Source organism: Anopheles stephensi, chromosome 2 (assembly GCF_013141755.1).
Source record: "Anopheles stephensi strain Indian chromosome 2, UCI_ANSTEP_V1.0, whole genome shotgun sequence".
Lineage (NCBI taxonomy): Eukaryota > Metazoa > Arthropoda > Insecta > Diptera > Culicidae > Anopheles > Anopheles stephensi.
In genome coordinates this window covers 85,854,474-85,989,855 of record NC_050202.1, presented here as the reverse complement: position 1 = coordinate 85,989,855, position 135,382 = coordinate 85,854,474, and the positions used below count along the sequence as shown (strand labels likewise).

Here is a 135,382-nt window from a genome sequence, read left to right as displayed (position 1 = left end):
AGAAAAGTCCAGCTAATGTTTGCGACGCGATCACGATGGCGCTCGTTCTGTGTAAGAAGAGAAAATTATTACCCAATCCGTTCGTCTTGTCATACTCGTTTCGCTGACGACGGAGATGAGTCCCGCGTCGTAATCATGTTCCGGAACGGGCTGGACGCGGGACTAAATGGAGCCTGTACTAATGGTGCTGCGAGAGGCAAAGCGAACCCGGTTGTCGTCATGGTGATCGTGATTTATTGCATTCTTTTCGCACCGAAGATCGTTTCCGTGCGTTTCAAGACATACGGTCGCACGCTTGCTCACATCCATCAGAGGGACGGGCAACTTTAGCAAAACTTAATTTGTCGTTTGTTCTTCTCTCCCCCCCCCCCCCTCGCCCGGGCCACTTGGCCCCCCGACAAGGATTGGCCGTCGATTAGTCCGGGTGTCAGCTACAGGGCGTCGGTACAGTTCCAACGCTCGTTACGGTTCAAATCAAACACGATGCGTCTTCGAGGCTCGGTGCTGAGCGCTAATTAGCGAACGCGTAACTCCGTTTGCTTTAAAATATGCGACCAACTTTCATTAATGCAGCCACTCGTCACTGTCAAACGACGTGAAGCACCGAGCAATGGTCATTGTAAATTATGCATCTTGTTGTGTGAGTGTGCTCCCAATGTACGAGCGTGTGCGTGCGTCAAATGGTTTCGATCCGGGTACCTCCGCTGACTTCTCGTCGCTAAAGGCTCATTAAAATCTTTCTTGCTCTCTCTCGCGCGCGCGATCTGTGTGGCACCGAATGAAAAGTGGAAAATGGCATTTTCCCTTGACGACGACGAGCATTTGCCCCACCGTGTATGGTCCCCGGATGAAGAACCGAACGGAAAGTGAGCGACCGGGAAAGGGAAAGATCATTATCATTGCTTGTGTTATCTCATTAGTGCCCACTAGTACGCTCGATAGTTGCCATCGCGAGCAAGAAGGAAAGAAATGTGGAGTCAAGAAGATACAGTCGGTTTTCTTAAAATCCCGTCTCTTACACTGAAGAAAATCAAGCAAGGAAATCAAGCACGGAAAGCGCCGTAACTAACGACGAACTATCGTCGCATTCGCACAGGACATTATAGCGTGGAGCATCGGGAAGAAAATGGTGAAGCTCACACAAAAAAATCAGAAAAACAGAGCATAAAACGTATCGTATCGCTTCATCGGGAAGCGAGCAGATTTTATCACCCTTCGTCCGGGAACATCCTCCACCCGAGTGCGACCGGCTTCGAATGTTAGCTTCTTGGAAATTTTACCACACGGCCAAGAAACAGCTTCACCTTCGGGGAAACTTCATTTTCGTAACGATACAACGCAGCGCCAATGGTCCAAAGGACACCGTACATTACACTTTGCCAGCTACCTTTTTGTAGCTCTCTGTAACTCTCGCTCTCTCTCACTCCATCGCTTCCACCTTCACGAAGAAGCCTGCATTCCGGAAACAGTATCGGGCGCGTAGCTAGAAAACTGCTGCAAGCGATTACGAGTAATTATCTTCCTGTTGTGAAAGGATTTCATTTTATGTTTGCATCCCGGGCGGTGAAATCTTCCCGTGAAGGTGATTGGAAGAAAAGCGGAGTCCCGGGTGTTTCTCCTTTTTCAATCGATGCAGCTCCTTACAGAAAAAAAGGTGCCCGATGCATTTAACTGCGCTTTGGTAGTGAACGGGACGAGCGGAAGGGTTTGCTCTGCTTGGCCAGATGTTCGAATAGAAGGAATGAACTCAATCATGTTCGAGTGTATAATGCAGTAAATTTAGTGGGAAGATAACAACTGCGGGCTAGAAATGCTCAGTCAAGTGTTAATGGTTGTATTTTAAGGTTTGTTGTTTGATCAAAATTGTAACAGAATTTGTTTTTATAATTCAACTTATGCGTCATCATCGGTTTTTATAGATTTTCTTGAAGGTGCGCCTAAAGCTATGCAATTTCTTTGCCCTTTGTTAGACATTGAAATAAAGTCTACATACCTTCAGGCGTAATCAATGCTAATTTCATGGAGAGAATGAAATGCTTGTTTTGAACTCTGTAAAAAATGTCGAGATAATCGAATGTAGGTTTAAAAGCTGATTACGATAAATCGTCATTCCAATTTCTAAACTTCAACTATTAAAACCTTACATGAGTAATCGGAGTACTCTGCCAGATAAAGGGTTAACTATCACAGCGATTTGCTTTCTTTTTCATTTGAAACTAAACCTGTTTTGCCTACCCTTTATGCTAACAGTTCATGTAGGCTAAGCCAAAGTGTTCCACCAGGTTCATGTATCGCTGTCGAGACATCCCCTTCATGGAGAGCTGTTTTTTCCTTGCATTGTTTCGGTAACGCAAATCGCATTCGATCGGATGCAGATGCGCCTAACTCAATACCGTCTCACCGGTCGGTGGTTTAACCCATTCTGAGCGCTCCTCTGCATCACACAGACAGATCTTGCCTTCGGGCACCGTCAACCAAAGGCATTCTGAAGGCCGTTTCCTACACAGCGAACGATCGCGTCCCTCGGGAGTATTTCACCGTGCAATACCGGCACCGTTCATCCCATTGTTGCGAAGAATTGAACCAATTTTCCAGGTCATTCGATTGGAGGCGTGTGTCGAAGGCACCGAGAGACCACGACGAGAGACCACGAGACCAGCGACCGGGATTAGCATCGGATTATTTCCCAGCGTTTGCTTTATCGGTCCATTTGTCTCTGGTTGTTTTTGTCCGATCGTTTTCTCGGCCCGGTTCGATTGTCTTCGCACGGACGCCGGTTCCAGCACACCGGAAGGAACATGTCAAAACTGCAAATGAATTGACGTTAGCCCCCGTGCGGAAGTGTGCGATACCATTGCCGGTGGTCACAATTCGTCGCAATCCGATTAGACGTAGGGTCGGCAAACCGGGCCCCAGGTATCCACAAACACTCAGCGTTGATTGTTTGCTGCCAACAAGCGGTTCGTGTAAACTGTTCTTGTAAAACACAGTTGAGTACATTTGCTTTTGCGGACTCCGGCCTCCCGGAAAGCTGCGTGTTTAAGTTGAGTTCTATGGAAATCTTTACTTCGATCGCGGCGCATGCATGTATGGGGAGCCAGCGTTCAAAACTAATTCTCTCTATATTAACAAAAGGTTTTGTGTGTAACTTTAGCACGATTTCAAACTTGAAGGCTTCCCGGTCGGCTGTTCGGTGCTGCACGGAACCGCAACCGCCTGAATAATAGGTGCAAACTTAACGGCAGCGATTGTTACTGTTGGGTTTTGTGTACAACGATGGGAACAATTATGATTGAATTTTCGCTCTGAATAGACTGACGACACAGCGAGGCATGCCTCGGAAAACTCACCGGCATACTTCGACTTCACGTTTAACTACAGCCGAACGCGGCTACAATGCGAAGCGCTGACAAAGCGCTCGGCTTGATTGAGAAAATGCAACTGGAAAAATGGAACACCGTCGACTCCGACGACACGTGTCCTTCGGTGGCACGCTATCGGGGCGATGCGAGAAGAGCCCGCTCGAAGCAGCTTTTCTTTAATAACTTTCCGTGAAAACGTGCTTCATCAGCTCGCGCCAAGGTGATGCGACCGGTGCGCGAAAGGGACAAAGTTGTACATGTTAGCATAATACCTGTATTGTACGGGGAGGCACAGGGAAGGCGCCAACTTTGCTTCAACAAATCCCGCCGGTAAAATTGAGTCCAACAGGGGCCACAGAGCCGCCTCCTGGACGGGGAAAACGGGTCGTTCGAATTAACAATGAAGGTGGTGGTGAAAAAGTTTCGGTATCGATGACCAGGACCACCGTTAGGAAATGGATGAAATATTAACCAGTGCATGGAAAAAAAAGTTCACCCCGAGCTTTTCGTCTGCTAGAGTGTGTGGCTTGCTTTGAGGTGGCCTTGTTTTTTGCCTTTGTAATTTCTTTTACTTGCTTTTTCGTCGATTCAAATTGAGTAGTTTTGTGGAGTTGGCAAGAAATTGGGATCGATAGTGAACTGCAACAAGCTGGCAGAAGGGTTCCAGCATTCAGAACTTCCTACTGGTGTGAAGTTTTCCGAATACAATCAAACCACATCAGCAGCTTTCCTTTACCCGAAAGCTCTCTTTTGATGCGGGGTTTCAATTTTTCAGCGCAGGACGTTCAAAGAACATGTTTGAGTTTTACACTGTATGCAATCGATTGTTACAGATGAATTTTATTTAAAGATTTCTAAGAAGCTCAAGGGTATTATAGTCCCTTTTTTACGAGGTTTAAAGAAAAAGTAGATCATGAGAGGCTCACTCGCCTTGGTCTGCGTTACTTGCCCACCGTAAAGACGCGTATTTATGGGTTCCTAATTCTGCAGTGATTTTATAGCTGATTTATTCATGACACTCTTCACGTTCACCGTTCGAGCGCTTTGTCCTCTCGGTTAAAAGTGCACTTTTATGCACGAAGAGAAGCTCCTGAAGCAAAACGGCTCGAGGCAACAGAACAGAGCTCACTCATCACTTCATAGGGCCTTCATAAAATATACACCGTAAAGTGTCTCGGTTAAATAAATTTCTATTTGATGATTGGCATTGAATTTATGTGCCCCGTCGGGTATGGGTGATCTTTGCACCAATTTGTTCACCAAATGGATGTAAAATCTTTTCAATTCACATTTTCTTCGCTTCGTTTTTTGTTGGGGGTAGATAGTATTGTGTTTAATGTGACGCTAGCACGCATTTGATGTTCAATTTTGCCATCTGCGAGTCGTGGGGGTTCATCCAGAAGAGTTTGAGCTCATGGCACATAATTTTAATCACAAAGACACAAGCTTCGATTCGATTTGCATAAAACCATTCAACAAAAAGCAGCAAATCAATAAACACGAATATCAATCAAAACTGGGAAAAACGGCCCTTCTTGCATACACGAATGGAAGTAGATTTTTGAGCGATAAATTATTGAAATTTCCTGCAAGGGAAATATGGAGCGGTGGAATACATAAAAACCCTCTTTCGCAAATTGAATAAATACTTCACGAAATGGAAGCTTCTTGGATCAGGAGGATCAGTGGCATCGAACAATGGCAAAGTCAATGGGGTCCGGACACGCAATTTAAATTTAGCAGCGAAGGGTAAGACTTGGCAAAAAAATCCCACGAATTTAATCATTTGTTTGTGTGTGATGGTTTCAAAAAGCACACTGTTGCATATACAGTCGGGTTTTCGTTGGCAGTTCTTTTTTTCGCCATGGCCATGAAGGTAAAACATTCTTTACAATTTTGCTTCATAACCAAAAAGGAATGAAACGAATTAAAAACGAGTTTTTCAGCGTGAAATGTTACTAGAACTGATCCCTCTTTACCTTTTGAGTCAGAGCTAGGTGTGCAGTATTTGTTTGCATTCCAGCGACTCTTGTTGGAGAAACACCAAAAATAGGAGTGCAATAGTGTGGATCATATTATTCGTTTTGACGAGCAAGATATTCCTGGGTAAAAGACTCGAGAAGGCCCCCCCCTGACAAAATTTGCTAGGCGCTGTAGGATTTACGCCTAAAGGTATGCAATCCGCAGTACACGTTGCGAGAGCTTCACAGTGAGCTTTCAGTGTGCTTTCAGTGTGGTCAAAATTGGTTGAAGAAAGTCGAATAAAATATTGTTATTATTTGATTAAAATTCCCTCTCCGCTAACCCTACCATTCATTTTGGGTTACAGGAGCTTCGTACTAGTTTTCAGTCGCACTAGGGGTGAACAATCGGGCCTAAAACATGCACGGCGTTCTCGGACGGTAACGGAACAGTAATTCGATGAATACTTGTTACCGGGCATAGATATTCAGGAAAGCATGAAAAATAAGATTATCAGCATTTCAAATCGCATGTTCCAATGTATATTATCATGTTCTACTCGCTGTCTATTATCAGTATTAAGGAACAGTGCACAATGTTTACATCAAGTGGGTTTTGATCATACAGAAATCCCACTGTACAACAAAAATGACAGGCCACAGTGCTGCACACAAAAGATTCTAGGGGGGGCCTTCTCGAGTCTTTTACCTATTCCTGATTGGTAAATATTTTAGTTGTGTTATATGTGCTTGTAATATATTTTATTTGTCATTTAAATATTTCAATTTAAACAAAAGGTAAAATACTCGAGAAGGCCCCCCCCCCTGACAAAATTTGTTAGGCGCTGTAGGATTTACGCCTAAAGGTATGCAATCCGCAGTACACGTTGCGAGAGCTTCACAGTGAGCTTTCAGTGTGCTTTCAGTGTGGTCAAAATTGGTTGAAGAAAGTCGAAAAAAATATTGTTATTATTTGATTAAAACCCCCTCTCCGCTAACCCTACCATTCATTTTAGCTTACAGGGGCTTCGTACTAATTTTCGGTCACACTAGGAGTGAACAATCGGGCCTAAAACATGCACGGCGTTCTCGGACGGTAACGGAACAGTAATTCCATGAATACTTGTTACCTTGCATTGATATTCAGCAAAGGAGGAAACATAAGAATATAATAATCTCAAACCACTTGTTACAATGTATTTTATCAAGTTCTACTCGCTGTCTGTTAAATGTATTAAGGAACAATGCACAATGTTTACATCAAATGGGTTTTGACCATACAGAAATCCCACTATACAACAAAAATGACAGGCCACAGTGCTGCACACAAAAGATTCTAGGGGGGGCCTTCTCGAGTCTATTACCAAACAAAAAAATCTTATATTTGTAATAAGTAAACCAAGCATGGAAGCTTACTGAAATTCATAATAAAGCTATCGTCACCTCGCTCGCTCAGTGACGACAATTTGAAATGCATTGCGTATTGCCTACTGATAGGCGTAAACACGGAAGCCAAATATTCTTCCAACGCACAGCCCAACCGCCGGTAAGAAAATTGATGTAAAGTACAACATTGCAAGCGATTGATTCGATCCTTCGATATTGTTTTTACGTGACGAGATTTTCATCTTGCCCAAATTTGTCATTCGACCATTCCCGCACGCTGAAAATGTTTCACCAACACGCTGCAAACCGCACCCGATGAAAGGTACCGATCGGGTAACATGCACCACTTACCTGTAACGACTATTGGTCCCCACCTTCCCCCTTTCAAAACCTCACCACCATTTCGCTCCACACGGTGCACACACACACACGCAAAAAAGGTAAGTTTTGTCGGAAAACAACCACAACCGGGCGAGCGTGAAACAAGCCGGCGTTACGGTGACAGCCCCAGAACGATGAGGTTTGAGGTAGAAAATATTGAAAATTCATGTACTAAACAACTTTACCGCACGGTTTATTGTCGTCACTTTCGAATGCAATAAAGAGCGAATGGGGAGGACTCATAGGTGGGGAGGGGCGGGTAGGTGTGTTAGCATAATAATAACAATGATAATAAAATAACACCAACGTGTCCCATTCGGCTGACACAGAGAAAACATGGCAAGGAGAGCAGAAGGGAGGGAGAGGGAGAGAACGGGAGGGCAGAAAATAATAGTAATAATACTAAAAAGTATGTACACTCACGTACGCTTCGTTGCGGTTGGTAAACGATTGCCGGGACGCGAGAAGAACATTCTCAGGGATGGTTTTCAATTTTTATAGGTTATGTTTAAGCTCCATTTCCTTTCGGAGATGTTTTTTGTTGCTCCGCTTCTTCTGCGTTGTGATGCGTTAACATCTTTCTTCTTGCGAGCCTCTGTTTTTCGTTGCTGCCTGAAATGATAAAATTGCACCACCGTTTCCGGTTCCGGCTTTTCCTTAGGCTCACGTTTTTAAGCACTTGTTTTTGCTCGGCTCACCTTTGCCGGGATCCGGATCGATACCTGGCGAATCGTGGCGTCCCCATTCGAGGCGTTCCACCTAAATCCATCCCATTTGGTTTGGTGCGAGTGGGATGTCCCGGGTTCTGTTTTTACGGTAGGTGAAACATTAATGGCTCATTTGCAATGACTTTATCATTATGGGGACGGGAAGTCGATTTAAACTTCTCGCGCGAAAAGTTATTTGTTTCGCTTTTTGGTTGGTCCGCCCGGGCCGGGCGGAGACTTTGGCGACAAAATTGGAAACATTGTTCGGATGCTCCCGACAAGTGTTGCTGTGTGTGTGTGTGTGTGTGTGTGTGTGTATACAGTGACACGCTTAAAATTTTGGACCAAACTTCATTACCTCTGCTCGGTGAGCTGGAGTGGAATGTTGTTGTTGTTTGCAAATTTAAATTCACGATTTACTTGTTGCGCCATAAGTTAATCATCTCGGCACTCGCTTTCGGTCGACTTTTTGACGATGATGAAGCACGACATTTTGTGTGTTCCAAGCCGGCTGGAAGCTTCGAGCGTAATAACGAGTTCAAACGCTGTACGCTTGAGCGACAAATGACAAATTATTAAACGCAACGGCCGGCATCTACCACTTCAAGCAGGCAGAAACAAACTTTGCTCATCCAACGGGTGACTCCGTTTCACAAGGGCACAAGGGAGTAAGAAACTCGTAAGACCAAAACAGAAACACAAGAAACCCCTCTCCCTCACAAAAAGAAGACAGATAAACGCATCTTGGAATTCGGCAAACAGGGAGGGAGGTGAGCGTATAATGTGTTTATTGCATCATAAAAATAAATTGGTAATTGCTGGAAAAATGGTCGAGAGGATATTTTATGAGATATGACGGCCATGTTTTCTTGCACGTAGTCTTTGTGTGACTATTGTTGCCTTTAGAGATGGACGTAAATGGCAAACAAGAGGAACTGATTCCGAACGCTTTAGAAAAAAAAATTCGAGCCAGTACCAAAAGGTAGGTGTAAACGATGCGTCCGGAACTGTCGGAACCGTCGGAATCGTACAGGACTGTTGAAATCGTCCGGTACCATCGGAATCGGCGAAACTGTCCCGAATCTGGAGAATCTACCGGAACCGAGGAGAAACCTCAGAAATCGTCAAAATCTTCAGGAGCCGTCGAAACCATCCAGAACTGAGGAAACCTTCGCAATTGCCAGAAATCGTTGGATCCGTTGGAACCGTCGGAATTGTCCTGAGTTGTTGGAATCAGTGGTTGGAACACTCAGAATCATATGAAACCGTTGAAAACATCCGGAACCATTCGGAATCATCCGGTTCCGCCAATTCATACTGTTCCGACGAGACGAGTTCGACGTTTCCGAAGGGTTCCATACTATTCTAACGATTCCGAACGGAACCATTAGTTCCAACGGTTCCGAATGGTTCTGATAGTTTGAAAGATTCCGAATCAAACCAGCCGGATTCGGAGTTGAACCTAGGGCTTATTCCAAACAACCCATCACTACTTGGAATGCCGAGTGTTGGTGTTGGGTTTTCCGGTTCAATTTGGAGAGAGAACAACGCGAGCTCTGATTTCTAAGCGCTGTCGCCTGCAATTGATGAAAACAAATTTCCCAAACCCATTCGAACGCTCTCCACCTTTCCCATTTCCCCCAAGTCCCCTCCTCATTCTCACTCATTTCCGCGCACGCACTCGCGAAGAGTTATGCCCGGGTAAAACATTTTATTGTTTTACTACCAAACAAACACACACACACCCAAACACACCATCAAACCGACGTTGGAATCTTCGCTCTTTTTTATGGATTAACCGAACGAAACATACCAAATTTTAAGCACGGAAGGGTGGGCGAAGGTTGGGGCCAGTCAAAAAAAAAAATGAAATCGAAAGTTGCTTATGATTCATGTTGGCTTCTGTACCGAATTGCGGATTCGGCAAGGAGTCCGTTGGAAATGGAGGCGAAAGCAAAAAAGCCAAGATCCCCGAATGTTTCGCATGCTTTGGCTTTGTTTTTTTTTTCGGGGCGCGTGATTTATCCCGCTTAGCCTTAACTTCCATTTCCTTTTGCGTAACATTTTTGAGGTGAAATCAAAGCAAGAATCATTGACGCTTCCGACGAGTTGGGTTTTATTTGGCCGCGATGGAAAGCGCCGAGCTATTAAACGATTTCGGATAGAAGCAAGAATTTATTGCCCCGGTCACCCTCCCGGTAGTGGGTTAGGATATGCCGAAAGATATCCCTTGGTGCTGCTGCTGCTGCTGCTGTCAGAAGCGGCAGGCGATGGGTTTATTTCTTTGTTGCTTGGCCGGTGTTTGGCCTGCGGGAGGATTGCGCGAAGGAATTTAGAGAAGTTTTTCCACCCGACCGGACCGCTTTGTTTCTTTTCCTTGGAGCTGCGCCGAAGCCTGGTTAAGGTTGGATTTGGTTCGGTTGGCCGGGGTATTTTTTTGATAATGGTAACGCGTTTATTGTTGGCGAACGAATCCTGGCCGGTGATAAACTCGCCCGATTCCGTTCGTTTTATCCGATTTTGAAGGGATAAGTTTTGATCTCGCTGTTGAAGGTAAACGCCGATTTAGTGGCGAGGGATAAATTGTTGAGCCGAATCGTGGATGTACCAAAAAGGGCAGTCAGTTTTATCAACTGGCAAACGGTATCGCTCGGTGTGATTTTTTGCTTCGTTGTTCAATTACCAACTTAATAAGGTGAATAATGTGGAGCAGATTCATTTAACGAGGTGAATCGGTTGCATACACACAGCCGACTTATTCTCGTTATTGAATACACAACACGCAACCGCATTATTGATGGTTGGGCGTTGTAGGTTTGTAAGAGAATAAACGTGAGCAGCAGAAAAAAGAGACCCAAAACACCCGTCCTTACACGCACCACGCTGTCGATGTTCTGCTAAATCGTTCAAAAATGTGTGTCTACAGTGAAATGGAATGTAGAAAATATTATTTACCCAAACAAATACCGTCCCGGGCGTCGGTGCTCGGTTTACTCGGGTGGTGTTTGATTTTGCGTGTAACTTTGCAGCCCGCCAAGTATCAAACTGCACTAACCACGAATGTGTGAGCACACGATCGAAACGCAAAACCCCGAATTTTCGAAGGGAAAACGAAGCAAAAAAATAAAACAAGGACAAAACAAGCTCGAATAAATAAACCCATTGCTTGTCTCTTGCTCTCTCTTACTCTCTCCTCTGGCGAACGGTTTAGCTATTTTGGTGTGCCTGTTTGCCGTTTTATTCAACCAACACGCGCCACTTGCCGATCATCGGCGTTATGCGTAAACGCAACGTCGATTTGTGCGACGACGAACGGTGAAGTGGATGGGCACAATTTGGTAACAATACGATTTGCGTTACCATTCTGGTGTATTTTCCACGGAACCACAAAAAAAAACACCGTGTGCAATGGTGTGTCGTCAGCCAAAGCCAAACCTTTTCAAAACACGCTCATCGATGTCAGTCAGGGATTGGCGGTTTTGGTGGCGTATTATTCTATTAAATATTGGCAAGCGAGCAGCACGCTTCGAACCGTTTGACAGGCGTGTGACGACTGTTTGTGATGCAATTGTAAGCGTTTTGATGGTTAAAATTTTCCTTCCTAGAACAACTGCAGCTTTTTGAAGCAAACAAACACAACAAAATGAGTAAAGTACCAGGCGTCTCCACCGCGTGCATCGTTCGTCGAGGCAACAGAGGGTGCATTAACCGGCTGCCACCAATCGACGATCAAACAAAGCTTTATCGCATGCAAAAATCCCAATAAAAATCCGCCTTCCAATCAGGTTCTCCCCCACGCGGGACAATCAATTCCACGATAATGATCAATGTGATCGGTGTCAACTCACCACGCACTCACACACACGCACACACAGGGTGTTAAGTACTGCCGGGAGTACAAAGGGCACCCGAAACTACCTCCCTCGGGGGAAAGGTTTTTGCGGGCTTACAAACCGTATCAGGGATTTAAAGCTTATTTATTGAATTATAAAATATATGATGCATGCGTTTGCTTGCATCGCTCCACACACACACACACTCGAACGGGCGCGTGTGTTTGTTTATGGTGTTTTATTACCGCGGAGCGCGATGCGTCGATAACGTGCGGGCGTTGGTGGCGTGGGATGTGGGTGAGAGATTTGTTTGCTTTATCAGATTGCAAGCTGTGATTGAAATTATTTACTCGTGCACGAATCACATAAAAACAGACACGGAACCCGGAGAGCTTATCGTTCAGCCCGAGGCGAGAACCAGAAGCAAAAGTATGGGCGAATGTTAATTTTTTGAAGGAACGGATGGTGATGTGGATTTTTTTCGGTTTTTTTTCACGACGATAATCGCATGTGAGTAGGTGTTGTGGGTATTTTCTTTCGCTGCGTTGATGAGAGGATTTGTGGGAGGATGTTTCACGTTGGAACATTATGATGATGATGATGATGATGATGCTTTAAATTTAAATTCGGATTAAAATGCATCGGTTGCAGTACTTTACCGAACGGAAGTTATGACAATGCGCTATTGATTTGTGGTGTAAATGAAGCAGCATCGCCCCAAAAAGTATGCAATCAGCATCACTTTCGAACTTTTTCACGAATAGCTTGATCGTTATCTTGTTTATTAAAAATGTAAAATTTTATTATCATATTCCATTCAAGGGAATAGCATCGAAGCACATGTTGTATATGTTTATGAAATTGCTTCATGACGTTTTTGCCAATCGCAGTCTTCCAAGCGTTCTGGGGGAATATCATAATTTAAGTCGTTATTTTGGCGTTTGAATCTTGAATACTCTTCAACTAAGTGCCAGACTACCACCAAGTCCATGTAGATGGCCTGATAAGGCTTTAGGTTTTAAGAAGAGGCTTGACCTTCCGGTGTCATTCGCCTGTCAAGTCTGTTTCGCTTCACGATGGAGAGACTTCCGTATCAACAAATCCTTCTGAGCATCTTTTTGTTGAACTTAACTTGGAAGAATTCATCAATTTAGGATATGTTCAATGTCTCACAGCCGTATGTAAGTCCTGGGATTAAAAACTATTCTATCCTTCCCCAGCTTTACAAGTATTGAGCGTATTAGCGTCGTGACAAGTATTGAGAGGAAATTATTCATCAGGCTGTAGTATGATCCAGCTACCAGCACCAGCCAGCGTCCTAGCCAGTAACTCAGCATCAATTTACACAATTACACCAGCTTAATTAATTGATTGTTAGTAGGGGGTCGGTGGTGCCACTATAATTTTGGTTTTCACCTCGTCAATCTCCAACCCAAGGTTTTCTGCCTCATACTCGATCCTATGATGATTTTCATAAAAAAACCTCAGACCAACGATGTCGTTGTCATCTAAGGATTACAGGACCTAAATTGATTCAACCCACCACGAATCAATCTAATACGAGGAGGGATTTTTTATATTGAAATCTTAAATTGAATCTTTAATGCTTGAGTTCATCTGACGATTTTGGTGAGTAGGATTCTTATCTGAAAAAAATATCAAAAAATGATTCATTAAACGAAAAAAATCTTAAAAGAGTTTCTCATTAGAAGATAACATCGGTGATGAGCAAAATACAACAGTTATTACGATGCCGACATTCGAAAATGTTCAACCCTTGCCATTTCTTGATTCACCTTCCCCTTTTCGAAAATGAATCCGCATAAACTCTGACCCCTTAGAATGAATCCTTTTCACGAAATATTTTCCACGCGATGAACCAAAACAAGTGAACGAACAAAACGCTTACGAAACAGCATGCGCAAATCACGCTCTCGGTTTACCGGTTTCGGATTTTCTCTCGCTAGAAAGGAAAAATTCCATTTCTGAAGCGTTTTCCTCTCTTCCGCTTTGCATGTAACGCTTCCTACACAGCTCGGCACGCACAGCACGAAACAGGCCTGTTCGGGCACGGCTCGGGTTTGGCATGGTTCGGGCCCAAACCAATCGCACCCGCAGCACGACGGCACAACGCAACGAGTTGTTTTTCCCACCGCCAGCTGTCAGTTGACGTCGAAACATACGCCGATACGGTCTCGCCCGGTCGGTGCTGTTGTGCAGGGCGAATTTTTTGACAGCTGCCGTTTTGTTGGACACGGGCCAGTTAGTTTTTCCACCGTTTTGTGTAGCACGTGCGTAACACTCCCACCAACAAAACAAAACATAAAGCCCAATCTAATGCGTAAGGCGATTTTCGTGGAACACGTTAACGAACTGTGTGCGATCCCGGTAAGGAAAGTAATCGTGAAGCGACATATAATAAAAGCAGCACCCCTGTGAATACTCGGAAAGGGTTTATTTGGAGAAAAGGCGTCCGCCCCCTCCCCAAAACTAGGCTGCCAAACTGCAGGTGGCGGTGAGCTGTGGGCGTTCCACATACACAGACGCACAGAGGAATAATAAGGATTAAGTGATTAAGCAAAGTGTTGCACGTATGGATTGGGTGAGGCACGGATGCTCGGATCGTTCGCTCGAAATCGGGAAAACAACACCTTGTTTTCGTTGCGAATGTTGTTTTTTTTTTTCGTCTTGTCGTTCGCCCAAATTGTTATGATGTAGTGCGGATCACATACAGTCAGGCGCTCGTGCGGCTGCGAATGGCGAACACACAGATAGTCTCGCGCGCGCTAAAGCAAGTGGATTTACGATGGAAAATTGAGTCTTGAGCCGTACTGGTGAAAATCGTTCCGTTTTGCTCCGTGTGGTTAGACGTGTGTGTTTGTGTGTGTGTGTGTCTGTGGTTCAGTTGTTGGTGTTTGCAGCCTGTTTCCTTGCGTTCGCGAGTGCTTTCCCGGTAGTTCATAATTCATCGTAACGCTTTTCAACGCACAGCTGGTGAAAAACCCGAGCGGAAGTGAAAAGCAGGGCTGCCAAACACCGCAGACCCTTTTTGCGGGCGAACCAAATTCGTGTGAACCTGTGTGTGTGTGTGTGTGTGTGTGTGCGTGGGTTGATTTATGGTATGAACGTGTCCTGCGGTTGACGCCACGAGCGGTTGGTGGAGTGGCGTACAAGTGAAAACCCCGTTTTTCCAACGCACGTGGAAAATCTGTCAACACCCGCTCGGTGCACCCCGCTTCACCGTGCCGAGGCCAGTTTCAAATAAATCAGTCCCAACGAACGGAAACGATGAGAGAACGCCTTTTTCTTAAGCTCACCGCAACCGTGAGCAAGATACTCGCAGGGCGATATGCGTGGAGATATTGTAATAAATTTTACACAACAACCGCGCGTCGGTGAATAAAACATGCATTGCGTTCACGTGCGAGCTTCCGAACGCCCAAACCCAAAACCCAAAGGTTGGGTTCGCTGGAAGCTACAATAATAAAGTGTCACGCAGACGGAATTGAAATCGTGCCCGGTAAAGTGAAAGCAAATAACTGCAGAAACCATTAAGCACTCTAAAAATGGCACCGCGGTCGAGCAGCAAAACAAAAGGGAACCGAGGCGCTTTGTTCCGGCAGCTCGTGTAATGATCATAATAACCTGCCACATGGACCATTTGTGCTGCAGAATGTTTGAAGTGAAAAGTGGGAGCTAAATTAAAAGAAAACACCGGCCAAGATTTCGGGCGACTCGAGCGTCTTTGCCCGGCCACAAGCCCGCTGTAATCGTGCTCCATTTTGGGTTTGCTTGCTGCAGGAATAAAAAGAAAACGACGGATGGTAAAACATCACCGAAAGATGAAAACTGTAAGCGACTGGAGTGTAAAATTTGATTGCAATCTTTCCTGGACGTACCGAGCAAGCAAGCAGGCAAGCAAGCGAGTGAGCAAGGTTGTTGCTTTAAGCTCTTGGAAGTACATGGACACACACACAGGCAGACTGGCAAGATTTTCCCGGACGAACAAATTGTTGCGCGCGGCTGTGTGGCTATGTGGCACAGGACGAAGCCACCAAGATCGTTAGCATAAACAAAATGCCATCGTTTAGTGCGTATGGGAGGGCGTATGCTTTCCTTCCGTGTGGTTTTGTGACTGGCCTCACAGCGCAACCGATGCCGAAAAATCTTCCGCCCGCTTTCTACGCACTTAATCGCGCGAATATCATCGGCAAAAGGGTCGACGGAACCGACCACGCTTCCAACCATCATCTTGTAGCCCCCAAACGGAAAGGAAGAAAAAAAGGAAAGCCGTTCGTTAGTGAAGCATTTTCCTGGTGGGTGTTTGTGTGTTTCGGTTCGGTCGGTTGCGTTTTGTTTTAGTTTCGAGTTCGGGTTTTCTTTTTCACGGGGGTGCTTCGGGGTTTTCCGCTCGCTGTTGTGGGTCCTTTTTTTTTGTTTCCTGGTGCGTACTTATAAATTGTGCGTAGCGTCGCTAACAAACAGCAGTTCAATGCAAAACCTTTCAACGATCAGCCGCGCTGCCGAACGGAAGGGAAATCATTCGAAGGGTGATTGTTTTCCTTCTTATCGCATCGCTGACGATCGGCTCAAGTTGTACGGTGTAATGGGAAAAAGTCATCGTCATTGGCGTCACTGCTCGGAGGAAAAATGGCGAAGTTTGCTGCCCGCAAAAGGAAAGAAAAGGTTAGTATTGGGCGAGTTTTCGGCTAAAGAAACACAGAGAATGATTTAATACACACCATACCGGTCAAAGCATCATTGGACAGTTTTCTCGGCTGGACCGGGAATATCGGGAAGCGATTTTGCTTCTTTGGGGATCTTTTTTGCTGGAAAATATAAAAATAGAAATAACGGCCAGAGACACTTTTACCGCGAATCGTTTGCAGTTGATTTTAAAATAGATTTTCCAAACGATGTTTTGACTGGAATCAGACGCACAACATCACCTGTTGACGGTGGCACCCTTGGCTCCACCCAGACGGAATTTGTTCTATTTCTGTCCAAGATGCTCTCGCCAACTCTCTGCTTAAGACACCTGGATATACAGCTTCATTAGCAGTAGCTTACAGACGATTTTTTGTCTTCCATCGACCTTATACACAGTCAAAGCCAGTCTTTTGAAGCATTTTCCGCGAAATTTTCCTAACCTTCGCTATCCTCCCTCCCACCGGCAGAATCGATTCCAGGGAGCAGATGCCCAAAGTCAATTCGTTACTGGCATGTTCCATTCTGCCCTAATCGCTCAATTTCACTTGCAAAGCGGGCAGCGCGAATAGCAAACAGCTAACAGCACGCGTTAAAAACTTTTGCCATCCCGAACGCAGATTGTCTGTCTGGCTGCAAGCATCAAAGAGAAGCAGCAGCAAGATAAAAGTTTAAATGGATGCGTCCCAGCGCCAGGCCAGCGTTGAGTTGTTAAAGTTCACCTGAAGAAAACGAGGAAAATCTGTGCCGAAACAAACACACACACAGATAGATGGATAGATTTGTTCAGTCTGAAATCAAAAAGCCATCTCCGCACGGCTAAACAGAGTGGGGACGTTTAGGATGCTGATTGCCAACAACTTGTTGTCCGCCCGCCGAACCAAACGCAACTCAACTTTGGCCGTAAAATCAACAGAAAGCAACAGAAAGCCAGTGTTGTTTTCTTTCACGATTGAACGGCTCACAAAGGCGTGCACATTTCCTTAACGATCAGTCGGACGGGTCTTGCACTGCCGTCGTAAGCGTGCGCTGATTGGTTCGACGATTGGTTCGAATGTTGATTTGGTTTTTGCGTTTAAGCCCCTAAATGTTTGCAATCTTACGTTTATTTTTAAACATTTTCTTGCAGCGCTGTAAAAGTTGCGTTGAGTCGCAAATTTTTTATGGGCCGTAAAATTGAACCTGACATCTTCGGCAGTAAAAATAACCTGACAAATCGATGACTAATGCATCCATTTGTTAGTGTTTTCGTTAGCATGGAAAAGCTTTTCTCGCATTCTCTCTCTCCGAGAGAGAGCTGAACCGCAAAAGAAACTGCCGATTTGCATAAACAAGCGCATGAAAAGAAGCTTTTAGACAAATTGAACCATGATTTGGAACAACATTCTTAACAAATGCGCGTTCTCTTTAACTATGACGCAGTTAGCGTAAAACAGGCCACCCGGTTGAAGGTGAGCAATAATTAAGGAAGACTTCAACCTCGACACGTACCATTACCGCCAGGTTAAGGATACGCTTCGACACCGATATCTGTCCGTCGATGGCGCTACAAAGCAACTCCACTAAGCTCGCCGTGTTGTAAGTTGTAACCGGGAGCTGCACGGTGCTGCCAACACTTGCCATTCATATCGTGTTATCTTGCGTAAACGTGAGGAAATGTGTTTTTCTTACCGTGCGATACGTAAGCAGAGCACGATAACAACACCCGCCCTGTCTGTTGACTGCCCTGTGTGTCGGCACGTAGACGCTCTCGCTGCTGGAGATGTGCGCGTTTGCCGAGGATGCTAATTGAAAATTGACATTTAAAATCATCAGCCTTCGTGAATCAACAAATTCTAGCATCGTAGGCAAAAGTTTCGCCGCTTGGTTAGCGCCGGCAATCGCGAAGGAACTCCAGGACGGGAAGTGCCTGCAGTGAAAAAACGGTGAGCAAGTTTGGGAACAGTGTCGCGACATGTTACGAATATATAGATGTATACATTTCTTGCACCCAAGGTTGAGCTGAGCTGATGGTAAGGGGGGATGCAAAGTTGTTGCCTGTTTTCTGCTTCATCGTGCATCACCGGGTATGGCTTGCGGCAGGCTCTAGTGTAGTCACTACTTCAGAGTTTTCTGGGCGCTAGCTGCTGTGTTCTAAGAAGCACAATGTACAACTATGAACCATCTTGAAGACAGGCGAAGACTTGCCGCTGGTTTTTCGTTCCCTGCTACACAACACTGCAAACCATGTACACTTCGCAACAAAGACTTACTTGCGGTGGTTCTGATGCGAGCCTCAAATCAGCGTTCAAGACAACGCCGGTGTTGAGGAATGGGTCGAATGGTGTAATTTCGCGCACAGATTCAGAGCAGCAGTTGCGATTCAATCAAGGGCTGAGCTGGAAATGGGGGTAATGTGTGGAAGATTTTTGCCAGCATGACAAAACCTGTCCGGGATATGAATATTACCGCGAGAGTGTGGGAGATCGCGGTTTCTGTGTGATAATCACACTGCTGTACGAGAACGTCTGTAGGGTGGAATGTTGCAAGTTTGTTACTCACTTGTATATTGTTTTCGTCGAAGCAGCTTGAGCGTTGCTTTAGCTTGGCTCATCTGCTTCTGGTTAGATTCGCGAGGTTCTCAGAACGCTGCAGATCTTGTGCGTGTTGAGGAGCCAATTGACAAGTTCAATGATGAGTTTGATGTTATTATTCATTTTTGAAACATTTCATCGTACTACAATCAATCAAGGGAGCTTTTTTAAGGATATACGCGGTACTTACCAGGGCAAAGTACACAGGAAAGATAAAGTTATGGCGCCTAAAGTTATGCAATTTCAAATAGCAAAAATACTGGAAAAGCATTCAGGCCCGAAAACTACTTCATAGCAATGTTTGCTTTAAATATATGATCCATTTTATTTCATTTTTAATGACAAGATGAGTCCTGTCATTTGCAGCAAGAAACTTTATTTCCATTTTTCTTAGTAATCATTGCGCACCTTTTAAAGATTTGTCGTTACATGTTTTACGGTTTCAGAATAATGATAGAAATGTAAAGCAAACGACCGTTGTTAACTGAAGGGGATTAAATCCTACACAAAACTTTTTTGTCGGCAGACAATAATGTTCAGCTTACTTGCTAAAACCATCGTAGACTCCCCATTAGTAGATGCTGTCGAAAGCAATGCAAATTGTATACATTTGGGCGCATTTTTTTAAACCACGCCCAGCACGTACGCGAGTTCCGGAGTTGAATCAAAATGTAGTAGTTGCATTTTTGATGCATCTGAAATTCCAACCACAAATGCTATTAACTTCGCAAAAAAAAAAATGCATGACAACAATTTCACTCCATTAAACCATCATGTCGATTCGGCGTGCAGTTCTAGGAATTCGCTACTCTCTAAAAAAAAAACCACCACACATCCAGGTATTTAGCAGCTAATCGTGCATAAAATTACATTGAACCGAGTTTTTCCTGCACGTATAGCATGCATAGCATTTTTGAGTTAGATTTCCAGTGAAAACCAGACATCGCAGCTGCAACATTATCCAATTCAAAATTGCAAACCTAATGAGATTCTTCACCAAATCCAAATTCATAATTACGTACTTTTATCTGTGCGAGTATTGTATGTTTCGCCCTAAACCATAATCCAGCCACAAGCGGGGGGGGGGGGGGGGGGGGGGGGGAAGGGTTAGCGAAATCTGGGAAAACATTTTCTGCGCCAAAACAAAAAAAAAACAAAAACACCCCAACTTCAACAACTCACCCTTACTGGCGCTAGTTTGGCCAGCTGGCTACGGATAAATAGCAAACGTCCGGTACGATTTAAAATCACTTGTTTAAATCCGCGCCCGCTCCTTCGCTCGCACTTTGCCACAACTTTGGGGAAGGGGGGTTTTTTTCACCGTGTGTTCGTTATCAGATTGTGGCTGCGCTGCATATTTCCACGCAAAATGCAGCACCGTGCAATTTCCCGGTGAACCAGATTAAACACGAACCGGCATTACGATTCCCGGTGCTGTTTGTTCGCGAGATAATACCACGTGTGTACATGCCGCACGATGGCCGGTTGTAGATTGCGTAGTCGTAGTTGCACCGGCTCAGCTCATGTCCGATGTAACCGGGGAGGCTTAACCGAGCTTCGGGTGGGTGGGGAATATGGCCGTGTCCATCCGCTTCCTCCCAGCTGCATCAACAGGCCATCATCAGGTGCAGCACGGATCTACGGGATTTTCCACCATCCGTGACCGTGATCCGTGCAAGGGAGGAATGTCATCGTATATCAAACATAAATATCACCCGCAACCGGGGTTCCGGGATGCGGACCCCAACCAGCAGCAAGCATGGCAGCAGTTGGGCGGATGGAAAACATTCACGCTCGGTCATTGTACCGTAAACGGTACGCGTTTTTCTCTCTGACGAACCATAACGTCCGGTCGGTGGGAAATGGTTTTTTTACTCCCGATTTTCCTTCTTTCTTTCCCTTCTGTTCGTGGTGTGTGTTCGGAGATTGGACAAATGTTGTGATCGATAGCATCCCCTCATCAGGGCGGTGGGTGTGAGGTGGAGGCTCGAAAACTGGGCAGCAAAAAAGGAAGTCACAACGAACACAAAGCCGAACAGAGGAAACATAAAACATCACACCCCGCGTTGTGCGTAACGGGGTTTTGCGGTGGAAAAAAGCTCGGCGTGCGCGTTGACAAACCATGTGTCGACGATGTTGCTATTTTCCCATCAACCATCAACAATCATCAGCCATCTTCCTTCATCATCCTTCTGCCCGGTGTGTTCGCTGGTGTGTTTTTTGTTCATCTTACACTGTTTGCTCTGTCGTTACTTGCTGGTGGCAACAATTTTCCGCACGCGAAAATGTTCAGGGTGGTAGTCAGTCAATTTTGCTACCCACATTCGCACAGCACACTGAGTCGGTTTTCCTTCCCGCACTTTGCCGGCAACCCATTGCAGGCGGCTAGCCCCGAAACAGCTGCCGGTGCTGTTTGATGTAATCAATCAATTTTAATTTTATATATAAATTTACAGCACCATACCTCATTAATCATTCGATGCTTTCGTCCCGTAACGCGTCGAAGAAAAGCGGCGGCCAGTGGAAAAGAAAAAAGGGATGAAAAGAAAACAACGCCCGACCACGTAACGCGTGTTGTAGCGCGGTTCGATGTGTTTCGTCAGCAATACATCGATTAGGGGAGAGACCCGGGGACTTTTTTGTTGTTGTTGTTTCGCCCCATTTTAAAATCCCGCCCGTGGAAAAAGTTTCTTCTTTTAACTTTTTACGGGAATTTTTCGCGGTGAGCCGAGTCGAGCGTTGATGGGTGTGTGTGGGATGGAAAATATATTCAATTAACGCGCCCCGAAAGTGGTGTGCCATTTTCGGGTGGCTGCTCATCAGCATTGTTTCCCTCGGTGATGGGGCTGACTTCAGAAATTTACCCAGCGTTTTTTGTGCGGTGATTGAAAGTTGATTGGAAGGTACACCTGTTAGGCAGGTGCTCGCAGCGCAAATCAACAGAGAGTGCTTGGTTCTCCATTTTCTCTGGTACGCAACTACACGTTGATTGATCGATTCGATTCGATACTGTTGCGATGTTTTATTTTTCACTGGCCGAGTGAGCTCACCTGCGGTCGGTTTGATGGGCAAGTTTTTTTTGTATGCCTCATTCCCAAACCACTAGAAGAAATTGGTACATAATCTTACCGTCCGCAGTGCTTGAAGGGATGCGAAGCTTATCGGCAAGCATCCCAGCCTCGAGATCGACCACGCTCGCCAAGCTAATCGGTATCTCGCTGCTGGACGCCTGCCCCAAAGTTCGCTTTAAATTATCCCACCGACTGACTGCCCGGCTTGGGCTGCCAGGGTCCGAAGACGAAACAGATCCGTGTGCTTGATTGATCGTCCTCGTTTCCATCACGGGCACCACCGGACCGGCAGACCTGGTGTCTGGCAGATAAGCAATCGAGCCAGCAAAACCCAACAAGTCAGCCCGAATACGTTTTTTTGTTTTGCCCTCAGTGAACAAGAGCATTGAACTAGCTTGTGTGTGTGGATTTTTTTTTCTTTCTCTCTCCCATGGTGTGTGCTTTTGAAGAAGAAAATTCAAATTAATTTCCCTGACTGCGATGCGGGGGCTGCTAGTGAGGCTGAGAGCTGGGCGGAGTTTCTGGAACGAAAAGTTCACAAGACAAGCACGCAAACAACCGACTCGTTGACCAAGATTGCCAAACAGCTTCAGCAGACGCCAGGAGGAAAGAGGGGTGAGGGGCATGAGAGATAGGGAGAGGGACAAAGTTTTGCCTTCTGTCCGAGCTCACAGACGCTGGACTTTATTGAATCGTAACGAAATGAATTTCCCACCATACTGGCGCACGGCAATGAAGGAGCATGGTGGTCGAAGGATCGTCTTACTGCTTCTTTTTTTGTGTTCAATACTTTATGCTCTCTCTCTCTCTCTCGCTCTCTTTCTTGTTCTGGTGGAGTGAAACAAGCATGACAATTTTCGGAGACCAACACCCGAACTAATAAGCAAGAATTTTAGTGAATGCTTAAGTTGGCCAGTTGTGCAACAAATTAGGAAAGTTTTAACCGATAGCTGGAACGCGAACGAGATGGGGAAACCCCGAGGAAAACCAGCTCGCCCAAAAACATACCGTAGGAAAAGCGAGAAACGATTCGAGTCGAGTGCCCTTTTTTCTTCCATTGCTGCTGCTGCTGCTGCTGCTGTGTGGTGAAATTGGAATTTCCAGTGGAGTCGTTTTTCTTTCCCTACTGCGGTGCCATTGAACTAGCCCAGCGCTATTGGAGACGTAAAGTGGTCAAGCATAGTTGGGAGGAAAAGTTTCACAATGAATCGATCGAAGTGCGTCAAAGTGCGAACGGGGAAGCATAATTAGGTGGACAGTTGTTTACCGACCGCTTGCTGTGGGCGGTAGGGAAATTGTGTTCGTGGGGATTTATTGATATTGAGTTTTTATTGAGGTTTTTTTTAAATAAAAACAATGAGCTAAATATAAATGAAAAACTGCATACAGTGATGAGACTAAACGCACATTTCCGACACCAGCAGCAGTATCAAATTTACAACCAATCGGCCTGTAAAATTTACGAGCCTTCTCGCCCAAACTTTCCGCCTGATTATGTCTCATTTGCTCGCGGACAACATCAACCTTTTTTTTCGCACCAGGCATCGAGGCGAATGAATCTGCCTGCTACGAACTCCTGGCCCAAAAACCTACAAAATGATAATTTATTTGCTTCGGGGAAAGCTTCTACATTATTAAAGCATCGTTACCCATGAGCCAGCCGGCGGCCATCTGGTCCGTGTTGGCTGTGTGTGTGTGTGTGTGCGCGCGTGTATGTATGTGAGTGTTGATTTAGGAACCCGAAGAGGAAATGAATCGCTTCACGGTGACCGTGAAGCAAAAGGCCTAAATGTACAAAATTTCCACCCCGAAAAGCTTATGAGAAGCGCGTCGTTATTTTTTGCTCCATTTTACATGGTTTTCGGAGTGATTCATCTTATTTTTTTCCCAGGCTCGCCAAAATTTTAGCTAGTGATTCAGGGCTTTTTTGCGCTGCTTCGAGGGAACAAAACGAAACAAACAAAAAAATCATAATAAAGAATGAGATAAACGACAAAGCTCACTCCGTTTCGCTTGGGTTATTAATTAATCTGGAAGCAAGATGCAGCAGGCCGCATGATGCTTTTTGGTCAGCACTTTGTTATGGACGCGTGTGTCTGTCTGAGTGTGTGTGTGTGTATTTGTGTTGCTGGGAAAAGCATAAGCGGATCCGCCAATGTGAAACAATGCGCTCGGTCGGTGGTTACATTACGGCACGGCTTATGCTCACATTGCCATCATCAGCATTGCATGCAGCAAAAGCTCGACCCGGTAACGACGACCCGTAGCCGTGTGACGGTGAAAGCCATTAGCCCGTAAGCCTTGTTTGTGCGCCCGTAAGCGAATGCAGCCGGGAAAAAGCTTTAGTCTTAAGACCATTTTTCCAAACAGAAGCCAGGTTAGGGTTTTGCGGTTTGGCAGAGTTTTTTGTTGTTGTTGTTATCAACCAGTTTTGTGGTGGAAAATCTGCTTTACCTCCGTGAAGTAAAAGTTCTCAACTCAAGAAAGAAGAGTATGCAGAAAGCTTTAACGCCTTCACACGCGTTGATGATGATGATGATGATGACGGTGTTGATGAAGAAGATGGTTCCGATACCGTCCATTTCCGTGTGTCACCCGTCGCATCATTAAGATATCTTCGAACGGAGGCGCTCTCACACACACCCATCCAGATAGTAAATCAATCAAGCCGGGCTAATGAACGAACGATGAAGTGACAGACGCGCCCGGTTCGGGCTGCATTATGAAATATTAATTACCAGCCCCTGCGACTGTGACGTACCAGGCGCCTCCATTAAGCCGGCGTGCGTATGATGGATGGATGCCGCTTTTCGATGCGTACCGTCGTACCGTGTTGCGTCCGATAATGATTTCGCTTATCAAGGTGCTTTTCCAGCGGACCCTGGCGATGAAGGCACACTTTTACAAACGACAAAAACCCGTGGCCGTTTCATCGGTTGTTGCTGTTGTTCCGTGAGCGAATGCAGGCTGCGTTCGGCGAAATATCTGCCCGGGGCCATTTGCTGCCGTTCCGAGGGTGGATTAGCGAAACATCAACGGGTCGAAATTATGCTTCCCAGGAAGCAACAGGTCCAACCGTACGCCCTCGAAACGGTAACCTTTTAGCAGAACAAAGCCGATAAGTATAGATTCCATTTAGGCGAAGCCTTGTTTTAACTTTATGCACCGTTCCGTATTTGGAGAAGCGAATCACGAACCTAGCGCTAACGCGTTTATATCTCTCGCTCGAAGCAATTTTCTCGGACCGAGGTAGAGCAATCGGCAAATCTCTGCACGAGTGTCCTGGTGGCAAAATTGACGCACAGAAAGAGGATTTGATTATCACGGCTATTAGTGAGTGTTAAGTAAAGCTTAATCTTTAAGCGCTTTTTTCGATGCCGTTCGGCTACTTTTAAGGCGATTTGGATCTTTCCAATCCACTTGGCTGCTTGGGAGAGCGTTCGTGTTACACAGTGTGTAATCGGTTTTTCTTAAACCTCAAATCGATCGGATTTGGTGAATCTTTTTTCCTTCTTCCTGTGTGCGTGAGTGTGTGTGTATGTCCTGTATACATCGCTGATTACATTACTCGCTCCCATCGCTTCTTATCAATCTTTGAGCCCCAACCCAACTTACCGCACACAGTCAGGGCACCAGGAGGCGGATCCTTTTTGTGTGTTGGTTAGCCGGCTAGCCACTTAGTCGTAAAATGCCCACGCCGAAATCTAATTTCCTTCCATCAGTTAGAACGCACCATCGAGGCGTCCTTCAGGACGCCGGAATCGAGAGTTATGCGAGTGTGTGTGTGTGTGTGTGTTTTTTACTGAAACTGTACTCGCCAACGGTGTCGTAAATGTGGGACCGTGGGCGAAAATATTGGCGCAAATGGGAAACTCCACCAAACCAAGCCAAGCGACCAGAGAGAAGGGTAAAATTCAATCAATAAAATCTCACCCTACTCCGATTGCGCATGTGTGTGTGTGTGTGTGTGTGTGTGTGTGTGAGTGTCAGTGGAACCGGTTGCTGTAGGAGGCTTTATAGTTGCCCATATAAAGTAATTCCATTTTATTTTATAGCTCAAAGAAACCCTGGCCGGCTTTCGACCACCGTCAGCTGACACCGTGCGGTTGTTGCCTTGCTTCGTATTGCCTTTTCGCTTCAACCGACCAACAGAACCAAGGTCCACACCGTTGCGAGCGGAAGTCGGTAGATATTTTCCCGTTCGGAAGGAAACGAATTCATAAAGTGAAAATGTGAATAAAATAAAGGGCCTTTTTCGCTATGCTCGTGCTCGGGACAGCGAAAATAGTAAAGTCGTCCTCCAGCAAAAAAAGGGGACCTCGACGATGGAGAAAACGATCGAATCGAACGGCATCTTGGGATGCTATTTCGGTGTGTGAATGAAGTTGAACTTAATCTCTCTCTCCCTCTCTCTCCACGCTCGGAAAATGCTGATCCGGCGTGAATGTCCACCACAAACCCAGACGGAAGGCTATCGATGACTGCGACAACACCGACAACGACGACGACGAACGATTGCACAAATCTTGTCCCGGTACGATGAAATCCTGGCCATGCTTCACCGAAGCCATTCGTTCCGTTTCGGCATGGTCGGCAGCCCGACCCTCGGTGGCATGTTGAATGTCGAAGTGCGAAAATCTAGACAGCAAATTTATGTTAATGCTCTCGTGCTGTGCGAAGGCAGCGAACTGGATTACTCCGTTCCCATTCCGAGCCCATCGCACGCAGTCTACAGCACCGGGTTCCGTTGTTTTATCTCGAGATTGCATCGCATTTCCGGAGTTTTTGCGCGGAACTGTGGCCCGTCGGGTTTTACACCCAGAGCTGGAGTTGTTACGCACGCGGAACACCACCAAAAAGAAACCCGGTGCCGAGTACCGAGCGCAGTTCATTTTATTTCGTACTAACTAACCAACGCACTCGTTCCCCACACAACACCCGTTGGGGGTCATTCCCCTTGTGACCCAACATGGTGACCATAGGGGGTGGGAAAAGGCTATTCCGGTGGCCGGACGGAAAATCGTACGAAAATATTTACGAGCGTGTATATTGGCAACATAAACATATTTGCCGGTCTGCTTGTTTTCCGGTTAAGAGCTATGCGCACATGCTGACGCTTTGCCCTTTTTCGGTGGCTTCTGGATGCCTCGACGGTTGTCGCACACACACACACACACCCGGGACGACTTCCACGACCCGTTCCGTTTCCTCGTATGGTCATTTCTCATCGTTTCGCTCGGTTCAAAAGGTTGGATCCATGCGAAGGGACGATGGGAATGAACCGGCACACGTTCATCGTCCGCGCATAATCCACCGTTCCGTTGCTCATGCAGTGAACTTTTGACCCTTCCCAGGGGAGGTCCAACTTTTGGGAGTGAGACAGGAAGAAGACGCCTTTACTACAACGCACGCAGGTTTCTCAAAGACCGATTGGTTGCTTCTTGCTCAAAGACATCTGGAGGATGTTTGGTGGGTGCTAAATGCTGGTGGATCGAATCCGGTACAAGGACACGCTGTCCAGCGCTAAACTGGGGGAAAACCTGCCCCGTAGTGCTGGTAGTAATTTCGCTTTTCGGGCCTTAATTTATGATGATTCCGGGATCGGTCGGTATAATTTGATTGATGGAAAGCAATTTCGTTCCGATAAAATGATACGAGCGTGTCCTGGATGGCGAGGCTTAGCGTGCCCGAACGTTTAGCTCCGTTCCGGGTCGACCTAAAAATTTGGCCGCATCCGGTCGCCGCATGTCAAAACGTTTCATTTAGCCTAATGACTGAAATTGAATAAGGTTGATGTTTACGCTCGAAGCGGTTAAGTGCACCCGGGTTGATCTTTTTGCTGCAAGGAAGGAAACTGGAATTTTAAAAAGGGGTACGGGATTGAGGGTCTGGGTAGTCGAAGCATTAAGACGCCCACCACGTAGATATTTTACAACTATAACTTAAATGACAGAAAATAACGCTTTTTTGGAATCAATTCTTGATTGAAAACAAATCGGTGGAAACAATCGGCAAGGCCTGCTTCGCTTCCGCTTGTCAATTTAAATGTTGTACCGATTGCATGCATTTAGGCGTAAATGTTTGAACAGTTCGTTGGAATTAATTTAATTCACATTTTCGGAGTAAAACGATAGACCATTAACCGTTGCGTGCATACAAACACGATTTGATATTTAAGCAGAATAATTTTCCACCCGTCAAACCCGTGAATAATTGAGCCACTGCTCCAAAAACGCGTTATGCCTTTCGTTCCCAGAAATCAACCGCAAAAAAAACAAGCCCACAAATCTGTCGGTTAGGATTCTATCCGATACAGCCGGTGCGCCGGGCCGGGCACGATCATCTCCGGTCCGAACTTTACAGCCAAACTTTCTGCTGGAAGGCAAATTTACCAGGAAGCATTAAGAACGCCAAATAAACGACGCACACACCTTCGGCATCACGGCACAACTTTCCACCAAAGTGTTGCTCCCGGTTGTTCCAAAGCTCATCAAACTTCTGCAAAATCCCCGGCCCACCTTGTCGCCCGGCACACATAAGTGCCCTCGGTTGAAACGTGGCAAATGTGACAAATTTTGCGGTTTTCCCATCCACCACACCAATTCCCATAACCCATAACGAACAACTCCCCTCCCCAAAACAACCCAAAGCGCTGCCAAACGATGTCCCCTGTCCGGGAAAACTCGTTCAGTTAGTAAGCCGTTTCCCAGCCAACCACACACGTGTGTGTGTGTATGTGTATCGAAGGGGAGGAAATAAAATTATATTTTCATACTCCCAGCCCATGCATTATTCAGCGTTCGGAAAGCGGGTCAGTTGGGTGGGCCTGGCAGGGGCCACCATCCGGAAACTGTCGGTGGGCGTGCGGGGCGGTCCTTCAACATAATCCAATTTCAGTTACACATCGCTGAATTTGAGAGGCACTCACAAAACAAACAATGAAGCACACAATGCCTTTGCCCCCGGGCAGGCTGGCTGGCAGTCTCCACGACGTTCCTGGAGGTCCGTCCTCCATCATTCCCACTTGTGTGTGTTTCGTGAGCATGGATGTATCATTTTTTACTTCATTCTTTCTGCGCCGTCCCTTCAGCCGGAGGTACCGCACCGGGGAAAGATAGCTTTTCCCGTTTATGTATCCGTTTCCGCTTCCGTTTGGCCGGTCCACTTCGGGGCGTCCACGGATGATTGGCGTACGTCCCGGGAAGCGATTCGAATGCGTTTCTAATCAAGCTCCGTCGCTAAGGTGGTGCCGGATGATTGTGTCCTGTTTCCCGGAAAAACAGACACACGCGCTCACGGAAAACCCACGCACCCATCCTATATATAAGTACTACCCGGCGTGCGAATTCTAAAGAAGCACGGTGGATGAACAAAACAAGAATAGGGAAGGAAAATAAATACCCACCACACTGCTGTTGCCACACTGTAGCGGTTAAAGCCGTGACCGCATTTCGGAAGCGTCTTCAATTCATTGTTGACTTCAAGCCTGAACGAGCGAGCGAGCGAGTGTGTGTGTGTGCTAAGCAAATCCGTCTATTTGTTGTTCCACTTTGCGCGCGATGTGCTGTCACTTGTTCTCGGTTTCTGTATGCCCTTTTCCCGGGGTTGGGCATGTTGTCGGGTTTGTTTGCTTTGGCACAGCGAACAGCTTTTCCTGGCTGTCCTGCTGCGAGATCCGGGGCCATCGACGCCCCTTTTTCCCGACCGCTTCGGCTGGCTTTTTGATGATAAAATGGTACTGCTGACGCAAGCACCACACATCCGTGCGTATCGATCGTAGAAATAAAAACGAAAAAAAGCCAGAGAAAAAACAAGGAAGAAACACCATCGGATCCTTGTTTGTCGTGAGAAAAGCATTCAAATATGACAAAGTGTTCCCCGCAAAAGGTCAAGCTGCTCCGAGGGCGGATTGCCATCGCCTCCAAGAAGTTGCCGAGACGTCATCGTATGAATTTACAATAAAAACGATAGTACTCGTCCGCGGAGAACCATTCGCCATATCCTTAATTATTTTCGATACCGAATCCCATCAGAAGAAGAAAAACCCCCGTTAAGAAACCACAGCCATCGCGTGTTTGGGGCTTAAACGGTTGGCGCTTGTAACGGCAAAGATTAGGGCCAGTGAATATTTCACTCCGTACGGTAGGGATTTCGGTTCCATTCTACCGGTGACTTTCAATTTGATTTTATGCTTTACCCTTTCTCGCAGTGGGACCTCGCTGTTTCGGTAACCGAACAAAGAACCAACTGGCCAAATCATATTTCTTTGGTTATGGGATATGAAAACACAGAATGTGATGCTGTGCTGCCGGTTGCTTCAGCGTAACTAGCGTTATCCGGGGATTTCGTGTGGACTTGGCGGTGAAAGAAAACATACCCGATGGGGTTCTACGGTTCGTTTGTGCCTTTGGTGAGGTGGGTGTGTGGTTTGGGTTGTGGGGGATAACGGGGAAGAAATTTACTTTACTATGTGCGATGGTGTGCACAGTGAGGAAGAGATGAGAGATATAGCGTATCATTGAATACATTTCCATCGAAATTGCTTTACGTCATTGCAGAAGGAAGAGCTCCATCTAAAAAAAAAAAAAAATCTTTAAACAATAATTTATGTAAAAATACTATTTTTTGCCGTTAATTTGTAGCGTGTCATTCGAATTGCATACATTTGGCTAATTGAATTGGATGCCCCTAAAAGGTATGCAATTTGTATACAATCAATTTAAAATAGGTGCAGAATTTCGTTTCTTTTATGGTTTTCAAGCGCGAAATTCACATTGTTACATTAAACAAATCAAATCTAGCAATAATACCGAATACGTACCAATAACTCATTTAACCCACAGTGCGACAGGATTAAACCTTCAGCCAGGGTACGCCACGATACGTGTGCATGTGTGCGATTCCCCGAGATGAATCGTAATTGAATTTTACCGTCGCTAAAGTTTGAATGATTTATTTAACATTCGTATTTCGCTTTGTTCGTACGGGCCGGGTGACAGCCCCGCTTGGCTGCGTCCCCGTCCGTCGTTGATCCCTTTTAAGCTCGGGCACGGTTACCCAACAAACAAAGCGAGATTTTTCCACACGCTACACGTGCGATTGTGGCGAGCAGCGTCACTCGACGAATTCTTTCTTTCTCTTCAAGGGTTCATCTCCTCAGGTCCTCCCCGTGGTGGGGAGGGGAGGGCAATTCTGGGGAAAGATCGTAGGTGAAAGTTTCGTTTCTTCTCTACCCAAATGTGGGATTATAAATCCACAAGCCGTACCGAACCTTCGGGCGAGCTTTCCCCGTTCCGGCCGGAGCAAGCCGGAGAAAAACAATCCCAATCTAGACACCCCGGAGATGGATTCGGCGGGGCGCGAATTATGATGTTTTGATTGGATTTTGTTTTTCCACCAAAGCACCGCCGGAGGGAGCTTACCACCGAGGGTGGTTGATTTGATGGTGCCAACACACACGCACACACGCGCACACATGTGATGATGGTTGGGCGAGTTTTGGAATTTCCCGAAGGTGTCGGGGACAATCAGCTACATCCATCCCTTTGCTCGTTTGGCGTGTAGCTGGCAGGCACAATGATAACAGCTACAGTAAACATCGAGCTATCGTGCCGTGTCTGCTGGAGGCGAACGTTGGCGACTGTTTACCGGTCTCTAATGGGTTGATGGTTGACTCTGGCGAAAATGCAAAAACGGTATAAAAGTGATCGCAAACGCAGAATATTGAAAAGGATGTGTGTGTGTTTTTTATGGCCATAGTTATTAAAGTTATTGTTTTCCCCTAACACGCTCATATACATTTCCGTGGCAAAAATAAAACAACATAAAAATCACTCAAAAAACGCAGAATGAGATAAAAACAGGAAATAAAAATGTCCATCGGAAAATGCATTATGACAACAGCGATAAAACCGTGCGAAAACATAAGCACAACAACGGGCCACCAACGTTCCAACCCCGACGATAAAATAACCGCTCAAACGGGAACAAAACAAATGGACGACACGCACAACGACACCAAAACAAAAAAACAGTTCCTCTCACGCACACACACATTCGCACACCGACACCGGTGCAATAATTGTCATCCGATAGATTGAGGTTATTTTGTTTCCATTAAAATTAATTAAAAACACGCTTCATCAAATATTTATCCATTGCCGTCCGCCGCAGCCATCGGTGCCGTCCATTTTGTTTGACACCCTGCCGACATATTTGCACACCGGTGAACTTCTAACGCGTGGGAAAGCGCGTGTCCTTGTGTGTTCTCCTTTTTTGTTGTTGTTGAGTACTCGCCCGGGCCACTGCGTAACACTTCCGGGTGAGTGATTGCAATTGCGGTGTCATTTGCAAGTGCACTTTTATCACACCCCTCGTGGGAATCTGGCGGATTAGATTGTTTGAAGTTTTATCACCTTTATCGCCTAACGCGCTGTAAAACCTCAGCCATTGCGTGCCACATCCACCGAAATCAGTCGCAAATGTGGCGGAAAATTAATGTTTGCCATTACGCACACACAATCAACCAGTCGGACGGGGATCGAGTGGGATCGAGTTCCTAGAAAGGATGGGCCCCTCGGATTCGTTTTGTGGAGATAATCGATTAATTTAGACGAACAGTTACAAATTGAGTTGCATTACGATGGGTGCGGATGATGATTGAGTTCAACACTCGAACCGATTACACCGCAATTGAGCCATGTGTCAACGTGTGTACCGAAATGTTGGAGCGAAGGATGTGCGACCCTTCTCGAAATGTCATCAAGCGGTACTCGAATGTCCCCCAAAACATGTTTGCTCGGTCGGTGTTTTTCTAACTTGCCAGAAATGATAATTTATCGATAAATAGTTTATTTGCGTACGAAACGATTCCTGTTACACTCTGCTTCTAACTAGCCACTAGCTTGAGATTCTTTGAGGTTCCTGGAGATTACTCGCACAGGGCATCCTCATCCGGAACGCACATGCTCACCAGCGGATCGAAGCGTTCGCCGGCAGCGCACTTGAACTTGCTCTTCTTGAACTTGTCCAGCTTCTTGAGGGTGCACACGAAATAACGGCCACAGTTGTTCGGATCGGCAAACGTGCCCTCTTCCAGACATTGGAACTTGACCTTCAGCTTCGGTTGTTCTTCCACCGGAGCAACGGGTTCCACCGGTAGAACATCCTCCACAGCCGCTTGGGTTGACAACTCCTCGGCAACGGTCTCTTCTTCGTCCAGCATATCGTCGAACGGAAGGGCGCGGCCCGCTACAACAAACGCACAACGTCCACGGAACGGGTTAAACACCTGTCCCAGCGGGCACTGCATCTTGTACTGCAGGTAGCCGCCGAACATGTTCCACACGCACCAGAAGTACTGGGTCGGATCGGTCGGATCCGGGAAGCGACCCGGTCCCATGCACGTAAACTCGCCCGGGAAGCAAACGCTCTGGTCGGCCGTACACCGTTCCAGCGTCGGGTTGTACGCGTACCCGGTCAGACAGTTCTGCTCGAGACTGTACAGTCCGAACGGCAGCCAGAAGCAAACGTAGTACTTGTGACAGTCGGTAGGGTTTGCAAAGCGACCGGCAGCAGGACACACGAACGGGCTGGAACCCGGTGCTTGCGGTGCGACTGGGTTGCTTTCGTTCGAGTCGGAACCAGATTCGGCGGATGGGGCTTCCGTGGAGTCCTGGGACGAGGATCCTTCGTTCGAGCCGGACTCGCTGTTGTTAGGATCGGACGATGAGGTTTCTTCGTCGCTGGGAGTTGAAGTGGTTTCGCTCTCAGTGACCGATGCCGTCGTCTCCGCCGGTTCCTCACTAACACTGCTCGATTCGGGAGTTTCTGGCTCCTCAGACACGGTGGTGGTGGGTTCAGGTGTTTCTGGAGCAAGCGTTGTATCTACAGCCTCTTGTTCCGTTGATGGTTCGGAACTTGAAACGGTCGATTCGGTAGCCTCTGGCTCGGACGACGGTTCGGAGGTCGATTCTGACACTTCTGGAACTACTGAGGGCTCGGATGTTTCCTCGGCAGCTGGAAGATCGGTTGACTCCGGTGCCTCGCTACCATTTTCCACGGGGGCGTCCGTTTCCTCCTGCTCAGGGGCATCCGATGCAGATGCGGTCGTTGATGAGTCCTGAGATTCTTCAGTCTCCGAAGCAACACCCTCCGTTGATTGTTCCGATGGCAAACTTTCCTCCGTCGTGACGGCTTCCGATGCATCCGTGGACGATTGTTCTACCGCTTCCGTTGGGTCGGATTCCGAACCCACCGTCTCTTCGGTCGTTACAACCGATTCCGTGTTTTCGCCAACTTCTGCCTCGGGTGCATCCGTTGCAACTGATTCTTGTTCGGTCTCCTGGGCAACCGTCGTCTCTTCGTCGGCTGGCGTCGTTGATTCCTCTGCCGGAGGATTGGTTACTTCCGGTTCGGCTGGTGCCACCGTCGTTGCTTCGCCTTCCGGAGCGTTTGATTGCGCGGTCGTTGTTTCGACCGTTTCTTCTTCGGGCACCGATGTTGGCTCCTCGGTGGGTTGAACCGTCTCCGATGCTACGGTTGTTTCCGACGGTTGTTCCGGTAATTCGGTGCCTTCCGATGGAACTGCAGCTTCTTCTTCTTCTGCTTCTTCTTCTGCCGGAACTTCGTTAGTCTCCGCTTCAACGGCTGCGGTAGAAGATTCTTCTGCAGGCGCATCTACCACCGTTGTGGCTTCCTCTTCGACTGGTTCGGGATTTGCCGGTGCGTCCTCATCATTTGTGGTTCCCTCCGTAGCCGTAGGGTTGCTTGCTGGGGCATCCACTTCTTCAGCAGGCAAAGGTGCATCCTCCACCTCTACTTCTGGCGCATTCGTTGCGCTTTCTTCCGTTTCTGGCTGTGCCGTAGCTAAGAATGGTTGAGGTTAAAAATATTCAAATGTCCAACAAGAGCTAAACTTCAAACCAGCGGCTTACCATTATCATCTACGTTAACGTGAGGTTCCGCCGTGGTTGACGGTGGCACGAACGAGTCGCACTCGAAGTGTCCACTGTTGCTGCAGAACGTTCCCTGCGGGCAGACCTGCACCTCATCGGTAACGGTCGTCGGTTTCCCATCACCATAATCTACACAAAGTTGAAATCGCACATCGTCCAGACACAGGTAGTCCTTGCCATGGCAGTCGGTTCCTCCGGTTTGCGGTCGTACGTGTGGCACCAGCAGTCCCTGTAGCAGGTAGGCAGAGAGCAGCAGAAACTGTCTATAGTTCAAAGCACTAACGCAATCGCACCGTCGCGAACACTTACGAATAGCAGGAACTGCAAAAAGAACGCTCTGAAAACAAAATCCATACTGCACGCGGTTATTACTGTTACGGTTGCAATCCAGATCCCCGAAGACTTGCTGTCGGCTGGGTCGTTTCGTTACTGATGCTGGGCGGGTGTGCGCCTGTGCTTATTTAAGCGACTGTTGCAACTTCCCGCGCCCGAGCTGCATTCGTACGGCTTCTGGGAAGACGGCTAATCCCAGGGCCGTTCACTATTTACAGATAAGAGCGGACAATAGTTGGAATGATTTGATGCATGATAAGACGCTGCCAACAACGCTGCTACCAACGACGAGATAAAATGGTCTAGTTAGTAACGAACTATCGTTCCCCTTTCTGTTTGATTTGGATTCTCTCTAATCTCTCTGCAGGTGTTGAGCAGCCAGATGACTCAATTACCTAGACGACGCATGGAATCTGCCAGGCCTATGTTTTCCCCCTGCTGCACGATTGCTAGAGGAAGATTTCCATTTTCGATGAATTTTGTTAAGAGTAAATCGAATGAAGCCACCGTTCAGGATTGCTATCTATCCGACCCCTGAACAGTAACGCTCTTTTCTTTCCGAGAAGACACATTTACAAGATTGGTTTAAAATGTATCGCTCCTTCCGGTGATTGAGTACAATGGGCCCGGAATGCCAGGAGGTCTCTCATGCGTCCGTAATCAAATCATAACAAATCTATTCATAAGTAGTGGATGAAATCAATTTCACCGATAGATTTGATTACCGATCGGTTTCGGAATTCTTAAATACATGAGCGAACCCCCGTAGAAATGGGGGCTCTCTTCGGGTTATCTGATTCAATTCCTTCATCCAACATAAATAAGTGACAATCTCTTGGATCTTCCTTCTCGACGAGAGCGGTGGAAGTAGAAAAGTCCCGGGGACTCGAAATCGATTTCCTTTCAGTCCATTTCATCGGAATCGGTTCACAATCGGTTACCGCTTACAGAGAACCCTTTTTTGCGGCACAAAGCACCTTAAACATTTGCTTCGCTGACTACATCCTTCCGCCCTCGGGGTTTGCCGCTTTCTTTTGCGATAGTTTCACCGAATCCCGGTCCGGCGGTTGGCAGCGAACGCTTAAAAATAGTCCATCCGAAACTGTAACTATCGATTGTGTCCTTTTTCCCCGGGCGTAAGCCTAAACGCATTCGTTGGGACGCGATTCGAACGCGCCTAGCATGCGAGCACGGGAAAAGGGTTTTCCCGAGCCACAAAACCAACGCGATGGAAAATATCGATGATGAGCAAGTTAAATAAACTGCTCCGGAATGGCATGGCACGAGGATACGGTCGAATCGAAAGCATTTTAGCTGAGTAAGCGAAAATCGCCCACATCCCTCTTTGCTCTTTCTGCGTGTGTGTGTGTGAGTCTGTGGGTCGTTCGATTCCGAAGCACCAAAGGAAGTGTTTTACCGTTTTGCGGGTTTTGAGTAATGATGCGAGAAAAGTTTCTTGCCCAAAAGTTCCAATGTGACATTTTCGAAAGGGGAAAGGGAAGGAACGGAGTTGCAGGATTTAAAATTAGTTGTCGAAGAAATTGAAAGCAAATTGCTAGAAGATTGCGGTAGAAAACGAATCTTAAAGACTGTTTAAAGTTGCCTGAAGTATTCGACAAATTGAAGCTCAATTCGAGGCAGCCGGGTTTTCTCGCAGTCATGGTGTGTGCCGAAAACCTCGAGCTAGCTAACAAGAACTCGGACTCGGTCATTGCTTTTAATTTGAAATTTATTCCGCACGTTCTAGGCCACTCCCTCTCGACGTAGTGGTTTCCTTGTGTGACCAACATTCCAACATTGTGCATGCCAAATGCTCCCAATTCTTCTTTCCCGAGCGACATTTCCCGGCCCTTACTGTACGGTCTGATTATGTGTCCTTACAACCTAACAACGGCGCACCTGGAGTTCCCATCTCAATTTCAACACGTGTACCGAGCCCTTGTCAGCTTCCGTTGTATGATACTTCCGATGGGTAAACGAACCACTATCGTATGAGTTTCACCTGGCGAAAAAACCCCCTTTGGCATCGAACAGAATCGAACCCGCTTTATTTTTACCGACATGTCGACACGATGCTTCGTTGTCAGACACAGAACTGCACCGTGATTTCCGATGCTTCAATTGCAGCCCTCTGCAGCCTTCTGTTGTCCGCAGGCGGCCAAGTTTGCCAACTGTCGGGTGTGCAGTAACGACGAGTGCCACCACGAGCCGTTGTAGAGGAAACCCCAGCAGAAGTTTACTATTTGAGTGCAATCAACGTACCGATCGAGCTATCACTTCCGAACGGTGTGTCTTTCGGCGATGGTTTGTTTAAATCTTTGGGTTAGTTTCATCTCTCACACCGGTATCTGCTGTTCAGAATCGTGCTTTGAAAATCGAGATCCTGGTTCCAGAAAAACCAAATGATTGAATTACCAAAAGGGATCGTGTAACAAACAAATCTGGCTCTGGTTTGTTGTTTCGGTGCGTTTTCTGAAGTGTGTCGGGTTTAATCGTTTTCGAGTTGTGTTTGGGAGTGTCTCGAGGGTTTTTTACCTGCACGGTATCCATTTCCAATCGAGAATTCTTTAATTGGTTCGATTATTATAATCGATACCGATTGAGTTAGCTGTTTGTTAGCGATATGTGCACATTAAATCGATTTGTCTAAAGGAAACGCCTGGAGTTATGCAATCTTGTAATTTAATTTTTTTAAATTATATTATTATTGCCTAAATGTAGGCGTTCAGTTCACATTTTTTCTGGATTTATTATCCCTTAAATTCGAAGGCTAAAATTTCCTAAAACCATTCCTTAGCATGCCACATGCCAAAGACCCCAACTTGGGCGTCTCGTTCCACCTTCATAGCGTTCTAACGCCAAGGACACTCTTGATGAATGAAAATATGACCGTTTTACTTTAACTGCCCGTAGCAAGCCGAAAGGATAGCGCTGAACCCATTTTACACACCAAAGCCATCCGTTGTCAATAATTCTCCATCACGCCGTACCGAACCAATGCACTTATAAAAATTACTCCACACGTTCGGCATTGCCACCCTCGTTTCGAACGTGCAAAATGGCACCAAAACTGTCGTCCTCGATTCAGAAACACCCACACACACACGAGCAACACTCGCCTTCCAATGGAAAAGTTATGGCTGTTGCGGTTTATCGGTAAACAATAAAATTTTACGAATTTGCTGCTTGCGAAGCAGTTTACGTTACGAAACGACTCGGTGTTGTTCGTACCCAGACAAGACGCTTTTACTGGGCGGATAAAAACAACGGATCCCTTTTTTTGTTGTTGTTGTTGTAGCTCGGAACACCAGATGGGTCAAGATGGGTGAGAGTGTTTCTTTGCCTTTTTTTGATTTTAAGTTTTCACCTTCTCACAGTCACACACCCACAGAGCGAAAGCAAAAGCAACAGCTACAACAGGGGTGGTGATATATTCTTGCTTCTGTTAAGACCCAAAATGGCTTCCAATGGGGGTGGTATGTGAAGAAGCGTTTTTTTATTATTCACCGGGCCTACACGTTCATTCGATTATACTTCTTCTCGCTAGGAACAATCCGAAACCGAGGAAAGGAATGAAGGGTGAAGAACACGAGCGACCCGGCCTTCCATTTAATAAGCTCTAAAGGGCTGTAAGTGAGCTCGAGCTCGAGTTGGCATGCTCACCCAGTGTCCCACATGGTCCCGTGGTGGTATTAATTTTATTGAGTGATTTTTCAATTAATTTGCTCCGCATCAAAAGCCTCGCTCGGGAAACTGCAATCGTTCAAGCGTGGGCTATGTGAGAGTGTTTTAGTATATTGGTTACAGAATTTAGCATAACCGAGTGCCAAATGGGGCAAATAATCTACATTTCCATCCCAAAAACCCACACACATTTTCATTGGAGCCGCCATTGTGTTTTGCTACCGATCTAGTGATTTCCCGCTTCCTTTATTAGAGAAGAAGCGTATTCTTCTGATTTTCCAAACGGTCAGCAAGCGGTGTGCGATGTTACAAGCGAACTACCACCATTTGACCCTCAGCGTGTGTGTGTGTGTGGCGTGTTTAAGGACGCGTATGGGAAAAAGGATTTTGCAAGCGCTGCCCCTCCCCCAAAACCACACTCGGTCGGATCATACTTTTATTTTTCGCTCCACTTCACACCGTAATGTAATTAGTTCTCGGGGGAAATCAAGCTAATGCTGGCTATGCTTCTGGCTCAGCACAAACTGTCCCGTGTTTTTTTTTTTTTTGGGGATCGGGGAGGTCGGGTGGTCCGCCTTTCCGGACCGGGCTAGTGATGGTTTATGGCGTGGCTTGCTCCGGTGGGGCCCTGGTTGGTCTTACGATCGTCGACTGGGAACGATAATGCATGGAAAATGGAATGCGTGATTGTGTGCTCGTTCTAATTGTTTGTTTTTATTCCAACACGTTGTGAATGCTTTATGAACGAGCGAGCTTTAACTTTTGAAACGGAATCTTCCCCAACAGAACAATCATAAGAAAGCTGCTTTGGAAACAAGTCGTAAAAATTAAAAGATACTGTTAATTACAGTCGCCTTTATCGTGCAGTATCCTCACGGAAACTACTAATCGATTTTCTCTCTGCTGCTTTTCTCCGCCACCCTTTCACTAATGAGCTACGGTGGCTCCCAGCCTCTCTGTGTTGCCTTTTTATTCTTGTTTGGTGCTCTCCGTTCGCTTCAGTATATTAGCGCTCGCTAAAATACACTTTAAAACAAAATGATTATTACGCAAACACGAGCGCGTAACAAACAGAGAACCCGCTTCACCGTAACATTGTGCGATTTTCTTCCTTTCTTTCCTTCCTTCCCTCCTTCTTTATTTCGCTCTTCACCCTTTTGAATTCCCGAAAGTATACCAGCGTGAAAACACTGGTGTAGCTAGAAAAAAAAGATCGAAATCCTCCACCAAGAGGGTGGGAAAAAAAATGGAAAACACAGTGAAGCGATCCTAAAAACATCCATTTCAACAAAAGCGCTTTTCCGCTTTAACAAATTCAATTAATTATAAGCCGGTCGCCCACGCTTCCGTGGCCATATTTGTGATGGCACACCGCCCTTCCGCTGTATGTGTGTGTGTGGGAAGCAAAGGGTAAAAAACGAAACATTAGAACAAGCATCGGCCATCTTCTTCGCCGGTGAAACATTCTTTTAATTCTCTTTTGAGCTTGAAGTCCTCTTTGTGAGTCCTTTCACATACAGCCACACGAGCCAGCTTCAAGGGGTATCGAGAACCGGGACGGGTGCTTTCGTTGAAGGAAGCAGATTCTTGACCTACTAATTTTTGTTTGCAATTATCCATCGCCCGTGCCGCATCGCAGCGTGAGACGGAAAGCCCTTCGATCGCTGTTTTGTCCATTTTATTCTCCCATTTTTTTATTTCGGCGCATGAAAAATGACGTTGCTTCGGTTTATTTTAAAACAATTTATTTTTGGAAGACACTCATCGACTTTTTTTCTGCCCGTGTGTGCTGAATAGGGATAAAAAAGCACGCCATTTCGAATTTTATTATGTGACGGTCGGGTAAATGAAATAAATATCAATCACAGGCGGCCATTTCTTGTTTCTTGCTCGGTGGTAGTGTCTTACTTTGGAGATACTGCAAAACCCCATCCCGAAAGTTTCCGTTTTTCGCCCATATGTTACCGTGCTTTATGGTCGTAGATTTGCAGTTTAAAAATATCACCATACACCATCGAAGGCGGACGGATGAAGCCATCGAGCGCTCCGAATGGCTCCCATGTGGATACAATTAAGCTGACCTTTTGCGAAAGCATATGCGCTGGTCAGATTCGTTCCGGTGCCGAAAATAACCCCGGTCGACGGTTTCGCTGATAAGGCTGGTTGAGGGCTGGAGTAGATGACACCCGCCTACTGGAAACGTCAACACTGCTGGACCCACACGGTACGGCGATCGTTTCTTTTTATTGACACAAATTAATCCCCATCGTAAGATAACGACCTTCTTCCAGTACATAAATCACGGAACCGGCCTTTCTCGCCGGCCTTGTGTTTTGCAGCCCTTTTTCGAGGGCTTTTCACACGGACGGACACAGTTTCAACGCTCGGTTAGCGAATAAATCTGAAGAACAAGTCAGCCAGCTACCAGGAGACATTGGATCATAAAACCTTCGAACCAGATAACTTGCGAGCATGTTTCACAATTTTAGAATTCGTTGTTTTGTGCCTTATCAAAACTGAGGCAGGTTTGTAAGGGTTTGCTGACGAAAACAGGAAGTGGTTCGGTGTGTTTTCACACGTCCAGCCCGCCCCGATCCGTTTATCTAACCCTGGACGAAGGCGTATCGGACTTCCGGTAAAAACAATGTCACACAATACAAAGCGACGGATACAAACACACACCGTCGGTCGTCACTTCGTCGTCGAGATGTTTTTGTTTTCCCACAGCACATTAGACGGGGTTAGTTGCTCCTTTTTGCTCGTGTGAACTACGACGTGTTTCGTTCCGGGGTACGTAATGAGACGAATGTTGATGATGCTACTACTGCTGCTGCTGCTGCTGCTCTATATACACTCACACACACTCCATGAAGGTGTGTGCTGCTGGACCGGAAGCGACAACAAAATATTTATCATCAAAACAAGTGCAACTAGCAACGTCTTAAAGTGGAGGGAAGGAACCACACCGTTCAACACTTTGCAACGAACGTTTTCCAACGATGGCAGGAGGGCCGGGTGATACGGAGAGGAAGTCTATTGCCAGATCTAATACTCAACTTTGCTCGGGCATCAGTGGTAAGCTTAGGGCGAAAGCGCTGTACAACAACAAGCGGTACGGCAACGTCATGCTGCCGAGTGGATGCATTGCATTGTTACTAAGATGGAGGGCTTTATGGCGCTACCGTTGCAACCGAATCCTCCATTAACGCTTCGTCTGATGCGGCAAGATTGCCTCCGGATGCACGTTTCCGAAACGATAAAGTTCAGTGCCGTGCCGTGGCGAAGTGTTTGTTGATGCAGCTTCCGAACAATGGGCCATCGTCGCAAACTAGCGTCCGGAGCGTTCGGGAACGAACGTTGGGGAGGGTGATTTTTTATTTAAACACCTGCAGAACGGTGGTTGCACGCTAGAAAATCGATACTATCGAACGCATCGATCGATCAGAAGAACTCGTTGCGTTCTTAATATCATAAAAGACACAAGAAGATATTGCTGAACCTGAACCTGTAGCAGGCAAAAGGAAATTTAAAGCAAATTGCATACCTTCAGGGTTGTTTTAAGACAGGGCGCCTAAAATTAGGCAATCCACACCACACTATGCAGCATTTTTTCCGAGAAACGACCGCTGATTTAAAATTCCAAAACAACTAACATGATTTGATCCTAAAATTATGGTTAATAACTACAACCCGGGTCAAACCCTTTCCTCCCTTATCGATACCCACAACCCGCAAGCTGCATCTTCCTTTTACCACAGACAGGTTTTTTTTCTTAAAAGTTGACAAATTTAATCACTAACCCTTGTCACCGTCACGTACCCTCGTAATCGCTTTTCGGTGGTTTCTCTTTCACTGATTTTTCGTTCAACCTTCATAGCACACAGACAAGAAGAAGGAAGCTGAAACTCACACGAAAAACGATCCGATCTTCCTGCAAGTCATCACGAGCAAGGATAAAAATTGAATTTCAATTTTCATCGTTCGTCCGTCTACTTTCCCGGTGCATTGCACCGAACCGCTGGCACTGAACTTTGATGGTGAAAAATAGACCCATCGGAATCGGACCCTTCTTCACCGGTTGAGGGAACAGGGAGGGAGGAAGGGTACGGGCAGCGGGCGAGAGATTTGGTGGAAGATTTTCTTCCTGTGCCCGGCACGCGAGGAGTATGTATTATGCTCTCCTTTCCATTCTTTGAGGGTTTTTTGTTTGAAACTTTTATTTCACCTTTTTCGAAGGTTGTTTCGTTGAAGCGCAGCTTCTTTTTTGCATTTTGACCAATTTTTCTCATACATTGAAGCTCACATTGTTCTATATCTTTTTCTCACTTTCTATTTCTCTCTCATTCTTCCATTCCAGACCATTTACGCTCGTACGGAAAGTTGATACGACGGCACAATCTAAACCGCTGTGGACTCGCAACGTGGATTTCGTTCTAACGTGAAACACCAAACGAAAAGTGAATCACGTGGCAAACGCTTACAGGGCAAAAGGCCCCCGCTTTGTTTGCCACACACACTCACATACATATCCAGATGGCAGCCGAACATAGAAAGCGAACCGAGAAAAACCAATTATGATGTGAGAAAAATCTGGACCGGTTTTCGGCTGTTTTTTTTTTCTTCTTTCCCTCGTTTGCTTCCTGTGGCCTGCGGGAACGAAATCGCGCACGAATGAAAATTTGAGTTAAAAACGAGGATCTGCGATTTTTTGTTTGCCTCTTCTTTCGGTCCGGGAAATCATACAGCTCGCCTCACAAACCTTTCAAGCCATTTCACCGCTGGGCACCGAAGTGATGAAGGCAAATGAAGCACGTGAAGAGATCCGAAAAACTATTGCCGAGACCGAAAATTTTTGGCCCCGTGAGCCAGCCAGCCTTTATTGTTGCGGTTTTGCACTGGGCTTTTTTCCACTGAACTGGGTGCACATTTTGCGCCGGGCGAGCAAATTTTATGTGCCAAGAATTGTAACGAGTAGAGCAATTAGATTTGTTAGCGCGTGAATAACATCATAAACCCGAACGACGGTGCCGCCTAGCCAACGAAAACCGCGCCAACGCCTTCACGAACGACGCTCGCCAACATTAATTCTTGGTCGTTAAATAGTGGTTTTGTTTTCCTGGGGTTTCCTTCCTTTGGGGTGGGTTGACGTTTTGCGCATAAGGTGTTTTTTTCTTCTCTCTTTTGCCTGTGATTGCCAGTGTGCGTGAGTAGTTTGTTTAAGGTTAAACAAACCTCGCTAGTTCCCGACCAGCGATTGTGTTTAGTGTGCTTTGCTTACCTTAAATTGGGGCCTTTTTTACCATTCTTGTTTGCGCTCCATTCACACTCCATTCGGATTATCAACGTCTTTTTCTGCAGGTGATGGATTTCCATTTCCACGTGCGTGTGCGAGCGGGTGATGAAGACGCGAGCCATAGGCGTTAGTGAATGAGTGGGTTTTTGGCTAATTTTCTAGACCATTTTGAAGTGTTACCCCAAGTAGTGAGTGAAGTGAAGTGTTGCCTGTGTGAACCAACAAAAAAAGCTCTGGGGCACTAACATTTTGCCCCCCCGAAAATCCCCCTCGATGGTGGGTGGTGCGTCCTATTAAGCAAGTTTTACGACCAGCTTTCGGGTCGGGCTCAACAAAACGGAAAGTCACAACAAATGCTTACATTTACATTAGCGAGCTAGAGGGCGACCAGCGAAGGCGCACAGCAAATCAGTGGGCAAAAATAACAAATCACGGCCCCCATTAAAGTGACGTGACACGTGGTTCGTGGCGGTGTGTGTTGCGTGTGCCGGGTAAACAAAACTGCGTAGCATAAATAATCGATTCCCATCGCAAGGTGAACGGCAACAGCAGCAGCAGCAGCAGCAGCAGTATGGAGATTTACAACCGCCGGCGGCTGGGAGCTGGAGCTTCCGGCGCCGCCGTGTGTGAATCCGACGCCGAAGAACTTCCGACCGCTCAAGATGGTGGATGGTGTGAGGTTCGGTGCAGAATCGTCGGTAGCGGTGTCCAGGAGGACCAGGAGGAGCACCAACACGGCACGCTTAGCACTACGCCTTCCTCGCCAACGCCGGCCTGCACAGACAGTGTTGCGAACCGGTGGAAAATTCGCGGAAGGATCTACCATCGGTCCCACCTGCACCTGTTGCTAGTCGCGGCCGTGCTGCTGACACACATGTTTGTAAATATTAGAATAGGTGAGTGGCATCTCGTTTTTACCCAGCCCGGTGTGATTAAATAATGTACGTGATGGTTTGTTCAGTTGAGGCGTGATAAATGGACGTATAGTAAATTAAAAGAATCGAATAAGAGCTCAAACATGGGACGGATTTCGTGGAGACAGCAGCGTTACTATACATAGCGCCTAAAAGTATGCTAATAGTACGTTAAATGATTTCTATTTGAAGCCACATTTGAATGGTGCCTTAGGAAATTTCTTCTCCTTGTACTAGATGACATGACGACTATGGATTGCATACATTAAGGCTCTCTTGCAAAATCATTAATTAAAAACCTTTGACTTTATAGCAAACATTTTGAAGCTAATTTTGACGATTGGAGTTAAAAAAATGTTTTCAAACAAGAGACCTGCATCCGTTGCCAACTTTTGAACACGTTGCATGATTGCTATCTCTAATGTCTTCCAGCGTTTGCAGCGAAGGGGAAATTTATTTCCATTTAGTGCTTGAAGCGATCAAGGATCGGCGAACAAAGTCTGTTCTGTGACACGTCTTAAACGACTTATATCGTTAACGCAACCTCAAAACTTTTTCCTTTTCGTTCAATCTTGTCAGCACTTGTCATTAACATTTTTTATTAATCCCATCATCACCACATCACATCGATTCACCCATTTCGACGTCAGCTCTTCTGCCGCCATGGACGAGCAATTATTTAACCGTAAAAAGTTCGCACTCGTCATTGCGCGACACATCAAAATTAACCTGCTTTGACACATGCCAACCGTCGACCACAAACGGTTTGCCATAAATTTTGACTCAAATTCACTACGCTTCCCACCCCACCTCCGGCTGGATCCGCCCTCAACCTCATCGAGCTAATTCGTGTTTGGCTCGTTTGCATCAAAACTGTCATCAAACAAGCGTGTGCACACACACACAAACGCCGCTTAACCGGGCCTCATCGCGATGTGAGTGATGTACACGAGGGAGTCCTTTGAAATCACATTCATAACCCTTTCAGCGGGAATCCATTCCAACCCACCCCACAACCCAACCCGCCCCAGCCCGTCCGGGGCAGGATTTCCGTTTGCCTCGGTCCCGGTGCGCGCCCGCGTTTCAATTGGTTTGGCAAGTGATTTCTCCCGCTGACACCTTGATGGACGTGAATTTGTCCCGAATATTTTATGACACTGTCGTTAGTGATATCAGTGCGGCACTATCTCACCCGACCACGCGATGACTAATATTCAATCCCCGCTCGCTGTGGTGCAGTGGTGTCGACGTGATTTCGCACAAATCATATGAAACCACCGGCGTGCAGTATTTGCCTGGTGTCTGCTGGTTGGAAGGGTTCAGTTGCTTTTTCTTTTGTGCCTCCAGCTGCGGGTGTGAGACTGCCAAAGCTTATTGCCGACTGGCAACAGATGCCAATGTCTTCGGAGCGCTTCGCAGTTGAGCAGCCGGTCGATGGGAGCAGACACGCCATCATCCATCTTGCTGCCGCCAATCCAGGTGGCCTACAGCAGGTTCTGTAAACGCTCGGCGAATGGAGCCGGCCGGGAAAATGTGCTCATTCAATTAGGAGATTGATGAATATGATCACAGGAGAAATTTAATGAGTTTTTAATTTAACACCATGCTCCGTCGGCTCCGCCAGCTCAACCGGTTAAGCACAAGCGTTAAAGTCAATCTCGTTTGGAAAGTGCAGTCAAAGACACGTTTTATCGTCACTTTGCATACACTACTTTGGCAACTTTCGTGCCCAATTGCAGCTGGGATTGCGTCTAGTGTCGAATAAAATCTTGTGGCTTTGCAGCTTCGCCGTGGTGTGAAGCGCGCTGCCGACAGGAGAATCTGCTTTCTTTTCTTCGCCTTTTTTTTCGTTCATCTCAACTTTACTTTGAAGTTTCTCGACGCTATCTGCACGATCTAGCGATTCGTTTCACGCAGCCCTTAGCACACGAGCAAAACCCCATGGCAAAGTGTAATCATCATCCGTTGCTTCAAGGGCACAGGATGGAATTAACGATGGAAGCACGAGTCATTATTTGAAGCATGTCTAATGCTGTTTTACGCTGTCTAGAGTAGAAGCTAATACGGTGGTGAGTGAGGTACTTTCCCTCCAGACTTTAAACTTATTTACCATTAGCTGCTAGAAAGGGAAATATATAATCTTCGGTTGGGAAAAAAAGTGAGATAAAGAATCAAGATTAAGTGAGATGATAACTGGATGATAGGTGATATATTTTGTAAAGGTGATTTTAATTAAATTATAAAGTATTAGTAGTTTACTAGTAAATATTTAGTATAAGAAGCGAAAAATTTCAAATCTCAACGAAAGCCTGCACTAGAACAGGGAATTGCATAAATTTAGGGGTAACATTCTTTTTAGTTAATAGCTTTTCAGATTCATCCATCTATTTTACTTATTTTTATACTATAAAAACACCTGATGAACATGAAAAACAAAAAAAAATCATTCAAATTGTGTATTCAGAGTGTAAGATTTACGACCCCGATTTATTCACTGCCACAAACGCCGATGCAATATTGATGCGTGCCAAAATCACCCACCGATTATCTCATCCTGTTCCTGGCCAACCATCCAGCCGAAGAAAAAGGAAATCTGTTCCCATTCTCTCAACCCACAGCCGTTGATTGATGCTGACGTTTGTAAGCGTCCAGAATCCGACCCCTGATTGGTACGACACACGGTGAAGATTAGCGAACGCTTTGGACCCTGATGGGCTTTTAATTGATTGCAGCGTGAGCGTGAGCGGTACCGCCCATCGGTGCATTCGCTCAGTTTCGTCCAAAAACCCCGAACGCATCCCTATCCCGGACGTTCCCAAAACACACACACGCACACACACACACAAGACATTGGAGGAAATGCCGGAAAATGAATGGTTTGCTACCGTTACTTAATTGCATATGAATATTTTATGACGTGGCAGGTTTGGTCTGGTGAGAAGAATGGTGATGCTGCGGCTTCCGTAATTACCGGTGCCCATAAAGTCCCCGGCACACTCACGCGAGCCGAGCACACGCGTGCACATGGTCCGGAAATTTGTTGTGCCGGAACCTCCGTTTGCAGGATGTTGTGAGTAGTGCGCCGAAGTAGTGCTGGCAGAGTTTTGCCCGGCAAATTGAAGAGCTCGTGAGTTGATATGTGTATAGGGGACGCGCTTTAAGATTCGGATTTTCCTGCATGGGAATGTAAATTGCAGCATTGTAGCGCCGCTATAAAAAATCAAGTGTCACATCGATTGTGCACGTTGTAATAATAGCAAATTAGAGGCTACTCTGGCTGTCACCCCGGATTAAAGGCTATCCAATCGAATGGATCTAGACAAGCATATTGCACGTGCCTTCGCATGCCTTTAATCAACGCGTTGAACCGTGAAACCTTCCCCAATTACTCCTCTTCCCCGTGAGCCCGTTGCCCTCCGAGCAATGATAATGCAGTTTGCAGCATCCAGGGTCATCCGGCGACATGGTCAGCAAACCGCCTGGAGCGTTTGCGATAAGGGAATGCGATAAGAGATGCAAATTTTGCTAGCGAAAGGCAAATTTACACCTGATACAGAGAGAGCAAGAGAGAGAGAGAGCGAGTGAGAGCTAGCTGAGTGGGGTAATTGCATTTCACCTGCGTATAATCAGCATCTCCCAAGACGTGAGGCGTGTTGGTAGCGTCGTTTGTTGATCGACGACGATATTGATCGGTGTGTGGCAAAACCGGCACTAGCTTCGTACGTGCCTTTAATACATTTAATTATACCAAACTCCCAGCGTGTGTGTGTGTGTACGAATCATCGTGCACCGGTGCTCGATTGCACGGTAAATGTGATTTCGTCGCAAAATTTATGCTTCCGAAGCATCACGATAATTTAATTGCCACGAGCAATATTTAACGACCCAAAACATCGAGACCCTTCCCACACCGGCCAAAGCGAGTGAGTGAGGAGCAAATTATCGCCACACCGCTCCTCCGGAAAGTATCATAATGTTTACTGTAATATACGCTTCAAATGCCATACCTCGAAACATTCCTTTGCCGAGGACTTTTCCGAAGCTCACTCCCAAGCATCCAAACGAACCAAGTGGACCAATTTATGTGACGCTAACCGCTTATCATTCCGCCGAACGCAGAAACTGGTGCTTAAAACATTTTTGAAACATCTTTGCCCCCTTCTCTTTAATGCTTCAACGCCTCGTCTTCGCCTCACTTCGTCCACCCTAGTTTAATAGGCAGCAAAGTGTAAAGGTGTGCCATTTTTTCTTGTCTCTCTCTGTGTGGTTGTGGAACAGGCATCGCTTAGCACTGCCATATGCTTTATGTTCGGTGACACCCTCGGCACGGGAATCATTTTCGCGTACGTGCCCCAGCCGAGGGGTTGGAATGATGTTTTAATGTTACGGTGGTGGTCCTGGGGGCCACCACATTCCCATCTCATTAAAAATAAAGCAGTAAAAGCTGCCCCGAAAAGCGAATCACGTACCGCCGGTTATGTTTCATTGGCGAAAGTTTATTAGGAAATAAAACGTGAAAACCATCTCACCAATTCGTTTTCTTCTTTTCGTTTTCACCCTTATGAGAGTGGAGCTTGGGGTGTGTAGAACACATTGAGCGGAAGGATAGGTAGCAGTCAGACGGACGGAAACCGATCCCAACGAACTGAGCGATGATTGGGACAACGTTTGGGCCTTTTGCCACGCTCCCAGGCAACGATGTCCTTTTTCGCCAATTGAACCTTTTCGGGGGAACGGGGTACGCACGCACACAAACACAAGGGCAGTCGAGCATGATCTAAAGCACGCCCCAAGCCCTTAGGACCGTGCCGTGTGGTCAGGTGGATTCCTTGTCGTGGCTAGAAATAAATTAATGTAGCATGTTTTTTTTTTCTGCGTCCCATTCAGTTCCTTCCTTCGGATCCTGTTCCTTGCTACGGCTCGGTCCGAAACGCCCGGAGCAATGACGGATGAGTTCCGTGCCCGAACAGTTGTTAGGCACGTGCGGACGACGGCAAGCGACGATGAGCGAATTTCTCGGCCTCGGCTGGCAGGGTTCGAAAGATGTTTTGCTTCTCCTGTTTCTCAGCCAAAAAATGTCATTTTCATGGTGACTTTAACAAATTGACCGGCGTGCGATTTCCTAAAAGAAAAAAAAAAACAAAGAATCTTTCCAACTCGTGTCGTTTATGGCAAACGATAATTACATAAGTAGCAAGGTGGCCTTCCCCGCCGTATGCTCGTCGACATGGTCCAAAACCACGCATCCTACTCAAACAAATTCGTGAACAAATTGAAGCCCATGCCACTTGGGAGTCGTTGCCGAGCGCGCGCGAAACGGTTACAACAGGCCCGCCTGATTGTTTTGAACCGTTACACCCGTTGGTTTTTTTCTCTGGTGAAAACTGGTGACAAAATGCCACGACACGGTACTGCAACATTAACGACTCGAGTTGGTGCTCGGCTGGAAGTAGGGAAAATCCCAGGAATAGCCGCACCAGTACGACAACGAATGCAATCAGGCCAATGATAATGGTAATGATTGCGGTGATGATGATGATGATGATGATAATGATGAAAATGGCAATCTTTTGTTGCACGAGAAGGAATCCACCATAACCATTGCCGCCGTTAGCCTGACCGATGATAGCCGCCGACTCCTTTTACCCGACGATGGTTGTGCACATGTGACACTCGTGTGGGCCAAGGCCCAGCCCAGGAAACCGAGAACGACAGAGTTAATAAATGAATCATTACAAGCGTGTCGCTTTTCATGTCTTGATAGCGCTAGTGACATTTTCGGTACCAGCCGACGTAAAAATTGTGTGTCTTTTCTGGCCGCCATCTCTTTTTTTTTGTGTTGTTTCGGCGCGTCGTCCGAGTATCATAAACGCAGTAGGCCATTGTGTCATCCGATACGCTTATCGTCCGTAATGATGATATTTACACGTTTTGATACGAGCCCAAAAGTTGGGCGTGTAGTACACGATTAGCCGGACCGGGGTCAAGAAAATGTCCTCCACAAAGCTAGCTCGACCACATCCACGGGAAACACACACACGCGCACTGTTTGAGTGAGATGAAAAATGATCCTCCATTTAGCGGGTAATCTTTGGTGTGGGATTACACTTGGCGCGGCGTTTTTTTTTTGGCGCTCTCGCCATCTTGGGGACAATAATTCAATTTATTGTGCTTCGCTGCGCCGGATGCTACGGGCTTGTGCGACCGGAAATGGTTTCCCACCGTTTTTTCGGTGTCGGTAACGTCTTAGTTGGTCGGATGATAAAGTGCCATTGCCGTGGCCATTACGGTTGGTTCTGTAGTAGTTAGCGAGATGGGCTAATGTTTGGTTTGTTAAGCAAGAATTGTTTTGTAATCCAGGAAATCCCGGAGAGTTGCTGCTTTCGCGTTGTGGTTGTCATGATGCTTGTAGCGATTCATTTAATAGAATTTAAAGCTTTCAAGTTGAGCCTGGAACTGGAAGAAGTGTCAAAAAAAATATTAAATTAATATTTTTATATTCAACCTCTTGTAAGTAAGAAAGTGAACGCATTCATAATCATGACAAGCGAAGAAGCATAAACTCCGTTAACCAACTGCCAGAACAACGTAAACGATAAGCGGCCTTATGGAAGAATTATGCAAAAGCGGCCATTTTCCAAGCTAAGGTTCAACGACTCCAACGCCCCAGTCCCGTGTGACATTTCGTTATCTAATCGCGTTCCAAGAGGTATCGTACGATCGTTTGTATGTTTGGCCAGAATCACAAGTTTATCATCCGGCTCGATGGCAACTTGCTGGGCAGCAGCGGACGAAGCAGTAAGGCTCGAGGCCGGAGACACGAGCCAAAACTTTAGATTAAAGATAGTGTAGTGGTGGAAAAGTTTTGCATTCGAGACGAGTTGGCTTCTCGGAAGAGGACGCTTCTTGTGTTGTGGTTTTTTTGTCGCCCAATTTTATTCGCCAAACTAAGAGGAGTGCAAAGAAGAGCTTCTTCCTGGAAACGAAACGGACAGTCCTTGGGAGCCTAGTCCTGGAAAATGTTTGCTTCAAATTATTTCCCAACATAACTTGCCGGCTTTGTCCAAGGACACAGGGAAGAAGAAACCCGTGGGGAAGAAAAAAACCCACGTTTCCTGCAAGATGGATGTATTTTCCGGCACGATACGGTCCGGGTTCCGTGCGCTGTCAGCAGCGGTGAGATGGCAAACGACGCCATTCGATCAATTACAACATCCTGCCGAAAACAACTGTCAATCTCGTTCTCACTCCCGTGTGAAAAGAACAGCGAGTGACGGGTGGCTTACAAGAATAGGTACCAGTTCCGTGGTACGCTTGATAAGACGCTTGCCCACAGCTGCTCGAGGGATAAACTGACAGATTTCACAAGCCCCGGGGTTATTTTTTTTCCCCATCTCCCGTCGCCGTGTGAGTTGACCAAGCGGGAGGGAAGCGAAAATTGGGATGAAGACATCACAATCATTAGCCTTGGGAGGCAGCGTAATGGTGGGGGTAACGAGAATTTAATCCCTTTAGCTCGGCCGTTGCAGTGGAAGCAGTGGATGAAGCAGGAGCGCTGATCATCTCGTGTTGCAAGTGTTTGGCTGTCAATTGTGTTGTGGGAAATAGAGCTTCCCAGATAATCTATCGACAGCCGGGCAAAGAAAACGTTCGTTGAATTATTTGAAACACTTACTCGTTTAGCAGTCAGCAGTACATGAAGCAGCCTTACATAACGTCCCGGATAATCCGTTGAAGGAGTACGCCCTTGAAACGTGTTGAAGAACACACATTCTTGAGCCGAGTTTAAGTCTAGAGAAAGCCGTACGGAATTGAGGCCTCCCTTTTACAGTTTTCACAGCCTGTCGACAGTTTTCGCTTGCCTTGTGATACACAACTAGACACACAGAAAAAAAGGCCTGCGACCCGTTCGTATGATGTCCGATTCGATGGTCCTTCCCCCGTCCTTAGGCAACAAAAGCACTCGCTCTGCGTTTGTTCTGCACAGGAAACAGATATCTTAAGGAACCCATTTTCTGGACATTGCAATGGTGGTCCGTCCTTCTTCGTTTCGTTGACAGATTCTGCTTTGTTGCCGGTTGCACGTTGGCAATCGTTTCTCGTCAGCTCGTGAAACACATTTTCGGGCACGTCGCCTGTCACGAGACTGCGATGACCACCGAACGCGACTGGGATTTAGAGTATTTTCCTTTCTTTGCGCTGGTGCCTAGTGCCCCCGATGCCTTCATCTTATCTGCTAAATGCGAATGGAATTTAATTTAAAATGCTGCCCGTTCTATCTCACTCACTTGCACCCGGCCATCATCACTGGCGCTCGTCGTCAAACTGGCCGTCGAACGATTTATTTCTCTTCGTTCGTCCGTGTTTTTTCTTTCTCTCTCTATTCACCGTACTCGTTCGTCCATTTAGGATCTTAATTAAGTGATAAAGCATTTTTTCATTCACTTCAGCTGGGACCCTTTTATTGCAGTTCCCTGCACACACACACGGGTTGCGACCTAGCCGAGTTTCAGCGCCTTCAGCGACGACAACGACGTCCTATCTTTCGATCATCCATTTTCCAAACCAAGGCACCAAGGACCTGCTTTCTTCTGCTTGCTCTTCATCCCCCCTTTTCTCTCTTTTCTCAGATGTCCTGTTTCCTGTTCCTCTTTTTTTGTTGCTCTCCTTTTGCCCTCGGTCGTTGTTGTCCGGTCGGCCTCGGCAACATCAATCTTCGGAGCGTTCGACTGTTGGGGCGAGTTTCACAATTTATCACGATCACGTGTACTTCTATTTCGAACGGGTAGAAATTCGAATTCGATCAATGATTCCCGGGCCAGCACTGGCAGCGGGACACCCATACTTTGAAATAGTTTTCCATCACCGATACTACGAGTTGGCCTTTCGACTGCCAACAGGGAATTGTCGGCATTATTTGGTGCGATGGAATTTTTCACTTTTCTTACTCGGAATTCTCTCCCCGAATGATAGCAAAAAGGGGCTTTGGCTGTTGTTGTGTTGAACGTGACGCTGTGGTTAGGTTGTTGGGTTTCGTCCCAGTTCCACCGTCCCAATTATTATCTGAATTTTATCAACCAGCTCGGGAACATGTAGCGGCTACCAACCCATTCGAAGAAAGGAAGATCCCATTGCGATTGATCCATGATACTGTATGAAGAATTTGAATGAGATGCAAATTGGGCTTCCAAATCCCTTTTTGATACGGAAGGGATATGTGCCAGCATCGACCTTATTAGAGTGTCAGAGAACGCACACCACGCTCTCGAGCTTTGGCCTTTGATGCAACTCGGCTCGAATCATCATCATCGTGTGCACTTTCCATGTAAGCTGTAAGCTGCGTCGGTACAGCCAGTACGAGCGGGTCGTGCATTTGCATAAAATATCGAATTTAGTATGTAAATATGTTTTTGTTTGTCCGGAAGCAGTCGTAATTCAATTTTCAAGCTCCCTTAAGACAGCTCCCGACCGTACGTTCGACAATGTTTTAAAACCTCAACGACTAAAGGACGCTCGAGATGGGATGCAGATTTTCCCTATCTCCGACATATTTTCTGGCTCGCTTGCTTAAGAAGTATTAGCTGAGGGCAAAAAAGGAAAACCGGGAATTGAGACCAGGAAAAGTCATCAGGATGATGCATTTGCCGCTTGTACCGCACCTCTCAGCGGTGGCGAACAAACTGCGGCAACATTCTTGACATATCCACACCGTATTGCTAACTTTGTAATCCAACTTCGTTAAAGTCCTCCCGTTTGGCGGAATAAGCGTGGTAAGCGAGACGACGATCGGGCGAGACGGGAAATTTATGAGCTGCTATGGATGGGTAAAACTATTTGGAAAATGAAAAATACCGTCCCCACCGGGACGTTCCTACATATGGAAGGTAAAGCTTTGCATAATCGCCAGAAACCTCTGCCGAGCTCGTCTTCCCATTCATCTTAGCGAGCGTCCCTTGCGCTAAGGCTTGAATAAATGAGAACAAATTCGTTTATCAATTATGAGATCACTTGAAACTTATGCGACCAGAGCGGGGCCGATTCTTGGTCCGCGTTTTCCCCATTAACTGCAAAGTTCATGTGCACACGGGCATGGCGTCCCCCCTCTGTTGCTTTCGATCAGCCCCGCCCCTTTAGCATTGTGCCAAAACAATTGGGCAAAGTTTCGGCAAAGATTGCACCATTAAACATGACAATAAAATTGCACCCCAAGGCATCTACGGGCAGTGGTGGTAGAAGCGATGGCCGCCCTATTTAGCATCGATTGTTTCGTGTAGCGCTTCCGTACGCTTGTCTCGAGGCGTAAAAACATTAGCAATTTGGAGTCGGCCGCGATGCTCTTTGCCCTTTTTGCGATGAAACAGCACGAAAGGAAGTTGGGAAAGTTTTGAGCCAACCGGCAATGAACTCGGTTGAAAAATGTGAAAAGATGGTTTTTGGGCAAGAAACAACCACGTGACCTCTGGTGAAGCTCTGGCAGTGAATGAGAAATTGACATTTAAAGTAACATTTGCTGCCACCACTCGGACCGCCCGGGAAGCTATAATTCATTTCGCGTTGATGTTTTCTTGTTAATTTACTTTTTAGGAGGGAATTGCTAGGAAGGACTGCGATTTTCTTGAAAAACATCCTTTGCTTGAATTGCTCTGGCGAAACAAGGAGGAATCAAGATAGGGTTGAGATTACGCCTAAATGTATGCAATCCAATGTAAAAAAAAAAAAACATTCCAATTTCTTTTTTCTGGTATGCAATGCTTGGAACTTAACATTTGTTTTAATCGTTTTCGATATTAAAATTGCATACTTTCAGGAGTTTTCGTTCGAATCTTAATACAGATAATATAAATTCAAACGATTTTGCAGGAAAACTGCTTTTCTGTCGAAATTCGACATTCCGTAACACTCCAACGGAAAAAACAGGTCAATCGATCGACTTAAATGGTGCAATGAACGTCGGAAAACTGCTTACGTCCAGTGGCACGTGATCAAACTAATTGATTAGAAGCTAAGGATATATGTATTCCGAAGCAAATCATACCGATTATAATGATGACTATTATTAATGATGAGCACATCCGCCTGCAGCCCCCAATCCTTCCCTGCTCTATCCGCGCTGGTAGATAAATAACCACTAATTAGCATCGATCACACCAGGCAAAAGAAAGCACGCAACAAAAGCTACGGTAGAAAATAAATAACACCCATAAAAGCGTTTTGCGAGAAACTTTTACATCAACCGATCCGATCGCCAAAAATGGGCGCAAGAAGAAGACCTTAAGTAATCGAGTCTTTCAGCACGTTGGTCCACCGAAAAGCCGTACCAGCGATACCAAGCCATCTGCTTCCACACTAGTTGTATCGATCAACATCGAAACACTTAAGCAGTGTGCCGGGCATAAGGGCACTCGCTCCCAGCCCAAACTTTACTCCGATTGCCTGCGGCTTTTCCGTGGACCGCTTGCGACTGCTGAACGAACTTCACCACCTTCTTCCGATGGTAGTTTGGTTTGGATTGTAACTACCGGACAGGCAAGAAGTGTGTCGGGATGATGGTATCAGATGTAGTTGCCATTTCGCTTTTTATGCTTCTCTGTCCGGGAACGAACCAGTTCGAACTCGTGGTTCCACGATTCATCCACTTTGCTGGCGCTTTTTCTTTATTGGAAAAGTTTTAACAAGGCATCAAGCGATACAAGAGATTGTGAAGATTGCTTCCTTTCCTCTTCCTCGGACGCTGGACGACGAGTGAAAGTATTTATGAAGTAAACTTAACCTATCATGTAGCAGCAAACCACGCGATGCGGATCGCGCGACCAGAAAAAGCAGGAGGAAACGGAACAGAACTAAACCTGGCCAGATTGTATGTAGCAGCTTCGAACGAAAATGAAATGAGAATCTGCTGCTATTGCACTCACTGCGAATATGATGCAATTGAGCAATGTGCATTCATGCGCATTCAGTTGCATAAAAAAGGAGGTAAATCAATTAACTTATTTGCTTGCGTCTCGTGAAGAAAGCAATATTAAAAATTTCTCTTTCGCGGTCAGTTTGAAAGCCCGCCCGGATGTCCTCCAGAACGCGCCGTACAGAACCTAGATGAGAGTTGATAAACTTTTTCCCTCAAATCATTCTCTAGCACCCGCACTTGGAGCACTGATAAATTGAACATTATGATTCTTGGGTGAGTGAACGGTCGAGTGGGCCATTTACTCTACCTGCAAGAATCAACCAATAGACCAATGGCGTCTATTCCGAGCATGGAAAGAAGCAGAAAGAGTAGTAAGAGAAAAGCCCGCGCGTACCCTCATCACTAGCTAGCGGTGAGCCGGCTTAGGCTAACTGAAAAATCAAAGATGCGAAAATGATTGCGGCAAATCCAAGCCCGTGTCCCTTTTAGCATCAGCGACGGCACCGAGACGGCAAGCTTGATCGAAATGGATGTTTTTATATGCTGATGATCGGGGGATCTCTCGAAGCCCCAGCGTTGTGTCGTTTCGTGCTCGGCGGTAGATTCAGTGCACCGAATGGAAGACTTTTTCTTTGCTTGCCCCTCTCTCTCTCTAAGCAATGCTGCAACACTGCAGGAACCATTTCCGTTGCCATGGAAAACTTCACCACTTTGTCTGTGGGTGTGTGTGTGAGTGTGTGAGTGTGATTTGTTCCACGATGTAGCCGAGCGGTCCCACATTTCGAGTGCCACACAGCAAAAGTAGCTCGCTCTTTGTGAGCTAAAGCGGGAGAGGTTGCGAAAGAAAAGCGTGGAGGAAAAAGGGCTCGCTTTTGCCTGTCAGTACAAGAAAACAGAATCCCTTCACCCGCAGCAGTCAACCTCCAGGCAGTGTGGTGGTGGCCTTATCTTCACGAGCACTCGTGTGTGTGAGAGTGAGTTTCTTTTCTCGTTCGCTAACACGCAGCTTCCAACACTAAATTGAATTGTCGTAGATTGTGTGCGGTGTTTGGTCGGTAATAGAATTTTCCTCCGAACCCTCCCACGGATCCCTCGCTTTTCCCGGTGACCGTTTTACTGTGACAGCTCGAAAGCAATCGTCGAGTTCTTTTAACTGTGTCGAATCTTTTCACCCGACTCGTGCTCGTGGGCCATATTCCGGACGTGAATTTCAAAGTAAATTGGAATCCAGTGCCATTGTCGGTGCTACACACTGACATACACCGATGAGTTACCGATTGACTGTTTGTCACCAAATGCTAGTTCAAAGTTTGCGTCAACCGGTTTGAAACCCACTCGAACCGTTTACCGTTTCCGCCAACAAGGGGGCTCATTTTCCCAACAGCGGAAATGCACTCCAACCGACAGAGGTTCCAGTTCAAAAAGGCAAGGTGCACGCAACACCCAACGCCCCCAGTGACCTTCCACCGCGACCCGTTGACCGATGGTGGCAAGTGCAAATGAAAACAATATTAATTACTATAATTATCACAACGTGTGGTTCGACCACGGGCTAGCCGTGCATCATAAATTGATTAAATGCCATGAATATGCATGATTTATCGCTGACGTTACTGCGCAAACTTGGTGCCCGGGAGGGTGGGCACGCATATCCGATGCATTTTCCGCGTGGTTTTTTTTTTTGGTTCCCTATTTTTCACTTGTTGTTTCGCTCCTCTTCCTTTCGAGTGGCCGTTTCCATTTCCTGTACAACATTTTTACTCCACACACGCGGGTTCCGGGTTCCTTCCGCTTCAAAAGCTACTACTCAACAACAACAAAAAATCGGTACCCATTCGCTGCCGTTTCCGCCTCATCCTTGGAAAGCTATGGGTGGAAAATTTAATTTTCCCTTGCATTGTGCTTTTTTTTGTTGTTCCTGTTCTTGTTTCACCCCGAAATTGCTGACCCGGTGTGAATATTAATATTTCATTGCGCTTAAATTCCTTCTTCCCAAGCCACGCGGAAAGGTGCCATAGCTGGCAGTGCATGGTTGACAGGGGGAGCAGCACCGATGGATGCAATCACTAAACCACGAAGAATTTAATACTTAAACGCTCATGGTCCAGAGTTAAGTGACTTGAAGGGTGGCTCAAATCGCGCTGTGGCTCTGTGATGGGCTTACTGTTTAACGGGTGTCTTTTGAGAGAGGAATTAAATGAAGTTGATGAACGAGTTCCATGTTGGTTCGAGGATCATATTGGATAAAGATTGGTTACAAAAATCCTTTCAAAATTCGTTCGTGTTTCTTCCCTGCAGGTGTTTGAAGATATCCTTCCGAGCTTTTTCATATGTAAGCATGGCTATGTTTTCTTTGCTCAGAATGCTACACAGAGTCTGCTTCATTTAAATAAGCTGTTACAATTGCAAAGCAAGTTCCCAGCAAGCATGTGATTAAAATTAGTCCTCTCGGAAGGCTGGTTTTTCTTTCTCGCCTTCCTAAACCCATCAGGCATCTTGCTTCTGTGGACGGCACAAATGAAGCTATTAGCATCTCATGCGTACCAAACAGCACAGAACAATGTGTGAAATAAATGATGAATAATAAAAAGGGATTTGAAATTCATTGCCTCATCCACTTGCGTCCCTCCATGCCCTGGGGTGATGTTTTCACGAGCCGTAGATAATTATACCGCTGACAATGCGGGTCAGTACATGCATGCTTACATGTTTGCTGAAGGTTTTTTGGTCGATTCACCACGAGCTAGCAATTTTGCCGTGAGCACAATTTACATAATTAACGAAAACATTCGCTTTAATGCGATTATAGCTAGAAATGGGGCAAGGGATTTTAACACGTTTTTCATTTTAATTTGCAATGAATCATTATTGTACAAATCTGTATGTGTGTGTGTGTGTGTGTGTGTGTGTGTGTGTGTGTGTGTGTGTGTGTGGTTTTAGCTCGCCCGCTATTGCTAATCAACAACGGATGACCTCGTTACGAGGCTTAGTATGATGAGCATCCAACCTGGTGCTTAAAACTGCTACTACAAAGGGCTCATTCTGTCTATGCTGTCAGTGCTGTCATTTTTTTTTATAGCAAAAAAGTTTTTTATGGCAAATATGATCGCATTCTTTTAACTGAAAATAAGGCACACCGATCAAAGGGATGTTAATACTGCGGTGTAGCATTTTTGCACCATTCCTACCACTTTCTCCTAACGATGAGAAACAAATCTAATCCCATTGCCATGCTCTCAAGCCAAACAAGATCTTCTTTAGCCACAGAAGAACTCTGGAAAAAAGCCCGAAAATCCTCATCCTTCCAACATATCTTTCTACTGGAAGAACCTTTGATTTCGCTCACCTCATGAAACGCTGATGTCGGAAACTAGCGTCTCCGAATCAGCCGCAGTCTGCAAAGTGGTGCGAGACGAACCACCGCATCAGCCTGCAGCTCGAGTACCAATTCCAATTTAGTGGAGCGTTATTTTGCTGCCATGTTTACCAACATCTTACGTACGCTCGGTACGGGTCTTTCCAGATCAGTAAAGGACGCTCCCACAATGCCGTAGCATTGCGGGTGGATTCCACTCGATCCAGCTCGATTCAAATTACCGTAAACTGTGAGCAACGCCGGGTAGGGGAAAAGAAAGAACTCGGTGCCATTGGTTCGGTTCCGAGTACGCAAACAGGAAGAAGCAAAATAACTTATTGCAGAATTGATTGTTACAACACTCTCGACTACAGCGTTCTTTAAAGCCAGCCCAGCATGGTGCTGAGCTATTCTTCTGTCCCGGAGAAGAAATCATCTTATGTCCGAGGATGTACACAATCGTCCGGAACAATCTACTTCCGTGTGGAGTCACTTGGAACGTTGCTAAGGGATGGTGAGGAAATAAGATAAGAGATAGAAGCACTCTGTTTCTTTGATTTTTTTTGTCGGATAGTATGTTTTCTCAATCTTCAATCGAAAATATCTGTCCATTACATATTCTTCCAATAAAACTAACAAATTTCGTAATCCTTTCCCACTTGATCTCCCATCAAAACTACAACGCCCCTCGTGCTGGGAAGGGATTATCGCCCAGAAAACAATCTTTAAAGAATAAAAACCACCAATATCATAAGCCATTAAAGCGCTCATTTTAACTCCTACCGGCGCTCTTTGATATCGTTGATCCTACTCCACCATTCCAGTGCTGGCGCTGGTCTTAAAAGCTTACGGAAGCTTGCGATGAGCCGTTATTGTTTTACTTTTCGGAATCTATGTTTGCCACAGCGCCGAGGGAAGGCCGAGAGGACTCGGGACGGTGCTTTGACTTCATTTTCATCGGCAATCCTCCTAATCCGCAGCTTTGCGCAGTTCATGACTGTTACCATTTGCCTCGTTGAGTGGACAACTTTTCGGGAAATGACGCTATCGCCACACTATCCATCTTGTTTGCTGCGGGGTGGAACAGATATTTATAAAACCAACCAAATAAATAAGTGCAATCAAAGCAGCAGGAAGCATAAGGCAATTAATGGGCAATATTTTTGGGAGGTGGTCGTCTAAATGAGATTTCTATGTAAATTGGCTTTTGCAGTTAATTCTAGTGCTGAGAGGCAGATTGTTGACAAAATATAAAGAATTTTAAGACTTAAAAACATACAAAATATTTAATTTTCAACTAGATTCTTCCCTCTACTACCAACCCAGCTAGAAAGTGATAACAATTACTCTCTAATCCAGGACTTATCGTACCTCCTAACCACATTACGCCCTTTTTATTATCAAAAAAACTTCACAAATCGCTTCGTCAAACTATGCTCGAAAATAATCTTCCCAAAAGTTCCCTCCGGCGGTTCCCCTTTTCCAAGCCTGCTGGGCACGCTACGGGTGCGATTTAAATATTCATTCTCTTCCACACAAATCAGCGACTCTAGGAGGATTAAGCAGCTTGAGCAGCTTCCGTCACCCACTTTCTCTCTCTCTCTTTCTCTCTCGCTCTCCCTCATTCTCTTCATCATGGCCGGGAGCGATCCGTGAGCGAGCAGCCTGGTTTTGGGTGGAAGATTTAAAATATAATGAAGTTAGGCAATTCATACCGCGTCTAGAGCGCCCGCCGGTTGTGCGAACGGCCGTCACCGTGGAACGTAACATTATGGTCACCAGCCATCTTCACGCACACTTACACACCCGCTCACTCAATCCTAACTCCGGGGGAGGAGGAAAAAGGGAATAAAAGAAAACCACACCTGCCAGCGCCAGGCAGAAAAAATATGCTCCATGGCAGTGGGATGCGTTACGGAAAAACGGGAAACCCCTCAAGCCCCATTGTACCATCCTGTCGGTCCCAGCGCACTGCTCCTCTGGTGGATGGGGAACGCGATTTTCGGCTGCTTCTACTTATTATTATAACGAAGAATTTATGAGATAATTAAACTTTGTGAACGATAACCACATTTCGGCGGAATCTTCCTTCACCGCGCGAATGTGCAAAACTCCGGAAAAACTCCGGCCCCGTTGTGTGTTGTGCTGGGGCATGATTTCGTGCGGAAGGCCGCGAAACGGAACAGCAGCTCGTTCGGCTCGTTTACGGGCTGATTTATCGTTGACACGACCCGTCACGCCAGACACATTCAGCCTGGTACATGAACCTGACAGTTCTGTATTTTTCCCTGCACAAGAAGACCGTGGCACTCAGTACTAATTTGGTTACGCCAAAACAGGGAAAACTTTGCACTGGGTATGCGTATATGTATAAGTGTGTGTGTGTGTGTCCTATTTTTACGACGTTTTAGCAAGCAACTCTGACACTTTTCCATACACCCCAGGGAGGAAGGTTCAAATGCATTACAAGAAGCGGCCTTTTTTTGTGTTGAAACCCAACGCTGGTAGTCCAAATTTCGGTGACTTATTAACAAAACTCCGACATTAGAATCGTTCACGCGGCGAAACGAAACTCACCCACCGATCGGTGGGCCGGCAGACTTTAATCCTCCGCCCGATTTCATTGAGTGGCAGCGGATCGAAACGGGCAAAGCTGATAATCGCCAGCATAAACCGTCGTATTAATGCAATTAAAATCCACTCTGCGATGCTCTGTTTTCTGCGCTCGGCCGATTCCCGGCTGCTGGTGATGTTGCGAATACGTATGCGCCCCGTCCGTGTCGTCTTCTCGCGACAGGCTTTTATCTTAATTGCATGCCGTGTGTGCTTGGGTGTGTGCTTTAAGCGGTTAATAAAATTTTCATAATTCCCGACTTGATTCAATTCTCTGCCGAGCGGCGATTCCTTCCGGGCGGCTGATTCGGACGTGTGGCACAAGGATGCGCCCGTACGCCGCTGTGTGTTACGGTCTGCTAACTTTGCAAATCCAATCTCCTTTCTTCCTCGATGTGGATAGGGGGTGTGAGGTGCAAGGGGGAGGCTTCAGAAAGGGGTAGCACGGGAATGTCGCACATTGGCCATCGGCAAATGACAACGAGCAACGATCATGATGAGAGTAATAGTAATGCTGATGATGATGATGCTGATGAAGCTGATGGGCTTTTCAGTTCTATGTGCCGTCGGTGACACTTCTGTGGCGTTCATAACGCGGAAGGAGAAGAAGAGATGAAGCAAAAAAAAAAACACACACACCAAGCAGCGCGGATGTCAAACGAACCATTTCCACCGGAGTAATGTGCAGCGTTTGATGTTCGCTGAAAAGCTGGCTGGCATATGGATTTCCACCGTTCGAAGCAGCTAGCCGGAAAAAATGTCCCCCCATGGAAATAGCGATGGAAAATGGCTGTGGATGAGAGGTGGAAAATGTCTCATTACGAATGGTTATGCCAGCTTTCGGTTCGTTAAAAGCTTAATTCTCCATTCCACGCCATCATGTTCCGGTCATCCCGGGGTTGACGGCAGTGTGGCACTTTTCAAATGCTTAATTTCCCGTTGCATTAGAAGCGGTAGGCGACACGCTGGGTGGTGCATGTACAACAATCTGGCTGATTAAAATCGAATGGACGGCAATGACAACGAAGAACGGTGAAAGGAAAGCTTTCGAGCTGGGCTAAAATTCAATAGAAATATGCTTTTAAAATTTTTCACACACACACGTACAGGAAGCGAGTGCATGGCATGGTCTAAGCCGTTGTGCTTTTGTAATTATAAAACTATTTTCCTTTCCCGTCCCCGTCATGGTACGCTTCTCGGGAAGCGTGGTGAGCACTCTATTCCGTAATCTCCAAAGTATCCTCTTAACACCCATCAGTGCGCGACACACATGTACACACGCGCTCAAACACAGGAACGTGTTGAGTTTAGCTGTATGATTTTGCCATTTCTAAATCGCTACAATTGACAACAGATGGTGAAAGCGATAGCTGCTCGCGCACATGATGCTCGGTACGTTTGTTAAAGCTCTCTCGAACGACATTCCCCCATTTCTTAACACTTTCCACTATGGCCCTGTGTGTGTGTGTGTGTGCTTTGTTTTTAAAGCCATTTTGCATAATTTTTAGCGCCATTTTGGGACACCAGTACGACTGTTTGGGGCTCGTGTACTTCCACGTTGGTTAAACGATTTCAATTAAGGGCCAAAATGATTATTACCCTGCGAAGAGCAGCAGAAACCGTCGATTGCCAACTGTTAAATGCCGACTGTTTCATCGTTTAAACAGGGCTTGGGTTTCCGGGAGTTTCATGTATGGGTGAAAACAACTCATATTCAGCGCTATCCTTGTGTTTTCTGATCGTTCCCGGAACGTTTGCTGCTAATTGCAAAAATAACAGTTGGTGCGCCTAATAGTATGCAATGTGCATGACAGCAAGACTGAAGGCTCGAGGGAACGATAACGGATAATCATTTTTGTCACGCCATTTCTCACGAAATCATCGCTGTGTAGCTTTAAATTTTTCCAACAAAAAGTTGAACAATACATTTTCTGGTTAAAAAATCAAGTGCAAATTGTAGAGACAACTATTGCCCACTTTTTTTTAAAACCCCGAAACAGATTAAATGGACTCACGTCCTCGCTGGCAGCTGTATCCTCCGTACCCATGATGAAAGTGAAAACGATTTCACATTCTTCGTGGCTCATTTGATCCGTGGTTTTCCCTGGTCCCCGACGCTTCCCCCCATTCCTTCCACCCAGCCACGTAACTCATCTTAAAGAATCGAAGGTGACCATCCAGGCTTCCCCCTGGAGGGATGTACGCTCGGAAGCAACGTTGAGCAAAGGGAGCAAATTTATGACTCTCATTTCATATGCTACCGGCGTGCGACGTGATGGTGTTCCGTTTATGGCTGATGATGGTGGTCGGTTCGTGCGAAGAGGGATTCGTCCTTCACATCCTTCTGATCTGGCCTGCGGATGATGAACAAACGTGAGTACGGCTAGCAGAAGGAAAATCTCTTCACACATCTCTCACACAATGGGCGGGAAAAAAGTGAAGGCAGGGGGTAAAGCAAACCTTGTGTTGGCTGCCCCGAGCGGAAAGGGTTATTGGAAAGGATCGTACATCATCCGGCAGTCTCCCGGGGGGAGATAGTTATTTGATGGAATTTTTGGGATAGTTTTTTCGTCCTGTTTCCGCAGGGGATGTTTGGTGGTTTGCTGGGGTGTTGGGATTGGAGATATGGATTTAAGAAAATAATAAGGAAAAAATATCACACTATAGTAGCTTCAGTAAAAATAGGATCAGTATTCATCATTTTGATAGCTTTAAGCAGCCCTCCAGCAGGAAAATAAGAAACTTTAATGGCATTTCCAACACAACCCCCGGTTCGTGATTAAACACTGCTTGCTCATGCGAAAAGCAGGCTTAAAAACGGCTCATTTTCCCTGCCGTAGGTTTTTCCGAACGCGCTTTTCCGAACATGCGGCTGAACAAAACCTTTTAACCTACAGGTTAGCCCCCCTGTCTGTGTGTGTGTGTGCGCGCGTCTGGTGCTGAAATCGGTTAACAGCGCAAGAGGTGCAAGCCACCGTAAAGTAATTTGTGCGTTAACTACACCGTTTCACCGGCTGACAGCGACCGGTGGGGCACATTCCCAGTCTGAGGGCGACGTTTATCAAAAGTTGCTTCGGAATGCGACGGAAACCCGCAGCAATGCTGAAGCCATCGCCGAGCCCGGAGACTAGGAATTACTTCACATGCACAACGACAAAGACCACGACGACGCTTCAAAGCGACGCAAAACCTGATCCGTGCCGTCGCGTGCTACCCGATATTTCTACGCCCAGCCGGGTGGAAAACTCCACCTGTCACGGATGGCAAACACAATTATAATCCACTCGGCCCCGTCAAGGCCACATGTATTTTGGTGTGAGGGGCGTCGTTGTTTCTTGCCAGCAGCATCTGTTTGTGTATTTCACCGCCCGATCCTTCAGAATGCAGACGAGGCGAGCGTCGTACGACAACAGCTGTGGTTTCGAGCACCCTGATGAACGCTCGGGAAGGAAGCGACTCTTCTGCAAAATCAACCAACTTAAGCGTGTTATAAATAGATATATCTTTCGCATTGTCATGACGTACGTATCATCATAAATAGCACGAGAGCCCCAAGTACCAGCATACTTCAAACTGCGGGAATATTAGAAACACGATGCTCCCAGCAACTTTAAACAATCTCGTACGCTCCCGTCACCCAATTAAGAAATGTAAGCTCATATTAGCCAATGAAGCACCGACTGCTTTAAACTTTCCTCAAAACAAGCCACAAGGCCACACGCCACGCCACAAAAAAAACATATCAATTTTCTTTTCCAACAAAAAATCGCTCTCTCTCCCTCTCTCTCTCTCTCAACTGTTCCAAATCTTGGCACCGTGCTTCGTCCCGGACACATACAAATCTTGCCTGCGCCCGGGTGTCCGGCGTTGGATCGGGAGCTAAGCCACCGGCTAGCACAAAGCTGAGCCGGCCAATTAATATGAGAGGCAAAACTTATCCCTCGTTCTGTGTGCGCTCGGATGAATAATTTTCACCAAGTGCCATTTATTATTCACCGTCCTTCAGTCGCTTTTTTCTCCTTCTCCAGCCTCACTGGACATCTGAACGGGCTGATGGCGATGGCGATGTGGAGGGCCGAGATGTGTAGTGCATCAGATTTTGTACTGTGGAAGAAAATGAAAAGTTTTCCTCCCCGAACCACTGCCAGCTCGCTCGTCCGTGGTGTGGTGTTACCTTCGTTAGGATCGTACCGTTCATAAGTTGGAAAACTATCTACGGCAGAGTAAAACCAAGCAGTATCAAGAATAGCAGCGATAGAGAACGATAATTCAGATGGCCTGATTTTGTTGGCGATAGTTGAGCTACTTCGGCTAAAAAAAACCCTCTGCCTGAAAAGCTTTTCAAGCTCAATTGCAAGCTATTGCACCGGTGGTGGGTTCTTGTATCACCAATTAAAAATGTGTATAAATTATGCAGCGAGCGAGGAGAAGGGAAAAACTTTTTCCCTCATCGACCAGTGCAGTGCAAAGCTGATCGGAATATACGTGACTTGGTGGAATTAGTGTCAGATGTCACGGTGGGTCACGGGATGGATGGGAAAACTCCTGACCCAGCACCGTTAACTTCAGCATCCACTAGGGATGGATTAAAAATGCAGTAAAAGAAATCTTTTTCAAGAATCGACTATAACCTGTCTACCGAATGTGTTCCAATATGTGGAAACGATCCCCACAGTGCAGCAGCACATTAAATCATACTCTTCTAACGGCTCTCTCTCTTTATCCACTTTTCCTCGATGTCTTTCACAGGAGAAGCAGCTAGTCAAATACTCAACAAAGCGGAACCACTATTCATCTCCAGATCGGAAGCATTCAAGTTCGCTGTGGGCGATACGATTACACTACCCTGCGAAGTAGCCTCTCCAGGTAAGCGTCCTCTCCTTATCAGACACGAACACACACACAAACTCTTCTCAAAGGAAGCATCTTCGAGAATCCTTTCGAAATCTTCCCTCCCGGCAGACGGCAAACAAATGGCTGTAAGGAAGGCATTCATTTCTGAGATTATTTTTTATTCCTTACCACCGTCCGGTATCTCCCCAGGGGAGCCATAACAATGTGGAAATTATCCACAGGAGTCCTGCCGGAGGATTCTGATAGCCATTGGTCAGTGTGGAGAGAGAGAGAGACCAAGGCAAAACAGCTTATTGAAGGCGTTCAACTGGGTCAGGACCGTAACCGCCTAATTTGTACGAAGAACTTTTTCGGCTGGGCTGTTCCAGAACGCCTCGCTTGGAAAGGAATCCTTGGAAGGGAAGAACAAGCTAAGAGGGTTGTGCCAAATAAAACACAAATTGATTTATCCCCTTTTTTTGCTACGCCCGACGATTCTCATCCCTTTCCGTTGGACGTTTGTACTGGAGCGCATATGGTCTGGCAAATGGTTTGTGGACGAACAAATCCCCAAGAGGAATGGGCAAAGTGGAATCCTTGCTCGGTGCGTTACACGGAGCAAGGTAGCGCGCTTAATCCAGAACAACACGAAACAAACAAAAAACCGGCGTAATCTCAAACATGATCAAACTAAAAAAATGCGACAATGCATGGGATGGGACAGGGACCTCGTTCGCCGGGGGTTTTATTATATTATGAACCATATTTTTCATCCCAGCCCGGCCAGATTAGACAAGGGATCCTGTATTTGTAAATGGGATTTCCAGTGCAAAGCACCTGAAAAACTTCATTTGTGAGGTACGAAGTCAAGAAAGATGTTCAAGTTCGAGATATCTTTTGATCTTTTTCGGTTTGTTCAGATTGGAATGGTTTGTGTCTTTAAAGGAGGAGGCCTTATCTTCTTAAGGATCCGTTCGGTCAGAGGTAAACTATTTGATGTGGAATAAAATTTTAGATTACGTGATCCATATTTTGCAAGCGGATCCTTAAAGAAAGGCACTCTTCGGGAATTTTCAAGTGAGGTTGCTGCCAAACGTTTGCCAAATATTCTAACCATTCGCACATAAATTCCCCAAAAATCCTCCGACCGTCAATAAAACAAACAATCCCCGAGCAATAAATCAACCGTTTGGCATCGTGGCCCGATTGTTTGGAGCATTAAAACTTTAAGCTAAATCGTGCACTTGGCAAAAAAAATGCTGCCATTGAACTGTTTATGGTGTAGTTAAATGGAAAATAAATTACAACCGCCAACCGCCAAACCCACAACGCTCAAGACGCCCATCATTACCGACGACCGGATGGCGTGAGAAATGCGGGACGGAACAAAAAGAAAAACCTCAGCATTCGACAAATCTACACCGACCGACCGATCCGGGACCGATCAATATTTAATGTCATCGTTATGGATGGCAAATTTATAACGACGGTGGAATTTCAAAACCACGGCGAAAACTCCTTCCCCAGCCCACTGGTCGGACGCCCTTCGGAATCCGTTTGTTTGTTTCCAGCGTTGGAGTTCGCTGGGGTTGGGGGATATTTGTCATATTTTTGAATTCATAGCTGTCGTTGGCTTCACAACACAGCACCACCCATCGACTAGTGCTATTGCAACTTTGATGAGGTGAGGTCTCAGTCCGATCGGGAAAAACGGGTTTTCCCCGGCACACTCCGAAACTCCCGATTATTATTCATTGACCAGTGTACAAAGCAAAGCAGCCAACGGAAATCGATCGATGTATGCGTTGCTGGTGTCTGAAGGCAATAAATTTCCCTGTGCCGCGCTAATATGCTACAAAGCTACACTCTCGCTTGTTGACCACGGTACCCCGAACAGGCAGGGACCCGACGCGCAAAAATCAAACCCAGCGAACTGGAGCGGAGCCATGTAACGCCAGCGAGCAAAAGGGAAGTGAAAATTTGTTTGCGGTCCGGCATAATAAAATAGAAAACGAAACAAACATTGACCTCGTTCGGTAGTCACGGAGGTTACAGGAATGCAAAAAAGGGCACCGTTGCTCACTAAAACATTCCCGATCGATAAGTGAGGTTTGGAATTTTTAAGTGGGGCAATATGTTACCCCGACCCGCAACATATTGCTGCCCGGTCAGAGGAAAAAAGAGAGGAACACATGATTCCTTGTCGGGTTTGAAAAATTTATCATACTCGATACAATAATCAATGTCCGGGTTCTGGTTAACCGCAGCGATGGTGACGTTTGCTTTGAAACATAAATTGACACATTGTGCATAGCAAACATTCCCGTAATTGTTCAAATAGCTTTCTGGTTCCAGTATTGATAACCGGCTGCAGCTGACAAGAATTGTTTGAACATTGCAATGGAAAGTACAGTAGTAACATTGTGCCCGGTGATGCAACAGTGCCTAAGCGCGGGTCCGATCCCGTCTATTATTATCATCATCGACCCATCGACCGAGCGGCACTGCTCGTGTAATAATATTAATTTGCACTGGTTGTTTTCCTTTGCAACCGGAGAATCGCTGCCGACTTATTAGACGAGAATAAATCAGCGCCACAGGTGATGTACGACATTGGACCCTGACCGCCTAGAACGAACACACCTCAATCACTAGGATGTATTCTGCATGCCTGCCCAGGAGTCCCCATGCATTGCTCCGGCAGGTTATATATATCATCGTATACCAAAGGTCAGCCAAACAGCAGCAGACAGGCTGTGCGGGCCACAGACTCTACCCAGTAATCAGCGGCCATTCATCAAATCCTTGTATCAGCAAACACGGTAAACTCGACACAGGAAAGATACACATCCGATTGCATAGCCGCCGGGGTACGATCACGACACGCTGCCATCGCACCCGCAAGACCAGGGCGGACGCTTCCTGGTCCCGAGACCCGCCATCGTGCGATACGGTGTGCTTGATCCTGACCTATTGCTAACGACATTAATCGATTTGCTTTGACAGTTGGGTTGTGCAAGCGCAGGAGAGCAAGGCTCCGTCCGAGGTCGATTGTCCGTCCCTCAGACACAGCCGGGCGTGAGGTGAGGGTTTCCGGCAAAGACTTCGGGCAGAGCCGGGCTGTGGCCGAGTTTATTTTGATTGCAAATTCAATCAATATCCTTCGAGCGAAATCACCAGCCAGATGGACACTTTAGATGGCTTTGGTAAGGGTGCAACATCGGCTAATAGCTCACAGTGGACACACACGGCTGTTGGCTGAAGGCAATCGATCCGATTTTACAACACGCTGTTGTTGCTCCTTTATGGATGGTAATGATGGGTTTTTGTGTCCGAGCTGAGCAACACCTGAACAAACCGATCAGGAACTGTCAGACTGACTGCTGCCATTTGGAATATTGGAGCGAAAAATAATTCTATTCTCCGTCGGTTTGATACCTGCCTAACCTTTTTCCAAGACTATACACACCGACCGATTTGTATCACCTTCCACAATTGGACGGGGCAGCTCACTATCAGTGCGGTAACCTACCGGATGACAAGGATCGATCGCATTGCCACATCAAGCTGTCAAGCTGGGCTTATCGGTTCAAAGACCCAGTTGTTCCAATCGTTCCCTCGATCATTCCAATTTAATAATCCCTTTTTAATAATCCCACGCTCATTGTTTCTCCCGGAGACGTGCGGCTATCCTTGGGAGACAGCTGGATCCCCCATGTTCAAACAGGACGACCGTCCGGACGTTCGGTTCATAATTCAAAAGGACACTGTCCGAAGCACCTTGCACGCCAGATTGCTGTCTACCGGCAGACCATTGGCAGACGAATCGGAATGACCTTTTTATCGATTCGACCGAACCGTGGCACGGTCCGTTCGTGGTACAATTATTTATGACAATCAATCAACGACAAGCACAGCAACCGCACCGTCAATAACGCTGATGACGCCGATGAGCTGCATGTGCCCGAAGTGGGCGAATTTGTCGGTACATGTCGCTTTGAAATTTTATCGATTCTGGCAACACGGTTCCCGCTGGTCTACACCTCGTGACTTACAACGTGGGCTCCGGTGCCCATGTGGTCGCAAACGGTGCACGGCGAACGATGAACCATTCTCGGAGACTCAATTTGAATTGTGTCAAAAGCAGATCCCTTATTGGATGTTGTACTCGGCCCAAGTTGCGCTGGATCTTTACCGAAACTGTGCCGAGCTGCTGTCGACGTTGTACTCTTGAAATCGAGCACTGTCCATCGTCCCACGGACAGCGGTTCGATGCCATGGTAGCACAGAACACAACGCGTTTCTTCGTATCCAGGTGGTTTCCATGGTAGCTCGGAACGCATGTCTCCTCAATCAGATGCGCCTTGTACAGCGCAGTTATCATCGAGATGCCGCTCACCACGGACACGTCAGTTTGGGCGGCCCAATCATCAACGTCATGCCCCGTTCCCAGAACCTCTCCGGGACGGTTCTCACGTGTTCGCCTGGAAACGAAAAATGGAAGCTAGAAAAATCCCAATGACCTCACATTACTCGCCAGGACATACTTTCTTACGCGCGCGCGCTCACCGTACAACGAGCCACTCTACGCTAGCGCCCGAATGTAGGCCCGGAATCGGAAAATGATAGCCCACCCGTGAGCGGAGAAGCTACTCGCTTCAAAGCAACGGCACTGCTGATGCTGACAACTTGGGTCGAAATGTTGGAAGAAACCGCAAAATGACAGACGTGTACAGCGGCAATCGATTGTTAGAGCCGCTGGACGGCTTCTCCTACACGTTTAAGCGGTACGGCATAAACAAAACCGGGCATATCACCGCACTCATCCGAGCGAGCATTTGTTTTCCGGACCGGCACACTCACTCCCAATTTCGTTTGATGCCTGATGCCTGTGCCGGGCTGTGAACGGCTGAAGTGCGTTCCGTATCGATTTCTTCCCAGCACAATATGTCAGCATGACGCGCTGCTAACAGAAAGCTGCCCGGCCAGCAATAATAATGGCTCACGAATGGTGAGTGATGTGACAGGTGAAGACTTTTTTTGTTGGTACGGACAGTAAAATGACCTGCTCAAGTCATGTATGAAAATGGTTTACTATAATTTGTCTGAAAAAAGGTTCTCTTTGAAAAATGCTGAATTCTTGTCCTTTTTTTAAGTAATCGAATTTTCCAGACATTAAAGCTACACAAGTTCGTCCATCTTCAAACGAGCTTTAATGAGTCGTTAAAGTTGACTCTTTTTACCAACTCTACTTCGTTCGGACACTCATCCATCTTCCACCGGCTAGCGGCCCAGCCCCATCTAACCGGTTCGATATCGCGCCAACCCAGCTGATAGCACATTTAGTGCCGCCGTTTCGTTACGCACCCGAAAGCACTTTCCCACTATCTGTTCTGCTTCCGTTTTTATTTCGACTTCCAACCGCCCGAACCCGAACCCAAGCCCCAAAGCCTTCGATGGGTCCGATGGGCCGTAAAACGGGAGCAATAAAATAAAATTTGTCTCAACTGAATAAACATTTAGATTATCGCGCGAATAGCTGGCCGAGTTAGCGGGTGATTGGTACCGGGCAGCGTGATTTGGCCCGATGGGGACAAGCCTGGCGGCCATCGCTGCCAACCTTCCTACGGCTGGTCACCACAGACGGCTATCTGCTGACCGAAGGAACGAGGTTCTCGCGCCATGTTTAGCGTGAGGCAGCGTGGGTTGACAAAATTACCTATTCAAAAACATCGTCAGCTGCTAGAACACTTGCCACTAGGACAATAATGGTGATCATCGTGCCTTTCCACCCACCGCGTCGTTTAACAACTTTCGGCACCGATGTCCTAGAACCGAGGGCAATAACATTTCATCGACCAGCCGTAGTGGTCGCCCGTACCTCTTGCTTTAGGACATCCATTTAATGATCAAGGTGGACACGGTGGCCGGAAGGGGGAAATGGGTCGTCCACACCAAGACGTCGACACTTGGGTTTTGTCGGATCAATTTTGCATGTAATTTTATAGCGAAAGACTTCATTAATTTTAATTAGGTTCGTTTTTCGCGTCAAGGGATTTACGGCTTTCGCGGGTAGACCCGGTCGAAAGGTTTCTCCTCGGGCCTTTTTTTGTGTTGTTGTTCTTTGGGCGATGCGCAACTTACTAATGGGAATGGGATAGCGTTGATGTTCGGACGACGCTCGGTCGTCCAACACCAGCGCGTCCTCTGTCCTTGCAATAGTACGGGGCGCGCCGCTGATATCGGTCGTTAATGTTTGATCACTTTGTACGGACCAAAGTGGGTAGGAAATCTGAGCAGTGCGTGAGCTACTGCTGCTGCTGCTAGTTCCTGTAGTGGGTCGTTTGTTGCAAAGCAAACAATCACTCCAACTCGGAAAGGGAATAATCACAGCACCCCGGGAACAATAATCAAAACAAGGACTGCCCCGAAATTCCCTCACGCTCCGGTGAAAGGTTTCGGGTGCGTGCTATCAGTTTTATTGCTAACAAGAGCTCATAAAAACTTACACTTTATTGCCGTCCTTCGATAAGCCGAGGCAGTGGAATGGCGCAGCGGGATTGATAGCAAATGCACGCAACGATCCACCCTTGGAATTAAGAGTTTTTCGTATTCTGTGTTTTTGGGCGCCTGAAAGTGTCTAATGGTTGCTTTCCAGCAATCGAACACGTCCCAGTAACGTATCGACCAACGAACAGTACACTAATCAAACTCTGCCTTTTTAACCATCCTTTCCCCTTAGGTACGTACGTGCTGGCCTGGAAGCGGGGCATCGCGATCCTGACCGCTGGTTCGGTCAAAGTCACTCCGGATCCGCGCGTCCGGCTCGTCAACGGCTACTCGCTGCAGATTCGTGACGCAGTACCGCAGGACGCAGGAGACTACATCTGTCAGATAGCGATGCTTGATCCGCGCGAAATTACGCATCACGTGGAAATTCTCGGTAAGTACGTAAGTGATGTTCGATCGCTGAAGTAGAAAAGTTTTCTACGAAACGGGCTAACAATACCGTTACGGACGATTGCCTATTAACTCTGTTACAAGGAAATGCACCTTATGACTTCATTGATTGCTCCGTTGTATGCAAACATCTGAAAGATTGTCTCATTACCTGCTTTCGAGCTAAAGGCGCCTGAAGGTATGCAATGTCAACACAATTTTACTCGTCCAAAGGCAAATTTGGGGAAAATTGTTTGAAATTCTTATTTTTCCTTTCTTTTTCTTTTCAAATTGCTCACCTTTAAGAAGTTTGACACTGATTTTGATAATTTTTGTAGCAAAAAAGTCATTATAAAGCTGTAATGCAACCTATCGGTTCATTGTTCACAACTGATTTGAAATATTGATTGTACATGTTTTGCCTCCCCTTTATGCTTGATATTATCATCCGTTCCACTACGTTGACAAAATGTTTCCCACATCCCACCACCCATCCAACGGTACACGATTATCAGCCAACTACAACAGCTTTTGCTGTTTCGCTGCCTCGACCACGTTCCGCCCGAATCGGCTCCTACCAGTCGTCAAAACTTCCCATCTTTTGTGAGTTGTTTGAACAAATCGCCGATAAGCTCTTCCGATCATCTCACAAGACATCATCTTGCTGCCACACCCCAACCCAACCCCACTCGATGCGGCCCATTATCAGTGCCTTCCGTGTCAGTAACACTTGTACAACCTCGGAACGGGAACGTCCCGAAAACTTTGCTCCCGCCAGAAACCCAACATGGCGCAACGCCGTGATGAATCATCGATCGTTTTCGTGCCCGATGGCAAAAATGTTCCCATTTTCCAATCCATGGCTTCACAACACCGTACCTCCGCCATTACTGCTGCTCTGCCATTGCCTTTCGCTTTCCCCGGGTTCGTGGAGTTTCTATGTGGCGCTGGAATTCTTTTCGCAGAAAGAAAACTCGCTGTCTCGCATGCTGATTTATGGCGGGTTTTTCCTGTTCACCGGGTAGTCGCAGATTTTCTCCCTCCTCCCTGGCGTGCGCATCCTTATCTTGCCGCTGGTGGCTGTGGCCGGTTTGTTGCCCGATAGCATGGTAAGCTCGTTTCGAGGTTGGATAACGCTTCTCACTGTCCTCGACTGCACCACATGTATGGCTTTCCGGAGTGTGGAAGAAAGCAAGCGATAGAAGCAAAAATAAAAGGATAATAACAGCAAACAACGCCAGCTGAAAAAAAAAACACCCCAACACACCACCCTGTCAGGATCGGAAAAATCCCGGAGACAACCTTTCAACTTTCACCGCACGTACCGTAACAATCGTAGGTTATTAAATCTTTTTGAGTGATTTCATTTGGCAAAGTGAACGCTTAGAAGGTGTCACGTGGTGGAACTTCTTCCACCACGCATTTGGCCCGGGTTAAGGAAGGGTGTGGGGTTGGGAGAAAGGAAAAAGGACCGAAGGGATGTAACAATGAAAAAAGTTTTACCCCTAACGCCCGGGCTGAGATCTGCGCCTGGAGCGGAACCATCCTGTGTGTCAGGATTTATTGGCCGAGTTCCGTTCCGGTTGATTCTGGGCGAGTGATTCTGTGAGCAGCAAATGCGGCGGGACGGGGCTTACCATTTCCCGGAAAACAGTAGGAGGGCGAGGCAGTTTTTAAATCTCGCCGTTTTTAACCCACCAACGAATAAACAAATGGCTTTGAAGGAAAAAAAAGAATATGAAATTGTGAAATTTGCTCTACGTTATGCAACGTGGTAGAATATTAAAAATGATTTTGAGGAAACTTTATTATTGAACTGCAATAAATCCAGAGCAAATGGAACGTCTAAAACTAAAGAGGTTTAATTGCAATAATTTCCACCGGTTTATTCCTTTAACGAAGTCATGCTAACGAATGGCCCGGAATAGAAACGCTACATTCATGCTGTGCATCGCAGATCCGAAGCATTCCATCGATATAAAGCATTCGCCATTGGCAGCTATTTTTTTTTTTTTGCTAATACCAGACAGTATATAGACATCGTTATTTTGCACACAATTAACGAGCAGTTCAGCGTGCAAACGATTGGCAAACAGTTTTTATTCATCGTGGTGCAGTTTTAGCAAAAAACGATCCTTCATATTTTGTACGCGACTGCTTAGCGGATGGATCAGGTTAAGCTCGTGCACATGTTGAGAGTATTTAGAATAATTGTCTACCCATTCAGAACCAGTTTGCCACAGCTGCTGACCGAGGGCACCGTAACCAGCCGTAGCTGGCAATCTATCCGGATCAACTAACGCGGATAGATAGACTGGGCTCTGGTTTTATAACGAAGTTAATGCTCGCATCAAATAGATCGTTCGAAAGCGAAATCAATGCAACTCTATTAAGCTCTGTGCCGTCATGCCGTCATGACAGCATCGCGATATGATATGAGCTTTGGCTCGCGCGTTAGCATTGCTACCGTGAGGGGTATAGAAATTTGGCCATTGAAACCGAGCGCCATTGCGCTAATGGGGCTGTCTCTCTAGAATGAGCTTGTTTTTGGGGGAGGAAAACTTACCCGGAAAACCTCTGCCAGTAGATGGTCAACCGTTTATGGAAATGAGATATGGATTAGCCCGGTCTAATTAGGACATTTCAACAGGAGAAACGTTTGATTTCAATTTTCACCTTTAAAAACCAACCGTCTGTTCGGTTGCAGGAGAAAAGTTGACCCCACTGACTTCATTCGTAGGACAAATCGCGTTGTCTCATTCAACCACAATACCGATTCACTTATTGCCAAATCGAAACAAATTGCAGGGAGCCAGAAAAAAAAAAACCACCACCACCACCACCAAATTCGGATCAACAGTTCGACTCGTAAGGAATCGTAAGCGGAAAACCAGCAGGAAACGAAACGAATTTTCCCTCCGACCAGTAAATCGCCTAATGCAGACGATGATGCTGGTTGCCCTTCGACATGTCTGTTGTCACATCGTTTTTCTCTTTATTTTACTTCCTTTTTTGTTTGTCTTCTTTTCCCATATTCACATGGTGGTTGTATGGGGGGGGGGGGGGGGGAGTTTCCTTTTCCACACATTCTGACCGCATTCGCTCCTCTTGAAGCCGTTTTCCGCAATGCGCTACCATTTCTCGCCTGCTTTCAAGTGGTGCCCGGTGTGTTTGTGGCCACGGGAAACGGAAGTCAGCAGGAAAATGAACTTCCACACGAGAGTAGATTTCCGTCCCCGTCCAAAGGGCCGGCAGTCTGTGTGTGTGTGTGTGTGTGTGGTGCCGAGGAACGCACGTACCCCGAATGTGGGAGGAAAAGTTTGACTACGGTCAGCCCCATGCTTTCACCACTTCCAACGGTCGGCCAGATTGAGAAGGTTTTAAGCACTTTCGGGGCGCTGGGAAGAACGAAAAAAAAACGGGAATACCGATACTCCATACTGTGGTGGCTTATTTCATCTGCAGAAGTTCATCGGCACCACCAGCCACGGGGGTTTATTTTATTTCAGACATTTTATTTTTTGTTGCTCGCCCTTCGCCTTTGTAAAACTCAAATGGCTTCCCATGGCTTCGGAGGGCAAGCTGCGGATGGAGTCCGTCAGCCGTGTCCTGGCGCTGTGGGAAATACTTTTCCCAGGGAGCCCCACCGGAGTCAACCGGAATGACTTATGCCATTCCGCCGGGAGCATGAGCTTTTTCGGTGTTCGAACGTGGCTGTTGTTGAAACCGGAAAACGGGAGACATTTTGCGCTTTCAGCTGCCCGACCGTGCCCCCACAAACAAGACGTGCGCGCGGGCACGGAGTTCCGTTCCGTGCCCGCCCTGCCCCCTTTCCCAGCAACCGGAAGTCCACATGGGCCGGGAAAACACGGGTGAAGCTTTATGCGTTTGCACAACTTGAACGGAAAGTCCCCGTCGGTTTCGGGCTTTCTCTGCACCAACGTGACAACAGTTCCTTTGGGAGTTACCGAACGCGTCGCTTTTCCCGACTTTTCCACAACTACCACGCGTGACACGGGGACCTGGGGGGGAGGAGGATGTGATATGGTGGTGAAAGTGTTTCCTTACTATTGCCTCGGATGCTTTTTTCTTCCACCGCTACGCACACCCAACATACTTTCAGGCGCGCCGGAAGCCACACTCGGGAGCATGGTTGGGTTGATGCCGGAAATAATAAACTTTTCAGGACACAAGTGCCATACACTGAGTAGACGAGTACGTACGTGTGTGTGTGTGTGTGGGTGCGATAAGGATTCAGAACTTTGAGACGGCCGTGAAATGCGGCCAGCTCTCTCCGCCCCGGTATCGCCCGAGGATAGTGGGAAATGGATAAAAGTGGAATTTATTTCCGCCCAGGAACAATCGTGACTACGTGACGTGTCACATGCGTCGCTGCTGGGAAGAAACAATAAATGTGAAACCACCCAGCCCGTTTTCCGTACGGGGGCCATAGCCATTCAGCTCATTCGGGTAGATAATTGTGAGCCGTCAGGGACATCGCGCGGCTGTAGGCTGACGCAGGGGTTAAGGCAAAATCTGATAAAAGTAATTAGCAGAAAATTCTTTGGGCGGTTTTACTGTCATGTCAGAGATTGTGCTTAAGTGACAGTCGGGGTGGGGGTGGCAAAAATTATGCGGTACTTTGCAAAGACGACACATGACAGCGCCAAAAACCGGGACAGGCAACTATTTAAAAGCTAATTATATGCACCATTGGGTACGGACGGGAGCAAACGACAGACAGTTGGCAAGACAGACAGTTGAAATCGGTGCAAGAATGAAGCTAAATGATTTTATTTAGATTTGAATACATTAACACATCTTAAGACTTAAAAAAAGACCGCAAAGCTGGGCATGGAACCATATAAGGTTTACTTTGCCAGTTTGGTCAAGATATCTTCTGAATTGTTTGGAAATGATTGATCCAATTTCGTAACTTTTTATTTATCAATAAAGATCATCGCAAGTTATCAGATAAATCTTAACAAGTTTCATAAAGCTCTGTTGATCAATCATCAAATATTTGCTCCCCCTTTGTTTGTGAAAGTCTCCTAATGATATATATCCCAACACAGATCCATAGACACAGGAAGGCCGATAAAAAACGGGAAAAGGAAATATAACACGCCAAATCAACATTTAAATGCATTTGCATATTGTTGCGATAAAAACACAACAGTAAAAACAATAAATTGCTCCGACATCTAATCCACGCCGAATCGATTTTCATCGTGTTAGGATGAAGCCGAGCAACAACAAAAAAAACAACTCCAAAACGATCACACAATCACACTGCTAAATTCGTGTCAAATCAACTCATCTCTGACAGCGCACAGCGAAGAATGGGTCCGAAAAAAATATATTCCTATACCAGGCAGAGAGGTCCCACTGCAGCCGGCAAATTGCATCGCCGATCATTCGCTTCCACAAGTCACGCTCGATTGCATCGAGTGACAGTAGTTGCGGATGGCGCACGTTCCATGCCATCCGGAAGCGTTTTGCGAATGGAAAAATCCCACCCACTGCTTCCGAGCCTCCCATTTGCGGGAATGGAATGCCTACGAAGCATAAAACAGTGTGAACCGAATCCGAGGTCCAGCTAGCCAGCCAGCCAGCCAGCCAGCTCCGTTATTCATATTTTCATTCCACTTCACGCTTCGTCTACGATCATGCAAAACAAATGTTCAGTCGAAACACAGTCGGAAACAAACCGGGGAACGAACGAAACTCGGAGGGGGTTTTTTTTGTCGAGGTCCTTCGCCCACGTCCCGGGAACAGGTGGATGAGGTTGGTTTTGCATGCTGTCCCTGATCTTTATGTGCCGCTCCCAACAGCGGGAGCAAATAATGGTCATTCGCAAGCGAGAATTCAGACAACAAAAAATTGGTCGAGCGCCTTCCTGACAACGGCCGAATGCATCGCCGAACATCGTGGAAACAATGGGAAAATTTAGACTTATTCCGAGCATCCTCCCAGCGGGCCAAAGAGGGAACATTCATTCTGCTCCCAAGGCCCGGAAGCCTTCCCGCCATCCCATCCCTTCGCACTGACCCCCACACACCCCATCGGTTAGATGGTGCAATTGTCACTGTCCGCTTCAACTTCAGCTCGTTTGCATTTGTCAGCGAACGCAACCGGGAACACCGGCGACAAGACATCTGGACTGGAAACCCTGCACACAGCGCAACAGCAAAAAAATGAATTAAAAGTTCAAATCCTGCCTTTGCCACCACACCACCAAGTCCATTCGGGAAGAGGAGGTTTTTTTCTCTTCTTCTCTTCCATTCGGACCCCGAAAATACGAAACGTGCCGCCAGCCGGAAAGTCGATGCACACAGTCGATGCGCGCCAAAACAGAAAAGGATAAACCGTTCAACAATGGAAAACAAGGAACAAGGAGATGAGCGACAAAAAAAACAAGGAAAGTCCAACTAGTTTCCCTCCGGTAGTTCACATGTGACACATCGTTCCACGCGACGGCAATGCTTACTCCGGGCCGGGGAAGTGGCGGCCCATCGTCCTGGAGCGGGATGTATAAAAATATGCACACTGGTCTTATGCTGTGCATATAATGCTCCCGTCCCGGTTTGCCGCGCACTGGCCGGAGCATAAAAATTTACATTTTGATAAACTAATTGGAGATATAACTGTCCGCTTCATGGGGAATGCAAATGTTTGCTTAAAAACTAGTACCGTTCCGTTTTGTGGTCCGGCTGCATCCACATGCATCCTGCGGCGGCAGCTGCGTGTCGGGACAGTAGTTTGCAAAGACTCACCAGTTTCCAGGTTTTTGAAGTGAAAACCGACCCCACAAATATTTGCCGAACGACCGAGAGAGTGCGAGAGACCGAGAGCTCCGGATCAGCGCTTCCCCGTAACGATAATGGAGATTAAATTTGCTCACATTCATTGTCGATTGTGATCGGACGAGGAAGCCAAAACATATGCTCGCGCGCGTGTACGGTTTTATTGCGATCCCGGCGATGGAATCGGAAGCGGAATAAAAATCGTGACCACCAGTTTAGAGCGGAAGCCGCCCGGAATGGGAGATTGAATCAATTTCATCGTAAATCGTGTACCACAAAACCAGTTGTTTGCAAAGAGAGTTGTAAAAGATTAATGTGAGGTCATATTTTTCCTCGCAACTCGGCCCACGGTACACGGGTATCGGTTGTTGGAAAACAATCTCGCCTACGACCATTACAACAAACTCCTGGGCACGCTTCGGGAAGTGCCGGCTCGAGTGGATCGAGTTTTATTGGTCCACATTAGGGACACCCAATCAGCCAATAAAGCCTCACCATCAGGGCGTCCCCTCACGCTCGAGCGATCCGTTTATGGATGCCATTCTAATCAATAATAAACAAGGCACCTTTCCCCGGGAACCTGTAGCCTGCTTCCTGGCGGAGAGGTAGAAACAGCAGGACTCTTAATTTTCCAATAAAATACCCTCATCCTCTTGAGCAGGGAGTCATATGCCATCGAACCAACTCACCCCGACGGCAAGAAAATTGTGGAGAGTAATGAAACGAATCGAAGCATATAAGAAAAATCCCACCCCACAGAGGTGAGCTCGGATTCCTGATTCCTGGTTCCCTGGTTTGTTGGAAAGAAATCACAAACCTACCTGCAGCGAGGGTCGAGTGTTGTGCTGGCAATGTTTATGCTCTGCTTGCTCGTTTTTTGTTTTCTCTGCTGTTTCAATCTTCAACCTGCTCAGTACCTCGGAGCCCTCGCAGGACACACAAACACACACACACACGCTGAGGCATAAATACTCCCGTACCTGTCGGACAGTTTGGTTTGGTTGCAAAAAAAGAGTCCCGGTACAACGGGAGGCAAAGAAATCATGAAGCCCCTGAGGCCGAACGGAGATTTATGTGACTGCAAAACTAATCCCAAACTCCTCTCGCCAATAAATCACCATACGGAGAGCTAATAAATAAAACATTTCGAAACGAAACGATCCCTCCCAACCTGGCCCACCGCCACCCCTTAGACAACCTGTGCTAACGATCCCGCACTGGCCAGTCGGGGTGGCGGGGGGGGGGGGGGTATCGGTTTTTCATGAAGACGCCAACCCGCCTCACTAGCCAAAAACTTCTGAGAATTCCGTCAATTCCATCAGGCTCTAAGTTCGGATGCTTTTGGGCCACTTTATTGCAGCATCGGTTCGAACCATTCGCACCTTTCGCTTCGCTGGCGAGCTCGTTTGATTATCTCGTTATCAGTGGTGGTTTTTGGGGGGGATGCTCACCGTTTTCTGCATATCTTAATGCCAAATGGTTGAGCGCCATATAAAACGGGAAGGCATATCGGCATAAAAACCCCGGTAACGCTTTAATACGGCCGGCGAACGTGAGCGCTCGTGATACCGATTCCATGCCCGATTCGGATCATTATTATCGGATCGGCAGTGGCATGAAATATTTGTTGCATTGCAGTCAAAACTCCCATTCTTGTGAGGCTGTGGGGCTATCGGGGAGGATCAGTGCTCGGTGCTGGGAGGCGCAGTGAAGGGAAGCCGTATAAATTATCTACAAGCGTGTGGTCGCTGTGGCACGGTACAGCGGTACATGCAGCCAACCGAGATTGCCAGTGCGCTGTGTACCGGGGCCACCAGAGTCATGTAATGGAAATAAATTTCCTCCCGGTGACTCCGCTCGGAAAAGTGCTTCAACCACCGCAGCAAACCGAACCGGGCGAGAGCCTTTGTCCGTTTCGTGTTTCCGGTGTTTGGGGAGTCAATGAAAAATCAACAAAATATGGTTTGCGGCTTACGGGGCGAACGATGAATGACGCATGTGTACATGTGTGGTGCCCTTCGGGGTGATACAGCAGATTAATAAAGGGAGGTCGGCGATGGGCAAGCCCATTACTCTGGCTTAAACGAGAGTTGTTTAAGATTGGAAGTTAAATCGGGGGCACTCATTATGCTTTAAAGATATTATATAAAGCATCTCATTATTATAAAGCATCTGAACGATTTGGATAAGGTTCGTGGTTGATATCTGCAAAATCATTTGATATCTGCGTTAAAACCGCTAAACATTAGTATTCGATATTGCATGCGCCAAAATGTATGCAATCTGTGTTACATCATCTTAAGCGTATTCGTGTATTGCTTGAAGACATTTAATCATAATATTATCTAAAGATTAATCAAGCAAACAAAAGCAGAAAAATAAAAGAAGAACAATAAGAAGTATTGTCTACTGAAGTTGAGTCTGATTTAGTATTTAGACAATAAACTACATCTTTAATCTAATCACAACTCGAGATGTAATAGACATTTACAGGCGCAAGTGTTTCCAGTCTTACTATCGATTTATCTACTTTCAAGTACAGCTCGTGGCGCTAGCACCTCAAACCACACATAGGCATTTTCCCTCTTGACGCTATAACACTATTCCATGACATTTAACATCGCCCTGAACTCATTTGAATCTCCAGTACCATGCTTTTCTGCGGTTATCAGCTGGCAGTTACTTAAAGAGACGCTTCTGTCTAACCTCAAATCTTTCTTTCCCCATTCGGGTGGCATCTGTTACGCAAAACCATGTCACGTGTTTTACACCTTCTGTAAGCAAACCATCAGTCCCGCATTTTGGCACGGTTTTGTCATTAAATTTACCAATAAAACCTTCCAGTGGTTTGGGTGGGTGAGTGCGATGTGTACGTAGACGACGGTGTTACATTAAAATCAACAACGCGGCGACAGAAACAACGCAACACCACAGTCACAACACACATCGCGCTTCGCACACAACCTTGAAGACATAAAGCAATGGGCAACGACAGCACCCTCATGCCCGCGTGTCTTTGTGTTTGGGATAAAAACGATGATCATATTTATTCTTCACCAACAACGTTATACAGACAGTACACACCCACGGTTAGGAAAAACCCCCGTTTTCAAATGTTGCTCGTTGTTCGTTACATTTTATTTTCAACTGTGCCAGCTGAGAAGGAGAAACATACACAATCAGCGCACCGAAACGCTGAAAACAAATTATTTTTCACCAACGGTTGCCGTGCGATCCTGGCCGCGATCGTTCAGAGCCCATTGTTAAGTCCTTTTGCCGAGCCAGCTCGAAAAGCTCGGTGAAAACATTACAAGAAAAGCGCGAATGAATTCACAAAACAAAGGTTATTAATAGAACACATTGCATCGAACCCCTGGAGCCTAGAAGGAGCAAGGAAACAAACGGAAACGGTTGCTGAAAACTGTTTGGAAAATAGTTCAAGCGAAGAAAAATAGGAATCTCGCACTCCACGAAAACATGGTCACCAGAGGTAGGGTAAGAATCATGCTCAGGAAAGAAAAATACACCGCCAGCTTCGGAAAATTCCGCACCAAGCGAGCCAATTCGTGTCGCTTCACTTCTCGCTAGGAAAAACCTGGCGCTGGCACCACCCGCCTGGGACCGTTCGACAAAGCCTTTGAAAGCTTTCGATGACCCTCCTTCCCGCTAGTGTTAGCGTGTTGTTTTTCAGCATCAACATCCCCCCCTGGACACCGATAGCACCTCCTCTTCCTTCCTGCTCCTCGCCTTCGTGCAATAAACCCAAGCACACTTTAATTTGAAATTAATTACTTGAAAACTCAAGTCGAGTGGTATGGCACCACCAGGAAATGAAAAGTCGACCGGCCGATGGAAGGAAATTACGCGCTTTTTGACTTTTCCCCCAAGTGTTTCCCACATTTCCGCGGCCACACGACGGTCCCTCTCGCACCGCTCGCTCGACCATTTGTCGAATGATGTAAATGTTTTCCACCGGTCCGGACCGTTCGGCCGACTTCACGCAGCAGACACGATCGATAGCAACGGGGACCCTCAGCAGGAAGGAAGCAAATTTATTCAACTCTTAATTTAATTACACTTTAATTGATTTCCACTTTCGGGACTAATGGAGGGGGATGAACCGGGGCATCTTCCGGGTGGGGCGGGATGGGGATATACGGTGGATGGGAAAACATTCCGCGTATTTAGGCTCACACCGTTCGCACCCCGAAAACGTTCCAAGAGTGGGGAAGGATTGCGTTTACGATCAAAGATGAAGCTTTCCACAAAGCTTTCACCCTGACCTTCGGTAATTCCGGGATGGAAGCGTGTTGAATGGCACGGTTTTACCAATTTTCCTATAATTATTTTTAACCTCAAACAGCCTTACTGTATCACTAACCTGGTTCCACTCGCTGTTTTTCTCTCCTTCGTTTCAGTTCCACCGAAAATTACGCACGTCACATCCGGCGGTCATCTGCAGGTCCGGAAGGGTTCCCCGGTACGGCTCGAATGCTCCGCCACCGGTAACCCGATGCCCAACATTACCTGGACGCGGAAAAACAATCTGCTACCGAACGGTGAGGAATTTTCCCCCCGCCTATGTTTTTCTTTCGCCCTGCAATCTCTGTTTTCGGACCAATTCCAATGACGAGGTTTGTTTTGCTTCTCTTCCTGGATTGCGTAAATCTGGCGAGGACCGCAGGCGAGGAACAGTTCACCAGTCCCGTGTACGTCATCGAAAACATGGACCGGCATAAGGGTGGAACGTACATCTGTACCGCAAACAACGGTGTCGGGCAGGTGGCCACGAGTCAAATCATTCTTCATGTGCTGTGTGAGTATTGCTTCCTTTTTTTCCTGAAGTTGGTCGCTATGGAGATCTGAAGTTAAAAAAAATAGTTTGATGTATAGAGCCACCAAGAAGTAGAAATTGAAGATATCCTGTGGATTTATAAGCCATTAACTTACCTGGTTGCTGATCTGTCACTAGAACTGCTTAACGGGTTTGACCTTTTCCAGGATTGCTTTAAATAGCTTATCGATCACGATCGTCTACTTATCCATTATCCTGGGAATTTTTTCATGTGGAATGCCTCAAATAGGTCTCTGCTACGCCAAGTGTCGTGTTTATGGTATATAACACCAAGACCAATTTGCCCACTACCAGACTAGAAGGTACTAGAGCTTATGCTGGGCACATATTTTTACTCTCTTCTTTTAAAGGCTCATCTGGAAAAGAAGGGCCGTACTGGCGAAATATGGATATAAATTGTATTACCACCAACAATAACTGTTGCTCATCCTCCAAGAATACCTTCACTGGAACTTTGTGTTCTTCCTTTGAGAAATACTATCCTGCAAGTCACCTACACACTATTCCATCAAACCTTCCAGAACACAAAAAAACCTTAGTGACAGCATCATCCTTTCGATTACCGCCTGCGCTCCAATGAGAGCAATAGGAAAAACTCTCCAAACTGTCACAACTCACGCCAGTGACCGGAATAACTCATCAAATACTCAGAACTACTCATCCGTTCGGTATTACCGCGAAACAATCTCATCAGGGCGATGCGAACATCGCCATCGCCGCTCTGCGTTGGACATCGCTTGGATCAGTGTTGGAGTTTGCTGGAAGCAGTTTTTATTTTTTTGGTTAGTGTCCTTTCGCTTGCTACAAACCATGTTCCACACACTCTTTAACAGGATAGAGGTTGTGGTAACTTTTAATACCATCGTCACCTCGGTACAGCTTGTACTAGCGCAAAACGTTGACTCATCTCGGGTTCAACCTAGCAGCTGCGGTCGTTCGGTCCGGCTCTGGCTGCCTAGGTGCAAAAGTTTTCCTTTATGGCTTTGTTTCGGAGAAGCTTTTTTCGTGGATAAATATGAAAATGGATAGCTTGAACACGTGCTCTATTATTTCTATGGGATACAAACCATTCGAGAGTAATCTTTAGAGGACCTGGTCACAAAATTCAAGTCTTATCAGCTGCTCCTAAACACGAAACCAATAAGGTTCAAACAAGTTATTATCGTCCATAGATTGTGTGTGCTAGAGCCCAGCTCTAGCCATACCTGGCTGTGAATGAAGAAACAAGTCTTCAAATACATGGTCCACGCGCAAAAAACCCAACCTGCTCGTTAAAGTCATACCTTCGCCGGTCGTAATCGGACGCGTCTCACTTACTTGACAAACGGGTCCAGACCCATGGCGTGTGAACCGGTTGCGTGCGAAAAAATGTCAGTATTTTAATGTCCTGCTAGCATTGCTTTTCCTTTTTTTGTTCTTACGTTTTCATCGCTCGCGCACGGCAAAGGTACAGCAACTGAGTAAGTACCGTTGCAAAACCTGTCAGACTGGCGGAGACCGGTCAAACACGAGACACTATCGGGTATCACCCGGTTATCCGAAAAGGGTACCTCAGATTCTTACCACTGGGTACAAATCAGCCCTTGTTTAGAACCCGGGCTAGAGAACCCGTGCTCTAACGAGACTCCGCCGGTTAGCGCTGGAGCTCATAAGCATCATTGACTGCAGGTATGAAGTTCCGTATTAATCTGCATATGCAAATGCTACCAACTTGCCCACCAATTTTCATCCTCCAACTCACTCTCCCCCTCCTCTCGCTTGCCTTCGCTCGGTTTCATGATGGAAAATTCTGTCCCAAGCGAAACGGGTCCCGTTTCGGAACAAACCGTGCATTTATCACATAATCAGGCCTCACCAAACACAGCGCACCCGTTGATAAAACCCTTTCATTATTTTTGCTTCCCCGTGACACTGGGCCGCCCCGCCTTCCGTCCAACGGTACCCCACCAGAAGGTGCGGAAAAGCATTCGTGATAAATGAGATTCCATTCCCAAGGGTGCTGCTCGAAATCCTAGCACCGGAATGGGCTCTGGTCACACGAACCGAACGTCCGTGACTCCTAGCGCTAGCGATGGAGTCTATGGGGTCGAAAATGTTCCCTCCCCACTCATCGATCCTCCACCGCCTCTTCGACGGGAACGTGATGCAAAACCGGAAAAACAAAAAGGGGAAAAACTTTACACGCACACACACACACGCTGAATAGGTGGAAAGTCATGAAAATGACCACCGAAACGAAAGGGTGGACAACTAGAAATGGATGGCGTTAAAGAAGGATGACGAAAACAACACAAAAACGTGCCAAACGGTGTGGCGTCGAAGATAAATAAGGTGAAAATAAATTGGAATTTCAACTGGAGCTCAAGCACGGGACCCCCGGGTGCACATAAGTGACCACCGAGCGCCGGGAAAATGCTTAGGAAAATGCATGGCTGCGGAGGGAGGGCCGGATGAACTTGGAAGCCACATGATGACAGATTACGAGGGCACGTACCGACTCCGGGATGATAATCATTCGACATTTTGACCCTTGTCCGGTTCGTTTCATGTGGGGTCATCATTTTCCTCGCCCCCGCTGGCAAGGAAAGCTCCCAAGGCTGGAGGAAAAAAATCACACACTCGGTTGCAAATGTGCGACAACCTGCACGACTCGCTGCATTTTTGTGCTCTGCCCTTATTTTACGCCCTGCCAGACACGTCTAATGAATGGCGTTCGAAACTTACTTGCGCCTGCCCATCTGCAAAACTGCAAACATTCATTCGAATCACGCTCGGTCCTTGCATACCCTGAAGAGGTTTTTTTTTCGCCTTTTTCCCTCACCCTGCTTGGTTCGACCCTTGTCCCTGCTGTAGCTCCGCGTTCAGCTGGCCGTTCGGTGAAATACGATTTTCATGATGAAACAACAAATAATTGTAATTTTTATGGCCTTTTCGTGCTGGCGAGTCGTTTATTTTGACTTCCTGCGGCCTCTTCGCGGTATGGCACTGTGTTCGTTGCGTACATTCCCTTCCAAGATTTTTTCAGGCCTCTCTCGCTCACACTCTCTCTCTCTCTCTCTCCCTCTCTCTTCCTTCCAAATCCTCTTGAAAGCAATCCCGCCGACGAAGCTATTTTTGTGTGAAATCGAGCTTGTGAAAATAGGCTTTGCTTGCATTTGCCGGCATACCCACCAACTGGGAGTGTACCGTTTAACTGCGTCAAGGTGAAAAGACAGCAATTTCGCCGTCTCCCTTGGGAAAATGGGTGGGATGTTTGGGAACCCTAAAGCCCCGGAAAGAAGTATTGGGAAGTATTTGGATGTGACCTTCGTTCGTGTGGTTTGTTTTGGGAGGTGCGCACGGTGTACTTCGGCGCCTGTCAAACGCAATCATCCCATACGTCCTCAAGGGAACGCAGGTGTAGATTTGAATTATAGCACAAGCGTAAAATTAAGCGCCCAAAATCCGAGTGACAGCTGCTACTGCTTTCCTCCTCTTCCTTTTTCTTTCTTTTGGTGGAAATCTACACCTTCTGTTGGGCATTTACCCTGTCGTGAATTCTGACGAAGTTTGGAGATTCGTTTGTAGCGAGCCCCCGTAACGAGCTCTTATCACGAAGCATCGACGTCATTGTGTCCCCCTTTCCCGGGAGGTGTGCGTGAGTAAGCGTTTTATTTTATTCACATTTTATTATTTCACTCCACAATTCCACGATTCCACGAGCGAATCCTTCCTAGCTCGACCCCACGAGACAGGCGGCAGCAGTGCCAGTGCCAGTAATGTGATGATGGGTTCACAGCGATTAGCAATTAAGATAAGAATCGCTCGCCCTCCTCAACTCGCTTTGAGGACGAGTGCGAATGGGCGAAAAACTTTCTTTGGTTACCATTCACTCCGACCAGGGCCATATTGTGCCAGTCACCCGAAATTGGGGGATTTATTTGAGTCTCAATTATACTTAAAGTTAGATTTCTCCCGCACGAGTACATGTGGAGGTTTCATTCATGGGGACGGGGGACTTTTTACCTAACTAGCACCTCATATTTGCATACAATGTTGATGAATATATGCATGAGAGGGATAGAGTAAAAGCAAAAATGCAATGGTCATGTCCAGGAAGACGTGCTGCTGCAGCTCGTGCGTGTGAAAATCAGCGCACCCATTGTGTTATAAACTAGGGATCGCTTGACATGTTTGACCGCCCAGCACGAGTGGTTTGTTCAACAAATTTACTAAATTACTCCCCTTTGTTTTGTGGTGCAAATTCTATCGATCAGAAATCAGAAACAATTAGAAAAATTCGCTCTTCATATTTGCTTTTCATTTACTTTACAAATAAGCGCCCCTTTCTCGCATCATCAAACGCGCCACTTTAAACGCAATCTACACAGAAAATCCTTACGCACGAGCCTGCCCGATTTGTTATTGGCCGACAAATCACTTCCTAGTCAAATAAAATTAACATTTATTCAACCCGTATAAGGGGCCCGTGCTTGACTTTACCGGTTAGTTTTTCAGGAATAAAACTAAATTTATCGCCACCGAGCGTCGACAAAACGTCGAAATGGAGAACGAAGCAAAAGAAAAGAAAAAAAAACACCTCCATTCACGCTTGGCATTGATCCAACATGGCTTCCAACATCCGGCCCCTTACCCTTTAAAGCACCCGGCCTTCATCGGTCAAACCGAGCGGCGTCTTTATTTCACCCTACCACGCACTTCCTGTTCCAGCTTAACGTACTCTCTAATTATAATGCTCCGCTTTCTTTTCGGGCCATTTTCTCCCGGAAAAGGATTTACAATGGGCGTGGTTTGCCTCGTCTTTGCCTTTTCGGGGATTCTTTTTGCCATCTGCTTGCGTATCACACTACCGAAAGCTCTGGGCTGGGAAAGATATAAATTTAAAGGGTGCAAATAAACCAACAGAAGAATCGCATCCACCGTAGGTGGGTGGAAAATAGGCGCCGAAAGCCGAGAACAAGTCTATTACCTTTAGGGTGGAGCATAAAATTATGCTATTTCCTATTCGTATTACTCACGACCGACATCGCTCATAGTGAAACTATTCGCCCGTCCACAGCACGGTGAAAAACAAAACGGTCGTTTTTCCTTTTGTTTGCAAGTTTTTTTGTGACCGGGACTTTGAGGTTAGTATACCACCCCCGCGAGAGAGCGAGTGTGTCGAACGCTCACACGCGCGAGCGTACATGTCGAACATGTGAACATACCCTCGAGCGAAACTTATTGACCACGCTCATTGTGAAAACCTGAGCCAGGCAGTCCCGCCGGGGGGGTCGGTCCAGGATGGTCGGAGGTGGGGCCAACTTTTACGAGCATTAGCCACCGTCTGTTAATGGGCAACTAACACTCCCGCACTTCCCCAATACGCCTGCGGTTTTCCGTTCCGACCCGTCCCGGAGGTTTTAGTTTCGGCCAATTAGCCACGAGATGGCTCGTATTTCCCCGGGCTAAATGTGAGGAAAACCCTGCAGTGCGGGAAGTGTCCGGGGGAGTTGCGAGCGGCATCATTTGACATTTGACTTCCTGATGATGCCACTTCCCGGTATTGCCGCACGAACTTCCGGGAAACTTTTGACCAACGGGTCGCACTAGGCTACGTTTGAATTTGAAGTACGCAATGGCCACAAGGCTTCACAGCCGCACAGTGAAGTGCAGTACATTCGAAGTTTAGAATTAATTTAATTATACACCAGTGGTGAGGTTGATTGTTTCCACTCTCCCTTTTCCCCACCCGCACCCTACCTTTCTCGCCCACCAAAGCGGATGGAAGTTTCTTATCGTGCCAGGGTACTTCAAAACCTTCCCACTAGCCATTTGCATTTTCGTGCATTAAATTCAATTTTCTTACTCAACTGTGTTTTGCGGTGTGTGTTGGCGTGTGAAGCAGTAGAACTTCCACTGCGGAAACCAACATAAAGCTGCCGCTTAATGCTTCATAAAACGGACGAAAACGGGGCTGTGGTCCGGGACATGTTTGTTTACATGGGAACTTTTTGGCGGGCCCACGAACCATTTTCGATTCCACACACTGGACTGCTGATTGCTAAACTGGACGCCTTTCAATGGTCTTTTAATGTCGTTTTTCTTCCTCCTATTCCTCTCTCTCCCTCTCTTACTTCCAGATCCACCTGAGATAAGCGTCGAGAATCCGATCGTGTACTCGGGCGAGGGCCAGGAGGCGATGCTCGTGTGTATCGTGCACGGTGAATCTCAGCCGGAAGTAAGTAGTTTTCCCGTGCAGTTCATTGCGTCGCTAAGTGCTTAGACGTTCGCTTTTTTTTCTTTCTGTTCCTGGCCAACGGGCCTCGGTTAAAGTTATAGTGCTTGTTTTTTTGTGCCGTTAACTAGCTTACACGGTTTTCGGGCATTAACTCTTATCGGTAGGATTTATTATTTCCTTTCATTTATGCTTCGGAAAATGAGGTTTTTCATGCTTGTTTACCTAACCGGGAGCGGGGAGCGAGTAAAACGAAGCATGCAATCAGGATTAACGTATTCATGTTTCAGTACGTGATACTACTTCCTTTATCCATTTGTTTTCCTTTCATCTTTTTATTTGCATTTTAAACGTTGCTCTTGCTTGACTGCCTTTAATTGCGCTCCATAACGCTAGCTAAACAACTGTTTTTACTATTTTTACTTTTTCCAACTCTTCTTCTTCCACCGCCTTTCTTTGCTATCTCTTTCTCTCTTTCTCTCTCTCTTCTCTCTCTCTTTTGCCACTCGTTTCAAACCATATGCTTTCTACCACGCTGAAGGTACTGTGGCACAAGGACACGATGCAGATCGACCAGACGGAGCGGCACGTGATCGAGAACCGGGGCGCCCGCCACACGCTCATCATCCGGAAGGTGCACCCGCAGGACTTTGGCAACTACTCGTGCATCGCGGACAACCAGCTCGGCAAGACGCGCAAAACGGTCACGCTGACGGGCAAACCGAAGGTGGCCGTCTTCCGGTCCGTGCCAAACAGCCAGTGGAAGGACAAGTACAACATTTCCTGGATCGTCGATTCACATTCGCCGATCGAGGAGTTCAAGCTGTACTACCGGCAGGTGGACGGTGAAACGCTGCAAACGCAGGACGGCATCTTTCTCGACAGCCGGAAAATGCACCACAGCTACGCGGGTGATAATGTACGTATACTGTTCGGGGAGTTGGTTCGTTGTTCCATAGTTTCGGATTGACGGATGAGTATCGATCGAAGCGATGCCAACTCGATTGCCTACCTTCAGGCGGTTTGACTGGTCGTCTAAGTAGTTCAGCTGTCAAATTCAATCATACTGTCATCATAAACATCACTTCAATTCGCTTTCCAATCGTTATCGGATTGGGTTCGACGCGCTCTCTGCACCTCTCCGCGGATTGTGGGGTCAAATTTGTTTTACGCTTTTATTGAAGATGTCATTTTCCGTAGGCCCGACACCGCCCCTCAGCTTCATCAAACCATTTTTCCATTTTTCGCAGCAACAAAGACATGGCAAGTGGAAGAATTAATTCAATCCCATCTGGTTCATTCGTTTTCTCGTTCTCGGTGCTCCATTGTGTGTGTGTGTGTGGTGTCACATTCATCATTCCGGGGGGATCTTCCCGTTTCGGAACTGGGGAACCTGTAATGCTGGAACCGAAACGGCTGCTGTGCACGTGAACCGTTCCATCCTGTTCGGTTGGTTTCGGATCCCGGTACCGTATCGAATGGAAATTTGCTGCACGCGCTGGCACCTTCCACCCGTGGAACCATGTACAACAATACACACATCCACACACGAATCGACAAAAAATGCCACCTCCATGACAACCTTCATCTGGCACCATCAAATCCCACAATTTGTACACGGAATACCAATCCAAAACGATGTCATTTCGGCACGTTGTGGTCTCCGTCGTGTGCTGTGGCAAAACCCGCCCCGGATGACTACCGCACGGACCAACGGACAAAAACGAATGCAACGACCATCAACAACAAAAAAATGCGCACTCCATCCCCAATAACGGCCAACCTTTACGCTCGGCAGATGCTAGACTACAACCGGAAAATCAACTCGTACGATAGCTACTCGTACAACAATGGCTACCACAATCTGCACCACAAGTGGTCCAAGACGGACTGGCGGGACATTGTGCTGCCGGCCTTTCCCTACTCCCACCACTACACCCAGGGCATGAGCTACCTGATACGGGGTCTCGAGCCGGACCAGCAGTACGAAGCACGGGTTCAATCCAGGTAATTATTGATGAGTGATCATCCAGATTTCTAGCCCACCTTCCCAACCGGTTAGCTCCTTCGGGACACTACAACCGGTTCCGGAACCAAGCTCAGGGATGCGATGCTCTATGTCGCCCAGCAGGAAGAAATCCTCTCTACGAGATTCTGTCTCTTCCTTGTGACCACCCCTATGCCACCACTACCCAGTAAGAAGGGCGCATGATTTGGAGCTTTGGCTTTTATAATCCGATTCGTGCAAGCATGATCCACAGCGGGTGGGAACATTCGATATGGGACAAAATTAATGGTTTCTGCTTTCAGACAGCCCCAAAACACGATACGCTGTCTTCTGAGTCACCTCTTTACTGCTCCAAGCTGGATGAGTTTTAAACTTGGGCTTTTCCAGGACACAAGAAGTGACTACGAAAAAGAAACGGAAGTACACAATTGAACACAGAACATCACTGTGTGCTCGGGAACAACGTGATCCAATGATCCTGTCGATATAAAGCCGCACTAGACCGGGTTTGTCGCTAGAGGGAGCTAGAAATTCATCAAACAGAAAATCCAATCTTGTCATACGGAAAAACAGTAAGCTTTGGGAGGAACAGTTCACTTCCCTCGGCCCGATTTTGCTCCCCACCGGATTGTCGGGAGCGCAACCAGTAGTCATATCATTTTTGCGTTGGAGGCTTCGTATTAACTTCTTAAGCTGCAGGGCATCATTTCGTGTCCATCTGATCGAATGACAAAACCCGCACACACACGCACACTCATGCATACTTTGGGGGGGAGCAATACACACAAAGATGCTAATCTTCTTACGCCCCAGGTCAAAGCCCAGCTTGCAGCTGCGAAGCTTCGAAGATTGGATGTTCTTCATGTGAATAAAATTGATTGCTTCTAATCGATTTTTAATAATGGCGTCACCCCTGTGGGACTTTGATCGATCGCAATGGCACTCCGTTCTCGTGTCCGGGAAGCGATGCAGATGCGAATTCTAGGTTTCGGTCTCTGCACTCGGCTAGAATGTCTTACCCATGTCTTCCCGTTACGGAGCCTTGCCGTCGCTTAGCTCCCGTGAGACACATCGCTCCGATACCGCTTAAGCGGATCAGCCCGAGCTCGACACGGTGGACGTTCGGGCAGACATATTCTTAAATTGAAATTTAAATTAAATTTATTTTAATCAACTCATCCACCGGTCTGTCTTTTCCATTCTGCTATTTCATTTTCGCCGCTGATGAAACGATTTGCTGCCGTGATTAAAATCATTATCCTTCGGGAAAAAACCGTCTGCCCGGAACGGCTCCGTCTGTGGTGGACATCCGATGGCAACGCTCGGTGCATCCCGTGGTACGGTTGTGGCAACGCAACGACAGGAACCGGTACGGTTGGAGTGACTTTTCCGAGAGCTTTCTGTTCACCACGTCAAACACAGGTAAGTGGATTGAGTAATTTGTTGCTGCGTAGCCAAACACCCTTTACCCAGAGACCGCTTTACCGCTGAAGATGTTTGCCGACAAGGAAGGAGGAACTTTCCGATGAAGACGAAACGAGCCGAAATGCGAAAAACGTGGCTCAAGTGTTTACTGTATGCTTCAGCGAGTTTGATTACGGCCAATGTGCCGCACGCCGAGTGTTTGTTGATCTGTTTGGCTGTATTTTTCGGTAAACACACCACTTGGTTCGAGGTTGAATACCTTCCCAAGATCGGCAACTGCTCTTCTTCGCACACAGTCTCCCAATATTAAAGTTTAATTAATGCGCCACTGTTGATGGAACCTTTGCCTTTCTGGTCTACTTGCAGATACTGAGATACGTGATCTGAGTGTCACACACTACAGCTCGTCCAGGGCGTCGGTCCTGTTTGCCAGTGAAATACGATCGCTGCTAGGCGCCCTGCTGCTGGTCACCGTTTGCCGTTTGGTAAGCTTTTGAAGTTGACCCTTCCGCTAATTTACGTACATAGGAAAGAATGCACCCGTGAGGTTCTTGGTAGCGTTACAGCTAAGTTACATTATCAGAGGCACATTCTGGATATGTTGAATTGTACATTATCAGACACACACAAAAAACTTCCGATCGAGAGTTTTACTATAATTTAATTGTGCCACACGCATTGGCTCCATTTTGTATTCATAATGTGTAAAAAAAACAAGCGACTATTTATTTTTGTACCCCCAAAAAACGTATCAAGGCTCAAACCGAACCGAGCGCAACAGCCTGAAAGTAAAACAACGCTGAAGCTCTAGTTAAAGGCAGGTAAAACCAAACCAACAAAAAACAGCAAACCCCGAACGCTGCTTGAAATTGATTAAGCTGGAAGGACTATATTTTTTGATGAAATTTAATTTACTCTGATAAAATAAACAACCACTCAAATTAAACCTCGTGGCTACCGACCGGGACGAAGATGGCAATTTCAGCAATTACGAGTACTGCGACGACGACGACGATGATGATGCCAATGATGATGCTCGTGCTGATGATCATGGTGACGATCGCGGTCACAACCTCACACTTGCCCACTGTGTCGCCGTTGCACGCAGGTGGTCATAATTTATTACCATTAACCTCCACTGGGACACACACACACAGAAACGGATGGCTTGTGTGCGCGAGACAACAAAGGAAAGCAAAGGAGCAAATGTGGGGGGAAACTCACCACCACCACCACCACCATCAAAAACACCCAAAAAATGAGCGGATGCGTTTCGGTATCGAATGAAAAATTCAACACACAAAAAGCACTCCAAAAAATAACAAAACCTCGAGTGATTCGAGCGACTGTGGCGGGGGAGAAAATGAAAGCGAAGCAAATAAGAGGTAGAAAACAATTCAAGCCATTTTGCCGCTATGAAGAAAAGTGTGGAGCAAAAATTAAATTAATTTAATTGAAATCACACACCATTGTGCTGCCGGGTGTGCTGTGCTTCCCCCGGAGGTGAACGAGCTTCGATGCTTTTATTTTGAGCCATCAGAACATTTCCAACCCGGTGACGCTGTCAGTTGAGATGTTTTTCAGCAAAAAGCTTATTTTGCTTGTAGTTTGAACCCTTCTAAAAGTTAATGCAGCAATCGATTATGGGAAAGCGTATGGGGGCGGTGAACGTAATAAAAATGTCATCGATCATTTGCAACAGCCATCAAAAAAGCTCGTCATTACACAGTTAAATGAGTAACGGTTTGGTAACGCTTCTATTCAGCGCTGTCAGTGCTGCCAGCGCTGCATACATTCCGGCGTTCAATTAAGAGAATGATGCATTCCAGCCATTGTTATGCTTTGACATAATTTCTAAGCCTTGACCCGTGGTCGGTCAATAATAGGATCCGTCAACCGATTGTAATAGCGTCCTCTCCCCAACCACATTATACATTTAAAATGCTTTCCCAAACTAGCTTTGACCGACACTCGTGCGGGTGAGCTGAACCCATTATAAACTTATGAATATGGAAACGGTTCCCTATCTGGTCCACGCCGCTAGTTGCCGCTGGCGTAGAACCGCTTCCGATGGGCCGGGATGAGTCCGGGCAGCTTCACCCGTAACACCGACAAACAGAAGCATATTTAGTGGCGGGCAATTAAAGGTGTGTAAAATGCAATTATTCCAATAACAAGCCCGCATTGAATGGGTGACACCGCAGGACCGAAACGGGCATTGCGCCCTAAAACTATACTCCGCTTAAATATGCATTCCTCTAGCGCTGGACCGCAGCTACACCACACCACACGCCGATGCGTTGAGCGTGGGGGTAGATTTTGTAATTAAATTTTCAAACGAACCTCAATACTCCTTTGTTACGAAGCCCCAAGACTCAGCAGAGAGCAGGACGGCGTTGGTATCCTTCGCGAGGTTTGGGGCTGGCGAACGGATTCCTCCAGCTGTGTACTGCAATTGTGGCGCGCTGGCTGGACATTACTTTTATCGTGCTGCATGGAAATAACCGTCCTCCAAACGAGCGTCCTATTCAACGGCGGACCGGTCAGTGGCATAATTGGGAAAATGGGAACTTTATGACGGTGCGGCATTTGGAGTCGTAAAAACAAATCGGGAGGAAAAATTATTCGGACGAGGGATTCCTTTTTTACTTCACCCCATTTTTCTGTGAACTCTAATGAACTTACAAAGCTGGGTTTAAAGTTGCGACTTACATGCTAAACTCCACACAGTTTAAAGACTTCAGCAATCGTTCATTCGAAGGTGTTGATTGCACACGATTGCTGTCAGAAACGTCATAATAAGATTAAAAATCGTTTTCAAATTAAAATATGACGTCTTTCCGTTGGAGATGTATTCCTATGGCCTCAATAAAAGTCTTCAGGAAAGAATCCTGACAGCTTACTCAACACCGGTCAGCAGCTGTTCGTTGCTATAGCTCCCTAATGAAATCCTAGCCAAGCTCATGCTCTCATCTGGAAGTCAAACAAAACCAACGCTCGCACACACATACATAAACAAAAGCTCATGCGGCTCGAAAGTTTTGCAACCTTTCTTTACGACCCCAACTTACAAATGCATGTTCCGTTCCAACCCGGGGTGTTGGAAAAGTTGCCCGGAAAGTTTTTGCTCCTGCACGTCCCGTCGTCGTTTGATGAGGTGAAGTTCGGCTCGGTTGATAGGAACATGTTCCGCTCTCCATATCGGTTCGCAAGCAACAGGCCGATACCGAACGGTTTTTGCAGCTTAACCAAGACACGACAGCCGACAGCGGATTGACTTCCGCCGTGCCTGTTCCGGTTGCGGTTTTCTTCACGTTCAGCGCGCTTTATCTTCGCTCGCAAAACCTTCAGGCTTTCTGACGAGTGGCCCACATTGATTAGAGCACAGGAAAAACCTCTGTGCGGAGGGGAAGGGAGGTATAACGAAAACTTCTTGCAAGCTTCGCCCAATATTCCAGAGACCCTCGCTCATCAGAGCAACAGCTCCCATGGGTGGTCTTCATTCCGTTGAAGGCAAGCAAACAAAACAGGACCAAACATTACGAGAATTGTGAGCAGAAAAAGCAGGGAGAATACGAAAACTTCATCCACTTCTAATCCGCACCGGGTTTTCATTTCTGCTCGACCACAAAACAATGCCTAAGCGTGCGGCTAACGGGGGGTTTCGAGTTGTTTTGCACGAAAAACCACCAACTGAGTGAAAAGCGTCCCGGTGGGCATCGTCTTGGTTGAAACCAACCTGCAGAAGCTTATCTGCCCGCCGTAGTAGTGATATGAGGCAAACCATCATCGGCTGCAGCCATCATCGTCGCAAGCGTAGTCGTAAGGAACGCGAAGAATGCGAAGAAAAAACCCACAATCGAGCGCAGCAGCATCGAAGAAAAGCTAATGTTTCTTTCCGGGGAAACTTTTCAAAGATGCAGTTTTGCGTTCTACACTTCCGACCGGTACGCCATTTTCGAGCCAGTTCGGGGGAAAATTGTTGGTAAAGTATTTCGTTCGTTTGGTAGGAATGGAGGAAGAACACAGTAAAGAGTCGGAAATTGGTATCGTTTTGTTTTCACGTACGTCTGAGTTTATCTTGGTTGGTGGCGTTGCTCGCGAGGTGAGTGCACACGCCGTCACACTTATTGTAAATATATATACACGTGAATGTGCTACAGAATATGTCCCATATTTCGATCGGAGCAGCAGGCTTGGCCCACAACTTTCTGTGGCCGAAAACAATGCACAACGGTGCAAAGGAATGCGAGCCAGCCAGGAAGTCCTAACCAGGCTGTCTAACAAAGGCAAAGAAGCGGGAAGTTTAGCAAGGCAGATGGGAAATGGGAATTGTAGTTGAAGCGAGAGCGGCACGAGACATAGTTTAAAGAAAATTAGGAAAAATGAATTTGTTGTAAGCAGTGTTTCCCACTCACTCCTCACTCGCCATCCTCTCCCATGCATCCCCCTGTTCTGTACATTTTTGCCTAGCGCCTTAGATGTGTATCCGTCTGTGTTGATCATGCTTGACCATTTCCCGTTGCTAGAGGGAGAGACCCAGAGTAAGTAATGTTAATATTTGTGAAGATTCTTTATTTACTCGAGAATGTGGATTGAGTTCTAGTGCAGGTGCGTATAGATTAAATAGGTTAAAAAGAGTATCCTTCCTATCCTTCGATGTCCTGTCAAACTTCGATGCAACGTGATCGGTGAATCCTGCTCTATCCTGAACGCGAGCCCATAAAAAAAGACATCCTCCCTTTTACTGCTTCTTGAGCGAAAAAGGGCCGAGCGTATTATGTAAATGTTTAGATTAAAGATGCAAACACTCACACACAAACACACAAAAAGAACCCCTAAGACGGAAGACACTGATACTAGCAAGCGACGCTCGAACTAGAAAGGAGACCGTCGCATCGCTGCTGCAGATGTTTCCGTGTAGTATAAGCCATCGTACGAGAGTGCCGATCCGCATTTCTTAAATCAGATACTCCTGAGTGTATTTAGTGTGTGTAAAGCAGGTGTGGTGCAATGTTGGTAGCTTAACCATTGTGTCACCCATCCTCATCTCATCTGCATCATCACCATCACATAACAACGAGATTTATGAAGAAAACAAGACTCAATCATCGGGCGCCTAGATTAGATTCGTGCAACCGTAAAACCAAAACCCACACACAAAAAAGTCGATGGATTGCCTCTCTACTCTCGACATCTTTCTCTTCGGAAATCACAGAACACCGCCAGATAGAGGGAACGAGCGGAGCCATTTCATTTTCCCGCTGGGATGGGGAATCATACTATGTATGGCACGGTGGCAACAAACAAAACGAGACACACCGTACAGAAAACGATATGGTAGCAAGATAATAGGGCGCAACTAAACGAACAAACCTAGAGACAGAAGAGAAAAAGAAACACAAAGCAAGAATCTATAAGAAGGAAAATGATACAAAACTCTTTATATGATGACTTATACTTTTTATGATAACTATTTAAAATAAAGCGACAGCATGTGAAAAGTAAGAGCCACATTAAAATAAGACAGAAGGAAACAAAATTTCACCGAGAAGGATAAACGGTAAAAAACACACGTAAAACAGATAAGTAAAGAATACACAAGTAGCAACAAAAAAGGGAAAAAACTGGTCAACTTCTAGATGCACTTTTTGTATATATCTACACACACATACACACACTCACCCATGCAACACAGGCCAGAAGTATCCTAAGTACGAGATGATCAAAAGCATAATGCCACGCATGGGTGAGGGGGTTGGCAGACACCGATATTAGATGTACCGCTCGTGGAAATCGTAGAATTCGGAGATATATTCTGCGTATATTTGCAAAAGCTTATCGAATGTGTCGAATAGATTATTCAACAACAGCAACACAGGCGGAGAAAAACGTTACACTGATAACTGCTGATTCAATCTGAACCCAACATCCGTGTGCGAGCAAACCGATGGCACAGAGATGTATTTTGTCTTTGGCCGAGTAATGGGAAGCTACATATGCAAACCATCGTAAAACATAGCGACAGAGCTCCGTTTCGATATTCGCACACACACGTACACGTACCCAACACAACAATGCACAGGTGTAGAGGTTAAGACAAACCCCCAAGCAAAGCAAGAACAACCACTGCAAGACAAGCTCAAGCAAGGTAATGGGAAGGCACAGTGTACTGGTGGTACTGTATATGTAAAACAGGACACAGCCACAGAAAAAAACTTTACTCCGTGTAGACCTTCCACTACGGATGACACACTATTCAACAAATCAAATGCAAATCATACCGCAATGCCAAAACGCGCATGAGATAAAAGCATGAGGAGAGAAAGGAACAAATATTATCCCAGCACAGAACAAAAGAGATAACTGGGATTTACTCTGGTGCGCAGAAAAACAAGAAACATAACAGGATTGATGAAACATTTGTCAAAAAATGAATCGTAAACATAGAGCAAAACAAAAGCCGAACTAAAACCGCACGTGGGCACAAAGACCCGCGAGAAAAGACAGCGAACCCTTATTGTGTAAAACAGACAGAAAACAAAGAACACACACACAAACCTACACACTTTGTCCAGCAGATGAAATAAAGTAAATTCAATAAAAACTAATAAAAACGAACCTTTGTGTTGTGATTTTTTAAATATTTATTTATTTATTTATTAAATATGACGGTCCGATGCCGTATTGTCACCACCGCATGTGGTGACTGTGAATTACATTCACGCAGAAAACAATTAACAAAATTAACTAGGCATTTCCTCCTAGTTATTTGCCATATCCCGGGCATGCTCGGTTGTGACGGAAGATGGGTGGTTGTTGTCCATTTCTATTGGGTGGGTGTGTGTGTGTTGTAGGTTTTTTGGTCCGGTTCTATTGCTGTGGCTATGGATTCGATGGGGGTTGGTTCGCTCCGGTTGACTATTGAAGTGTGTGATGTGGGTCTGGACTGAAACAAACAAGCACAGTTATTTGTACAGTACAAACATGAATTTTTCTGCGTGCAATGTTCTCCAAGTAGCCCAGCCATGACACATTCTATGATCGACCAAGTCAACATCGGACTCAAAAGCGATCGGCGGATTCCATCTCGCAACAGCTGGAATGATTCCACTGTTTACGAGGCTGTACCCGCCGACCACTCCCGAGCCCAGCGCCAACACAGGTGGACCCGCCGTATCGAAGCTGGGCCAACTTGCAGCACACTGCTACAGACGAAAAAGCCTGCCTCCTTTTACGGCAGTATGGACATCGCCCTCGAATTATATAGCCCGGTCAACGCAATACCCGTTGCACTAAATAAAACACTTACCACAAAGACAACACAACATATAACAAGAGGAGTGGCGGATGTGGATTGGAAGGATAATAGGGATGCGGAATCAAAGGATAAGACCGTTGTCTCTGGCGAATCGATAGATGAGCCTCATGTAGGCGAGGTCCCTAGTTGCCAACACTTCTCTTATTTCTATACCCGGTCGTCTGCCGATGCTCTCGACTGCGCTTAACAAGGAGGGTCTTGCAGTTTCAAACTCCACGCAGGACCACAGAAGGTGATCCACATCGTGAAATCCGTTACCGCAGCCACACACCTTCGTCTGAGCCAGAGTTATACGCTGCAGATGAGCGTTCAACGCGAAATGATTCGACATAAGTCGAGACATCATGCGTATGAACGCCCGGTCTACAGAGAGCCCACCGAACCAAGGCCGCAGGGACACTTGCGGAGAGATCGAGAAAAGGAATCGCCCGAGATCATCTGCCTCCCACATGCTCTGCCAGCGAGACAGGAAAAGTTGCTGTGGTAGGCGAAGAAACTCTCGGGCCGAGATCGGACGGTCGTACAATGCGCCTTGTTGGACGCCTGTTTTGGCCAGTGAGTCTGCCTTCTCGTTGCCGGGAATTCCACAATGAGAAGGTACCCAAATTAGCGAAATCCTGAACGCCTTGTCGAACATTGAGCCAAGCAATTCTATGATTTTAATGACCAGGAAATCCTGACTCTTAACAGCCTTCGGGGATCTTAGTGCTTCAATAGCGCTAAGGCTATCTGTAAAAATGAAGTACTGATCCGAAGGTCTCGCTGCTATAATCAATAGTGCGTACAAGATTGCGGCTAGTTCTGCGGTGTAGACACTACACGGCTCCCGCAATTTGAAAAATGCTTCGGCGGACTCACTAAAAACGCCGAAGCCGGTGCCTTCCTTAGAAGATGATCCATCAGTGTAATACTGGCTACTTTGGTCTAAATGGCCATACTTATCCCTGAAAATGCCCGGAACTACCATCAGGCGAAGATCATTCGGTATGGTCTTAATTTCCTCGTGCAACGAGGAATCTGTTGTTAAAAGGGAACTGTAGGTCTCAGGAAGGGCAGCACGGTTTAATGCCTGTGGAGCGCTAGGATGCACTTGTAGGGCAACAAAATCTTCGTAGATTTTCAAGATCTTGCTCTTAGAACCTGTCTCTAGAAGCGCTTTAAAATTTTCTTCGATCAAGGGATTTGATACTGAAGAACGGACTAAAAGGCGAAGCGACAGCATTTCAAAACGTAGTTTTAGCGGCATCACTCCGGTCATCACTTCTAGGGACATGTTGTGTGTTGATTTCATGCTCCCTAGTGCGAGTCTAAGACAACGATACTGTAGCCTCTCTAGCTTGAGGATATGCGTGTTGGATGCCCAATGAAAGCATATGCTTCCATATTCCAACACGGATAGTACCGTTGTCTTATACAGTCGTAGGACGTCTGATGGATGTGCGCCCCACCAGAATCCTGTGACTGTCCTTAGAAAGTTGATTCTTTTACTGCATTTTTGCACCAGATGGGTGATATGTGTACTCCAGTTTAGCCTTGAATTGAACCAAACACCAAGGTATCGAAAATTGTCGGTAGTTGATATCTTTTCACCGTACAAAAAGACATCAATTTTCGGGTCAAATAGTCTTTTCTCCCTGTTTTTTGTCGTGTCGCTGAAGGGAGAAAAGACTACCATCTCAGTTTTCTTTGCAGAGAGCTTGATACCAAGGTTTTCAGACCACTCGGCAAGATTGTCCAAAGTGGTTTGTAAAGCCAGTTGGATTTCGGCGGCGTCCCTGCTTGCAAAAGATATGACGCCGTCGTCTGCTAATTGTCTAATGCTGCAGTTCGGAGCTAGGCAAGAATCTATTTCACTGACATAGAAGTTATATAGCAGGGGGCTCAAGCAGGACCCTTGTGCTAGTCCATGGAAACTGGTCCGCTTTAGTTGCACATGACCATTGTTGAAACTCATAGCTTTTTCCGACAAAAGGTTGAACAGAAAGTTGTTCAACTTTGGACCCAGCCCCACATTTTCTAATTTTTGACTCAGCTTGTATGGTGATACTGAGTCAAATGCCCCCTGTATATCCAGGAAAATAGATCCCATGTTCTGCTTGCGTGCACGAGCAAGCTCTATTTCTGTTACCAGAAGGGCTAAGCAGTCATTAGTACCCCTGGCTTTACGAAAACCAAACTGGGTATTCGAGAGAAGGTTGTTTGATTCCAACCATTCTTCTAACCGAAAAAGAATCATTCTTTCAAGGAGTTTCCTCAGACACGACAGTAACGATATTGGCCGATAAGAATCGTGTCTTGATGGCGGTTTGCCAGGCTTCAAGATAGTGACAACTTTCACCTCTCTCCACTCTTGCGGAACGCTGTTGACCTCCAACATATTGTTGAAAATACTTAACAGACGCCTTCTCCCTATGTCGGGCAGATTTTGAAGCAATTTGCTACTAATCTGATCCAGACCCGGGGAGGAATTTTTGCTTGATAAGAGAGCAAGTGATAGCTCTACCATTGTGAACGGTGAATCCATCCTAGGGTCACTACCAGGCGCATGTTGTGTAAAACTTTGCGCAGGAACGAAATCGGGGCAAAGCTTGTGGGCAAATTCATACAGCCACTCGCCAGAAAAGCTTTCGCTCTCATTGATGTTGTTGCTGTTTCGCATCCTTCTAGCCATTCTCCAAAGCGAATTAAGTGAAGTGGTGGGGTTTAGATTATTGACGTATCTACGCCAATAACCCTTTTTCTTCGCCTTCAACAGGTTTTTGCACGTTCTCTCCAGTCCTTTATATTGTTCATATAAGGACCTCGAGCCCGTGTCCCGGAAGGCTTTAAATGCCTCACGCTTCTTGGTGAAAGCCGCTTGGCAATCCTTGTCCCACCAAGGAGTGGGAGGTTTTTTAAATGTCCTTGCTTGGTGGGAGCGCCTTGTTTGGGCCTCAAGGACGCACTTGTTTATCAGTGAAACAAGTTTTTCGTACTCCTTGACAGGAGACAAATCTTCCAAGTCAAGTGAAAGCGAAGCGGCTATTAATTCGCCGTATCTCGTCCAGTCGATGTTCCTCGTTAAGTCACATTTAACGGGGATTCCTTCTACTGGACATCCTCCCTTGATGTAGGAAATTTCTATCGGCAAGTGGTCACTGCCGATAGGATCCTGGATCACCTTCCAACTAAAATCCAGGGCCATTGCTGATGGACTTAGAGACAGGTCCAGTGCACTCGCCCTACTTAGAGGTGTCTGCATCCTAGTTGCCTCTCCTGAGTTTAGAATCGAAAAACCAAATCTGTCGCAGAAATCTCGGATGATAGGAGTGCGAATGTCATCCTTATCGCACCCCCAGTCGATTCCATGGGAGTTAAAGTCTCCCAGGATCAAAAGCGGTCCAGGCAAGACCACTGCTAAATTTCCAAGATCCTCTTTGAACTTTTCAATTTTTTCCTTTTCATTATTGGCTATCGGGGGGATATAGATGGATGCAATTGTCACGTGAAGAACGCCCAGTTTTGCCTTAACTGCGACAGTTTCTATCATTTCTTGTCTAGGGGTATTCTGGTGAAAGTGTGACTCTTTCGAACACCAATCAGTACCCCTCCACCCCTAGTAACGCGATCTTCACGGATTATATTATATCCCGGGAAGGTTAATTTAATTTCATCCGATAGCCAAGTTTCACAGAGGGCAAACACATCGCAGTTGTGTTCGCCCACTAATGCTTTAAAGGAGTTTAGCTTGCCAAGCAAACTCCTACAGTTCCACTGTATGATAGTAGCCGTAGGAGCCATTAATCATCCAAACGGACCATCATACTTAAGCATGGCCATTGAGCCAGCCACTGTTTGATCATCCCCTTCAGGAAAGGAAGGGCCCAAGTTGCGATCATATGCAGATGCTGCGGGAGGTTAAGGGTCAAGAGGAGGGATTCTAGGATCTCGGAAAGGGACGGTGTAGGGATCCTCGGGAAGCCCTTGGGCTCAGTTGGAAAAGCTAGGTTTTCCAAAGGAACTTCGGCCCGAGGTGATCGCTTCTTCTTGGGCTGCTTCCTGGCAATTTGGGGGGCGGGAGTTTTGGGATCAGCGTCACGTTTTGGGACGGGAGGAGAAACTTTAGCGAGGCGCTGTGGTGCCAATGGTTTATTTTTCGTCTTTAAGACCTACCGTTGTACCTTTTTATAAGGTACTCTCAGTGCTTTTACCGATCTCGGTGGCACCTGTTCCAGTGCAGTCGGATTGGTCTCGCCATTTGCAGCCGTGTTATCCAGCACTGCAAAGGGGTTCGATGCGTTTGCTCCCTTTAGAGCATCGCTGTATGAGCCGCGTGCCCGCTCGGCTACCGTTTTGGTCTGCTCCCTTTGCAGTTTCCGGTACACTGGGCACAATGCAACCTCATGCCACTCCTCCCGACAATGCGAACATTTTTGGGATGGGGCTTTGCACTCCTCGGTAGCGTGAGCCCCTCTGCATTTTCCGCAGCAAATCTTGCGAGTGCAGAACGGATCGGCATGTCCAATCCGGCTGCACTTCGAACAGGTGGCCACCCTTGGCACGTATGGCCGGTTGATGGGTATCCGGAGGCCTTCTAGGATGAGGGCCTGCGGAAGTACCGTTCCCTCAAACGTGATCCGGAGAGAGGAGGTCGGAATATATTTTTTTTCGTCCTTTGTTGATGGGTCTAGCTTGAAAAGCTTTTTCACCTCAAGAACTTTTACCTTTGGGGTATCTGGTGCTAGAAAAGCTCCCACCCCAAAGTTCAAAATTTCCTCCTCCGGGTAATCAAAATCCTCAATCACGCCGGTCACTTCAACCAGACTACCAGGGATGTAAACCCGGTAGTGCTCCGTATAATCTGGATCAGCCGCAATTACATTGGCTTGAGCCCGGTCCTTTGCGGTGACCCTGATCTTATTCGGGCGCATCCGAAACACATCGGCAACGCCCGGGTACTTTTTAAATAACGATGCCGCGATCGTCCTCACGTCGAGCTGTTTAGTGCGTGGCATAAAATACACTAGCGGCTTACCCTCCCACGACACCGGGTAAGCACGAGCTCGATGCTCAGATGGCTGATCATCATTTTTCGCTAGCGGGGTACAAAAACTATTTGCCAGCGGGGCACTACACAATGCCTTGGAGGTAGAAGGTCTCTCTTCTAGTGCCACTTTTTTATTGGCAGGAGCGGCCTTAGGGCGACCAGGCTTACGCTTCACATTCGGCTCTATCTCCCTCTCCGAATCCGATAAGTCGGTCCCCATGACAGGACCGGAGACAACGGGGGAAGTAGGGGAAGACAAACTTACCGATATACACGATAAGCAAACACGCGCGCAGGAGCACACACACTCACACACACACAAGACAGTTCACGATCGATGCGACGATGCAGCGTCGATACGCTTGCTTATCGCAACGATCGGCAGATACACACACTCACAACACTAAGAACACACGTTGATCGGGGCTAGGCGCCACACGATCGATAAACACAAACTCCGAGCGAAAGCCGGAGAAAGGCGGAGACACCGATTAGTGCGATACGGGTAATCACGTTGATTACGCAATCGCACACGAGGACAATGACCACTATCTGCCGTACGCAAATGATCCGTTTGGCGCTCCACAGCGAAACACGTCTAATCGCCACGGAAGCTGGAGGCAGAATGAAGATTTTTTATATAGTTTTAGAAATTTTTGAATCCTTTGTGTTTGGTAATTAAATTTTGTTCACCTATTGTTGCTTTCAAACCTATAGGTACGCCTGTTGGTATGCAATTTCATGTTCAATATCACCTCCCATCGTTTGCTAGGAACAATGCTTCAAATTGCATACCTTTCGGCGTCGACAAAGGCAAGTATTATTACTTTACAGCAATTTTTTTATATAATATTATTGTCTTGTAAAGGAGCTCTATATTATTCCTAATTATCCCCAGCTGGGCTCTGATTATTTATAAAAAAAACCCCGTTTGCATTTTTCAACGAGAACTTTGGCAGCGCTTTAATGAATGTTTTATTCATTTCACGAACCTAAACTTCAATTCAATGCTCCACTTCAGTTTCGCTTCCGTGCCAGCGCAAAATGCGAAACCGCTCACAATCAATCGCGCGCGCTTTTGCATGCAGCATATCGGATGGAAATATCTCACACAATTAATTATGCACGAGGCACAAACCGACCGAGGTAAATGCCGGGCGGGAAGGACCGGTTGGTCGCTGACGAAAAGCATAAATTTTAGCAGTGAAAGCTCCCCGCGCTCTCTCCCTGTTTTCCCCCACTTCTTACCATACCTGACGGCTCGAAAGATTGTGCGTCGATCAATTAGCAAAAAGACCAAAACTGCCAAAACTAATCAAACGCACGCCTCACGCACCACTTCATTTCAATCGAGCGCAAACACACACGCACCTCCTTCTACCACCCACCATCATCACTCGGGCAATCCATTACTCATACGGTCGGTATTTCGTGCCGAGCGTCAAAAAGTGCCCCAAAATTAGCAATTCAATTCCACTAGTTTTGCTAGGCACGAAACCTCAGCTATTCGCACCTCCTCCGAAAACCAGCAAACTTCACCAAGGTGGTAAGGTGGCCAAGGTAAAACAGAGGAAAAAAAGCGGATCTTCAAATTCTACTTCCGTTTTGAGTCGTGGACCTGGAGGTAAAGCAACCGGTTCCCGGCCAAGGGATCCCCATTAGAGGGGAGGCGCGGGCATGCGTGCGGTTGCGTCATTTGGCATGAGGACGCCCTGAGACCAGGTTCTGAGGTTGGAATTTCCGAACCCGAGTCCGATACGGGGTTTGGGTGAGTGAAATTAAAACGAATGAAACCATTAAATTTCATCCGCGGTGCGTTCGGCAAGCTCGTGACGGAGGTCTTGCGTTGTTTCGATGAATTTACCCCACGTGTTGTCGTCTTGCAGTGAGCGAATGGCGTCTTTGGGTTTGCGGTTTTCAAATAAAACCTTACACCCAACCCATAGGGGATTGATTCCGGCACGTGAGATTTAGTGTCGCTCGAGCCGGAAATTAATTCACAAAAACTAAAACACACCACACATATCACTCACAACAATCTAAAGTAGAAATGGCTACGCATACGGAACGGTAAGCTTCAAGTTCGTTCATCATTAGTAACCCTACTTAACATCGCTGTCGCAGGAGGTTAATCGTCATTTAAGCAAAGTGGACCGTCTCGCACTGTGAGGGGAGAAAAATTGGAAGAGCTTGTTTCGCTTTCACCTTGCCAGAACTCGGCCGGGCCAGCCGGGTCTCGAGTTTCTTCCAGTGACAGCATTCAGCTACGAGCAATTTATGAACGTTTGACTTTTTTCACGTTCACCAACGAAGAGCGAATGTTTTTTTGCTTTCAATCTACGTCTGCTTTGCTACACTTCTTGCCCAACGTGTCTGCGTGAAATGTGATCCATGCTACACTCGATGCTCGTGTACATTTTTTTACCATAGTGATAACAACCGACAACCGAACTTGAGCTGAAGATGCATGCAGAGAAGTAGAGATGAAAAAAAAAACAGAAGCACGGACTCGTTTGCCTCTTCAACCTACACAATCTCATCTCGTTCGCAATTTTTTCGCACCTCCCCCCTTACCTCATCCCCCTTCGGCCAATCTCCGCCCACCACCTGTGGAAAGCATACGCGTCGCATCGTAAAGACTGTCACATTTCAGCAAATTATTTAAGAGATTACCGTTCTTTATAATACTGCGGCTACGGTAGGGCTCGGCGCTTTATCGCAGCGCGTTGGTGGTTTTTGTGCTTTTTCACCTCTCACACATACAGAGACACCTGACCGGACTTTTTTTTTCGTCCTGTTTTACTGGTGCGTGTATGCATTGTTTGGTGAGCCTTTTACCCAAGGACTTACACATTATTATGGATTATGCTCCATAGGCGCAGCAGGTACGATCTATGTCGCATATTTTTCGGAGATTGTTGTGCCTTTTTTTTTGGTTCGGTTTGTGGTTTGACAATTTGTGTAAACCCACTGCCACACAGCACCAAACGGGGCACTGCTGGTAGGTTGGGCGGCTGATAAATGACTACCTTTCCCCAGCTTCATTCGTTTTCATAAGCGTCGTCGAGAGTGAAATTGAAAATATAAATACGGAAGCTTACACGCGTGGGTAGAAATTATATTGATAGCATTTATTGTTATCAAAAATGTGCGTCTAGACTGCTAAGCTAATTGTAATGAGAAAAATGAGAGAAAAAGTAAAGCAACTGCTAGTGAAAATTGCATAACTTTAGGCGTTTCCTTGGTCTTCTGTCATGCTCAAAATCGCCCTGAAAGATATGCAATTCATGTTACAAGATGAAGATATTATATTACCAACAAACCACACTTCCAGAAAATCCTATTAAACAACGAGTCTTGCTTGCTGAGCTCCCCTTAATCGCTGGATAACTCTTTGAGGCCCTCAGTTTTCCTCGTACACTCATATCTTGAACCTGACGGAAACAATATTAGTTTACCTGCCCAAAGTCCTGCCTGCTGTACATCCAGACGTAATGAAACCCAACCCAGCTAATCTCTCCATTTCATCGAAATTCAAATTGATCTTACCGGAACTGTACATCCGTCAGGTATTGGCGACCGTACGGTACCGTTCGGTGTGACTTCCGGCCGAAACGTACAGCATGTTTTGCCACCGCCAAGCCGGATGGCCGGAGATCGCCTCCCGTGCTTCCACACCACACCATGAAACTTGATGAAGAAAATGAAAAATTAAGCACTAATAAAAACCCAAGCTCACCTCAGCAAAGAACACGGGTCCGGCACGTAAAATGGTAAGATCTGTTCCTTGCGCGGTACGCGTACTTGAGCGCGTTTCATCTCGAGAATTTATGATCCCTTCCGTGCCCTCGAGCCCGTGCCCGTGCGCCAGCACAACGGCTCTACGGCGCTAAGAAGCCTACGAGTGTCCAGGGACACTTTCCGCGCACCATCCACGGCTCCCGTCGCCGTTGCCAGACTGAGTGCAAAAAGTATGAGCGAATAAAATAATGCCCCATCCAACGGAAATGTACTGCCCGCACCATTGCCGAGGACGAGCGGATCAAGGTGAGCGTCCGGGACTGACGAACGCAACGACGACCGTGGCAAAACCACTTAGAGCACATCTTAGGGCCGGCTCTTAGGGCTCCTCCGCTTAAGGACCGGGAAAAGTAACAACAGTACGAACAATCTTCCTTGGGCACGCAACGCCAACAAAAAGAGCCGACCGGAAGCGGCAGCGACCATGACGGCCATACTGCACCCGGTACACCGAGCAGGAAGGAAAAAACGGAGGGGGTGGGGGGAAGGGGAGGGAATCTTTCACCCCTCGGTCGGTCGGCCGGTGCTTATGGCGGCGTGCGAGTGAAAGTACCCCCGGCCCGTAAGGCACGTAAGCTTGATGGGAAAGCGGATCATAAATGAAAATAGCACGTTGCTGACGCATTGGCTCCCGGTCCGGAATTTATGTTCACCGAGTTAATTGTGTTCTTGTGATTGAGAGGACACCAAAGTGACATTCGTCTCCTTCCCACCAAACACACACACACACACGTACACGAAACGACCGCACATATGCACATGCACACCACATGCCAGCGTACTGGCTGACTGGTGGATGCCGAACCGTCTCCGGCTGGTGGCTTGCGGTCGGTGGGTCAGTAGCAAAAGGACACGACCTCACAGTTGCGGCCCAGTTGATGGCGTATCCCATCCGTTCCGTATGGTTGACGGACGGTTTTGATGTGCATGCTTCATCCATCGGTGACCAGCGCAGTATGACGATACCGGGCGCATTTGGCCGCCTCTATCTGGATGTCGTTTCCTTCAAAATCCTTGCCCTTTCCACACACACACAGCTAGCACATACATGTTCACACGCAAGAACAATGAACAGGGAGCGATGGCAGGATTTGTTGGCATCCAATTTTGGCTCGAGCGAACTTTGATGAAGCTGCCCTTGATGCCGCACCAATGGTCTCGAGTGACAGATTTGAGGTTAGGATTGCGTGCATGAACAATCGGATGCTTCATGCGGGGTACGGTCCCGACGATCGACAGCCGTACAGTTAGACTGTACAAGAGTGCATTAGAAGGGTTTGGGAGAAAGACATCTCGACAGAGCGCGAGGGTTTATGAGCAGTTCTGGCGAGCTTACCTGCCATTTTGCATTTCATATTAATTTTGTGAGCTCAATCTGTGTTATGATAAGCAGGTACACTTGCGAAAGGCACCTTTTAAGAACTTCAACTCAACAACGACATTTCTGGTATTATGTCAGTCCTTGTTGGAGGCGATCTGGAATGAGATTTGATCTCCGGATTCAATAATATTTAGCAGAACAATAACTTTATGTCACGTAAAATTATCATTTGATACGAATACAGCTGCAATATACTTGAGGGAATTATCAGGAAAAATACCTACAGAATACCAGGTACCAGTTGAACATTCTTTGACATGGCTTCTGAGCAATTATTTAATCCGATAATATGCTTAAGCGTAACAAACCGTGCATGACTCCACAGCAGCGATCTGGTCCAGGTTTTGAGACCATTTTCGATTGGCTAGACATGGTCTACATACTCAGAAACCTATGATGATTTCCAAGTTAATAGAGCTACGCGCAAACTAGGCCAACCGAATAGGAAGGCCTTTCGTCCTGGTTGTTAAGCGATGATAACAAGTCAAATTTGCCCAAAAATGCTTTCACGAACTAGCGTTGACTATAAGTTATTTATTAAGTTATTTATTGCTCTAAACATTCTCCAGGGTTCTTAGAAAAGTTTATTATAATTTCATTGCGCTTTACCATAGACGCTCTGTTTTGTCAATTCTAACAACATTTCAGGGTAAATAGTACGCTTGTTACTAAGAATCTCTCAATTTCAGTGACCTTTATAGCTTACCTCTCTTTTATTCACATTATTTATCTACTTACAACCTGATTTTCAGACTATGTTTTTGATGTTCTAGGTAAATTAACTCGTCATATTTTACCGAAAATATTCCTTTTTTTCTTTCTCATTCTTAGAAGCTCCTTTGTTCAACTCTTATAACTTCCTCGACAAGTCCAAGACCCCCGCAAAACAAAAATCCCTACAACCTGCTACATGCTCAAACATGATGTCCAACGTTAAAGCTAATCGAGTCTTTCGTTTTCCTGCAAAAACAAATCACCTCCATTATTCAACGTCCTGCCAGACACCTACCTACGTATCCACAAAAATAGTCACTTTCAAGCTTCTTGCCGAGCATTAAAAAAACAACCACCGCACGCCTAAAGCCCACTGCTGCACGGCTCGAGAACAAAGAGCTCCCGGTTTGCCCGGTTGTTTAACAAGCCATGCCCACAAAACCATAAGCTGGCATTCACCGTTGCACAATCCGACATCCATCGTCCGCACGTCTTAAGTGACCAAGAAAACCGCCGAGATGCAAATCATCCCTTCCACTCTCGGATGGCCAATCCCGCCAGCAAGCACCTCGTCGTGCAAGGAATTTCTTAAGAAACCGAGCACTGCGGCACCGTTGGCTACTGCTCAGCAGGGAGAAATTGAATATCTTATAACATTAGCATATGCTTATGTGGAGGCGTGCGTCTACCTCGGCACTGGAATACGTCCCAGATGCATGTTTACGGTTTGCGGGATGCGAGGATCTCGTGCTAACCCAAACTCGATCGTTTTATGTCTTTCGTGGGATGATGGGCTCGAAGCAGCAAAAAAAAAAAACGGACGATCTCTCAAAATAAGCTGTACGTGGTAAACTTCCTTCCACCGACGCACTTTTCGGTTCTTTAGCCCTTTTTGTTGTTTAACGTGTCGGAATCCGAATGCACTTCTCCTTCCACTTGTGCCAGTGAGTTCCAACGGGCAACGATCTGCTTATCATTCGACTCACTCACACACACACACACACACACACACGCTTGCTTGCTAAACTTTGAGGGCGTGCAGGTGTGTAAGGATATTTGCTCATCGAAAGCGATCCGGTTCTCCGGTTCCATCCTCCAGGCATCCGGCAGGATCAATGAAGGATGAAGATATGGCCATAAAATTTAACATAATTTGAAGCGTTTTACCCAACTTGCTACCGTGCAACCTTCGAACCTTTGGCTGGAGTCACAAGCACACATGCTGCCACCATCACCACCATCGCCACGAACTTGTCTCCCAGTCGAGCAATGCTCATAAATAGCACCGTTCCCGATGGTGCCATTGTTCCTGCCAGCGAACAACTTCGAAGGACGAACATCACAAGGCGCATACTTTTCGGTTCACTTTTATCGGCGAAAAACTTCAATCCACTGCTCTGTGGGGTGTCGTTTCTTTCTTCGCCATCGATGCTGGCTCCGCCTTTTTTTTTACACCGCTTACTGCTAAAGTTCACGCTGGAAAGTACAACGTTATGCATATTGTACATTATCGGAGTTTGTAAACGCAAAGCAAGGCAAGTGTGTCTTTGAGTGAGTGAAAGGGCCTCCCCTTCGCTCGATCGTACCCGCGTACACCACGTATCGTCCTTTCACTCGGTTTACCGCCCCAAACCATCGGCGGACGGTTCGCGTGGTTGATGATGTTATGAAATGTTTCACGCTTTCACGCCACAGGGAACACCGCCACCGTGTGTTGATGAAATGGTGAATATTTCTGGGAAAACAACATTACCTTGCGCCCGCAACGGTCACAAGCCACCCCACAAGCCCCAAAAACTGCGGATCAAGAAAGACAACTTCATACTTCGACAGGTTGCCATCGACGGTGAAGGATGCTTATTCTTTTGGCTGCTGCCTCGCTGCTCACGAAAATGCGAAGAGTGTGTTCTTATCGGAGTGTTGTCTCGCGTTCTTGGTTGCGTCGAGATGAATGTTGTCTTTGACGGCATATCAATTTTCAAAAACGCAGCAGGCGATACGATGGATGAAGCCACAAGATGAAGCACTCCCGATGCTTGCTCCCTGTCACCGCTTCAAGAGCGAGGAACAAATGCATTCCATCTGCAACCAACCCCGGGCTGCGGGCTGGGTGTGGCTGTGCGCACCGCCACAAATGGAACTACTCTATCCGAACTCTGTGTGAAACTATGAAGATGAGCAAGTAAAACATGTTACAGCGACTCTAATATAAAGCATCGGTGGCACTTTTTTCTTCGTGTTTACGGTACGATCGACGTTCGCTTTGTTCGGCTCATGGGCGGGATGCTGGGAATAGTAAGCCATTTCGCTAAAAGGATTTCGCACCATTGTCTGATCGCACTGCGGGTTTTCTAAATTGAATATTTTTCATGTGAGTTACACTGTAAACAAGGCAGTGATGGTAAGAGGTTCCTGGAATATTATGGAGCTTGTATTAAAATAAACAGACACCATGAACCTGTTTGTTACGCTTTTTAGTAGAAAAAGTAACTTTCCTTTAAGATTGAACTTGATGCTCATCAACAAAGCCCCTCAATTTATGCAATTTGCAATGCACATAGATGCTGCCATAGTGACAGCTCCACGCCTACATGTTTGCAATTTTAAATTTTAATTTTTCATCTTAAAAAATAACTTAAATCTCGTATGATCTAAATCGTACGTATGAATAAAGTAAATATTAAAGTAAGAAGCTATCTATTATTTCACAGCACGCCCCATCCATCCGCTTCGGGTTTCGGGCCAGTGTTATTTCTTCTCTTCCAAGAACCGGATTGTCTTCCGGCCGCTTATCACCGTTGGTTCACATTCAGTCGTGTGCTACGGTATGATAAACTGGGGCACCGGGCTGACGTCACCTGATAGCAACGAGTACTCGTCGACACTGAAGGAATTAAACACTCCGAGCCGCCTCCTCCGTACGGTGGTGGACGTGGAATTCAAATATGTAATGGCACGCTCTCATATTCATATGCACTCATGTATAGATATTGCCGATGTTCAAATATAAATAGATTATTACTCTCGACGTACACTTCCTACCCTCGATCCGTCCGTCCCACCGTTCATGTTTGAACAGCAGAGTGAACTTTAACGATGCTCTAGACGCTTTGCCGTTGGACACAAAAGCGCCCGAGGATATGGTACAGCAAACCCCGTTGGCCCCTTCCTAACGAGCGCTCCGAAATCGACCCAAGAAGCAATACCGTAGAAGAATGCAAACACGGAGAAGTGCGAGCGTGTGCAGTCATGTGGACATTTTTCCTGAGGAAACGACCCCCAGCCGCCCATGTTCAGGCCTCCTGCGGCAGAGGAATTCACTCTCGCCCCGGTTCTTAAAGACGGTGAACCGGTTGCGTGGAAATGATGATACGATGAAATGGTGCAGAAATTGCATCGGATGCCATTGATGCTCCGGAGACTTCATGTAGCGGGTGGAAGGTAAAAGAAATTCCGAAGCCAAAAAACGGGAAACCCATTTCCAGGCACTACGAGCGTGTCGGGGATGAACTTGTTGAAGATAATACTTCGATACACAAACGTTCGAGCTGGGGAACCGAAACGTGTGTTATGGGATGAAAGGGTTTTTTAAATATTCATACAAATCTCCTAGAATCATAGTTTGTGCAGCGCTGGTCCGAAAGCATGGCAACCGAACATCGGCCACTCGACCTTGCTCAAAGATTCCGGACTTTCTTGGTGTTCCTTCGTAATGGAAATGCACTTGACAAGGTTCGTTCTACCGTGCTGGATTGTAACACAAATCGGATACAGTGAAAACTAAGCAGAACGCTTGTTTTCCCTCCGATAAGCCTGGTGTGAGATTTCTTTTCTCCGATGCAGCAACCTCGAAAAGCGTGCGCTTTCTTGGAAAGTGGAAGCAATTTACATCAAGTGCCGTACCCACACGTTCCTCCCTGTGCGGACGTCCAGCTTCGTGATAAATCTGACTGCTTTATTCGATGGCAACACACTCCGACCGACCGGCAGCTCTTCGCTCCCGGGCACGCTAATAACGTTGGCAACATAATACGGCTGAAATTAACTTGCACGCTACATTTCCCAGCGACGAGCAACGAGTCAACCCTACTCCATCTTTCGTTAATCATCCAACAGAATCCACCATAATCCGTTCTATTTGAGCTAAAAGTCCATCAACCAAAACCGCGTCCACATTCGCCGGCTGGCACGCGGTGCAGCACTGCATCTGCTTCTGCAGCGAGTCGTGCGCGCTTGTCATATGCACAAGTTTTAATAAATTCACCCAGCCTTCCGTCCTGCACCGTGACTGACGATGATGGACCAGCACCAGCTACTTCGCACCGCACATCGCTCGAAGTTCAAACGAGCCACCAGTCCAGTGTCAGTCCGCGGCGCTTCCCGATGGGACCGGTTGAAGTTTGAAGTTGACGTTCCAGATGTGCGGTGCTTCCGAACCGAACGAGGTGACACTAACAAGAAAATGGCTCAGATCGCTCAGAAAGGCTTTGGCGTTGAAGTTACCACCGTTGCCCGGCCCTGACAGCCGACGGTCGGGCCGAAAGACCCGTCGACTCAGGCGAGATCAGGCAAAAGACGACATGACATGCCAGGCGACGGCGTTTGCATGTGTGTGTGTGTGTGTATTTATGTGGTGTGTGCGATGGTACGCGATGAATAATGTTAGGAAATTATGATTAACTGCATACTGTACGCGCGCATTTTCCGCTCACTGTCCGCTTTGCATCAAAATCCTCTTTTATGCTTCAACATTCCCTTCCACCCACTCCACCTTCCCCCAATAAAGAACCACCGCTTCCATGTTTGGCCAAGCCGGTAAGCAATATTTGTTTGCGCTACGCGAACGTTGCAAAGTCGCCTCGGCAACTGGCCGTGAAGCGCATTATGCTATGAGAGATGTGGTGGGGGAGTGTTTTTTTTTGTTCTCTTACTCGCCATCCACCCCCTCCTGTGTGGGTTTTTCCAAGCTTCTGGCCCCAAAAACCACGCTTCCCATCCAACAATGCAATGCACTCACGTGGCTTCACCATCCGGCAAAAGGGCATATCGTTCACATCCGTTCCTGTTGTTCGCGTTCGGTGTGCAAACACCCGCTCCCGCCTTCCCGGTACACCAACTCCCTCCCACACCAGGGGCAACAACATAGAGCCCAGCACTGAATGTCCTTTGTAATGATGAATAAATTATAGCGAATTACAAACGGCGTGAAACTGTAGGGGTTCTGGTTTGCGAGTTGCGACCGACGACTGCCAGGTACGCCTGGACGAGGTACTGAATCAGGGGGAGAGGAAAAAAAAAGACGCTGTACATTCTGCCCCTGCCACTGTGCGGGTGTCGCCAGGGGTCAGTGAAATGACCGAGGGTGACATTTTCCGGTTCCGTTTAGCCAATCCGGGTGACCTGCCCGGAATGACGTAGGGTGACGGTTGAACGTCATTTACGAGCCTCGCGAAGCCATGCTTTCCTGTCGCGCGGGCTGTGTTGAGAGTGTTACTTTGAAAGTTCACCCGCGCGGATGAATGACGAATGGCCAAGCGCAACATCGCACTCTGTTTGCACTGACAGCGAGCTGGCAAGCGTGTGTGTGTGCTGTTTCGAGACGCTGAAAGGGAAAACTGTGCAATCAGCGAAAACTTCCCGAGGGTTTTAAGAAATGGATGGTGGCTTACTGATACGAACGATAAGTAAAGGAAACATTAAAATAACATCAACTTTATGCAGAAGATGTTTTAGAAAAGTTGTTAAAAATAAGCCTAAATGTATGCAATCCACACAGCAGCTACTCTGTTCCGACAGCCGAATATCTTTTCCAATAGACTTATCAATCCAGCGGCTCGACTTTGTTCCCATTACAACGCTTCCCACACACAGACACACCAAAACCCCTCCCATCCCACATATCCACCAACCCAACGAACCGACCCTTCTGCTGAGGTGGTCGTTTGTCGCCGTTTGTCTCCTGCGTTTGCGAGTTGCGTGTGTCCGGAACCCATCAGGCTCCATCAGGCTCCCGTCGAAACCCGTCCCCGTCGGTACGGGTTTGCGGTCGTCTGCTGTCGCTTTTTGATAAGAATGATTAAATAACGGTAATGATAATGCTAATATTGCATGCCTCCGTCACATTTGCTTACAGTTTTGCGTCTGCTGGAGGAACCTCTCTAATGGGAGGATCACTACCGCCTGCTTTTGTCCCACGGCACACGTTGGCTTGCCTCGACATATTAACGCTAATGGGACGATTCGTGTTTCAGTCAATACTATCAGCGTAATGAGGGAACGGTTCGAATGCGTTTATACCAGGTTGGGGACAAGGGGTTTTTTTGCTGCTGCTGCAGGCCTATCGATAGCGAAGGTGTGAAAAGAGAGCAAGCAGTGGATAATTGTTTGTTTAATTTGTTAAACTGTATTACCTGAGATGATTATTACCGGAAGGCTTAAAAAGCAACTCCAAAGATTCGCTTAAGGCCATCATCCTGCAACTATTGAGAGCTTCATCTGCAAAAAAAAAATAGACAGCATCTCACGTGTTACCGATATTAATCTCGTGTCAGCGGACAGTCCCCTTCAATGAGACGGTCATCACCGATACCTTTTAACGAACCGATAGAGCAATTTATTTTCTGTTACCCTCCCACCCTCCCTCCCAGCCTTCCTGTTTCATCCCCCGGCTGGTGTGCCAAAGTGGAAGATGTTTCGACTCACAGTAGCGGGCGATTTTGCAGGCTCAAATTGAATTTTATTTTAATTAAAATCTCAGACAACAGCCAATTAAAATTCAATTATTTCTGAAAGATAGGATTTTGTGAATACCTTTCATTGCCATCCCATCTTCGAAGGCCCTACACTCGCAAGAAGTCGTCGAGTGCAGCAGCTGCAGCACCGGAGCTCGGCATGGAGATCTAGCCAGCAGAACCGTTGCCATGACAGTTGCGTCAGCTACCTTCGGCTCTGGGTTGGTTGGAGACCAGCTCGGGCATATTTCCGTCCACATTTGCTGCATGTCACTAGGCATGCAATGAGCCCCGTTCGAGCTTCTTCACCTTCCCTTTCTAGCCTCACCGACGTCCAATTCTTTCCGTGCCGTCTGGCCGGAAAACATCAGCCCCCGAGCTCAGATTATTGCCACTGCTTTCGAGTGTCACAAAGCTTTCAAATCGCTCCGCCCCGAGTAGCGCAACCCTTTCGCCAAGATCCGGTACCGGCCTCGCTCTCATACTCAACTTCTTGGCCAACTTTTCTCCCCCCCTTCCATTCGGGCCTACCCGTTGATAGCTTACAATTTGGGTCTCACTGTCGCGAACGAACCACACGATCTTCCTTCCATTTATTTTCCGGTGCTCTTAGAATGAAAATTAAATTTATTTTAGGTTTCCATTTTGCCCGGCCATCTCACCAACCTTGGTACTTCACCAAAACGGTGGCAAGAGCCACTGATAACGACAGGGGGTTAAAACGATGAAGTGAAAAAAAAACGGGAGGGTACAGGCTTGAAACATGCCATCTCTACCACATGAGGATGAACGGTGCTCAGGGTGCTTCTATTGAAACTTGCCGCAAGTCGCCCGTTTCTGGCAAAACTAGGACCACTGTCCAAGGTAAGGGAGCGGAAGGAAGCGAGGGTGGGGTAGGTTGCAAATGAATTCTCATCATCACCCAGGCGGAATAGGCTCCCTTTGCTTCCTGCGAATGGGATCCAGCCCTCGAGAGAAGAAAAAAACAACCTCCAGCTAAACATTTGCAGCCCGCAATAGTTGGAATCCCGTCGGGAACATTCAAGTGAGCTTTCAGTTTTCATCAATTTAGGAGTGAGGAAAAATGGAAAGCTTGTCACTGCTTTCAATTGAAAAGGGTGGAATAAAATGCAAACAAATCGTTCGGTTACTGTAAAGGATAGAGGAGCGCAAACGGGAAGAATGACTTTCAATCGCCGTGGCCTTGTCGTTAAGTGCAGTGTTTGGCATTAAATTTCACCATTTTGTGACAAATTGGTCATAAAACTTTTTAAAGCAGTTCTTGATAACAACTTTAATGTATAACTGGAATGCAATTCAAATTAATGAAAATATTTCCAAGCATCAACTGAGAGCAGCAACAGACCTATCTCACACTTCATAAGAACACTTTGATGCTCAACATTTCTTCAAGTTAATTATTAGTTTAAGCTATTTTTTGAGCTTCATCTGGGGAACGTCTCCCTGATAATCACGATCTGCAACAAGTTTTTCGTGTCTCTTTTGCTGTGCCTCCTGTACTGTCAACAATCCGGGCGACGCTTCTCGAGCAACATATTCCGCTCTAGCCATTAGCCATTCTCAGACAGCTGCAGAAAGTTTGGATGTGCGCCCATCGTGCCAACATCCACTCACACACACACACACCTTAGCCACAGCCGTTTTGCACAGGTGCTTACTGTTTCTACGGCTGGCAAGTGGAAACCCGACGCCACGAGCGTACCGACGGCGTAACACTTTTACCCCGAGTGTGTGTTGATTGGATAACTCAATTTAGCGTAGAGGTAAAATTTTGCCTCGTCTTAAAATGTTCAATTTACCGTGTGCCCTGGTACCGGGCGACGGCCTCGGATGCATTTCGCATCCTTTCGCTCCTAAGCAGTACCGGTACGCGCCGTACCGTGTATTCCGGTTGGCCGCGGTCTGTACGTGGAGCAAGTTTCTGCCTCATCGAACGAGACACGCGAGTCGAGCTAGTGTGTGTGTGTGTGTGTGGAGGTTGTTTTTTTTTGTCTCTCGATGCTTATTTTCGCATACCAGGCAAAACGTTGCGTTTCCTTCCGACAGCCCACCGCATGCCTTCCGTCTCACCGGACGCTTCCTACCGGTATCGGGAAAACCGCCAAAAACCTATGCCCACGCTAGTGTGACGTGGGAGATGAAATCCATAATTTATGCTTTCATTACCCCCATAACTAATGCAAATCCCGTGTAACGATGAGAACGAACCCAGGGCAGTATCTTTAACTGTATTTTCTCCATATTTTAGCACGTAATAAGTTTGCCGTTTCATGGGCTCAGCGATTTTCGACCAGCAGCAGCGAACCGCTCGAGTGTACGGAAGCTTTCAGCGACCTATCGGATGTACTCACTATAGGTGTGTGTGTGTGTGTGTGGGGTGTTTTTTGTATTTGTTGGGCATCTCTTCCACGAAGATCATTGTGCACGAGTGTTGAAGCGTGCGGGGCAGTAGGACGGAAGCTCACCATAAAGACAGTATCCGAATTCGAAAATCCAACACGGGATTCACCTTCTGGCGCGGCAGCGTGAAAACTCCAGCAGACCGTCCAGCATACACCGGTTTATCGGACCAGCCAGCGATGGTGAATGGCTTCCGCGAGCTCGGTAGCCGGCGTGTATGTTTGTGGTACCCGGTTCGAATAATCTCGCGGTTTTCATGCATGCATTACCGTGCCGCCGTACACCGAGCTTGGGGCACTACAGCGCCGTACCACTAGCTTGGCACGTGATTGACGAACTTTTTTTCCTACTGCCACTACACGGTTTCCCATCGTATCCCGCTAGCTAGTGCAGCAATATTCATCCAAATGAACAAGTTTAGTAACTGATAGTAGCTAACTTTCTTTTCTAAACCTCGGGGCTTTTCACGTGCTTGCCGTGTTGAAGTGGCATCTCATACCGCATCCATCATTCGGTACTTTTCATCGCGCAAAGTAGCAAAACTTTTCCCCGCTACCAGCACGTGCTGATTGTGGGAAGGGTTGTTTTTTCGCTTCAAACTACACGATGGAGGCGCCTGGTAGTTTGTAACCTTTTTTTCGGTACAATTGGTTTAAAACACATTTTTGAGATGCAGCAACAACAAAAAAAAAACACATTTAACAACACTTTTCTGCTCGCAAGAAAGCTACTACTGCTGGGAATAATTTAATGTTTTAATTTGCACTAACTAACCCAGGGGAAGCCGGCGTCCGTGCGACTAACTTTGCCCCGGGCAAGATCAAGATACGACTGCGTCGCTTAATTTGGCTAAACTGATAACAGATTCTACCAAACACCGGCTTGCAGTGCAAACAGATTGACTGCTTTTACTGCTGCTGCTACTGCTCAACTTAACAGGCCCCGGCAGCAGCAGCAGCAGCAGCACCAGCAGTGCAATTCAATTTTGAAAGCAGATAAAACAATTTCACCATTGAAGTCGAACTTTTCATCTTCGGACGGCTCGGACCGGGTTGAGGAGAACTCCTCAGCCAACCAACCAAGTAATGCGTCCTTTTGCCAGCACCTCAGCACCTTACCGGTTCTAATACGGGCGTGCAAAAAGGGCACAATAATTCTAACAAATATTCTGGCCCGTAATGAACCCACCTAAATTGCATTATCCTTGGCGAACAACCCCCCCGAACAGCAGGAATTTACTGCCGTTTTACTCCACTCATCCACTGTCGCAATCAAACCGTTCAGCATATCACAAAGATGAGAAGTTTTTGCCAAATTAATTCCATTAGCAAAAGTGATGCCGAGCACGACGATGCTGATGAACGGGGGGTCGTGTGACTCGACCTCGAATGAATTGGAAACACACGAACGTGGCACAACTAGCTCACTCCAGATTCGGTTGACTTCCATTCCCATTGTCTACCGTCTAGGACGAGCGTGTGGGTTGTTGATTTTGCTCTATGCTGATTTCTTCTACATGCGTTCCAGAGCAACCTTCGTTCGCTGGACGAGAAGTTGTGCCAGCTTTCTTTCACCAGGGACACGGCTCCTATCCACTATCAAATTTGTCACACGTGAAAACATCAGCACAATCAGAGCAGAATGTAAGACACCAAGGCTTCTAAATAAGGGAAAATGCTATTTGGTACTGCAACAGAGTGTTGCTATGCTTGTCCAGAAACTGCTGTACAGCTTGTCCCGGCAAAAAGCACATCCCGTTTCCCGAAAAAGACAGACAGCAACAAAGCTTGAAATCGTTTCGGATTGATTTGATGATGCATCGCCTGTTCTAAAGAAGCTCTATTTGCTCGTCTTTGCGACTTCGAACGACATCCAGAGAGAGGTTTAATTAGAGATAAAGTAAAAAACTGTTGATTTATATGCTCCTGTTGTGGTTTGTGTTTTGCCCATAGACAACCCATTTTTCTTCATCAACCCCCATGGTTTTTCTCCCCACCAAAGCTCCACACTGAAGTCAACAACCTTCAAACTTTCTCAAACTCTCATCCTCTCGCTCCTTCATCATTATTCTCATCATCTTTAACCCGCTGTTCAGTTACTTTCACGAATCTTTTTCTTCCCCATTCGAGAACTTTTATGCTGAGAAATTCTAAATCATCGCTACTCGCTGTGACCCTTGCGATCCCAAAACCTTCTTCTTTGGAAACAATCTGTTCCGTTCCTTTTTCTCGCTGCTACAAAAATGTCTGCCGCAAAAAAATTAATTTTTCGCGTCTCTTACTCAAAAACTCAAAACACTGGGTTCGTTTTTACAAACCTTGGCTCGCCGCTTCATCCTGGCGCAAAACAAAAATGAAGCAACAAAAGGTCGCCTTTATCCTTAGCTTCATATTTTTCTACTGCATCAAATCCGGGCAAAAATTCCTCATAACTGGTTGCGAGATCGGAAACGACCTTTTGACACGAGAAAGTTCCCAGACAGCGCCGTTTCCGCACTGTTGTCGCACAAGGCACAAAAAATCGTTCCTTGTTTTTGTTTTATTTCCGCGCACCCAACAGGCAGTGCGTGTGGAGAGAGAGAGAGACCAAGAAAAAAAACGAAACAAGTTTTAAATCGCTCGGCAAATCGCAAACATGAGCCGCTGCCAAATGGTAGGATTACGGCCAAAGCTCTCCACACCCAAAAGGCCCCATTGGCAGATTCAAGATAGGCTGCATCACCAGCTGACATTCCGGCGAGCTTTCTTATCCGTCGCTGGGTGAAGAGAAAACACCAAAAAAATCATGGGCCTGTCTCTTGATTTGCTTTCCGCCTGCCAAAGATCCAGTGCCGATGATTAATGTAGCTTCGGCGGTTCTGAGGCGTGAAGGTATACACGAGATTTGCGGTAGATGCGCGTCATGTTTTGTGATAGTCCGCAGCTACGGTAGAGAAGGACTTTCGCTGTGCACGGATGAAGAATGGAAAAAGTTGGTTAATTTGAGGTTAATTTTAAAGTGTCATAAATCATTATCAATTCAAATCATCATAATTGTTTCAATGGAAATAATTGTTTTGCGAAACGATTTAGTAGCTAGACTGTTTACAGGCCCTCCTTGACTTCTAATGTTGTAAGATAATTATGTTCGTCTTGTTTCTTAGGAGAGTAATTCTTTACTCTCCAAACCAGAGAATAACAGGATTCTTAGAACAAACAGGATTCTTAGAACATTTAGAACATTTAGAACATAGAAACTGTACACAACTTTTATGGCACCAATACACACGTCTCTGAGACATGGAGTAAGTCCAAAACTGTGCGAAACCCTCCACGCTGCGTTCGAGAGGAAGACTCTGAGAAGGATTTTTGGCCCCGTATGTATGGAAGAGCAACGAAGAAGCCGCTACAATCACGAGCTGGCCTGGGTGACTTCGTCATATCATCATGAGAATGGCACCAGACTGCCTTAAAAAATCTTACAATTCTTGAGTTTGGCTCTACAAAATATTGTCATAAATTTTATAATTCCAAAACTGGCAAAAGAAATCTTGTTTCTTTGTCTAGCTCCGAGCATATTTTCTTAACATCAACTCCGATCATGCTATTATGCTATTATCATGATCTGGACGAGCTACTCTAATCTCTTGTTTAAGAGTACTTGCCGCCATTCTTCCGATATTAGCTGACATACTTCCTTCCTTTTCTGACACGGAAGTACTTCAGCTCAGTGTTGTCGCCAGGCACTCAACTTCATTCTGTTCGCAGAAAAAATTCTAAACAACTCCTACAAAAGCTACTCACATAAAATAAATGTTGTCTCCAAGTTTTTCCGATTACTCGAAGGCTTTCATCGGAATATCAACCTCAATTCAATACGCTATTGGTAGCCTAATTTATTGGATGTTTTCTTCGCTTGTAGCTACCATATCCACCAACGAAGGAAAAAGACACAACGAAAAAGCGCTTTCCTAAATTATTATGCATTGCGGACACCCTATCAAGCGGAATGCGAGAGCCTTCTGGTTTTTTTTCCCTTAAATGGACCCTGATCCCTGCTGATGCTCTGATGGCTCCCACTGCTGATGACATTTGTTCGTTTACATCCATATCCGATTCCCTACCAGGAATGCCGTCCGCTGCGTCGAAAAGCCCCGTCCGCCTTGATCGGTAGCCACCGAACACCCGAAAGTATGCCGTGGGATTAACGTTAATTTGTATCAGATTTTTGCTTCCCACTTGGTTCCAGCGTGGGCGCCGGCATCCGTGTCTCGAGTTACTTTCGGTACGAAATTAGTCAGCTCGAGCGGCACGAGGGCGAGATGAGCCTGTTTCATCGGTTGTTTCGTCGGAGAGATTGCTTATTATGTCAGCAGTTTTTAGCTCGACCGTGGCCTGCCAGCCAGCCTCCTTGAAACTGGCTTGAATATTGGTTTTGGAACAGCCACACAGCGAAATGGAAATGAAAAGAATACGAACCGAAGCGGGACCCCCAGTCAGTGTGAGCTTTCAAATGAACGACGAACGGTGGTATCGGGCCTCATCGTACCGGCTGCTGTATCAAGTATGCCCCTTGCTAAGCCCTCCGTGGTGGGTAAGTAATCCTCTCGGAAACGATACACGCAACCAGCTTTCCAAACAGGCAGTCGCAAATGATAAGCTCGAGTCGTGCCGCTGAAGTTGTGGTAAACAAAATCCTCCCCGAAAGTGTATACACCAGAGCAAGTATGTGGCTTTTTTTTTTGGAGGGCTTTTCTCGGTGGTGCAAAAGAATTAGTACGAGGAAAAGAGAGACAAAGAGAGAGAAAAAGATGAAAGTAGGCTGACTCAAACACCAGAATAACTTTTCATCCACAGTTACGCATTACTTACCGTTTCGCCACGGGGCATTCCGTGAGTGATTAAGGAATTTTCACTCCGAGTCTCACAATCGCGCCAGCACGCGTCTCATTCACGGTTCGGGACGAGGGAAAAAAGGATTTCTTCCCAACCTCGCCATTCACATTGGAAGGATATTTTATTATGAATTTTACTCACCTTTTGCTCACCCTTCACTTAGTGCACCGCTTCGTCATCCTCCTCGAGGGACGAATAATCACCGACGGTATTCGATTTGAAGAATCACGTGCTTTCTGTTTCTAGCGAGGGAAAATTTTGGCACTGGAAAATCCTTCCCACTGGTCAGCCTGTGAAACGCCACCGGGCGGGAGGGAGGAGGGACAAAACACCCGATGAAGAAAGCTTTTGAAGAAGATCCGGTTAAGAAATACCATCGTTGAATATTTTCTCTGCCCCGTTCCTCGCAAAAAGGGGTAGGAAAATCCCGTCAGCCCCCCAGAAAAAAAACCCCCAAACGACGACCTAAGGCCGGTCCAGGAAAAAAAGGGCTCCAAAGAATTGGCTTGCCAAAAGAAAGAAAATATGTGAATTTTGAATAAGGTATAAGTGTTACCTGGGGATTTATCTTTACCCTCTCGAGGCTCGAGGACAAATACATTTTTTTCCTTACCCGAGGGGGGAGGTGGGGCGGTAAGTGTATCCAGCGACGAGAATGCTCCACAATTTCCTTTTATCCTTTGACGTGTCTTTGGGGTTTCGTTTCTTCTTTTTTTATTTTGAGCGCTACAATGGCATGGTTTGCTTTGCCGGACGCAGCCCTTTTTTCTGGACCTCCACTTCCCTTCCCCTACTTCTCCCCCCTTAAACTCCGGAAAAAAGGACAAGGGATGAGAGAAATATGAAAGGTAACGAACCGACGTAAATCGATTGAGTTTACATTTTTCCGAGATATTGCATGACCAGTTTGGTAGAGTTTTGTGACTGGGTTGCCACCCAACTCACCGCTTCGCCGTCCCACCCCTACCTCAGCCAAAGGGGTGGCTACTTGAGGGATTTCAAGAACCAACCGGTTAGGCCTGCATTCGATCGTCCAGCCGGGAGATCAATCGATGCTTACGGTTCAATTTTGGGGCGGCAAAGGAACCCCTTTTTAGGAAAATTTGTTTACACAAAACTCAGCACACACTCCTTACCCACCCACCTCCCACCGAGGATGCTTTTTGTCACATTTTATTTACAATCCACCATAAAAACTTGCCCCTCCGTTGCTTCTAATTTTCATATCTAGTGCCATTAGTTTTTCCATAAGGAGACGATTTGGTCTCCAGTTTAGTTTTTCTTTTCGTTCTTTTGGCAACGGTCAGCCATTTTGCGGAGGTTTTGTAGCGAAAGGGCAAATTTGTCCACTCGATGATGATTTGTAAATATTGAACAGAGGTTTCGGTAGGTGTGTGTGTGTGTGCGTGCGTGTTATTTTCGAATCGCCCAACCGGTTTCGGCTGACCCAACCCCAATTCAATTCGTTTTAGGTGGTAATTTGTCTTCAGCAACAAACATCCAACCCCTTTTTACGGGGGCATTCGGGGGAAGGGAGTCCTTGTGAACGAAGGACACCCAGTGGAGTAAGGCAACGTGAGAGGTGGAAGAAAAATAGATTCAATTTATCGTTCCATAATGATTCGACACATTTTTCTTCGTTTGGCCTGTGTCCGGTTTGGGTTTTGGGGGGAAGGGCGGGGAGGGTCGAACAATATTTGTGAGACGAATTATTGCCGAAAGAGTTGCTTCTGATTTACACGAGTTTCGAGAGTGATTGCGCAATAACGGTGCCACGGGGTTGAACTTTGTTTAGAACATCGTTAGCATATATTCTTTTCGGCGAAAAGAAAACAGAAATAGCGGAGATTCTTTCCAGCACATTCCTAAGCAAGTTGCCTATTGAAGGTAAAATATAATTTCACGCACATTACAAAGCAATTATAGCTCGATTTTGCACGCTCTCGCAGTTATCATTTCGCTTTCTCCACACCCGTCATGAGCATGACGGTTGCATATCTTCGCTTTATGTTTACCACCGGAAATATTATCCAATAAAACGGCCTTTCGTGGAAAGGAAAAAAAAACAGCCAGTAAAACCAGAACACAAGCCACGCACCATCCTCACACAATCACGACCTTACGCGCAGGAACGCACGTAAAAAGTTCAAAAGTCCTTCCGGCGGCCCCATCTCGAGGGAAGCCCAAACAAAATACCAAACGCGCAAGAATACGATCCCCCTCGAGTCGAAATATATTCGCGGCTCTTCAATTTATCATCGCTATCACGCAATTATCGTAAATCAGCACCAATCAGCCGGGCCGAAAATCCTTACCTCATACTGCACATAAATCATTCCGCAGAGCAGCCATTCGCATCGGAACGCCAGGGCTTTTGGACTGGTGTGTACGCAGTCCACCAGCAACAAGCGTTAGGGTGTGTAGGGTGATGGTGGTTAAGAAAATATCTTTTCCTATCGTATTTGGAAAAAGTCAAACCAATCGAAAACATTCCTCCAGAACTGAACGTTCTGTGGGGTAACATAGGTTGGACAGACAAACGGAGATCACAATCCTAAGGAAAACCCCGGGTTGGAAAAAGCTTACCGATTTGCTGTTCTAGCGAGCTGTAAGCAGGCAAAAACGCTTTATTCGTTTCGCACCTGACAAGACCAAAGCCTTCGTCCTATATCTTATTTTCTTTCCACGTCGAGTTTCCTGTTCGACCGGATGAGTGTTAATGCGTCCCTTTTTTTTTTGTTGCCCTCAAGCAAAGCCCCATTTTCACACCTTGCCTCTCCCTGCACATGATGAGATCGGTATACTTTCACCTTCGTTTGAAGCAATCGAACAGTGTGCCTACAGCGTATAGGAACCCGGTAAGAAGATAAAGCGGTTCGCATCGGTTCGGTTCGGTTTTTCGGCAAATCAGATCGAACGCTGAACAATACAATGAGGACAGCGACAAATATAAAAAAAAAGTTTAAAAGGTACAACAACTAACACACTCAACAAAAATAAAGAAATACACTCTCGAAAACTTGCACCCCGAAGCTAAATAATACGGCTGCGAAACTTCACCGACGTGCTCGCAGAAGCTTTCGCCCCATATCTGCTCGCCCATCTCAACCTCGCGGTGTAAGAAAAACGCGTTAAAAGAAAACTAATCGTTAGCTGGAAAAGCACGTACAAGATATTCAAATAAAATATTCCTCCTGGGTATACGAACCTGACGATAACCAAAACCATCTTTTCGCTTCACGTTTTCGTTGCTGTTGCTGCTGCTGCTGCTGCTCTGCCCTGAGGATCGGCCCTTAAGCCGGTCAGGCCGAGAAGCTAACAGAGGAGCGAACAGAGAGGCAGGACGCGTGAAGAACCAAACAACGAGAAGAATTTAAATCTCCATCCTTTTTTGTTGCTGCAAAAGCTTCACTTTACTCGTCGTTTTACAGCGAAGAGTTTGAAGTGGCCAATACTTCGGTGAGGAGTGCGGAGTGGTGAAAGAATTTTCCCCAAAAAGTGCTCCAAAGCAGGGAAAGCGTGTGGTGCCTACCGCGTGAAGAACCGACCACCGGGTGAAAGTGATATCCGCGCTTCGCTTCGGTTCCGAGTGCGCGAATTCTTTATCGCTCGCTCGCCTGTGTTTGACACACTTGAGCGTAACCCCCCCTAACAAAAAAAAACCCCTGGGCAGCTAGGAAGGTGGGCAGAGAGTGGGAGGGTCCAAACAATCAGCGAAAGGTGTCGAGTAAAATCCGTGAATACAAAATCCCTCGGGCAGACTGAACCGCGAACCAGCACTTTGGTCAAGATGGCTCCTCCTGCGTTTTTTTACGATGTGTTTTGCTCCTAGATTTTACCTTACGGCCTCCAGGGAATAATACCTTACTTCACCTACTAAACGACTGCATAGGGTAATGGATAGGTGAATGGGACTGGGATGAAAAAATAGCCAAGACCTGGTTCGCCTTTTTTGCCGGAACACGGTTGGAAATGCCATTAAAATTAAAATGCTGTTAGCCTAATCCTGAAAACCCATCTTGACACGATCACGAGAAGAGCGGACGTTTCCAACATCCAGGAAGAGAACTGCCCGACTGTCCGCTTTGTCTTTTTGTTCCCTTAGGGAGAAAAACTGACCGTATCAACTTATGGTAATAATCTTCAAAGGTTAACGTACAACATTTTTGAGCGGTTTTTTTTGTAAAAAAAAAGATTCGCTTTGAATATCGCTTCTTCAATTGCATCGACTTTCTTCAAAACATAAGACTTTAAATAAACTTTTCAAATTACGAACGAACCCAACGCAAACTTCCACCGACTCCAAAGCACCTCTCAGCTCAAACATAAATTAGCAAGTGTTAATTGTACTCGAATATCTCCGGCCCAATTAATACTTTCACATTCCGTATTCCGTTCGCATTCGCAGTGACTCCGTCCTACCACGAAACGCCGAGCTTGAATTTAATATGGATGAGTAGAAGATTTATCCATAAACACAACACCCCACCGTCTGTTCCCGCTCACTCTCAGCCTCCCCCCCTCAAAACTCTACCTCGAATAAATCGAAAATCAAGCTCGTCGCTTTCCTGAAGCACGATCGAATCGGAAACGGTTCACATCCGCCACGATGCCACGAACCACTTCATCGGAACAATTTTCATCCCGGCAGCCATTTCGGCGGCTTACCGACGCAACAAGACTCTTCAAAATCTCGGAACACGTTTATGAATAGGATCAAAATTTATTGCCGCTATCATGCCCTCCGCTAATGTTGACGCTTCGCCGGCTCCCCAGACGCTGGCAAGTGTGTCTTGATCGATTTCTTCACGCTGGCGCCACTCGGCTACTCGGCACGAGGGGGCTAAAAAGCTCGTGCTGGAAAATTCATAATTTTACGGCTTTTCCACACTAGTGCCAACCCCGTCCGTCCTCGGTGTGCTTTGTGCTCCAGAACCGCCCAGTCGTTACACTTTGGCGAGATTAGAAATGAAGAGCATCGCGTTGAGCTTGATGGAAACGGTTCGACGTTCGAAGACGTGCTGGAAAAATTAAACATTGCATCCAACCTCGGCGGGACCCATCCGTTTCCTGGGGATGCTTCAGAGGATTCCGCACCGTACCGTTGTATCGATGAATACTTTACATAATTACAACTCTACGACACACTCCGGCAGCACAAATCGGATCGAAATCACCGCTTTCGCCTACGCCTGCAGACGAGTCACAGCACCCACCGGTGGCGGCCCTAACTTCCGGCTTCTTTCCACACGTTCACGATTTAACCAGCCGAACGTTGGCCGTCGGGCCAGCGCGTCATCTAAGCTGCTGAAGTGATTCGGTGGATCTGACGATATTGGCTGCGAAACTAATTGGCAAAATTAATTTCCTCGCCTAATTAACTTCTCAAGTGTGCACAGTCAAAATTGTGCTCTCATGCCACCGCCGTACGAAGAATCGGATCCCAACTCGAGCGCAACACGAGCGTTCTCTCTGGGACAAAAACCCACCAAACAAAACAAAAAAAAAAGGAAAGCGAACACAAACACTTCAAGAGTTTCAATCAAAGATACCCCCAAAACGACCAGCCGGTGTTATTATAGTTTGCCCGCACTCGAAACGTGGGTCTGGTTTCTTCCGAGAAGATGGTCAATAATGCTTACTTAAAATTTTCGTTGCCATGCTGCCGAACATCTAATGACCGTGCGGTGCATGTGCCTTTTGTTTACATTTGACGTCCGTGACAGTTACGGCGAAGGGTCGCCGTGCACGAGCTGGAGGGACAAAATCACGCAATCACGCAAATTAAACTGGCGAAAAGACTCGACGCAAACAGGCAAACAGTATGGCTTCGGTGAAAACTTGCTTCATTAATTATTTTTAACGAAATCCTATGCATGGCGATCGTGGCCGCTTTTTTAATATGTAGAGCAATGAGCTTACCACATGGTGCGCTTCTGAAACGATGTCTGCAAAGAAAGCTGTTCAACAATATGACGATAATAAGTAAAGATTAGAAATTTGATTAAGTTTTCTTTTAGCTACGTAGAGAGAAAACAAATTGTTTACTTCGGAAATTGTGCCTTGAGATAGCAAAAGTTTTAAACCGATTAATGATCACGTTTGATCTATGACTACCGGGCATGTAGCGACCAATTAGTCAGCTTTATAGTACATCCAAGCATCTAGAGCAGGAATCCTCAAGATTCACAATGTACTAAGGGCCTTTTTTCTAAGAGAGCTATAGTGATGCGAGCTATCGGCAATAAGTTGTGAAATATGGGCTAATGATTTTCACCTACTCCCTTCGAAGATGTCTCCTTACTTTCATCGAAAAGCAAGCAACAGTTTGACTTTGCATTGTAATAGCCGCTGTCGAGAGGCAATATGAGGGTTAGTGAGCAACGTTGTACTTCGCAAGTAAACAACACTATGGTCAGGTTTCTTCACGAGATACTTCCTTATAAGTACAACAACTTCCTGCATGTTGTTTCCCCTCATTACGTTCGCAGCGTGTCCTGAGAGAAACCTTCAGCTGGGGCATGAAAAGGCTCGACCGGAGCTTATGTATCTAGCTGCATTGTTAGCAAGCGAATTCATCCACCATTGTCTGAGGTTTCTGGGTATTCCGGACACAAGCTGATGTATTTTGCTTACATTCATGGCTATTCATTTATATGGTTAAATGATCTGATCAACATCAAATTATGCACCGATCTAAAGCCTTATAGCTCACCTTGAGAACTCGCGAGGGAATGAGAAAACGACACATTCAAACGTCACAACGAAAGCCTTACAATTTAATGTTATGTTGAAATTATTCAACCATTTTGTTGCGCTATCAAATTACAGGCCAACCCTTCGGTGACTTAACCAGCCAACCGCCACCATAAGCTAAATGACCGTGTAAAATCAAACGCCACGCACGATAACGCTTATGCGTTATCCCACCTTCGAACCGTCACCAATCGCTTCTCCTTCGCCCCCTGCGAACCCAACGCTACATTACGTTTTTTT

The 135,382-nt window shown here is 46.6% G+C and overlaps 2 protein-coding genes across 5 annotated transcripts; one reads left to right on the top strand and one right to left on the bottom strand.

Annotated features, from left to right (window-relative positions):
* The first annotated feature begins 13,785 nt into the window (after nt 1-13,785).
* On the top strand, nt 13,786-102,738 carry LOC118504934 (hemicentin-1-like). Of its 4 annotated transcripts, none has more exons than XM_036040028.1 (11): nt 13,786-14,018; nt 44,313-45,143; nt 67,784-67,900; nt 74,610-74,810; nt 86,031-86,171; nt 86,297-86,428; nt 92,590-92,687; nt 93,223-93,603; nt 94,483-94,691; nt 96,056-96,114; nt 96,484-102,738. In XM_036040028.1, exons 2-11 carry the CDS (start codon nt 44,819-44,821, stop codon nt 96,612-96,614), a joined length of 1,794 nt encoding a protein of 597 aa, XP_035895921.1. In that variant the 5' UTR covers nt 13,786-14,018; nt 44,313-44,818; the 3' UTR covers nt 96,615-102,738. The 4 variants fall into 4 exon arrangements, with proteins under 4 accessions (XP_035895921.1, XP_035895924.1, XP_035895922.1 ...); XM_036040031.1 differs by having other exon boundaries at nt 13,787-14,018; nt 93,226-93,603; XM_036040029.1 differs by having other exon boundaries at nt 13,792-13,921.
* LOC118504933 (cell surface glycoprotein 1-like) lies at nt 32,788-35,447 on the bottom strand. Its single transcript, XM_036040026.1, has 3 exons — nt 35,247-35,447; nt 34,917-35,166; nt 32,788-34,848 (listed from the first exon to the last, which is right to left on the bottom strand). The coding sequence occupies exons 1-3, from the start codon at nt 35,289-35,291 to the stop codon at nt 32,912-32,914; spliced, it is 2,232 nt and encodes a 743-aa protein (XP_035895919.1). The 5' UTR covers nt 35,292-35,447; the 3' UTR covers nt 32,788-32,911.
* Nucleotides 102,739-135,382: the final 32,644 nt, after the last annotated feature.

Coding starts and splice junctions, on each gene's coding strand:
- LOC118504933 (XM_036040026.1), bottom strand. CDS start 35,291: ATGGATTTTGTTTTCAGAGCGTTCTTTTTGCAGTTCCTGCTATTC. Junction 35,167..35,246: donor TTTTGCAGTTCCTGCTATTC/GTAAGTGTTCGC, acceptor TACCTGCTACAG/GGACTGCTGGTGCCACACGT. Junction 34,849..34,916: donor CGTTAACGTAGATGATAATG/GTAAGCCGCTGG, acceptor AACCATTCTTAG/CTACGGCACAGCCAGAAACG.
- LOC118504934 (XM_036040028.1), top strand. CDS start 44,819: ATGGAGATTTACAACCGCCGGCGGCTGGGAGCTGGAGCTTCCGGCGCC. Junction 67,901..74,609: donor CTGCGAAGTAGCCTCTCCAG/GTAAGCGTCCTC, acceptor CTTTCCCCTTAG/GTACGTACGTGCTGGCCTGG. Junction 92,688..93,222: donor ACGGTGAATCTCAGCCGGAA/GTAAGTAGTTTT, acceptor TCTACCACGCTG/AAGGTACTGTGGCACAAGGA.